At 45.1% G+C, this 119021-nt stretch overlaps 13 protein-coding genes and 3 long non-coding RNA genes across 21 annotated transcripts; 7 read left to right on the forward strand and 9 right to left on the reverse strand.

Annotated features, from left to right (window-relative positions):
* Positions 1–10227: 10227 nt before the first annotated feature.
* On the reverse strand, positions 10228–14922 carry LOC100835723 (fatty acid desaturase DES2). Of its 3 annotated transcripts, none has more exons than XM_003570188.4 (2): positions 14768–14922; positions 10228–11834 (listed from the first exon to the last, which is right to left on the reverse strand). In XM_003570188.4, exon 2 carries the CDS (start codon positions 11828–11830, stop codon positions 10667–10669), a length of 1164 nt encoding a protein of 387 aa, XP_003570236.1. In that variant the 5' UTR covers positions 11831–11834; positions 14768–14922; the 3' UTR covers positions 10228–10666. The 3 variants fall into 3 exon arrangements, with proteins under 3 accessions (XP_003570236.1, XP_010235888.1, XP_003570235.1); XM_010237586.3 differs by having other exon boundaries at positions 10228–11837; XM_003570187.4 differs by lacking the exon at positions 14768–14922 and adding an exon at positions 12083–13510 and having other exon boundaries at positions 10228–11837.
* A 5178-nt stretch (positions 14923–20100) lies between these two features.
* LOC100835414 (protein NRT1/ PTR FAMILY 7.3) lies at positions 20101–23752 on the reverse strand. Its single transcript, XM_003570186.3, has 5 exons — positions 23428–23752; positions 22937–23028; positions 22384–22539; positions 21838–22055; positions 20101–21741 (listed from the first exon to the last, which is right to left on the reverse strand). Exons 3-5 carry the CDS (start codon positions 22508–22510, stop codon positions 20329–20331), a joined length of 1758 nt encoding a protein of 585 aa, XP_003570234.1. The 5' UTR covers positions 22511–22539; positions 22937–23028; positions 23428–23752; the 3' UTR covers positions 20101–20328.
* Positions 23753–28197: 4445 nt separating this feature from the next.
* On the forward strand, positions 28198–33081 carry LOC100836252. Of its 2 annotated transcripts, none has more exons than XM_024461808.1 (2): positions 28198–28651; positions 32272–33081. In XM_024461808.1, the coding sequence occupies exons 1-2, from the start codon at positions 28315–28317 to the stop codon at positions 32310–32312; spliced, it is 378 nt and encodes a 125-aa protein (XP_024317576.1). In that variant the 5' UTR covers positions 28198–28314; the 3' UTR covers positions 32313–33081. The 2 variants fall into 2 exon arrangements, with proteins under 2 accessions (XP_024317576.1, XP_003570237.1); XM_003570189.4 differs by lacking the exon at positions 32272–33081 and adding an exon at positions 31422–32115 and having other exon boundaries at positions 28230–28651.
* A 754-nt stretch (positions 33082–33835) lies between these two features.
* On the forward strand, positions 33836–35306 carry LOC100836557. Its single transcript, XM_003570190.4, has 2 exons — positions 33836–34172; positions 34502–35306. Exon 2 carries the CDS (start codon positions 34641–34643, stop codon positions 35028–35030), a length of 390 nt encoding a protein of 129 aa, XP_003570238.1. The 5' UTR covers positions 33836–34172; positions 34502–34640; the 3' UTR covers positions 35031–35306.
* A 4654-nt stretch (positions 35307–39960) lies between these two features.
* Positions 39961–44730, forward strand: LOC100838295 (outer envelope pore protein 16-3, chloroplastic/mitochondrial). The gene is made up of 3 exons (XM_003570197.4): positions 39961–40121; positions 40302–40611; positions 44299–44730. Exons 2-3 carry the CDS (start codon positions 40308–40310, stop codon positions 44439–44441), a joined length of 447 nt encoding a protein of 148 aa, XP_003570245.1. The 5' UTR covers positions 39961–40121; positions 40302–40307; the 3' UTR covers positions 44442–44730.
* Positions 44683–46138, reverse strand: LOC112271403. Its single transcript, XR_002964289.1, has 2 exons — positions 46007–46138; positions 44683–45683 (listed from the first exon to the last, which is right to left on the reverse strand). It is a non-coding gene; the product is annotated as an uncharacterized LOC112271403 (long non-coding RNA).
* On the forward strand, positions 45555–47202 carry LOC112271404. Its single transcript, XR_002964290.1, has 2 exons — positions 45555–45695; positions 45856–47202. It is a non-coding gene; the product is annotated as an uncharacterized LOC112271404 (long non-coding RNA).
* Positions 47083–61080, reverse strand: LOC100836869 (clustered mitochondria protein). Of its 2 annotated transcripts, none has more exons than XM_003570191.4 (29): positions 60835–61080; positions 60337–60566; positions 59712–59773; positions 59312–59501; positions 59083–59214; positions 58738–58897; positions 57185–57378; positions 56988–57089; positions 56698–56833; positions 56498–56626; positions 55376–55757; positions 54527–54631; positions 53994–54112; positions 53061–53169; positions 52877–52951; positions 52210–52344; positions 51964–52134; positions 51790–51876; positions 50985–51110; positions 50708–50848; positions 50564–50632; positions 50165–50323; positions 49999–50055; positions 49869–49909; positions 49427–49546; positions 48841–49150; positions 48657–48764; positions 48385–48450; positions 47083–47819 (listed from the first exon to the last, which is right to left on the reverse strand). In XM_003570191.4, the coding sequence occupies exons 2-29, from the start codon at positions 60560–60562 to the stop codon at positions 47379–47381; spliced, it is 4152 nt and encodes a 1383-aa protein (XP_003570239.1). In that variant the 5' UTR covers positions 60563–60566; positions 60835–61080; the 3' UTR covers positions 47083–47378. The 2 variants fall into 2 exon arrangements, with proteins under 2 accessions (XP_003570239.1, XP_010235889.1); XM_010237587.3 differs by having other exon boundaries at positions 47379–47819; positions 58738–58894; positions 60835–60985.
* Positions 61081–63809: 2729 nt separating this feature from the next.
* LOC100837486 lies at positions 63810–66581 on the forward strand. The gene is made up of 7 exons (XM_003570193.4): positions 63810–64235; positions 64540–64713; positions 64837–64929; positions 65045–65113; positions 65370–65576; positions 65939–66064; positions 66180–66581. Exons 1-7 carry the CDS (start codon positions 63981–63983, stop codon positions 66330–66332), a joined length of 1077 nt encoding a protein of 358 aa, XP_003570241.1. The 5' UTR covers positions 63810–63980; the 3' UTR covers positions 66333–66581.
* Positions 66582–66583: 2 nt separating this feature from the next.
* LOC100837179 lies at positions 66584–70661 on the reverse strand. Its single transcript, XM_003570192.4, has 4 exons — positions 69821–70661; positions 67715–67998; positions 67406–67633; positions 66584–67310 (listed from the first exon to the last, which is right to left on the reverse strand). The coding sequence occupies exons 1-4, from the start codon at positions 70368–70370 to the stop codon at positions 66831–66833; spliced, it is 1542 nt and encodes a 513-aa protein (XP_003570240.1). The 5' UTR covers positions 70371–70661; the 3' UTR covers positions 66584–66830.
* A 4085-nt stretch (positions 70662–74746) lies between these two features.
* Positions 74747–77587, forward strand: LOC100839517 (probable glucosamine 6-phosphate N-acetyltransferase 2). The gene is made up of 2 exons (XM_003570201.4): positions 74747–75332; positions 77061–77587. Exon 1 carries the CDS (start codon positions 74831–74833, stop codon positions 75323–75325), a length of 495 nt encoding a protein of 164 aa, XP_003570249.1. The 5' UTR covers positions 74747–74830; the 3' UTR covers positions 75326–75332; positions 77061–77587.
* A 614-nt stretch (positions 77588–78201) lies between these two features.
* On the reverse strand, positions 78202–79904 carry LOC100838792 (60S ribosomal protein L31). Its single transcript, XM_003570198.4, has 2 exons — positions 79723–79904; positions 78202–78659 (listed from the first exon to the last, which is right to left on the reverse strand). The coding sequence occupies exons 1-2, from the start codon at positions 79812–79814 to the stop codon at positions 78380–78382; spliced, it is 372 nt and encodes a 123-aa protein (XP_003570246.1). The 5' UTR covers positions 79815–79904; the 3' UTR covers positions 78202–78379.
* A 3131-nt stretch (positions 79905–83035) lies between these two features.
* On the reverse strand, positions 83036–84060 carry LOC100837789 (PRELI domain containing protein 3A). Its single transcript, XM_003570194.4, has one exon. It carries the CDS (start codon positions 83880–83882, stop codon positions 83292–83294), a length of 591 nt encoding a protein of 196 aa, XP_003570242.1. The 5' UTR covers positions 83883–84060; the 3' UTR covers positions 83036–83291.
* A 2204-nt stretch (positions 84061–86264) lies between these two features.
* Positions 86265–87533, forward strand: LOC100840317. The gene has a single exon (XM_003570204.4). The coding sequence runs from the start codon at positions 86470–86472 to the stop codon at positions 87127–87129; it is 660 nt and encodes a 219-aa protein (XP_003570252.1). The 5' UTR covers positions 86265–86469; the 3' UTR covers positions 87130–87533.
* Positions 87534–97485: 9952 nt separating this feature from the next.
* On the reverse strand, positions 97486–99200 carry LOC104583832. The gene is made up of 3 exons (XR_731876.3): positions 98987–99200; positions 98360–98588; positions 97486–98281 (listed from the first exon to the last, which is right to left on the reverse strand). It is a non-coding gene; the product is annotated as an uncharacterized LOC104583832 (long non-coding RNA).
* A 3280-nt stretch (positions 99201–102480) lies between these two features.
* LOC100840927 (E3 ubiquitin-protein ligase makorin) lies at positions 102481–111553 on the reverse strand. Of its 2 annotated transcripts, none has more exons than XM_010237590.3 (7): positions 111321–111553; positions 105847–105934; positions 104993–105765; positions 103867–103936; positions 103213–103314; positions 103057–103122; positions 102481–102948 (listed from the first exon to the last, which is right to left on the reverse strand). In XM_010237590.3, exons 1-6 carry the CDS (start codon positions 111329–111331, stop codon positions 103063–103065), a joined length of 1104 nt encoding a protein of 367 aa, XP_010235892.1. In that variant the 5' UTR covers positions 111332–111553; the 3' UTR covers positions 102481–102948; positions 103057–103062. The 2 variants fall into 2 exon arrangements, with proteins under 2 accessions (XP_010235892.1, XP_003570254.1); XM_003570206.4 differs by having other exon boundaries at positions 103199–103314.
* Positions 111554–119021: the final 7468 nt, after the last annotated feature.

Here is a 119021-nt window from a genome sequence, read left to right on the forward strand (position 1 = left end):
TTCCCCCACTAAAATCTAATTAAGTTCCAAACACAACAAAATATGTCGGTACAAGAAAATATATTAAACAAAAAGTCTGCTAAAAATAGAAAAGCATTAATTTAGAGGGTGGCTGGTGATCTAATCCGTTTGTGACTAGCATATGCGTGAACCACATATGGATGTATCAGCATCCACTGCTTGAGGCCGATGACGCCCAAGTTTAGATGCTCCCCGAGCCATCATCCGCCTCCTCCTTGTCCTTCACGGCAACGCCCACCTGTGTCCCCAACGAGTTTGTGTTCGTCGGCACCACAGCCAGAGATCTTGGAATCCCAAGGAAGTTGATCTCCACCGGGCGAGACCCTCCCCGACGATACTCCTCCCAGAAGTTAGGGTTGGGGGCGAGCCAACTAGGTAGTGAGATAGGGATTGGCGGTGCCGGAAAAATTATAGGCCGGAGAGGGGGGAGCTGGTATAGAAGGTGCTTGCTGACGCAGTTGCGTTTCGACATGTGACCACCCAATGCCTGGTGTGTGGGCCACACCTCTCCGCAGTACCAACACTCGTAACCCCGTTGTTCGGAGAAAGCCCGTGCTGATGTTGAGTACCACGGATTCGGTGTGCTTCCACTGGGGGCAGCCATGGGTTGGGTTTGCTGGGGAGACAACGCTTTGTGCTTTGATGTAATTTCTCGATACAATTTGCCTAGTTATGGGTTCTGTGTGTTGGTTCAAGGTTTATATAGGTGTTCCGGTCATCATCGGCATTCAGAGATATTGTAGGGTTTTATTAGTTTCCTCACAATGCATAATATTTTAGATGTTTTCACTTAATATCAATAAATGATATTAAGAGGCGACCTCCGAAATGCCTTATCTCTTATTGAATCCAGAGTAGTTATTAATATCTTTGCGAGAGGGATTTAATGTATTGGAATTTAAAATGAGTGAACGTTCGTTCTTTAGTCTGCCGGAGCGAAAGCTTTGCTGGCCATCTGATCAAGGAAGACTACCTGGGATCGCGCCACGTGTCTTGTGGGGTGACAACTTTAGTTCTATGGGTGGCAACTTTAGAATTTAGGGTGGCAAGTTTTGTCCGTAATGGTGGAAACGTTAGTTTTGTGCGGGTGGCAACTTTACCCCTTCGCGCCAGAAGGCTAGGGAGCGAACGTTTAGTTCCGTGGGGTGGCAACTTGAAAGAGCATTTCTCTCCTAAGTGGTTTTTGTGGTGATGAAAACATGTTGTGTATCTAATCGTGTGTCAAGTATTTCAGATTTTATAAAGGAATTGGCACAAGACGATGGTGTGGACCCTCAAGATGGTAAGAAGCGCAACGGTGTTAGCGGCTTTTTCAATTTGATTTGAGTCGTAGGACATCCGTACTATTAAGAGGGAATTCACAAGGGAAGGTAATGGGTGAATCAATTTCACGTACACAACTACACAAATTGCACCCACTAAAAAGCCTACCCCAAAAAGAGTGAGAGAGATGAACCAAATTCAAACCTGTTTTTGGACTGTTGCTGTACAGGTGGCAGAAGGTCCGGCCGGAACTTCCGCCCCAACTTCCGGGTGTTCTCGGTTGATTCCGAGGAAAATGCGGAAGTTCCGGTTATTCAGCGGAACTTCCGGTAATATGTGTAAGTTCCGGTGAATGACCGGAAGTTCCGGCCTGTCTCTGCGCAGTGCATAACGGTTCGATTTTGGGACCCCATATAAATACCCCTTCGTCCCCAACAGGTCTTTGGCCCGAGCTTTAGCCAAGAACACCCACTCTCTCTCCTGAAGAACACAAGAACTTCATTTCCCTCGATCTCCCTCCATAGTTGTTCCCCCAAGCCAATACTTTGAGATTTGGAGAAGATTGAGATCTAGGGTTTCACCAAGTCAAAAAGTTGATTCTCCTTGTTTTCTTTGTGGATTTCGTTTCTCTTGGGTTGTTGGGAACCCTAGACGGAAGCGGCTACCTCGAGCTATCCCTTGGTAATTGAGGAGCTCGGGGCTTGGATTGGGAGCCTCCGATTGAGTTGTGGAGCTTGCCCCGGTCAAGTTTGTAAGGGTTCGGCATTCGCCCTCAAGGAAGCCACTAGTGGAACTTACCTCACCTTTGTGGTGTTGTGAGAGCTCATCTCACCTTTGTGGTGTGGTGATTTGGAGAATAGAGTGAGCCTTTGTGGCGTCTCTACCTTTGTGGTAGAGCACTCCAAACGGAGACGTACACCGATCCCAATAGGTGGAACTCCAGTGAAATCTTCGTCTCCGCGTGTGGTATCTTTTCCCCTTTACATTCTTGCTATCTATTGTTGCTTCGCCTATTGCGTTTCATACTAGGGTTGCATTCACTTTAGAGAATCTAGTAAACCCTAGGATTAAGTGCTTTGTATCTTTCAAGAAAAGAAAAACAAAAAGTAAAATTTGTTAGTCGCCTATTCACCCCCACCCCTCTAGCCGACCATACCGATCTTTCACAACTTCAGTTCTGTGCAGATACTTTACCCGTCGCGTCGGAAGGCTAGGGAGCAAACGTTCGCACCCTATTCCATTATTTAACGTAGTAGTGTTAGTTTTCGTCAAGAAACGGCAGCCAATGTAAGAGCAACTCATCAATTATGTGCCACATCGACAAAATGCTGACGTCGACGCTTAAGGTACAATGCCACGTAGGAGCATAAATTGGAAGAGGCCTAGCAGGACATGGCTAGAAAATGGCTATCGGATCCACATGTTTTTAGAGTGCGGACCCATTTTTTTGGTAAGTCAATGTCCTCCTATCCAGAAAATATAAACTTTCTTTGTCACATCATTCCGTGAATTGATGGCCTAACTCGTGAGGTTACGAATAAAATTGCAAGCAAACTACCACAAGCTTTTAGTTACGCTTCAAAAAAATCTAAAAGCTACAATTTTTTAATCAAGCATCGGAATTTCAATAAAATTTACACCATTGATGCTTGTAATTAGATCACAAATGGGTATATTTGGACCAACATTTTTTTCAAAAACAATTTTTGTGTCAAACAAGGCAAGTTCATCATACTATATTGCAACTTATTTTTGTGTCAAACAATAAGCAACTTTGTCTACGGTGTTGCAGTGGAGCATAAGTTGCCTGTGAAGTGACTAATGTTGCCAAAAGGTTGCGGTGAAAATAAAGTTGCCAACGGAAGGGCATAAGTTGTAGAAATCAAAATTGCCAACCATATGAGTCAAAGTGTCTTTATTGTGAACCAAAATTTTCAACGGATCCAAAATTGCCAGCACATGAACAAAAATTACTTATAGCATAGTCACAAAGTTGTCAAAGGTACTATTGTAGAGCTAAAGTCGCTAGCAAAGGAGCCAAATTTCCAATAAATGAGGCAAAGTTGCCTGGAAATGCTACGGTTGAGTGAAAGTTGTCAACAAAAGAGTCAAAGTTGCCTCCAGTGAACCCAAAGTTGACTCCAGTGCACCAAAAGTTGCCAGCAAGAGAGCAAAAGTTATTTGCGATGTTACCACACCACAGAACAGAATTGCCGACAACGGTGGGAGGAAAACCACTTTCAGCAACAAAATATCAATTGGCAAAGGTTTTTCGCGACCAACATGGTCTGTGATCGAAAGTCCAGTCCGCAAATGCTTTTCCCGACCAACAAATCTTACGAACCATCCCGTTAGCATAGGAAATGTTTCCCGACAAATATATTATTGCCGACGACATAGTTTTCCTCATACCCAATTTGATGCTTGATCGAAAAAACTCACCACAGTGGTTGCAACAAGAACGTCAGTTAGATGGTCTCCTCGTGAAGAATGCCCACAGTGTTGCCTCTAAAGAAAAAATAAACACCATGAATCATCTAGTTCTAAAACATCATACCACAATTAGTTACTACTAGTAATTGAATGTCCAACATAGCCAACTTCATGGAAACACGATCCATAAATCTCTTATTTAAAGCATGTGCTCATGTTCAGTTTGTTCTTGAAACAACGAACGTAATGAAATACCTGATTCTCTGAAACATATCTATGTTGTGTGGAAAATTTCTTTACTACGGAGGGTTACTTGCAGGTTTTCTTGTCTTTCTGACTTCTAATCAACAACTTTGATACCATGATATAGGAAACCAAAGACCTAAAAGAGATAATATTCAGCGAGTGTGACATTCTGGTCTATGGCTTAATAGGATTGATAGAATACCCATATTAACAAGGTATACCTTCTTTTTCGGGAGCCCATCCGAAATGAACCTCAAAGTTAAGCATGCTTGGCCGAGAGCAATTTGAGGATAGGTGACCGACCGAGAAGTTTCTCCCGGGAGCGCATGAGTGAGGATAAAGTGCGCTGAAAAGACATGTGTTGGTCTGTGGGGCCAGTCTTGAAGCCTAGAGAGCTGCCAGGAGTGACGTTGGGACGTTACAGCGAGTTAATTTACCTCGACCATACATGTTATGGAATAATTTATTGCAAGGTTCCAGTCCTTTGGTCACCACAGAAACATAAAAACAGACCTGTAAAATGCAGGCCTAGCAAGGTGATGTTGCTTGATTTTATATTTTCTTGGAAATTAACTATTTTCTACAATCATTCTCTTCAATTTTCTAGTTTTTTATCGAACTTTGGCCATTTCAAAAGCCTAACATTCTCAGCACACAATAGTTACTGATTATGTTTATCTATGGGCAGAACTGTATGCTGCTAGGAAAAAGAATAGTATTCATAATCCAGGGAAATATAATACCCTTGTGTTATTTACATTATTCACTTGGCTGTAGTTATTCTGCTTGAGTGATGGACAAACATTTCAGGCTATGTCAGAGAAGCTGGATCAATAGAGCTTGGGTTAGAATCAAAACATAAGGTATAACTTCAGTCAAGGTGGCGTATTTGCACCTTACTGATTTATTAATTATTTTCCTTTTTGCCTTCAGCAGGCTAGTAATTCCGGCACGCATACGGGCCTTATCGGGCGTATCGGGGTCGGATACGCCCGGATACGGGAATACGTCCGGATACTCCAAAATACGTATCCGTACTTATCCATCATCTTCCGAATTAAAAAAAGAACGAAAATAAATCCCAGATACTCTATGGACATCGACGGACACCGGGCGGGACACGGGAGTGCCCTGATTAGCCGCATCTAGGGCATTCTATCCCCAATCGACCACTTCCCGACCCTCTCCCGTCCAAAGCCCGCCAGTGCCGCACACCGCCACTGCCGTTGCTGCGCCACCTCCGTGGATTCATCACCGGCACCGGCCACCGTCGCCGCCTGCCGTCACCACCTCTGCTGCCGCTGCATTGCGCCGTGCCGCCGTCCCCCACCCTGCTGCTCCCTCACGAGTCGCGACCTCTGCTGCTGCTGCGTCCATGCGCAGTCCCCCGCCTTGCTGCTCCCTCGCCGCCGAGCACTCAACCGGAGCAGGTCACAGGTAAGCTATTCTCCTTCCTGTCTTCCCCTTCTCTGTCTTCTCTATTCTCTAATTCTCTGAATCTTGGCTTCCCCTACTCTGTTCCTTCTTCTCTGTCTCCTCTACTCTCTAATTCTCTGAACCAGAGTTAGAGGCATTGATAGATGATGTTCAAGCATTTGATAGTATTTATATTTATAATATATATACAACCGTATTCCCGTATCAGGGTTTTTGGAAACCGCGGTATCGGTATCCGTATCTCCGTATCTGTGCAACCTAGGTTATTTATTTTTTATGTGCATACAAATAATATTATCTATATTTGTTTAGTACAAGTAATATAATGTGGTATTTACAGTTGTAACAGCAATTAGATGAGCTCTAAGGACTGTACGATTCTCAAAAAGTGTTGAGCGCAGATTTAAATAAGAAGCTTCAGACATTACAGGTACCGATGTTTTCTTATCATATGCTTGTCGACTGATTGAATGATTGTACATGTATTTATGTTTTCTCATTCTTTTTGCGGAAAAAAGATGCAGGAAACTGTGTGCGGTCTAGCAGACCTTGAAGGAAACTATATGCAGGCCAAGAATACAACAAAGGAGCTAGTAAGATTATCCGATAGAAAATCTTCTAAGAAATCAGGTTAGAAAAAGAAATTCATACTTCAAGCTTCTACGAGGATGATATATTGGCAGGATGGGGGCTGAGCGACACGCCGGTGGTCCATCTCATTGGGGTGGAACCGCGGCGCGGCCCGGCTCGTGCAGGGTGGCCGGACGGCATCGCCCTCCGGGCAGACCAACCACGCAGTCCAGCGCGTAGGGATGCACGACGGCGGTCCAACGCAATTGGGCGGTGGGCGGTGGCAGTCTTGTTCGTGGAAGCAGCAGGCCGGCGGTCTAGAGAAAGGAGGACGACGGCCGGAGATCTAGGCGGAAGAGGGATTTGGGCCGGGCGTGCTGGTGTAACTGTAAGTGGCGTGGCCGAAGGGATTTGGGCCTTTCGGTAGGTAGGTAGGTAGCTGGGCCGGGTGGACGAAGGAGCAAAGAAGAGAATGAATTTTGGCAGGCCGGCCCAAACTTTGGCGCTAAAAATTTCAGCTCGCGCGGCCCAACCATCTGTTGATCGGTATTATTTGCCGACTGCTGGTTCGACCAAATGTTCTCCGACCGATAATTTGTTGTCAATGTCATACGACCAACAATCCATCGGAGACGGACCATCAGATTTAAAACTATCAAATGTGAGAATTACGCGTTACTGGCTGGTACGGCGCAACATGATCAAAGTATCTAGGTTGATAACCCTCCTAGCAATCTCTTACCTTTGTTACTCAGAGATGTAACTTTCTTTTCAGATTAATAAAGTTTGTTTTCCCGTCAAAAAAAATTAGAATAAAAATATATGGGGTTACGTGCAAACATGTTTATGTTTTAATTCCCACTTTGATGTGCACCGACGTTTAGATCTGACGATCCACATGAATAGTTTGCACCGAACAAAATTTTTCATCGGCAACATAAAAGACAAGCTCCTTACTATGATTTGTTTTTGCCGTCATACATCGGGAACATGATGTTTTTTTCACTTGAAGATTAATCCATGCTAGCATAGCGCTCATATTTTGCTACAGAAACGCTAAGAAAAAAATCTACAACTAGCAAGAACAACATACTCTTGGAGAGCACAATTAACTCCTGGCATAGGCAAGAGAGTGCTGTTGTTAGCTTCTCTAACTCGTGTATTTGCAAGGTCCAACTTGCCAGGAAAAGAGAAGGTTTAAGAAAGGTGACCACCAACGCCAATCTTTTATAAGACTAGCTAAATGTTCATGCTCTGCCACGAAATTAAGAATTTGTGTTATGCATGAGTTGTTTAAATATGTGTCGCTCGTATTTTTAAAATTTCTAATAAATAAAAATTATGTCAAAATATTATTTTTGAAAAATACAATTACCCTTGAAATTCATGAAAACCAACCAAGCATAGTCAAAAGATCATGATACGTATAGAATGAGGGGTTAATTAGATCTATGCCACTCTCTGTTCCACCAGTTGGAAATATGCCATTACAAAAACTTGACTTGGAGAAATGCCACTCTAACTTTTTTATACCTCTATCATTGTCATTTTGTCTACTTAAGACCAATAAATGTTCATAAAATACATGTATTTCGGCGTGTATAGCAGTATTTACCATAATACCCTTATTTACAATGTTCAGCGGTACGTTCGAGTCTTCCAGGCACCATAAAGGTTCAAAAAATTATATGCCTATATCTATACGTATTTAGACAGTACGTTCAGCATACAGTTGGAGACGGGATATGAGCGCGTGGGGGATAAGAGGAATAGAACTATTTGACTTGGGATTGGAAAAAAAATTCATATAGAGTTATGTCTATACGTATTTAGACAATATACATGCTGGTATTGGAAAAAAAATGACATTGATAGAGGTACAAGAAAGTTAGAGTGTCATTTCTCCAAGTTAAGTTTTTGTAATGGCATATCTCCAACTGGTGAAATATAGAGTGTCATAGATCCAATTAACCCTAGAGTGAGTGGCAATTAGATGATTCCGTAGCCTTTAAGTGGTAGTCTTGTTGGAGTGAGCTCGCGACCACCCAACTCAGATCTTTATAAGTGTAAAGAAATCAAAAAATTGCACAGGAAGTAAGTTCGCCCTATCCAATCTACAAAAATTTCACCGATGACAGAGTAAAAATACAATATATATCGTTGTTTATCGGTTGATCTATATTATTTGTAAGTAAAAAAAACAGACGCTCCGAGTAATACAACATGGTTTAGATCCAAAGCAACTCAAGTAGATTAACTAACAAAAAGGGAGAGAAGTGAGGAGCTCTCCATGCTAAAGTTTTGATAACTCTTGCTTTCTTTCAACATCCATAGTTACTACTCTAAAACTTGAAAAAAAATACTCCGATATAAATCATTTGCCTATTCAATGTTGATCTTATAATTATAATAAATGGTTTATATAGATTCTAGATATGCTGCACCTTTAAAGAACAATTCTCCAACAGTTGATACGGCGTTTGATGGAAGATGGAACAACATTCGAGTTTGAAAAGAATACTCTATCTCAGAATATTGCTAGTCACAATCTTACACAGTTGTTTGGCTGGGCAAGTGTCCCGATGAGCTGTTGGCTGCGCTAACACGGAGAAAGAAATGAAATCATAAGAAATTGACCAAAAAAAAAATTAGATAGGCAAAGAAAGCAATACTACTAGTCGTGCCATGTTTTTTAGTACAAGGGCAATAGTTTCATCCTCAGCAAGTGTAAACTTGCAATCAGGCACGTGAAACTTTCCGTTCTTTTCCACTGTAACATAGAAATTAAGGCCGAGAAGGCTTAATTAGAGAGAACAATGCCGTTCCTTTCTACGGAAACAGCAACATTATGCAAAAGTCCTCGAGCTTTCCATCTGGCCAGCCGACGGAAAGAAATACATCTTAGCTCTCATCCACGTGTTGTTGCCACTCACCTGTCCGTAATGATGCAGATACAAAATTTAAGTCCAGAAAGATACACTTTTCTTCTCAAATGAGAGATGTGCGTTCATGCTGCATGACGACATTCAACAATTGTTTTAACCTGTATTGGACGGTTAACCCCTAGAGAAGCGTCGGGGACCACTTTCATCCCGTTAATGTCAGTGTGACGGTGTCATCTTCTACAAATAAACAGTACTACTATAATAATCATCGAAATTTATCATAAGGGAATGGGAATTGCATTGGATCATTCGTGTCAGCCGACCTCTCGTCGATCCTCCCTAGATCTGCCCCGGCCCTTCTGATCAATCACACGACTTGATGGTCCGTTGTGTGGATCGCTGTTGCGTGCCCTCGCTGGATCCTTCAGAATCAGAAATCAGAGCATCTCCCCCGTTTTGTCGGCACGAATTGCATCGCGTCACGAAAGCCAGCGATAAGACATTGTTGAGAGCCATTTCGTTTAGTACATCAGAGCACGCATCGCGTTTCCTGCGTGCAAATGCCGTCAAAACGTGGCTGGTGAGCGCGCTAGGCCACACTTGTCTCGACGTTCCGGTAAACCCGTGAGCGATGGCACGTCCGCACAGCACATGGGAGCAAGAATATTGTCCCGGCCACGCACATCAATTCTCTACATGGTACAGCCGTACAGGCATCAGGCATGGGCGAGATACTTGGTCCTTGGTCCATGTTTGGTTAGGTTTAAAACTGATTTCTAATTTTTGTTTTATATGTCAAAAAACATCAAATTAGCTGCTTTCGTCTTTGGCTTTTGATATTTGACTTGATATTGTTAGATGATGGTATAAGAAAAAAATCAAAATCAAAAGCAACTATTTAGATGCTTTTGTGAATTATAAGCCAAAAATCAAAAATCAGTTTTAAGCGCAACCAAAGAGGAAGGGCCGTAGCTCCCGCTTGCAAGACAGTCGAGGGTTGGACGGACCCCAAAGAGCTGGTCCTCACACGCAGCATCAATTTGCAAAATCATTGGCGCACAAGCTATTTCCGTTCCAACCACAAATTGCTTGGATTTGGACCGCTCCCAACGCTCACCACAGCTTCGCCCTCCGGTACGTCTTTCACTGTGTAAGATGTGACAACATAGTTCAGACGTGACACTATAGCAGATATCGGACGCAATCTTCTCTGCTGAAAGAGAAAACGGACACCCTGCAGGGCTGCTTGCCACGCCTTTTGTCTGGATGAGCTTCTACGGAAGCAGACGGGACACTCTTGGTCGACCTGGAGCCACCGAAGCAAGACGGAACTCGTGAATGACCAAGCGGGAAAAGACAATCAATCCAAAGCAGTACTCAAAAAAGTTGCCGTTCGATGTTCAGTTATTCCGCCATAAACACCAAATGGTCTACAACAGCACGACAAGGACGGAGAGATGACGCCAATGCAATGACAAGACGCACACACAAAGACGGCCATGCCATGGCCACACGGACATGGACACCGACCACCGGCCAAACTAAACCGACGACTAGAATTGAAGGCAGAGAACACAAGAAGAAGAAGAAGACGGAACTGACCAAAAGCCACGGACACGCTTACTACTTGCTGACCTGGTGGCAGCTCTAGCATTGGCATGGTGAAAGTCTTCCTTGTGCCCAAATGCTCTCTCCTATCTAAAGACTAATAGGTAGATGGATGGATACTCGGTAGGTAGGATCCTCTTCGCGAATTCTTCCTCACATTCCTGCGGCACGGACGATGACGGGATTCGATCTTTTGTAGCAAGCTAGAACTTGTTGCTGTACCAGAAGACGCCCTTGCGGTCTGCAGGCTCGACGTAGATGCACTCCTTGGCCTCGCGCCATGTAGCCTTGGCCACGGGGGTGGGATCAAACTGGTAGTACTCGCCGAGGATGGGCCGGATCGCCTTGGTGGCCTCCATGGCGTGGTAGTGCGGCATGGTGGAGAAGAGGTGGTGCGCGACGTGCGTGTCCGTGATGTTGTGGAACACGCGGTTGAGGATGCCGTAGTCGCGGTCCATGGTGGCCAGCGCCCCGCGCAGCCAGTCCCACTCCGTGGAGTCGTAGTGCGGCAGCGCCGGGTGGGTGTGCTGCAGGTAGGTGATGAGGACCAGCCACGCGTTGACGATGAGCAGCGGCACGCCGTAGACGCGCACCACCCACCAGAACCCGAACGACGACGCGAGCTTGAGCAGGGCCAGCGACACGGCCACCATACCGACGTCCGAGACGAATATCTGGGCGCGCTCCCTGTCGTTGTAGATCGGGCCGTAGGGGTCGAAGTGGCAGGCGAAGCGCGGGTACGGGCGGCCGGAGGCGTTCATCGCCAGGTACAGCGGCCACCCGAGGGTGAGCTGCACGACGATGTGGACGAGGCGGCCGATGGGGTTGTTGTAGATGTAAGGCGTGTACCACGCCAGCGCCTCCTTCTGCTTGGGGACGAACACCTCGTCGCGCTCCAGGGAGCCCGTGTTGGAGTGGTGCCGGCGGTGGCTGTACTTCCAGGAGAAGTAGGGGACGAGCAGCCACGAGTGCAGCACCAGGCCAACGATGTCGTCGAGGAGCGAGTAGTCGGAGAAGGCGTGGTGGCCGCACTCGTGGGCGATGACCCAGACGCCGGTCATCACGCAGCCCTGCGCGATCCAGTAGAGCGGCCAGGCGCCCAGCTGCAGCGCGCTCGGCAGGGTGGGGATCCACACCAGCGCCACGTACAGGAGCGCCGCCACGATAACGAGGTCTTGGACCACGTAGGAGAAGGACTTGATCACCGAGCGCTCGAAGCAGTGAGGCGGGATCGCCTTCTTGATCTGCCCCAGCGTGAACGGCGGCTTGTCCGTCGGCGAGCGCTGCACGGCCGCGCCGCCGCTGGCACGGCTGAGCAGCTCCTGCTTCTCCCGCTCCTTCTCCGTCATCCTACCGCCGGCACCCATTTTGCTGCTGCCAACAGAAACAGAGGTAATCAGACAATGAGAACGGAAATATGGTATAACGGGATCAAAGGGTGTCTCAACAACAGTACTAACGGCATAAACCCAAGATGCTGCCATAACGAAAATATCTACGAGTTCGTTAGTGCCGTAGTGGTGACTAAATCGACAAAAGTTCATCACATATGAACCAAAATCTACACAGAAATTAAACAGAACAACACACAAATCGACCACATTAAATCAGCCTCAGACCTAATCGATGCGCCGCCGGCGAGCTTGCGGACGAAAGCCGGCACTGGATCCGGCAACCACGAGCTCGGGCGCGGGCGCTGATACTGGATCCGGCCACCACGAGCTCGGGATGTGGTCTAGCCGGCAGAGACCCTACATAAGGAGCCGGAAGGCAGAGACTGTAGCGCGGTGGAGACAGGGGAGCTATTTTTTAACAATATGTGATCCAACTCATGTGCCTGATGTAGGTTATATTGTGACATTTTCTACAAAATGTGTTGATTTGACCTTGGGACAATCTACTGCTAAAGTTCTGCCAGTGCACGATGCAACGAGCCACTTTCGCTTCCTTGGCTACACGAGATAAAATATTCCGAGATGAAATGGCAAGTTGTGCATGTGCGAGCCCAATGGCATGTGTGACACATTCAGATTCCGTTTTGAGTGCGTGCACCGGAGGAGGTTCACATGTGCTGCTTCAGATCTGTGCCCATGCTTCTGAATAGTAATCACCCAAACAAATCGACTGCCGTACTACAGTGAAACACAGGACGGCAGAAGAAGATGGAGAAATGGTGACTGATTATTAGAACAGCTAAGAGTTAGGTGGTGCGATGTTGCCCTCGAGAACAATGTGTAACCGTAGAACTGAAATGCGTGTTTTGGGGCAAACTATCATCAAGCTTAACAAGAGAAGAAGCACACGGCATGACGATGTGATCGTGAAACGTGCTTTCAAAAGAAAGCAATTCCAATCCATCGTCCCTACAAAGATATTTCGCTCTCTCTGACTACGACCATGACCTATTCAGATTTCAGCCACCTACCACCCCTCGTTGAGAGCACACTTCTCCCTCACCGCATTCCAGTGAAACAGTGCCCAGACCGAGGAACAGGAGTAAAAAAATCTTGTGCTTGCTGCACGTGATTGCCACGTTAACGTTATACTACACACGACGCGGCACATCTTCATCCGGTGGGTGGATTCAGATGCTCTTTCCTTGTCGCTTTTAAAATAAAACGTCGCGCTGTGGTGCTCCCACGGCCAAACCGTGACACACCGGACGGCGACGGCGATGATTTGACCTGCTGATTCTGGGCACTGATTCTGAGTTACAGAGCAATACTCGTTGATTAGCAGTTTAGCACACTGGTACTGATTCGGGGCATTCAGAATGAATGGGACGGCTGTACTGTCGATTAGGACGGCTAGCTGCCTGAGTGGCCGGCTGTAGGAGAGGACCACCGCGGGGCAAGCACATGCGGCCACCACGGCCGGCTAGGCGGCTACATGTACAGAGGCTTGGTACAAGGGTGCCATCCAAGTTGGAAGCGTGCAGAAACCAAGGGAAGTGGGGGAAGAGGACCATCCAAGTCCCACAACCCACAGCAGGAGAATCTCAGCCCACGCAGATCTGCCGGCTGCCGCCGCTGCTGCTGATCTGCGGCTTTGTACATTTGTGCGCGTCCAGCTAAATTCGTCTGCGGCAGGAAATGGGAGAGATGAAAATGGATGGGACAGGGCCAGGCCAGGCCGTGCGGGCCCGGGATCTTGGCCCAGCACGGCCGAATATTTTGCGGCTGCGTCCCCCCTGCAGTTCAACCTTAGCGCAGGCAAGCAGAAGTGGGCTGACAACGCCAGCGGAAGGAAGGGACAATCACCACCGTCCAAGCAGCGGCGCGACAGAATCAGACGGTGGCGCTTCGTCAATCACGATGCCCCTGTTCTTTTCTAGGTCAAGAACGACAGCCGCCGCACGAGACGGACCATCAGCCGCCGCGGCCGACCAGGCGCGCGTGAGGCAGGATCCGCCGATGTGAAAGCAACGGCCGAACTTTCTTTCTTTTCTTTTCTTCTTATGGTAGCCTCTACTCCAACGACCCGGGCACGAGAAGCATATGCCTCCGCCGGCTGCGCTCCGTTGGTAAAGAAGTGAGATTTTTTCTATGTCAGCAACAACGACCGGGGCAACAACTTGCCTCTCTTTGAACTGAACGTTTGTCAGTTCTCAAAGGACAATCACTGTGTACAGAGAAGACGAGAGGAATTTAGTCTAATCACAGTATGGAGGGACCTCGCAATCCACTTTTAATGAAAAATTGGACCATGCTTTCTGAGTATCGAAAGAGATACACATGGGGGAGTAAATTTTTAAACGACAATTGGGCCTTACCTCCTGCATCGAAAGAGAAAACACACGGCAGATTAAAGTTTTCCTAAAGTTTTAACGCGGTCGAATGGCAGCAGCAGCTTTTCGGCACGATGTAAAGGAAGCAACTTTTTCGCCCACAAAATTAACCGGGGGCTGCGCCAAAAAGGTAGGCATTTTCAGGGAACCAAAATGAGTGGTAACGGCACGGGAGCAAGGACCAGAACCTAAAGGTATCCGAAAATATCTTGATACCACCCGCGACAAAAATCCTACAGATCTGGACAAGAATGTAACAGAGTCCTTCAAATTTCCTAGCAGCAACCTACATCAGAAAAGGCTTGCAATACCGGTCGCGGACATCGAGAACAAGCACGGCTTGGCGGCCGCGGCGGCGACGGTAAAACTCCCAGTTTATTCCCAATCCCCACAATTCGTCACGGATCAAGCGTCCCCCGAGCGAAGCAGATTCCGCACGAATCCACGCCGAACCAATTGAATCTACGAACGAAACAACGATACCAGGAGGAATTAAGGGGAAGGCTAATGCCGTTACCTGATAATAAAGGGGGTAGAAGTGGCCGGAGCGGAGCAGATCGAGCGGACACCGCGCGCGCGGGCACGCCCTTCCGTCCCTCGCCCTCTGGAGCTCTTTTCCTCCTCTCTCTCTGGTCGATGAACGAGTGGTTTGTGCAGGGGAAGGAGGAGGCCGCCTCCGAGTCTAGCGGTGGGGGGCTCTATTTAAAAGCGCCCGTCCCCTGACACGCCGTTCTCTGGCCCATGGGCCCCGACAGCCAGATGGGGCGCACAACCCAGGAAATCTGGCCCCGTACACGTGTCGCCTTTTGTTTCGCCCACTGAAAGGGCGGTGACCCGGATCTTGCAGTACCGGCCGTCAGCCGTCCATTGCCGCAATCTGACGGAGGGGATGGCATCGCTGAAACAGGGTGGGATTGACGGGAGATGTAGCGGCCATTTTGTCAGTCAGTAATGGCTTTCATGATATTGATGCCAATTTTGTTCCGGCCTTGTTTGGAACACAGGAACACAACAAGAAATAATTTGAAGGAATGCATGTCATGTTTTGTGGATTTCTACACAAATCTGAATTGTAAATGCTCAAAAAATTTACACGAGAGTGCTTTAAAGATATTCACATGAAAAAATTTCTTCAGGAGAAAAATAAGAGGAAAGTTAAAGACACATGTCACACTGAACTTCTTGGCGGAAGTGGAAACATGAGATTTGAACAAATATTCGGAACCCTACAAAATAGATGGACGAAAATGACAAATTTGATCATTCCCTCACTTTAACTTGCACTTTGATGATTCTCCCCGCCATGTATCATTTACATGTAGGGCATAGGACCACCTTTAAGTGAGACTGGGACGGGGCAAATGATAAAAGTGCAAATAAAGTGGGGCTAATCATCTAACCCCTTGCCGAAAATTGCATTTAGTTTTGCAGGTAAATGGAGATGTATTAATCAAGGCAAACCTTTACACTCTCGGAGAGCCAGATCCACCATAGGCGTTGGACCAGAACCCAGCCACACGACCGTGCGATGCTCAACTCTAGCCAAGTTTTCGAGCATATGACTAACAAAGTTTTTAGATCTACCCCTTTAATAACTAAAAGCATCTATTTGAGAAACTAAAGCTTATGAAAAAAAGAGAAGCATGGCAACAATCCATCAATCTACCGTCCAGTTCTCGCCAACATAACAAAGGAACAATCAGTTTCGATGAGGACTGGGAGCTCAACGTCAAGGCAAGACCTTCCATACATGCACACAATTCAGCTTCCACGGGATCAGAGCAATCATGGAGGACACAACAGGAGGAGAAGACGATCTGCTCGAGCTCATCACGCAGGATCATACCCATGCCTGCACATGAAAATCATCTATTTCAAATGAGGCCTAAATAGGGGCAAACGAGTCGGCCGATCATTTCTCATATGTCTGAAACATGATGATGTCTTGCTTTGCATGCCAAGATTTAAAAGTGTTGTGATCGTATCATACAAAAAAAGGTAACAACATTCAATATTGCAAGCTCGAACTAGCCAACTTATCATGTAATCTCTCTATTCAAAACCACACAGACAGAACCTAATCTAAGAAATTCGGAAAAAAAAACATGGACAAATTTAATCTTCAAATTCCCATCACACGTACCTATGTCCTCACTACTCATTGCCAAGGTGATTCTTAATTTCTCATCTATTCAATGTTGCGCCGCAGCTCGTTTAGTGTGGAAATTATTCGGAAGTAAAACTGGTATATTTCAGTGTCTTTCCTCAGAGACATTTTCCTTGGTTCCCTCTACCTTCAATTTTAATTTGTGTTAGCGTAACCTACCTGTTCCGCTTCACAACGGGGATTGAAGTTACAAACAGAAAACAAGAAAACAGGACAAAGTAGGGGTTTCGGTAGCAATTAGAGGTGATCAAAGGAAAGAGAACAAGCTCAAGGCATATGCTCGGATACTCAAACCCATAGGCGTAATACCATCGGTTGTGCCTCAACGCCTATGAAAACGGCAATCTAGCTCCCAGCAACAACAAAGCGTCGGTCTTTCGAGTTCCTCAGATCGTCAATCAGCTGGCAACGATTCACATAGGGCCACACTATCAAGCTTTCAATATCTGCATTTAATATTTGAGCTTGATCGATAACTTCTCCGCTTTCCATTGCAAGTTTGATTTACGCGACTCTCGAACGCAAAACAATAGGCATATGCCTTCACGTGACGCCAACCGTGAGCACGCGAGGGCGTGTCCTGAACTGGATCGCACGAATCGCCCTCCGCGATCCAGTCCAATTTGCGCATGACCAATTAATCAAGCGTCAACATCCTCTTAATTTTTAGCCTTTGGGCGATCCGCCAGCTTGCGATTTCAAGCAAGCGAACATACGTACGCGGACTTGTTAGAGTAACTCTATCAAATTTCGGGATCCGATCGCCAGAAGAAACCCCCCATCCATGGGCCATGCATGGCCACGTAACAGTATGTTAGAATATCCCTGCAATCAGATACACTGATTGAACTGAAAAACTGCTCCAGTTTTCTGGTGATGGGTGTACGTGCGTGATTTCACTCCGGCTACTTCCTCAACTTGTGTTGTGCGTGTGTTACTTTGAACTCACTAAAGTACCAGTATGTTGTTTGTCTCGTTTTGGCCATCATGGTGTGTTATGTATGTGTCCCCAAGTTACTACAGATACAGCTTGTATCACGAATTTTTTGTTCGTGTTACAAAATGCAATTATTAATGCACGAAGATTTGCTAAACGTTTGCCGACATTAGTTCATGTGCCGTGCACGGAACTTTTATCAGCTAACATGTGGTATCAGGGTGGCGTGTTTCTACAGTACAACACGGGGCTGGGTCGATCTTTCTTGCCGATGTGATCTGGAATAACAAATTAATGGAGCTGGTTCATCCCCATGGTTAGGCAGATTAACTAATAAGATATGTTGGACTAGAATGGTAGACCTGGCATGGCGACGTAGCAGTCCTTGATCTGCGTCAGATGGAGTGTGATTGTGTCTAGTCTTTCTGCGGAAAATTTCACATGGAAGCACGGAACTCATTTATTTCGTTTAAATTTCGTACTAGAATATTTTTTATTGGCTGCTTTTCCTTTATTCGCCTATCAAAGTGTTCCAATCAAGTCATCTCGGTCCATCCGTGCCGAGGCACGTACGGTAAGCGAGAAAAATGCCGGAGAGTGACGCCATGGCCAGACTTGAGATTTTTGTTTTTGTTTCTTCCACAGTTCCACTTGAAGATTGGTCTAAAAATAGGACATGCGCTGGATCCCACTTGCATACGTGAGCAACATATAATAGGAGAAATAGAAGGAAAGATGAGAAAAAAAAATCTACATGTCACACCTCAACTATCCTGACTTGCTTGCTGCGAGGGATGGTCACACAACCTCAACTATCCTGCCATGAGACTGCCAATTGTAAGGAGTGTCATTTTTCTGTACACATGGAATCTAGTTGACCTGACTTGGTGGACTCCCGGTAGTGTTTGGTTGAGAGACTAGAGTGGAATATAATGGATTGGGTGATAGTCTTGGAGGTGATTCTAGAAATATAAACATTCCGTTTCATTCCATTGCACCTCGCTCTGCAACCAAACACAGCAGTTTCTAAGCACACCGCCATATCCCGTGGCAGTCATTTTCTTTGTTGTTTTATGCGATGCGTAGAAAGAGAGGAACCAACCGATACATTCACGTGTCTTGCCTACTGTCGTCTATCTAACCTTCCAAGACATTTGCTAGGTCACAAGAATGTCGGTACACGGGGAGTAGTATGTATGCGGCAGTTTTTTCTCGATTTGTTCCACACAAAAAACATGTCCCTGGCTGTAAATGATGCTGCTTCCTTTTCTAAATATGAGATGTTTTAGTTTTTTTTCCCTAAATCGAGACTTCTTAAAATTTGACCAAGCTTAAGGTTGGGAAAACACACCCTTACGAATTTTTATGGCACAGAACCACCACTTTTGGCATAAAGTGTTTCGATCTCCAAGCACAAACAGTTGAGTCGCTAAGATGATTTCTGGCAACGGGGCTCACTAGTCAGGCCGATGGTGACGTGACAGACGTTCCCGTGACGGTGGCCCCCAAGCTCGTCTGCTGCTTCCCTCGCGCTTGTACTGAGCCCAAAAACCACATCCCACCGCCTTAAGTTCGTTGCGCCCGTCCCCGAGGTACGAGCGAACCCAAACCTGCTGTCCCGGACCCTTCTCCATCCGATGGAGTGCCGCCGTTTGTTGCCACACCCTCGTTCCAAAGAACCGTGAACAATGTGGAACCGAAGATGCCGTCAGTCGGGCCTCCCCCGCCCCGACGCTGTTGTGGTTGCCTTCCCTCGACGCCGACGGAGCCGACTTTTTCTCGGATCCCTATTGACGACGAGGTCTCTTCCTCACGCGTCGACGAGAGCTTTACCACCGTCATCGTGTTCCTCCTCTCCAGTGAGATCCGTCGTCACGGCGCAAACGGTGGCCACGGTACCGAAACCGGTTTAAACTTCTAAACTTGACTGTTTGGGCTCAGCCTAACCGGTGGTTCTGCGGAATAAAAACCTAACGCGGTGCTTTTTCCATCCTAATCTCCAAAAGTGGTGGTTTTATTCTTACTCAAAACATTCCAATATCTACAAGTCTAAATTAGTTTAATTATACCCATCATGGTATATATCTCCATAGTAGGCTTTTATATTGTAAATGTTAGTATATTTTTATATAAACCTGGTCAAACTTTAATTATATTTTTTACTTATGATGAAAAATTTATAACACATAGTGATACTTTTGATCGGAGATAGTATACGAATAGGTTGTTTCGGAAAGAAAGGAAAAGATTGACCGCCGCAGACGACGCAGTGCACTTGTAGTTGTAGCTGAGTTCCAAAGAGCTGAAAACACGCCCAAACTCGTAAGTTTGCGCTAGCTTGGCGCAGGCGCAGCAGAGGCCTGCGACAAAAACAGCAAAATGAGTAGCGGACACTCTACTACCGGTACTACAAGGCAAGCCCACGCGAACTAGCCTTTGTTGCCTCGCGTGCTGAAACTGCTGAACTGACGGATGGCATGATGCTCTGTACGTGTCGCCAACGCCCAAGCCGCGTGGGAGCCTGGCGCGACAAGTGGACGGCGGCGAACGACGCTCTGCGTGCATGCGCCAGCCGTGTGACCGCACGCACACGGGGCAGGGAGTCTCCGCGGTGGCTGGAGTCGGCTGAATTGTCAACCTGGATGCAGCCTCAGCACGCGCGCATGAACTGCGGGTAGCAACATATGTGCCCGATCGATCAAGATTCAGAGAACTCGCATCAATATTCAATACAAGCGTGAGAGCGGGACTCCTCGTAGGAAATTTGCATGACATAACTTCGAACTGTTGGAGTTGAAACGAGGACGGACAAAACAACATGGGCCTATCCAGCAACCAACTAGACGGCACACTTTATTTTCTTCTTACGACGGGAAAGCCGATTGCCAGCCCAGTACGTTCGTAGGCTCAGCCAAACCGAAGCCCACCAAAGATCTAAACCAGAAACACCTCAAGGCCCGAGAGGCCCGGCGTCCTAAACATGCGCCGGCACCTTCCCCTTCTCCTCGTTGCTGTTGTCGAGCTTGATGCCCTTGTACCACATCGCGCAGGCCACGTAGACAGCGAGATCAACGAGCGAGAGCGCGGCTAGTAGAAAGTAGAACCTGTCGAGGTGACCCGAGTTAAGGTTCCCGGGGATCCACCCGGGCCGCCTCTCCCCTGCGGTGAGGCTGGTGACCACGCTGACAAGCATGATGCTCACGTAGTTCCCGAGCGAGATGGACGCCATGCACAGCGAGCTGCCGAAGCTCTTGACCCCGTCGGGCGCCTGCCCGTTGAAGAACTCGAGCTGCCCCACGTACATGAACACCTCCGAAGCCCCGATCAGCGCGTACTGCGGCACCTGCCACAGCACGCTCAGGGAGCTCGGCTGGTCCGGCGCGGCCACCCGCTTCAGCCGCTCCACCTCCACGACCCCCGCCACGACCATGGCGCCCATGCCGATCACGAGCCCGACGCCCATCCGCTGCAGCTCCGTCAGCCCCTGCGGGTTCCCCGACAGCCTCGCCATGACCGGCACCAGCACGCGCCGGTAGATGGCGATGAAGGCCAGCACGCTGAGGATGTCGAACACGGACATGCTCGCGGCCGGCACGTGGAAGGAGCCCACGATGTTGGTGTCCATGGTGGTGCCTTGCTCCACGAACAGGGACGCCATCTGGGTGAACACCACGGAGTAGACGATGGTGCACATCCAGATGGGCAGCATCTTCAGGATGCACTTCACTTCCTCCACCTGCGTCACCGTGCACAGCCGCCACGGGTCCTTCATCCTCTCCGGATCGAAGTACTCCTCTTCGGTGACCGTCGCCGCCTTGTCCAGATACCTGAGCTGATCGCTGTGTAAAATCTTCCGGATTCCTGAAACCTTGGACTCGTCTCCGTCCACCTCGTGGAGCAGCTCGCCGCGGGGCGCGTGGGTGCGCCATTTACGGGACGCGGCGACGAGCACCTGCGCGATGCGTGTCAAGGGATTGCCGCTGGGCTTGAAGTAGCGGTAGTTTGGGGTGCCGAGCAGGAAGAGCACGAGCGCCAGCGCTGCCGCGGCAGCCGAGACCCAGAACCCCATGACCCACTGACCCGAGTCCTCGTAGTACACCAGAACCGTGTTGGAGAAGAGGGAGCCCACGTTTAAAGCCAGGTAGAAGTAGCTGAAGAAGGCCACCTTGGAGCGCGCCTCGTCCGGGTCCGTCTCGTCGAACTGGTCGGACCCCAGCGTAGCGATGGACGGCTGGTACCCGCCGTTGCCGAACGCGATCATGTACGTCGACAGGTAGAACAGCGCCACGCCCGCCGTCGACGGCTTGTCGCAGTGCGTCTCGCCGTCGCCGCAGCCCGAGGGCTTCACCAGCAGGAACCAAGACGTCAGCGACAGTATCACCAGCCCCTGTTTCAGATTTCAGAACACCATTTAACTTATGCGAAATCGATCCGAACAAAGTAAGTTTGGGTGATGGATCAGTGTCACGACAGTTGGCCGTACCGTTACGTAGATCATCTGGAAGATGGCGCAGGTGATGTAGCGGCCCCAGTAGGAGTCGCTCATGAAGGCGCCGATGAGCGAGAAGATGTACACGGTGCCGGTCCATTTGCTGATGCTGTTGGCCGCCTCGGCGTTGTCCTGGTGGAGCACCCTGCGGAGGAACACCACCAGGTTCACCCCGACGCCGAAGAAGGCGCACGTCACCAGTCCATAGTTGACTGCATCAGGAACAGAAACGATGAGTCAAACAAATGCCACAAAATTCCAATTCGTAGCGGTTCCAGGAAACCGGGAGTCATGCTGACACACAAGTGTTGCCGCAAAGTTAAACAAAAAAATCACAGCGACTATCTGGGCTTGTAAATGTTGGCAGTGTGTGTGTTGCTGCCCATGGAGGCATGCAGAGTAAATCTGAAACCGAGAGGGGCAGAGAACATGCTGGAAACCAATGGCGGATCGACCCCCAATTTTGGGTCCCGTGCAACTACTGGTTGGAGGGTCCAGTTACTGATCGACTCAGGAAGTACGAAGGAATCATGGTTTTACCTAGCAACAGGATGGAGGATTTCCATTTTCCAGTGTTTGCCTTAACTGCCGGATTTCCTCTTCTGTCCATTGACCCATCTTCAGTGATGGGAGATATGCCCTTCGAATCGACGATGCTTGGAGCCATCACCTTATTCAGTGAGTTCTCTATTTCGACTGCTCCGTCACAAAATTCAGAAAATAATAGTTAGCAAAAGAAAAATACTTGAGAATAGGAAGTTGTAGGCGTTCCATTCAAACGCAAGTGGAATCAAGTTCGTCTTTGTTCACATGGTGATATGGGCCGCAGCTTTTTGTAGTTCAGGGGACTGTTCGAGAAGAACTAGACTGTGATTTATTTTATGCTAATTCCCTAAGTAATTCTTTTGTGATGTTGCGACCTGTCGTTTGCAGTGTAAACGGGGCACTGCTTATCAGCACTTTATTTTTTATACATGAAACGTCATCTTGTTTATTGCTAGTACTAGAACGTTTTAGCGTGCAATTATATCACGCCTATGTTTTGGTGGAAATATCCTATGTCCCACATATATGGATGGTTATATATATGTACCTTGTTTGTTTGTTCCGCTCCTGCCGGTCTTTGAAGAAGTTCTTCACTTTTTCCTCTATGGAAACCTTGAAAGGCAGCAAGATTAACTCAACCTGCGAGTATATATAGCTCATGTCAGGGTCCAAATAAAAAATGGTACCAAAAAAACGTATCGAGTTAACATTATTAAGTTTGGAAGATCGAGCCAAAACGAGATGGTGGCGTGCTTATCGCCATGCACTGTCTGTGTGACTCTGTCATAAACCCATGTAAATTTTCTAAGAGTTGGGAGAGCGCGTTCTATGGAGATATGAATGGAGCTCGAATCTAGCCACAGAAACGGTGAAGCCAGCGAATCGTAACGACGATACAGGAGGGATCGATGCCATCGTCGTCGCATGATATACACACGTACGTAACATCCCATGACGTGACACGGACAACGCATCGGTCACGCACTTGCACATACGTGTAAAACTCGATCTATCCCATATGTACGTACGAGTAAATACCTTCGTTTATGAACCCTCCGGTTTGGGCTCGCAGCTCCTTCTCCGGCGACGGGGACGACGAGCGCTTCAAGAAGCAGACTACCACCACGTCCAGCACAGGAAGAACAACCACCGCTAGTAGTACCTCTAGCCCGGACAACACCTCGACGACGCCGGCCAGGCCTCCAGACATTTAACAGAGCAAGACGCACGGAGTTGATTAGCAGATCGCGGCGATCGATCGCCTACCGATCGAGAGGGATGAGAAGGAAGGAAATGAGAGAGAGCTGTTGTGAGGTCTGCGGGGCGTGCTCGGGGCGCGTATTTATGGGCGTCGATCGGGAGGCGCGGCAGCGGCAGCGGCAGCGCGGGACTGGCTGGAGGAGAGTCGCGGTGCGGGTGACTAGTACATTTTCGTTTTCTCCTGTCCCGCCTGCGTGTGCAAAAGGCGGCCGAGACACACATGTGCATGGCCCGTGCCAGCTGTTTTCTTGACCCCTTTCCAGAACAAAGCGGAAATCCTGTGAGGTTCCCGTCGGCCACTCGGTCTAGCTAGCCAGCGCCAAGCGAAAGGTTTACAGTACGGTGTGCAGCGTGCGTGTGTTACTTCAGGCTGTGCATCCACGAGCTGACGGCGCACGGGATTTGCTTCTCAGCAGCCGTAGGGATCACCTCCACCGGAGAACTGGAGTACAATGCTACTCTAGGGGGTTTCAACATACTCCGTACATATAACTATAGCAAATCACCTTCATCGTGAATTTGCCAGCCAGCCGTGTTTGCATGCATAAGCGAGCAGTAGTACAAATTCATCTGTGTAATCCCAAATTGAGCTTTTCCCCGCAAAGAAAAAAAGATCCCAAAATGAGCTTTTGTCACTTGCGTAACAACTACTAGTAGCTTGCTTGCCTCAAGCGCGCCATCATGTGAGGAATCTTGCAAAGCCAGAATTTACGGCGAGCTCGTGAAATTTAGGTGCACTCCTTATCTTTTTTGGCGGCGATCATGACGTACATGTAGCTATCGGAACATCATCAAACATGGGATCCCGACGACACGGAATTAAAGCGAGTCACCGTGGATGCTGGTGCCATAGCATGACTGATTGGCACGGCAACCTAACCGGTACGAGACTACGGGCTGCACGTACGTACGATTTAATTTGCTTTTGGCCAGGAACTCGACCTGACAGGTAGCATTAACGCTCGTGTTTCTAACTTGCACACAAACAAGTGTTCAGATTTTTTTTCCCACCTTAATTACTTTGCCTGTTTCACCTCGCGTTGCATTTTTCGACACCGGTTGGTTTGATAACAGCAGAGGCTTAGGGCGGCCAATGCATGCCATTATGCGTGGTTCGATGCAATTCATCCATCTTGTCGGTACCGCTAGCATGCATGCACGTATGACGTATCCACTCTCTTCTTTTGAAAACTGCACGCTACATTACATGCATGGTACAGCTGCGTACCATTACAAAATGCCGGGTTAAGAAGAATTAAGCGCGCACCTGACACCCCCCCTTGTAAGAAAATGCCACACTTGCCGACTCACCGCACACGTATCCATCCGTCACGTTAGTTCAGCAATACTATACAGTATATCTACATACGGACGGACGTACGCGACACGCTGAACTAATAAAGATTCCTGCCTATTTGCGACACACACACAGGCAGGCCAGGCGGCGTACGCAGGCCTGTAAGGTGTGTAGAAGATTGTTTTTTTGAGTTTCGGAGTTCAAAACCAAATCGAACTCATATACTATACGTCCACCAGCTTAATTCGTTCGATCAAACTAACAGTCAGCTCAGTCTTGTGACATCATCGTGCAAAGTACCTCGCACAAAATCCAAACACGAAATATGATTCACGGCGCTACTACATCTACTATCTTTTATGTAGACCGCAGAGCCGGCATGCGTGGGAGGAGACGTGCGACGCATGCACAGTGCTATAGCAAGTACAAAATACGGTAGCAGCAAGAGAAAGAAATATGGACATGTCGCTGCCTCTCTAGCTATAGCCTGCAGAGTCAAAAGCTCAGCTAGTGACAGCTTTCGTTTCTTGTCGTCGTCTTCGACCTGCTTTTGTAATCGAGAGGTCTCTGTTCCTTCTCCCTGGCGCCCACCACAGCCGAAAAGATCAGCTGGTGAATCATGCGTACGTAGTGCCAAAAGTGATAAGCTATCACTGGATCCAGGTCGATCGGTCATATATCCTGCGCCGGTTGTTATCACGACATCGTGCTTCCGGCCCGGTTCTTTCCGGTCAAGGTGTATTGTATAGGAGCTGGATATATATTGCGGTGGACGCAGACTGGTCGTTGTGTCTCCTCGGCTCATGCCTAACTTTTGTTGCCCCCTCCTGCTTGGAGTATTCCCTGTCGCGAGTCGGGAAAAGGGTGGATGGATACAACTGGTTCTGTAGAAACAAAGGACAGGCCGGTGAAAGTGAAATGACCTGATGCCGACATTAGCATCGTGCATGCATGGTTAGCGAGCATCTTGGGCTACCAACGGCGGGGAGAGGAGTGGGGAGAAACGAGGGGATGAATGGACATCTCCTGCAGATTATCCATGGATTTGGCATGTCCGTCAATCTCTCTGGCACCAAGCTGTGCAAGTTGCGAGTTGTTTTCCGGGAGATCGGCTGCAACTTGTAAGGTTGATGGTAACAGAGCAGATCAATTAAAGGCAATGACGAAAACAATCTCGTACGAACGCCATTTCACATTTCCAAACGCAACTGTGTTCAGAATTAACTACCCGTAGTACGAACAGTCGGTCAATGTACTCGGTTGTCTAATGTCATCGATACTCCGTGACAACAATTATCGTGTGGTGCAGCTGGTGCACCACGCCATCGGCGCCTGCTGTCCCCCCTTGATAATATCTATCCACGCCATTTTGCAGAGTTTTATTACATCGGTACGTACCTGCCACTTCTTCAAAACAGACAAGTGAAAGCATGTTGCTTGCCCTGACGAAATCAGCTCGTGTACAACAGTTTGATGTGACTGTCACTAGACATCGAGCCGTCTCGTGTGCAAGAGCAACACGAAACACCATCCAAGAAAGAGACTAAAATATTGCTCGTGTTAGAAAAATGGTCCAAAGGTCCAGCTTAAATTATATGTTGAAATTAAGCCAGAGTGTTCATTGCTAGACTGATATAAGCCAACCCAACACAGGTTATCCGAACATGACAACTTATGCTCACCAATGATATGGAGATGATCACAAGAACAGTTACGCCTAAACAAGCAAAGCGATGTAAGGACTTTAAAAGCAGTTTATGCGGTTATGAAATTAGGCGGAAGTTGTTATGTGCAGTTTGGCAAAGGAGAAGTTCAAAAAATAGACAACTTAATCCGCAACACCACGATAGCATGACACAATGCCAAGTGCATTTTATGATATCGGTTTTGCTATTTTCTGGAAACCTTAAAAATTACTATATATTTAAGTCGATAGCTCAACGCCAGCAGTCATCTGATTTGATCACTGAGTTTCTCGCAAATACAAAAGAATGCAAAGATCTTCATCGCAAGCTATGCTTATAGTCTTATAGACTAGCAGCGCCCCCCTTATGATTCAAAAATTACATCCAAGCCCATGCTTTCTCATGCTATAACGTGATTATTTTTGTGCTTTGCCCGCCCGCTCTAATAACAAGTTATGTTCTGCCGCCATATAATTTTTCCTATATCGACTCCCTAGACTTGGAAATAACAATTTCTAAATTGATTAAGAAACAGTGACTCCACATCGGCTTTGCTATTTCTCGGACAATTAGTCGAAGTTAACAACCATCTGACCACTAAGATTCGTGCAAATACAAAATGATGTAAAAATCATTTTTAGGAACCTGAAAGGATGAGAAGATCTTCATCAAAAGGTTATGATGGCTGACTAAGAAACACTAACTAAATTTCTAAGTATAAGGTTATATTGTTCTAAAACAAACTTCTTCAAATTCGACCAAGTTTAATAAAAATCTATCAACATATACAATTCTAAATTAGCACTCCCTCTGATCCATAAAAAATGTTGTCCACGTAGTACAAAATTTGTACTAACTTAATACAAAATGGACGAGTTTTTTTATGGGAGTATTATTATAAATTTGATCAAATTTTAAAATTTTGGCTTAAGACAAAGCTATAACATCTTCACATTTTGAAACAGAGGGAGCAATAGTTACCCCGTCAGTTTTCCTATTTCTCGACTAGAGAAATAACTACTTTTAAGTTAGTTGTAACAAAATTAGAAAACAGTACCACAACATATGCTACCTGTGAATGTCTCGAAGCAACTAGTTCTGTAGCACAGTAGTACTAGCTCTTGTAAGGTAGGAGTATCATCACAGCTACGAGCAAGGGAGCAACAAAGTGATGCCAGTACCGTGAACTGTTGGCCATCTGGCCATATCGGCTGGATCGACTTGAGTGCCATATGCGCCTCGTGTCTGAGGTTAGCAAGCAGCTGGCAGCTGCTGTTTTTTTGGGGGAGCTGGCAGCTGGAGTAGCTAACACGACATGAGCCCTACATGGCCGGAAAGCTTGAAACTAGGGTACGCAGATCAATGGAAACGGTTTGTCTGGAGAGAGAGCAGCGACAAAGTAGCAAAAGATAGTCACAAGTCCATGTAGTACAATATTCAACCGGCCTGTTAAAGCCCACAGCCCATGAGAGGGACGGGACTGAGTTGATTGGACCGTTACAGGTTTACAGCCCACTCAGCAATTACTACGGCAACAACCCAACAAATGGAATTCGCTCAAGAAAAAAAAAACAAGCCCAACAAACGGAAACTCGGCTAAAAGAAAGGAAACCAACCGGAGTCAAGGCAGATCAAATCGAGAGGAAGCGGCTCGACTGCCCCGGAGTGGACTGGCCGGCCGGGATGGAGTGGACGACCTTGGACGCGGGGGGCGGCGCCAAGCTGAGCGTGCGGCTGTTCAAGCCGGCGGCGCCCGTGGAGGAAGCGGAGGACGTGGCGGTGGTGCTGGTGCACCCATACACGATCCTCGGCGGCGTGCAGGGCCTGCTGCGCGGCATGGCCCAGGGCCTCGCCCAACGGGGCTACCGAGCCGTCACCTTCGACATGCGCGGCGCCGGGCGGTCCACCGGCCGCGCCTCGCTCACCGGCTCCAGCGAGGTCGGGGACGTCGTCGCCGTCTGCCGCTGGGTCGCCGACAACCTCAAGCCGCGCGCCATCCTCCTCGTCGGCTCCTCCGCCGGTAGGTTAACAGTTAACACCGACGATGCCTCCCTTTTTTTTTCTCTCGCTCTCCGTACTTTTCAATTTTCCTCGTCGCGAGAGTCAGCGAGGCCGGTAATCAAATTGACCAAACAAGTAGCTCTGCTGAAACTGTATGAACAAATGGAATAGGCAGTTGACAATTAAGCTCTTATCTTGACCTAAGGCCAAATAGGAATAGTTGATGTATTTCACGTTTGAACTTCTTCATCTGAATTGGCATCATCGAATTTGCCTTCAGATATACTCATACCATTTCCCCAAAGTCCAGAAAGAACGAACTAACAGCTGGGTACTACTCACTGATTTGTGCTCGGGGCTGTTGAGTAGGTGCTACGAAACCCATAAGACTAAAGAGGTCGTGATGACGCCTTTTCCTTTTGTTTTGGGTAACCCCATTCTTCTCAGAAGCCATCTTTGTTGCTAGGTTACCACCACTATTTACAGCTAATCCTCAGTGTAGGCAATACTATAGGGTAGCCTTGGCATTTTGTCAGACACTTGTGTTATACCTATTTTTGGCCATTTTTTTTCTGTCCTAACGATTAGTATTGACTTGGGAGTAATGAGGTGTGCTTTACATCTTGCTATTCACACCTACTCTACTTACCCCTACCCAGCACATCTCCCTGAACTCCTAACTAGATTGACATCTAAAGGTCTTGTGATTTTGTTATGTTAACTCTGTCCGATGGTACTACCTTCTTGACCTCCTGCAGAGAAGGGGCTTCCAACATCGTTTTAGAGATATGCTCTCGGCGCTCCTTTGCACCTCCTCTTCTAGGGTGCTGCTCAATGGGATTCCGGGGACGCCCATCAGGCATGGTCGGGGCCTTCGTCAGGGGGACCCCCTCTCCCATCTCCTTTTTGTGCTCGCTATCGACCCTCTTCAGAACCTTCTTGATTTGGCCACGCAGAGGGGGAATCTGCACAGGTTGAGGGGGCGTGGCGCTTGCATCCGCACCTCCCTTTATGCTGACGACGCGGCTATTTTTGTGGCCCCTTTCAAAGAGGACATCGAGCAGCTCACACATATTCTCGAGGGCTTCGGTGAAGTCACTGGTCCGGTGACAAATTTGGAGAGGAGTTTGGTTGCTCCCATTAGATGCTCCGGTATTGACCTCTATTCGGTGCTTCAATGCTTTCCATCTGTGCGTTCTTCCTTCCCTATGCGGTACCTTGGTCTCCCCCTTTCTGTGCATCGCCTTAGTCGGTCTGATTTCCAGCACCTTGAGGATAAAATTGCCGGGAAACTAGTCACGTGGCAAGGGAAATTCATCACGGCTGCCGGGCGTGCCACTCTTGTCAAATCTGTCATTTCAGCCCAGGCAACCTACCACCTCACCTCGCTGGCCCTTCCCCAAGGTGTCATGGCGAGCATTGATAAAGTTAGAAGGGCCTTCCTATGGGCCGGCACCGATAAAGTCTCAGGTGGCAAGTGCAAGATTAATTGGGGCATGGTTTGTCGCCCAACCAATTTGGGTGGGTTGAGGATTCTGACCTCGAGAAGTTTTCCAAGGCGCTTAGGCTGCGGTGGCCTTGGTTAGAGTGGAAGGAGTCTGAGCGCGCTTGGGTGGGTTCTGGCAACCCGTGCGATAACGCAGACATGGACCTTTTCTACGTGTAGACGTCTATCACCCTTGGCGACGGCCGTAAGGCAAGCTTTTGGCACTCGCCGTGGCTTGAAGGTCAGAAGCCTAAGGATATTGCGCCGACCATTTTCTCTATCTCTAAGAAGAGACGCATGTGCGTCAGGGATGCCATGCAAGACCATGCTTGGGTGTCTCATATCAATGTTCAGCATGGTCTTTCCACCCAGCACTTGCAAGATTTTCTGAAGCTCTGGACCCTACTTTCAGACGTTCGCCTCTACGACGGAATCGACGACGATATATCTTGGAACCTCTCTAGTTCTGGGGTCTACTCAACCATGTCTGCCTACAAGGTGCAATTTGCCGGGTTAATTTTCACCTCCATGAATCCGGCGGTGTGGGGAAACTGGGCGCCCCCCAAATGCAAGTTTTTTGCATGGCTCGTGCTCAACAACAGAGTTTGGACCGCAAACAGGCTAGAGAAGCGTGGTTGGCCGAATTGCGGTATATGTCAGCTCTACAAGAGGGAACCTGAGACCGCGGCGCATATTCTTTTTTCTTGCAGATTCTCTATCCACATTTGGCTGATGGTTAGGGATTGATTGGGGCTGGCTGAGCTCAACCCAAGTTCGTGGCAAGACACCAACTCGGTGCGGGAGTGGTGGGATTCCAACATCTTGGGAGTTGGCATGAGAAGGAAGGCGATTGCTTCTATCGCCATGCGGGTCACTTGGGAGCTTTGGAACGAAAGAAACGCGAGGGTCTTCCGTAACATCTCGACCATGCCGCTTATTATCTTCTACAAGATCAAGAATGAAGCTCGCAATTGGGCGCTCGCGGGCGCTAAGCATATGAGTAGTATTATGCTGGGAGAGTAGGCTTTTGTTGCCTTTTTTCTTTTCTTTTTCCTTTCAACCTTGTTCGAACTCCTTCTTATTTAATGAGATGAGGCAAAGCTTTTGCCTCCGTTTCGAAAAAAACAACTGTATAAAGCAACTCCAACCTAATACAGGAAAGGGAACTTTTGTTTTAGTGCACCAAAGAAAATATCGAATCAGGATAACAATAAAACCATTCTGCCAAAAAGTTTTCTTCATTCCTTCATGTAGCTATTGAATCATGTTTGGTCATGTCTCTCCATCTAATTTCCTGTTACAGGGGCACCAATTGCGGGATCTGCAGTTGATAAGGTTGACCAAGTGTTTGGTTATGTTAGCATCGGGTACCCGTTTGGTTTAATGGCCTCGATCCTATTCGGCAGACATCATGATGCTATCATCAAGTCTGAGAAACCAAAGTTATTCGTCATGGGAACTAAAGACGGCTTTACAAGCGTAAAGCAGCTGCAAAACAAGCTCAAGTCTGCGGCTGGACGGGTTGATACACACTTGATTGAAGGAGCCGGTCACTTCCAAATGGAAGGTCCTGCTTTTGATGCCCAGATGGTAGATCTCATTGTCAATTTCATCAAGTCTTTGCCCAAATAATGCACTTAAATTGTGTTGAAGTGTGCAAAGATTGTAGTGATGAAAGAAAGCAAACTACTGGATAGTACGTCTGTATTTCTCATGCTGTATGTGTACACCGGGTGTTGTGTTCCAAATACCAATCCAATCAGCTTTTTTCTAAAGCTGGGTGTAATAGGAGTTTTAGGTGCAGCAATGCAACTGTGCAGAAAATCTTGTTTCCACCGTGACATAGTGATCAACTTGCTATTTGCACTCCTGTAATGACTGGCTTGTTTTGTATCTGCACTCATGCCTCTGCTTGTGAATGGTAGCTATCCTTCCATTTCAAACATTGTACTGACACCATGATAATAGAACCTGCTGGGTTCAGGTAGTTTCTGTCTCTTTCTGTATGAGACCTGTTTGTTAAACGTTAGCTTTGTCATAGATTATATATGAGTATATGACTGATGTTTTTTTTTTGGGTGGGGGGGAGGGGGGGGGGGGGGGGGAAGAGTATATGACTGATGTTGATCTCATGTCTTATTCTTTGTTATCAGGCTGGTGGCGAGTGGGCCTTCTGACGAGGAATGGTGGCTAGAAACTTGAGATGAACGTAACGCTGTCGATACATCTTGACTGGACAGCAACATTCAACAGATTTGATTTTCAGCTCCAAAACCTGTATGATGAGCAAACTGGAGATGGGAATAAAATGCAACGAACTACCCTCCTTGCCTGCTGTTCGTTGGCCAAAATACCAGCTATCAGCTAAGTGCTGAGGAACCATGGGCGGGGGAAACAACTGTCGGCCCCCAACTTTTCAAGAACAAGATCCACTTGAAAATTCGCTCGGCATGGATTGTATTCTGAAAGGGAACGTGTTGGATTTGAGTTGAATCAAGAGGGCCCTACCCTGAATGTCTGATCCTCCTGTGGTTGGTGCCTAGACCATTTTCCAGCCTTTCTGTGTCTGCAAAATGGTGTGGATCTGCAGCGGCATCAAGGGTCGTGGTCCTAATTTCCCCTCGCTTTATTTGCAAAATCTGCATCTCAGCTCAGCGTAAACTGTACTCAGCTGACCGCTGATGCGACGCATGAAACAGCACATGCAGATCCAGAGATGGGTGATGAAACGCGCAGCCTTTCTCTTCGTCTCATGCATCTGGACCATGGTGGATTGCATATTTGATGACAAAAGATATCCAACTGCACAGCAGCACAGGGCAATATACTGATTTGTCCAAGCATGTATGGGAAATTAAGATTTTGCCGACAGTGGGAAGAAATATCTTGGTAAAACTTGTAAATCACGTTTTTTATTGTACAAAATTAATTAATGTATGTTCATAAATCTGGGTCATTTTTAATCACAGTTCTCAGAGCAAAGCATGCCCGGTTCACAAGTTAGCGGTGAGAATTTAAGTACAGTAACTCAGTAGGGACGAGCAGGACATCACATCAGGAGCTGCAAGTACCTCAGATACGGTGGTTCCACTGCCCTGGCCCCTGGCCATCTTCCTAGCTGGGTACTTGATCTACACCTTGATCCAAATTCAAACCCAAGCAGGTAAATGTAAAAAGGAAAGAAAAAAGATGGACGAATACAAATTCAAAGTAAAGAGAAAACAATCATGGTGCAGCACTCTGTCAGGATTCAGAATAGTTTAATGGAGCCACTTGCCACAGGAGCTGGAGTGGGCTTGGCCTTGTCTAATTACTGTCTGGTAAGTTATAAATACCATTTTACTGTAGCGAGTTAACAATGTTGACTCCCAAGATGTTGCTTACGCTGGTATCATGGTGAGTAGAAAATGCAGGAGTGCAGGACAGGGTTAGTGCTGTGCGGTAAATAGTAGAACATGGCTGTATGGAGTGGGGGTCTGTCAGCTGTTGGGTAACTGCCGTCTACTGCTATTGATAGTATTAAACCTCCGCCAGCACTGAACAAAAATACCATCGTGGTAAAAGTAAACCACGTTCCTAGGGATCCATGTTGCTTTGCTATTTTAATGTACAAACTGGTAAGAAGCCAAGAACTCTCACACACGCTTTTCAACGGTTGGTAGACTGCAAGTAAAAACCATAAACAAACAGGAAATGACCCCTCAACAATACTCCTATAGTACTTCTATTTAGAAAGCCTCAAGAAAGGAACCAAATCCCTCTCTCTCTCTCCCCCAGCTGCTGCTGCTGCTGCCTGCTGCTCCCCCAGCAGCTATTGGAGCTCAGCCATCCAGAAGTCCAGAGCACTAGCTGTTCATTGATAAGAGTCCCCTTCTGCTTCCCACACACCACATATCAATCTTTGATATAACCTCCCGATCTGCGGTACTTTCGGCATCGGAAACCAAAGATTTCCACCGATCCATCGTTTTTCTCCCCTCAAGCACCAGCAAAAATTCCATCTTTAAGCGGGGATTAACGACGCTGCTTTGAGTAGAAGCCAGCTTTATGTCAGGTCAGTTTCTTGTTTTTCATCCATGAACTACGAATCTAAGAAATGGTTCAGCTGTTGAATCAGTCCGTGTTTCTGTTTCTTGCTTTCTTTCAGGAATTATTTTGTAAAAGATTTAAGTTTGGTTTGATCAGATGCGTATTGTTTGCTGTTTTATATAGCTTCAATCTGGATATTTATGTTGCTTGATCTGAATTTGCAATTTCTTGATTGCCATGGATCTCAATAAGAATCATAGTTCATTATTACCTCCGAACTCCAAGAACTCAATAGAACATCTAGTCCAGATTAACTTGTTATGTAACGGCATGTTCTTGATACTACTACTGCAGATTTCTAGCGTATCTTTAGCTGGATTAGAGTAGCACTCTGTGATACTTCAGTTTCAGCAAGCAATCCGAAAAACAGAAGCAGCAGCTTCAGTGCTTGCCCAAACCAATAATATCTTGCTAGCACTGGTGAGTTGAATCAATGGGCAGAGGCAGAGGCAGAGGAAGGAAGCTGACTATTGCCAGGAGCCACGATGAGAAAGTAAGCAGCGGCGAAGAGGTTGTGCCTGCAAGGAAGAGGAGGGGAAGGCCGCAGAAGCACTTCGCCGATAAGGTTGAACAAGTCGATGTCGAAAATCTTGTTGAAGATGGCGATGGTGGTGACGAAGATGCCAAACTGAAAGCTAGTGCTGGTAGCAAGAGAGGCAGGCCACTGAAAGAGAGCCCCAATGTTGTCCTGGAAGAGAACAGCAATTCTAGTGTTCGATCAAGCAGCGATGAATCTGCTAGGACCAATGGGTTCAGGCAGATTGGGAACCGGAGGAAAAGCACGCCCCGGCGAGCAGCGGAAGCAGGCCTAGAATGCAAGTGAGCCAATGAGCCATCGATTCCCATACAATTTTCGGTACCAGGTAGTCTTCAAAATTTTCCATCCTGGCCTTTCAATTAGTAGTTTCGCAATGATGCAAGATGTAAACAAGCATGTACTGAGTGCTCAGATTTGTGTTCATGTTGGCGCAAAATGTATGGACTAGTTGTACACCAACGTACCTTGTTCGGCTGTTCTACGCTTAGCACTGTTTTCTGGTCTGCTTTTTGCAGAGTTTTACTTGGGAATAGCTAGAGATTCTAGTAGTATTGCAGTTTTGATCGTCTGGCGCACCTTCTTCTTTGCCCTCTTACCGTCCTATTGTATGATGTTCTTTACATGCCATGATATTTAGAGGTGAAAATTAAGATGGGTTTATCCTGATCTGATTATTGAATCTGAGAACTTCCCTTTATGGAGTAAGTTTTAGGCCTCGCGAATGTGAATTTGGTTCCTATCTGTATAAGTGTATATATTGTAGGGGTTTTCTTACAATTTTCATTTAATTTTGGAAATCATTAACAACTACTTCAAATAGCTTTGGAGAAACCTATCTCTGTTAGATAAAAGGCTGAAGCCTGACGTTTGCCTGACGTTCAGTTAAGAACACCCAAACAGGCGAATGATACAAAATTAGGGATACAAGCGGGATCTCCTTCGCGGGAACCCGCTTGCATCACTGTACAAAATGCTGAAACCAGCTTACAAGAAAGAGCCACGCTCATGCACACAAGATCAGGATAGCACAATAAAACTAGGGCTGCAAAAGGGTGGCTCTCAGGGTACCCTTTACCCTCCTTAGTTCAAACAAATGAACTAAAATTTTAAAAAGACACAATTTTTTGGAAAACTAGTTCATTTGTTTGAACTAAAGAGGGTCAAATGGTACTCTGAGGGTCACCAAGTTGCACCTCTAAATGAAACAAGGCTCCATGAAGCAGGTCTACACAAAGAAACCTGGGCGGTACATAACGCATCGCAAGCCGGACCGAAGGAAGCATGACAACGAAGAAGCGAAACCGAAGAAATGAATTGTTAACGAGGAGGGATGAAACGACAAGACCATCATAAGAACGTGCCACATCATCAATCTCCGTCATGAGAGGGGACCTTTGCATGGCTCAACGCCGGCATGTCAACGAACGACCCAGCCCACAAAGGACAAACCTTGAAAGAGTGGCGAACCATGTCTAATGTGGTGCCTTGAAAAAGGATCTAGGAATTTCACCTGGTGCACAAGAATAACGAAGAGAAGCCGCCATGACACCTTTGGGAAGAAGGTGATGCTTGTGGGCGTCATCGCGGTCAGCCCTAAACAACGTGAGGCCATGTTTTCACCTCAACAAGGACTCTTTCTAACCAAAACAGAGCACAAACGGACATCGCACCACTGCCACTGTACACCACTCGCTAGAGGACACGCTGCCCTTACGACCATGGAAGCCAGCCACCACGTGAGCTACGAGCCCCGCATGCAGGACACCACAACTCCCAGCCTCCCACCCTCTAGGGTTCCGCCCTAACGCCATGCCACGATATCGTCAAACAACAGCCGACACCACCACCACCACCCCCACCCGGGGACCCATCGCCGGTGAGGATCGCAAACAAAGCCCTACAACAAGATCAATGGGGACCTCAATTCTGAGCGACATACTTCTTATACAAGAATGTTTATCCCTCGAAACACACAACCTTAGGACTGATTTGTCATGTTGCAAATCATGATGTAATTGCCACACATGCCAAATGAACATAAGAAGAATCGTACGTTTTTTCATGGCAGCGGCGTGTAGCGTTCCAGAAGTCTAGCAAGTAGCACTCGACAGATCTTTCTGACAAACGAAACATTAGGTAATTTCAAATTAAGGGCCTATTTTATTCACAGGATTTGCAAAACGTAGGAATAGAAAATATACAGGGTCAGAATGGCATGCCATTTTCAATACTACAAGAATTAGATGAGTTTGATTGTGTACATGAAAAACATAAGATTTTTACAATGAGGTTGGAATAGATGAAATTTTCCCTACAAAACCTAGTAAAAGTTTCTTATTTTTTGCGAAGATAGTAATTTTTTTTATGGTTTGTAATCTTTTGAATCAAACAAACCACATAGAAAAATTTCTGAGGCAAAAATCCTTTGGGAGTTCCTTAGACTCAAAGGGACCTAGGAAGAAAGGCCAAATCACATCTAACCAAATCTCCGTTGAGGCTTCAGAAAAGGTGGTTCCGGCCAGCGCAGGCACCCAGTAAGTCAGACGCCGACGCCAGAAAGCAACGCAAGCAGCGTAGTCGTTTCCCTTCATTAACAACTGCTCGGATTCAATTCGGAGCTAGACGGACGCAGAGGTTGCGGCAGGCTCCCCACTGTCCGCGGCAGAAGCCAAGGCCGCGAGTCCGGAGTCCGGACACGCGCACGCAACGAGGGGCAGCGGCTTTCGGAAAAAGGCTGCGCCACTTTGCGACTCTCTCGGGTGCAGGGCCGGTGGTGACCTGGGCCGGCTGGCATGGCCGCGACTTCACCGTGCCGGGGCCCCGAGCTCACTGGTCTTTTTCGAAAATGCAAATTTTTATTGTTCTCGACCGCATATCGATTGGTACACACGAAGCATCACATCCCGGTCTTTCCGTCGAAACGCGCACAGCCACCAAGCACGAGACAAAAATAAATTATTACATTGAAAGAGAAGTAACATCTCTATGCAGACTCGGCTAGACCGGCACCCATTGTGGATAAAAAAATTTCTGGCCACTTGCTCCAACTTGTTGCACGCTATCAGAACCAGCTGACGATCCTCTGGCTTGAGGAGGATAGACCAAGTACGGAGCCAACGAGTGCAAGAATACAAGACCTGCAATGGAAAAGTTAAATACTTTCTATTAAACGCAACATCATTCCTGCATAACCAAATTGTCCAACATAAAACGGCAACTCTAAGCATAAGAAGCGCCCTCAACCTTTTATTAACCCCCCGTAATCATGACCCAAACATATGAGAGGCATCGCAAGGTGAAAAAAGATTAGAAACTATTTGGACTATTAACCACACAGAACGAGAGACGCAACACCTGAAAAAAAAAGGTGTGTTATATTCTCATCTTCATGACAGAAATAACACTTTGAGCTCCCATTTCAATTGTGTTTTAACAAGTTGTCTTTAGCTAAAGTGACGTCGCGCCGCAAGAACCAAAGAATTTTTTTAATCTCTAGAGGAATCTTTAGATTCCATAACCCCTTGTTGAAATTCGGAATGTCAGAATGTACTAAACCCTGGTACATTGATTTAACCGAGAACATTCCACTGAGAAGGAGGTTCCAAATAAAAATGTCTCTCTCAAGAGAAAAATTGACGTTAATAAGACGAGTTAGAAGTTCTGTCCAAGTCATCAATTTTGGTTCGACAAGACTTCATCTGAAAGACATATTGAAAGAGAAAGAAGCGAGAACATGAGCCAAGGTATCACACTTATTACGAGCAATGAGATATAAGAACGGATATTGCTCTCCTGTCTTCTTGGTGCTACGACGCCGGCCTTTAAGACGCCGGCCGGTCAAGCTTGACCGCCTGCGCGAGCAGACATGCATGCGTGCAGGAAGGAAGGAAGCCGCGGCAGGCCGGCAGCCATTAACTTCACGATTTGCGTGTGGCTATATCATACTGGAAGTTTCTGAGGTCATCCGATCGGGCTGTCTCCTCCCCTTGCTGGATCCCACACAAGGGAAGGAGGCATCCAAGAGATATGGGATCCATGTGATCGATGAGGCAACGCAGTGCAGGAATTAATTGGCATTTCTATATCCAGTGCTTCTGTACGTAGTCACACGCTTTACGGTTTACTCCAGCTTGCAAAAACATAGACGGTACGTGTTGCGTCCTTTTGAGTGGTGTGATTTCCGTCTCTTCTCTTTTCGAAAGCTCCGGCGGGTGGCGTTGGTCTTGTCTGGTCCTGACCGGCATGTCCAGTACGTGTTCGATCATAAATTAGGCGTGAGCAAGCTTCTGATGTACACTGTGGACTGTGGTGTTGAACTTCTTTCGGCTGCTGAAGGAATGGCGTTGAACTTGAACGCTTGGACGGATAGAGGTCAACAAACAGGGGAGCAGGCCGGGAACATTTCTCCTCTTCGTCATAACAAGAGCATCTCACTCGGCACCTTGAAAACACACACACACCCGAACACACCAACAAACGGGTTATAGGGCCGCCAGCGCAAAAAAGTCTCACTCAGCCACCCCTTCAAAATCAAATTTAAGCTGAAAAGCAGGACCGGCCAGCCCGGCTTCTCCGCTGCAACTTGCGCCGCTTGTGTAGATGGAGTAGAGAAGACGACGGACAAGGGCTCGAGCCAGTCCATGTCGCCTACTTCAGCTTCGTCCACGCCTTCTCCGCCACCGCTTGCCGTCGCCATCAAATCGCTGCCAAGTGTGAGGAGAAAGAGGTGGGGGAGACACTCAGACCGATCAATTGGCACCTGGTTGGAATCTAGGTTTACTGCGGCTCGAGGTCCCGGCTCAGACAGACAAACCTGGCTAATAGAAGGCGCTAACGCCAGCTCAGCCCGGTCAATGTGACATGTGGGTCTGGTCGGTTAAAAACACGCGCTTATACGTCGCAATCGACATAATTAGTGTTACGTGCAACAACTTCACTGAATCGGTTTGTTTTCAACTGTTCAAATATAGTGGCCTTGCACAGTTTACTCTTTGACACTTGATTGATGCTACTTTTTTTCTTTGAGCGGAGACGGTACTTGGTACGCCTGGACCGACTCCGCGCATGTCATAGGCTGAGGTTATACTGCGCCAGACCACGCAAATCGCACCAAGAAAAGCCCATGGGAATTTTCTTTCTCGAGCTGAAAGCCCATGAAATGTTTCACATGGACATGGCGAAGGCGAAACAGTCGGCCCAGCGACCAGGCCCAAACCTTCGGCAACCCCGCGGCCGAGCATCGCCGAGCCGAGGCCACTTCGCCCGTCTCACTCACACCCGCCGCACTCCCACGACGCGATCCCCGTACTCCCCGACCATTTCTCCGCCTCCGCCTCGGCACGCCGTCGCCAGCACAAGCTGCGCAGGTTTCCCAAGGTAAAGCCCCACCCCCTCGTCCCCACTCCGCCCACCTCTTCAACCCGACGCCCGCAGCTCGCGTCGCTCCGGCTCCCGATCAAATCGAGCGGACGCACTCTTCCTTCTGCCAGATCCCGATCTCGTGCTAGGGTTCCTCGGCTCACGGGCTCGACCTTTTTTTTTTTGGTGCTCGTGCAGGGAGCGATGGAGGATGACTCGCCGGTGGTGAAGACGGCGAAGGGCGCGATGACGGGGCTGGCCGCGGGCACCATCTGGGGCACCATCGTCGCCACCTGGCACGACGTGCCTCGGGTGGAGCGCCACGTGGCGCTCCCTGGCCTCATCCGGACCGTCAAGATGTGCGGCAGCTACGGGGTCACTTTCGCTGCCGTCGGAGGGCTCTACATCGGCGTGGAGCAGCTCGTGCAGGCGCAGCGGAAGAAGCGTGACTTCGTCAACGGGGCCATCGGCGCCTTCGTCGCCGGCGCCACCGTATATGGCTACAGAGGTTAGATATATCTTTGCCGTATTATCCAACGGACGCGCATGCAACTTGGTTTGTAGATACTGGCCACCGATTATAGATTGAGATTTTGCAGTAGATAATGGATAGTAATTTGGGTTGCGGTAGTTCTCTGCGTTTATGCTCGGCATTCGATGCAGCCATGGGCATCAACTCACATTGTGTTGGACCAAAACTGATTACGAGGATATGATGTTCCATTTCAAACAAATTGGGATCGGATAGATAGGTGGATTTAGCTAGGTTTGGAAGGATTTTGATTTTTTTTATTGATTAAAGGTGACAGGAGGGATTGGCACTGGGCTTGAACAATGCTCCCGCAAAAAAAAAAAGAACAATGCAATGCATCGCTTGCTCTTGGATGATCACATTCATTAAGTTATATAGATCGATAACACTCAAATTTTGGCTTTTCGAAGTGCTGTTCAACTGTAACAATGTGTTATTTTGGTGACTTGTTGAAATTATCCAGGATCTTGTATCAGCAAAAGTGTTATTCATGTCATTGAGAGACCATGTCTCATGTTGGAGTAGATACAGCTTCTTCCTGAATATTCTCTTGAGGACTGTCTCCATGAATAATATTGAAGCCCAGTAGATTAACAACCAAACTGGTGTCCTCTTATATTTCTGTAGTACGTTAGACTGTTAGTTACAATGTTAAACACCTTTAAAGGAACCCTTTAAAGGTGATATTTGAATAAGAACATGACTGAAAGCACGATTCTCTAGCTTGAGGGGCCATTACTTCGATATCTGGAGCATTTTGGATTGGTCCATCCTAATATTGGATGATGTCATAGTTTATGTTCCTACATTGGTTGGCTTCTGGTGACTACACAGTAAGAGTTGCTGTGTGGACAGATACGGGTCAGACATGTTTAATATAACACAATTCATATTAGGTAGCAATGCTCTCTCAAAATGAGTTCCCTGGCTTAACCATGACCTTATGAAGCTTCATTGCTAAACATTTTATTCTAACTGAGGATTATAAGCAATATTCACCAAGAATAGTATTTAGGTTCTCTTTTGGTAGCTAGTATTTTTTGAGGTTTTGGTTACTGCTATGGCTTCCAAAGATCTATGTTGCTATATTTTTTTAGGTATTTTCGTACAACAAACTCCAAGAGTTTTGTAAACTGGCGATAAGCCATTTAGCCATTTAGTATGATATACTATAGTATTTAACGATTTTTAGTTGCAACGATGGCAATAAGCCATTTATCCATCTTGGGAAGAAACTTGGTTAGATAAGGCTAAACTATATATAATCGCCTAATAACCCATTAGACTTATGAAACTGGTTTGCATGATGAGATCATTACTATTTATGTCTCTTTATCATGCAATAAAATAATGCCATGTCGAATTTGGGTGTAAGAAGCATAGTTTAAAAAACCGGGACAGGTTATCAAGGTGGTCAGTCTCAGTCCGCCGGCTCACCGGTCCAACCACTGGTATGTTCGATAGATAAGAAGTATAGTACATACAAATAGTACAGATTAATTCCTTTAATTTCTCAACATGGACAATAAAATCGTCTTGTTTAGCTAGTTATTGGGCCGAAATTGAGCCTTGGCTTGCCAAGCCCCGCAACCTGGCGTCGAATTCCACCAAACGCATAATATTTTCATTCCCTGGGCACTACTTCAGGTCATGCTCGATCCACACAGTGGCCTGTTTATCGGGTTCTGAAATAAGCCGGTGGGGTTGCCTGTTCTGTTTTTTTCTTGTCCGACTGGCAGTCAGTACTGTTTTTTTAAACAATGGTATGGATCATGAGTAATAGAGTATCTCCAGTTTGGTTCCTGATAAATCTGCGTCATACCATGGTTTTTTCTTAGCAATTTTAACAAGCTGGTGCCCCCCCTGGGCATCAAGAATACAAATCTGGTTGGTAAGAGATCATTTACAGAGGTTTGATACTGGTTCCAGTGACAATTAGTCAGATAGGATGTCCTGTCGTACCCTTGGTATGCTCTTCAGTCAGATTTTCCAACTGCATTCTCAATTTCTCATATGGCATCACTGAATATGTAAACCCAATGGTATAATACTATAATGTCTTGGTGTGCGCTCTATCATGTTAGTTTCTTGATTATGTCGGCACACTCGTTTGCTCCCCAGCACCAATACGGGGATACATCAATTTTCCAAATGAGGATACGTGGATACTTTTGAGTAATTTTTTTAAAAATCAATATAAACATGAATTGTGAAATGATCAAATGAAGTTCGAGTTCAGCAATGCATACAAGCACAACATAGTAAAGTCGCAAACACAAACAGCAGCTCTACTTAAGTACTTAACTACTTATATCGTTTTAAAACGTAGCAAATTTAATTAGGACATTAATTTTCATCTTCATCTTCATCTTCATCTTCCAACACAACAGTAGCTTCCTCCACTTCTCCAAATGACACACTCTGCAACTCTGGTTCATCAAGAAAGAGATTGGCAACTTCCAGGATGCCAACACCAGTTAGAGTTTCAAAATCATCTCCTCCCACATCCCACATTCTTGTTGTCCCCGTCTTGTATGCACTTGATCTTGAAAGAAGTCTCAAATTGTTGTGCACACAAAGACCAAATCTTCAGCACGCTCAGGAGTTAAGGCATTTCTTTTCACACTATGAATAAAGCTATGTGTGCTCCAATTTCTTTCACGGCAAGAAGAAGAAGCAGGTTGACTAATCAATTTGATAGCCAAACTTTGCAAGTTAGGAACAGATTGTCCATGATTTGTCCACCATACCATTGGAGAGAGCATATGCCTGTCGTTGATGGAATCAGTCATTGAATTCTTCACTTTGAGAGGAGAATCTTGAGTATTCTTCCTCCACTCTTATCAAATCTTCTTGTAATTGGAACATTTTCGTAAAGCATTTCATCCTCATTTTTTATATATCAAAATCCTTGTTGGGGTGGGTGGGGGGTGGGGTACACGGTCAGCACCTTCTCCTTTCCACTTGTCGCTATAATATTTTGGATTAAGTGATGTGCCAAACAGTGGAGTGGATTATTGCCTTTTGTCCACTGGTAAATCAAAATGTCCTGAACAAGAGAGTAAAAGGTGGACTCATAATTTTCTAACCCTTCCCATTCATGTAATAGCTTTCTTTACTTTCTCAATCATTGAATCCCACATCTCATAAATGAGATGAAGACATGGTGTGTTGGTGTCCGCCACACATATGAATTCATATATAGGATCCGTAAATTTGACAATGTAGTCAGCTACACTTCACTAAGTAGCTTATGAATCATTTCTTTAAGTCTCCCATTCTTCACTAATTACCCTAAGCTCGCCGTCTGCTCCTGCTGGTCGCAGCCGCCATGAAGGGAGGCAGCGGAGGTAGGGGCGCTGGGGCGGGAGTGCCAAGGCAACTGGCCTGTGCCACACTTAAATGAGAGGTAGGGATTCTAAATGGGCCGGGCCATATCCATCTTTAAAATCTTTATTTTACAAAGTGGAGTATCTGTGTTTAGATACGGGTAGAGAAGGGGAAGTTAGCACGATTGGAATTGGCATAGGAACATGTATTGATGTACCAGATCGGCTAATGCTCCCAGGTTGATGCGATGTATTCCACCAGTTGACTGGAGACTTTATTTATATATGATCCAGTATATTGGCTATGAAGACTGATATCTGTGCCAATCGACAGGGAGGAGCATTAAGTCTGCTCTTATTGGTGGTTCTAGCCTGGCATTCACGTCTGCTGTGCTGGATGTCGGTGGTAACACTACCAGAGTGGACAATGGCAAAGCGTACCATGCATACACAACGGAAAAGAAGCCAGCTCATTGATCAAGGTTGTGTACTTGTAGCACAAATCTTGCAAGCCATCAGCTCGGTGAATTTTTTAGCTGATGCGTGCTCTTATGCCTGTTTTGCTGATGCACCCTGTTCCTTCGCAAATCCATGATAACTTGTTTTGCTCGAGGGACCAATACAACAGACGCGGAATAAATTTCTATTTATTTTCTTTTGCTTGATTATCGGTTAAATAATCACCCATGACGTATTATACTGCCTTGAATTGAGTCTCGTGCAGTGTGAAATGCTGAATTCTATGAATTGCTTGAGGTTCTTGGATTGTCTCTGTTCGTATGTTATCATTGGCTGAAAGTTTGCACTGCACTACGTGGTGTGTGGTATTCGTCTCTATGATAAGAAATAAGTATGGCGGTACCAAAGATGATCAACAAAGATACATCGTTTGTAACAAATAGAAAAAAGAAGACCTGTGTTCTGCAATTTCTGAGTGGTGATACGATCTTTCTTAAGTTGACGGTAATTTGCCCACGATGGAAGGTATTTTTAGCACCCAATGGAAGTTGTGGAAGAAGATTTAAGGCTGGGAGGAAAATTCTGTCCATAGCAGGCAGACAGAAGCTGGTAGAAGGTGCTGCCCAAGCAATTGGCATTTGTCCTAGATTATCACAGTTAAGATCTATTTGAAGAGTTGAATGCACCAAAAGTCTAAAAGGAATTGTGGGGATGTTAAGCTAGTATTAACATTATGAAAATAAGTACTGACTCCTAAATGTAAACTACGTGAGGTCCTATTCACACCGCATGAGCTTTGAATTGCACGTGCAACAACTTGACCACTTACGGTCACTATTCTATAAAACCGCTCCTGAAAAGTTCCTCCTAATTTACTGTTCTATAAAACCGCTCCTGAAAAGTCCCTCCTAATTTTATCGGTCGTCTGCCCATGTTGTTGTGGTTGAGGTCGATGTCGGTACCCAAGAGCTCGCTGAAAGACGAAGGAAGTGACGTGCAGGCGACACTGTTGGGGGTGTAGAACTCACGGTGGAGAAGATGGAGAGCAAAGCCAAGCTCATGGTGGAGATATGATGTTGTTGATATGAGTATTCATCAATCCTATTAAGTTATAGACCAGTGTGTCACACACCCTCCTCCTCAAAGGACCTGACGTTCTCGTCAGTCACACGCCTAAGCCAGATCGTCCCTTCTTGCCACACGCCCATATGCGTCCAGTGCCGGCAAACACGCTTAACTAGGTTCCTTTCGGATGGGCTTCTGGAAAAAAAGGTATATCTTGTTAATATAAGTATTATATCAATCCTATTAAGCTATAGGCCATTGTGTCACAATAGAATCTATCGTGACTCACTTAGTGTATTTTTAGGACTCAAGTAGTATATATTTTATATAGTATTATAACAAACTTTTCGCTTCACAATACTTTTAGGCAACGCAGGTGTCTTGGATGCCAAAAGTATACAATCGAGTCGACAAAGGTCCTATTCGAGCCAAATCAACGTCGAGTTGTACATGTGCGTGTTGACCATTGCCACGTTAGAAACAAGGAAATTTGCAAAAAGGACAATCGAAGACCAAACCTGACTCTGCACTGCTCAGCGTGAAGAACCTAACCATGTCAACGGCTTCGTAGCGACTGGCCGCACACATGTAAGAAGGGGCCAAGGTGCAACCTCCATTGATAGTCATGCTCCCTCCGATCTGTAATAAATGTTTTGGATTTAGTACAAAATTAGTACAAGGGTTAATAACTTTATTCAAACTCCAAAACCATTACATGTACAATGCTTCGGACTATAGACATAATAAACTACAAAGTAATCGCTAGGACTAAGAATTACAATGAAATTTCTCGAGCAAATCTTTTTTTTGGTATCAATCTTTGCAACACAAAATATTGTCCATGCATTAGCAAAAAGACTACCATTAGATTGAATCGGCAACATCGTCACTCGTACCCTTGCACGATTTGACTATCTCAAAAAAACCCTTGAGACGCCCACCTAAAAAAATGAGAAGCCGTGATCGTTCAACTTGAGCCAAAGATGATCCCTAAAGGTGCAGGTCATCAAACCACATGATCTTTATGAAAACGCCGTAGAAGAACTCCAAAGCCACAAAAGGTCGTACCAACAAAAACACCAAGACAAACTAACGGAGACTCATCAAATTCATGTGAATGGGTATGTGAGGAGACACACTCAAAGTCTCATCACATTCATATGAATGGATAGGCGAGGAGACGTACTCAAAATCCGCATGATTGAACACGTCAAATCCGCGGTGAGTAAAACTTTCTGGAACCGTGCCATTGGCCAATAAGACTCTGGTGACTGTAGGTGAGGAGAACAGATTCCGCTGACAACGGTGCTCAACCTCAAAACACTAAGTTATCTCAATCTTTCTCCCTGGCGGCGGCTATGCAGCAGTTACACTCTGGAAGCTGTGTATTGAGTATTGACACCAAATTGCCGGTGATTCTGCTGTGCCAGATGCTTGATGCAATTGTCCAAAAAAATAATTATAGCTGTACCACACATGAGTGAAGACTTCCTGGGCACCCTTAGAACCAGAAATTTCTGAGCAAAACTGTATCTTAGGGAAAATAAAATAAGACCTGCATCGTGCTACGGTGCAATTGATTGACAATGAAGCGTTTGAAGTGTTAATCTCTTGGCAACTATGTATATAGCCTGTGTACAGAAATTATGAATTAACATATCGGTCTGGATATTACAGTTAAAGGCTTGATCATTTATCTCATCAGCAGTCTAACCGACACAAGAATTGTCTTCGCTCCACTTTCGTTATTATTATTGAACTCGTGCTAAGAACCCACCCAAAATAAATTAAAATTACTCTTGCCACAGTGGACGTGACAACCTATTGGTAAAAAAAATCACCCTAGAAGTTCAAAATTGTAGGAGAGAACAACCATTCCAAATTCTTTTACTATGCTTTCTGCTTGGATTTCTGCTTCTTCAACTCCAATGACGCACCCAATCCTACAGGAGTGTGACCGTCTGCCTTGGCGGGTGGCCCATTTGTTTCCTTGGTCTCCTTTGTGCCATTAAGGGCAGGACCATTAGACTGCTTCCCTTCAGATTCAGTTGTTTGAGTGTTTGTAGTGGCAGATGTAGCAGCCGAGTTGATAAGGCTGAGAATTTGATTTAGTTCAGACACACTGTTTGCAGGAGGCACATTACGCAAAGTAACACCCCTGGCAGCAGCCTTTTTCCGGGCTTCTGCAGTTGCTTTGGCACCTCGCTCATCGACTCCTCTTCCTCTAGGAAGACCTTCTCCAACTACTGCAGCATTATGTGATTTGTTGATATTTGCTGATCCATCGCCAGATTGGATTGCCTTCATTGCTTGGTACAATCCAGGATGCGCCTGGCAAATCACAAGTCAACAATTTGGTGCCACCAAAAATTAGGTACAAACTATAGAGGTGGATGCTAATTTCATGTCAAATTATCACATCTCTGTGGGGCAAAAGCATTGATATTGACTTTCAAAAAATAGCCTGAAAAACCATGGCAGTTTTGCCAATGAAAAAGAAACATGGATTGGCCGTACTGTGTCCAACAATACACACATTTTTACAGGCTGTGGAAGAATTCAATGCACTTCCAGGGTAGGACAACATCTGGGAAGAACCAGAGTCCAAATGGGGGAATTCCAACTAAACTGTCTCAGCTGCCCGTCCGTGACAGATTTACAGCTAGGTGTGTAAGAAGCTTAGTATGTTGTCAGGCCATATGACACCAACATCCCAAGATCAAGTAGATAAATTTTCTGACACAAGGTTCGGCAATTTAAATCATCCCCAGAGCTGTAACCTAATAAATAGAACTATCTATATTTAGGACTCTAGCATATTAATGTGCTACCATTATGTGAGATCAAATTTCAAGGGCATAATAGCAAGACTTGCAAGTTTTAACTAATATCTTACCTTTATAAAATCAATAGCGCTATCAGATGGATTAGTTCCCCTGCCTTTTTGCTTCTGGGCATTAACCTGTACAAGAAATGAACTTGATCTCCAATAGATAATATAAGAAGATTCAGCATGCTAGGGAAGAAATATATGTAAACCATAAAGGAAGCTCCGATTTTCTAAATTTCCTATGGAATACTATGCATTGTGTTTTTGCTTTAGGAAATGCACGAGAATCCTAGGATCAAGAGCGAAACAACTTTAGGAAATATCTTCTGAGCATGTACCTGCTGTTCCCGACCCTTAAATGTATTCAGCCAATTTTCTGAATCTTTTGTTCGTGAATCATCATTCCCTAATTGTTTTACCAGTATATCATGGGTCTTCGTTTCATGCTGCCATCAAAATTCAACACACATCAGTACAGTATTTCAAATGTTATTTCACCAACCATTTTCTGTCAGAACTAACCTGAATCGAAAGCTTGTATGCACCCATACAACTGAATGCAATGGCAAGAGCATGATAGCATACTGCTGTTTGAATATGGCCTGGGCCTAAAAGGCGCTCATTCTTCTTAAGTGCTTCTTGAAGATACCTAAGAGCAGTACTCATATTGCTTGCATCCTGATACATCATCGCCACATTTATAAGAGTTGCTGCAACATCCGGATGATCAGGACCTGATGCTAAACTTAGCAAAAGCAGTGTACGGGACATGTGCCGCAATGCAAGTTCAGTTTGATTGAGCCCATGATAGAACAAAGCCATGTTGCCGTAGCTGAAAATAAGACATAGCATTAAATAAAGATTGTACGATGTATTGACTGCCACTGCTATGTGCCAATAGCAAAGAGGTCATTTCAAAGTGAGACAATGAGACATCAGCTCTTGCATTACAAATTTTGGACAAACCATGAGACTTAGAACTGGCTGTAAGTTTTTGCAATGATGATAGGACATTCAGTTTAACTTGGATAAAATAAGTTGAACTTTAAGCTTACTTTAAATGCACCAACTAAAATTTATAACACAAATAAATTAGCCAACTACATACCTGTGGGCTGTATCAGGATGATCTAGACCAAGGCATCGCTCATTTATGACAAGTTCTCTATGTTGCTGCACAATTGCTCCCGCTGTATCGCCCGCATGGTATAAAACCATAGCAAGGTACCTTCAGACAAAATAAAACGAATAAAGATAACGGTTTCAATATGAATTAAGGTTTATTCAAAAAATATTTATACAGCATTCTCATGATAAGAAAAAAATGCGAAACATGCCCAGCATCTGAACTCTTTTATGTTAATATTCAGCTTGCATAATTGCAATCATACATGTGATGCAATAATATTATCACCGATACAGTTTCTTGTATCTATCCATATAAGAAATTTTTCACGCAGTAAGGCAGTGGGCATATAACATGATCTAAACAGTTCTGGAAATGCTGTGGAACATATCTACCAAAGACTTATAGATAAAAGTAGGTATACCGGCAACAGTTTGCAGCATCCTTGTGCATGGGACCATTTATCTACAATAATAGCAATGGTCAGAATTCAGAAGGAGATATCAGAAGTTATGAGGATTTTGATGCTAAGGTAGTTGTATTGTTTTGTGTACCTGTTGAAGTAGCGAAAAAGCTTCATTAAATAGTGCATACGCCTCGTTCAGTGTTCCCTGAAATGCATGAATGATAATTTAAATATTAAGCATATATACAGATCAGTTCAGCAGAAAGAAGAAACAAGTAAACACTTTACGGCAAGATTGTATAGGACATATATACCTCAGCCATTCGGATTTTCCCTGCTTCCATAAGCTTCCTTGCGTCCGTACAGGTAGGAACAGAGTGCTTGACAACTGGTTGGAGATTCAAGATATCTGAAGGTTGGAATGGAGCTGCAGCATTCAGATCATATTTACGAGCAGCGATTGTTATTCCCACCTGTTAAGTAAATATTGGATATTTGAAACAGATAAGATGGCATGGCCACAATAATACAAGAATTTAGGGTAGCGTGGTTCTAAAAGCAGGTCAGCATTTTTTTTAAATGCCCAAACGGGCAGCTGCAAAGTAGACTTCCACCCACAGTACAATTAAAATTTCTCGAATGAAGAAAAAACCACACACGGCAAAATATCATCTGATAAATATAATTATCATAAAGGGCTGAACATAGTTAACCTTTTGGCAAAGATTACGGAGAACTGCAACTCTTTTAGCCCCAACCCTCGCATCATCTGGCACTTCAAACTAAGTAAATGAAGTCCATTAGTCATGGTGCTCACATAAAAGCTGAAAATGAGAAGTAATAGCTACCATCACTACCTGATATTTATGTTTTGCAAACTCCTTAATGTCAGACCAAATTCCATCAGATGTTAGGTGGGAATATGCTGATTGACCCTTTCTTGAAGATGCTGAATGGCCAGATTTCTGACCCTTGGTCGATTTTTGAGTTTCATGACCCTAAAATATTGAACACAGTAGTAATACCAGTTAAAAATGAAACAAAAATAAACTAATTATAGGTACCGCACACGTAACCTCCAGATAAAGTTCCTTCACAGGAATATCGCAGATTGCTAATGATTGGATATCATACCTTCTGGGATTTCGACTGGGCAGCACTACCTTTTGTCGAAGCAGCCAAAACTTTGCCGATAAAACAATTTAAGAAATGCGCAACAGCAGGTCCAATATTATGGTCCGGGCTTTGCCTCAGTATATCCTGGAGTGATAAGAGCAAGGGACGGTTAACAAAAAAGTGCACTACCACTATAACTAAGTTTGGGAGTTTGACAGGAGGTATTAGCAATACGGTCCCACACGAGCACACGAAGCATCAGTGTGCAAAATTCAAGGTCACCTTGGTAACTACTGTATCCAGACAGGGCTCATGTAATAACATTAAAATACAAGCATAATTAAAATGGAATTTTATCTCTTTTTCCACACCTGCGGAAACAGTTCAGAATGAAAGCTCATGGTGATTTTATCTCTTTTTGCACACCACAAGAAACAGTTCATAACAAAAGTTCATGGCGACTTGAGGTACATTAGCCGCTCTACAAATAGAATGCATTTTCGATGTAGCTTTCATGACTGAATTGTTCGAGATCTTTTTTTTACACATGGAAGCCGATAGATATTAAAAGAATATAATCCTGATTGTTGTAGATATATCATGAGATAACAGAAGCACTTCAGTTGATTTAACCGACTTTGACATGATTTGTTTCAACGTCACGAACAATCAGCTGCAGTCAGAACAAGCAAGATAGACGAACAACATTCTTTGCAGACTTGACAATATCTTAGCAGAAGACAAATCCTATAAATATTGTAAAATGCTTGATGTCACAAAAAATAAATAGCTGCATCAGGCATAAACAGAATAGGGGCATCACCTTGACAACATGTTTTGCAGACCTAACAATTATCTCAGCTGAAAACAAGTCCCATAAATGCGGCAATTGCTTGATCATACCTGCAACCTGATAAGAGACTTATTTTAAGAACTTAAGAACATATAACTGCAATGGAATGTAAACTTTCACATGTATCAGTCCAAAGAGACTCACTTTGCCCAAATATCTAACATTTATCCCATTGCTATGAAGCACATCGGTTAAAGTTTGACCATCCATAGGGGAGACATCAAGAGAGCAAAGGTCCTGAACAAACTTTGGGATCACCGTCTCTAGCAGATATGAACCAACTTTTTTGACCAAAGCTTCGTCTGCTGCAATCTCCTGAGTAAATTGAAGAGCATAATGTTACGAAATCGCGATAAAGGATATTAAACTAAGAGTAGTTCTTAAACTAACCTCTGGACTGCCAGCAAGCTTGTACTCCGTAAATACATTTGGATTGAAAAGAATTTCAGCAGCTGAGTCAGTATTTTCAGCAGGTCTAGGAGCAGAACTTTCATCAGACTTGTCATGTCCCTCCACGATAGTAGCCTGAAATATCAGGAATAAGTTTCTAGTTTACATACAAACAACAATGTGGACCATGTAGATGAATCAGTGCACAATACTGATCCAACTTCCCTAACTTCTGGATTAAAAATGGAGTGGAAAAAACAATTTGATTTGTGCGCTGGAGAAGGCAGAGCTCTTGGTAATAATCTATGATCATGCAACTGCATAGCTGCTAATGGCACAAAAAAATTTGCAATGTTCTTAGGACAACATTTTTCCTGTTTCGGAGTGACATAACCAAAACCTAATTTTCAGATGCTTATTTACTGCATGCATGCATGCTAATTGGCTTAATGGTTGGAGAGAGACTATCAGATTCTTCTTTTCCAGTCATGCTTCAGCTTCTAGCTCATCTGGGGCATTATTTTATAATTTATTTGGATCTAGCTGGTCCTTGTTAATAACATATTCCCAGTTTCCCACTAGGGAACTCCCATATTCAAAGAAAAAATGCATGCTAGTCTTCTCTACGAAAAAGTAGAAATACAGTGAGAACAATTTCGGTACCAACCGTAGCATCTTGCCCATTAGACTCTGCAGGGACATCTGGAACTTTCTCTGCCGGGGGTTGCTTTATGGATTCAGCCTGCTCAATTAAACAGTATCAGATAGTTAGGATTACCCAAGAAATAATTCATGTTCCAGTGAAACATAAAATAGTTAGTACTACAAATAAAACTGTGTGACCAGCTGACCTCAACAAATGAGGCTACAAGTTCAGGCCTCAACACACAGAAGCGGTGCTGCAGTCCAATGAAATTAGAATCTCGCGGAGTCACTCTCATCAGATCCAAAATATAATGCCTATAGTGGGTAAATGTCAGAACAGCTTGAAATACACTGGTAGGACCATGGATACACTTCATTCTAACAGAGCAAAGATAGCAAGAAAGTGACGAGTCACGACAAAAGTAAGAGAAATAACACTACAGCTCATTTGGCACCTCACATTTCATTTCATTTCATTTCATTTGGTAGAAATCAAATGAAATCAAATTCTTTTAGAAGATATCATTTAGTTGAACTTGAATTCCGAATTCAATAATCATGTTTATCTGCCACATGGATTTGTAGAATGAGACAAATCCAGAGAAATGATGCCTTTTAGATAGGAATTGGGTTTGGGTGTATGTACAATTCCATGGAATTTCAGATTGAATTCTTATATCTAATTCCATGCCAGCCAAATAAGTTGGTTTCTGGAATCCAAAATGAATTCTAGAATTCCATGCCCAAATGATGGGAGCCAAACGAGTTGTGAGAGATTTTGAGGAATTCAGCCATTTGATGACTGGACTTGTTTTCCCTTACGATGTGGCCGGAATGGGCAAGCTCCGGGTAAAATCTGGACTCTCTCTTTCCAAAGACGGACATGAAGGAAGTAACATTGGAGATCTTTGACAGTTCAGGCGTGTGATAGTTAAATTAAGGTAAGAAGAATGCACTCCTATTAGGTTATTTACATGCTCAATGTTTCTAAAACAAGAAACCGAACAAAACATAACAACTCGACCAGTCAAACAAATAGCCTGTCAGAAACAACAAAAAAGGTAACTGTTGCACAGTATTTCACCAACCACTGAAAAGGTAGTAAACAAATCAGTGTTCAACGTCGAGATAAGAATTACCTGTCGTCACTACCAACAATTCCCTTGCATTCAACTGTAGCAGCCAATTTTACAGGATTGCCAGAACCATCCAAAACAACATGCTCCTTCACATGGAGCCGCTTTGCAGCCTCAACTACCTAACAGAGCAGATTCTTATAGTATAAATGAAGACATCATCATGAAATAAGAATTAATTACAACAATATGCCCCACGACAGATAATCAGGAGTGCCATGTAATCACAGTGAATCAACAGAAAGTAGATGCCTCGAACACAAAATATGCAATTTTAGTATCGCTAATGGCAGTCTGAATAATAAGGCAACAAACCAGTCAGCTTCATGTGGTTAATCATTAAATCAAGCAATTAGACCTTAATGAACATAGCATAACAACAAGTGTAGTTGAACAACCAACTGGCAGCACTGTTAAGTTCATGTCTGAACTGCAGGTCGTGATATAGATAGACAGCCCACTAGTAGGCATAAACAACTGATAAAATCATCCAATCATGTGGAACAATGTTTAGCAGATCAGAAGAGATAACGAACCTTAGCATGGAATGCCTCGTTCCAAGATATCTTCTTGCCATTATCGACAGAACCATACAGAAGGGAGTCGGACTTGTCTCCTTGAAGTATACCAGGTATGATACTCTACAAATCCGGCACAGTAGCATAAGGTACAATAATAAGAACTACCGTCACTAAAACCAATATAAAAGGAAAAAATGTAGTTCAAATATGGAAGAAAAAAAAGAAAAAGTAGGAAGCCCAAATGGGGCACCATGCTGCCTAAGCTCCAAGTTTTTTAAAACATCTATTTTTTTCATTCAATTTTGGGTATATATCCGACTACAAGAATTCAAATGAAATACACACCTCCCAAAAACATCAATCTTTTTAAATGAATTAAGGGTATATTCGAATCACACCCCTAGAATCAGGGTATGAACATCACATACCCAAATTTCAGGGTATGTGATTCAAATATACCCAAAATAATTTAAATGCAGATGTAGTTTTTTCAAAGTTATGTTTTCCATTTGGCTATATACTCAAAGGTATGTCCCCAAAAAATATAATTTCCAAAAACTATATTCAGATTATCTTTGAATTTGTGCCTCTTTATATGATCCGGGCACCATGGAGCATCTACTGTTTTACCTAGGTGCATACAAGAAAATAAAATACTACAAAATGCAATTATCAAACTCTTTATATGATCCAATAAGTTTGTACTACATCTCTTTTTACGGAGTCTACAAAATCACACAGTATACTCAACCAATATAACTCAAGTAGGGACCATATCAAAAGTAAAAACAGAGAGCGTTTCGAACTCAGGATGTGCAACAACAAAAAGTAGGAATCCTGAGTAACTGCTTTCTAGACATATACCTGAGCTACAACCCTGTGACCTCTGTAATCAATTATTGCCATGGCAAGGTTGTAAAGACCAGGAACATCAGCTTCTTGGTAAGATTTGGTTCCCTTTAAGTCATTATTAGCGGAAGCATAGGTCGCCTGCTCACTGTCTGCTATTTGTGCTTCTGCGGATGCATCAGGATTATTGTCCAAAACACCATTAGGCTCTTCAGTTTTTGAATTCGGTGCTACACTGGAGTCTGTATGTTTCCTATCTGCCTTAGCACCCAAATCTGGGGAGGTCACAAGCGTACTTCTACTGGAACCATTTTGACAGTCCAGCTTGTGGTCCTTCGAAATTTGCTCATAGTCAGAGTCGACAGCAAAACTAAAGAAAATATTGTTGTGGACATACCTGAAATATATACGTATGAGCACATTAAGCATATAGAAAAGGCATGAAGTTAAACAACCTTGCCTACCATTTGTCAAGACTAGGCATGATGGTATCCACAAAAACAGTGGTTGAAAGTGAAATTGAAAATCTAAGAGGAATACTTGTAGACTGCATCAACCTAAAAACAAGACTGGTTGTTGACACAGCCAACTCGAGGTTACAATTGTAGACACTGGTCCCTATTCTTGGTTCACTAGCACTTATGTACAATTAAAGATAGGATGCAACTTCTCAAACATAAATCACCTTGTTTCATACATCATATTTCAAGCAGGGCATATTATTAATAGTACTTCTATGAACATGGGACCAGAATTTTGCAAATAATCCCTCAGATCACATACCCATTTCACAACTTCAGGTCTTTTGAAATCAAATGCAACCAAATCACATAAAATGGGTTGCATTTGGTGAACACGAATGATAGCACATGACTATGGGCCTGCCCTAGATACTCCAAGCACGAACTAGATATAACATTGTTCACATGTTTGATTAACAATGTAAAATCAAATGATTCAGCAAAGTTTTGTGGCCATTAAGCAACTCTGCAGTTTAAACAAACATCAAAGAGATTCAGATAGAAGTAAGATAGCCATACACATGCATATACATGTAGCTTCGATACCATATTATGCCATGATATTATTAAGCAGTCTAAAATAAAAGAGGAAAACAGGGGGTGCGGGGTTACTCACATATGAAAACATTCTGGATCAGTTGGATTGATTGGAGGTATACATCTATTAATGACACCAACTGCTCCTTTTACCGCAGCATCAACAAAATCACATGTTACTTTATAGAGTGCTCTACCACGTAATATCCTAAAACAACCAGAAGTAATCTGTCAGTTAAGTTTATGGGTACCACAGAAAATGCAATGGTAGATAAGAACCTTTCTTGAGGATTTCCATGAGGGAACTCTCGGCAGGACTGCAATTCCTCATTCCAGTCTCTCTGCATGCCGATCAATTCAGTACCATATGATAACACGACAGAATCCTCAGCCCTTGCTGCATCCCTTTTATGCTCTGTTGTACATAAAATGTAAAGCTAGTTAAAGTTCAATATCAAGAGCTATTGACACAGAAAAGTACAAGGGAGAGAAGTTTCTAAGCTAACGCCAGCTGCTCTTGGAGATACGCAATACAATATGGTATCACGGAAATGTCAAGAGGAAGTTACCTGACACAGGGTAAGCTCCCAACCAAGAAGTCACTGGGAGCAAGGCCTGAACATTCTCAAAAGGATGGGCTGATGCTTTGCGGTCCAATATTTCACGAAAACCTTCAAGAGATTTGTACAATTGTCACAATAAGGACAAGCTACCATTAAGGGGCACTACACGGTTAGTAAGATACAATCCAAAGTAATGGCCAAACCTTTCTTAAACTTGGCGCTAACTTTTTGTAGCAGACCAACTAAAGTGCTGGCCTCATGAGATTGTTTCAACGGTCTTGAATCCAATATATTTTCACTGCTAGCATTCACATAAAAAGATTTGGAACTCCCTGTGATGCAGTATGCGTTTCCTTCTAGTGTCACAACATCAATATAGATGAGATCTCCATGTAACCTAAGGAAACCATCAACAATTGTTAATTGCAGATTATCAAAATAGCTGGTGAACAACCTTCTAGTTCTAGCTAAGGTATTATACAGTAACAAACAGGTCCTCACTGAGGACAGAATACAAGAAAAATAATGCTTCGAAGCTAACCAGAATTGCAAAGAAAGCTTAATGAATAAAAGCAAATTAGAGCATTCACTAGCATTGTCCTACAACTGTGTATATGCAAATCAATATAATCCAAGATAGCAGGAACAGACAACCAAAGATTCAGGAGGGTAGGCAACGCCAAGATAGAAATTGAGAAATCAACAGTATGAATGAAAAATATGTTTAATTGCATCAAGGGAACTTTAAGGGGACGGACATGGTGTGTTTGTACATATGTAACTATATAATACAACTTCAATTTACTTTAAGATCTTAAATTGTTCCATCATTTTCCATATTTTCCCCATTCCGCACCTCTGGTTCCTAGATGGATGGAGGAATGTCTGCAAAGTGCTGATTCTGCTTATGTTTAGCATGATTAAGGAAACCATGATTGTCAAGCTAAATTTTAAAACATGAGATCCAGGTGTACCATTCCAACTGTTCTATAAATGCTACCATACTTGATCAGTCACCATGCCATTAGAAGATACTCCCTCCTTCTCACAAAGGTTGGCGTCTTTGGTTTCGTTAAGACAAGGCATTGACTAAAGAGTTACTCGCTCCATCCCAATTTAAATGTCGTTTTAGGCAAATCCAAAATACCAAGCCTGCAGCTAAGAACGTATCCTAATGAGCTGCATGCAGCTGGAGTTGTTTTCCCCACCACCAATTGCTGGCGCATGCACTCTGGTCAGCGCACGCCCCACCGCCGCACTTAATTGTCGCTAGCACTAATCACCCATGCCTGCAGTCTCATCCAATCCGAGCACTAAATCCCTTTGCATGCAGTTTACCAACGCACGAGTAGTTAATGCCAAGGAGAGAAAGCCGATGAGTTTGTTTGGGCATCCTAATACGACAGTTAATTGAGGGGGAAAAATCAAAGTCTAAAACGATATCTAAATTGGGATGGAGGGAGTACTTTATATTATTAATATGTTTTTTCAAGACATAAAATTTATATGAACAGATTCGTCTTCAAAAGTTCTTACTGATAACTGTGGTTTCCGATCATATAAATTACATATTAATAAAGATATTATCTGTCAAAGTCTTGTCTTAATGAAACCAAATATACCAACCTTTGTGAAAAGGAGGGAGTATAAAGCATAACCGGACAATCATATGGGATCCAAAAGACTGTCCTTCTAAAGGTATACAAAAATATTAAAATAATAAGATGAAGATGTGAATCGAATCAAAAGAGTTAACCTCCTATAACTTGGTGGAGGATTGAACGACGAAAAAACTATGCTGTCCACGCATTTGATTTCCGCTGGTGCAGATGCCAACAAATTAGTAAGAGCAACAGTTGTGTCCTCCATGTAATTTAAACCATCAAGCTCCTGGTTAGCAGTTTTTCCTGCATCTGCTGAGGAGGGAGGGGAGGAGGACGGACATTAGATCGGATTAAGATTCGCATGCAAATCATACATAGCAGATGAAACTGCAGCTGGTACCCCAAGCCAAATAGAGTATTATTAAGGGGGGAGAGAGAGAGAGAGAGAGATGTTGATAGTGAGACTCTTGCTGCAGAGCTAGAGATGTTGTAAGTACCTGCATTTTTCCCCTGGGTAGACTCTTGCTGCAGAGCTAGAGATGTTGATAGTGAGACATGAAGACTAGAAAGAGAGAGCAATTCCCTGACACGGCGGAGATGAGACCTAATAGACCTCTCATCATATGTTGCTGAAAAAACATTATTTTCAGTCCCATAGTATCAAATTCTGAGGAAAAAAATAAGAAGAAGAAGAAGAAGAATTCTGTAAAATGCATGTATACAAACCAGCAACCATCTCCAACGAACAGCCACCAGCAGTTATATCTGCAATCTCAGAAATTTCATTGTAGTCCTCTAACTGGTGTGCTGAACCATCTTTTGTATGCAATATCAAATCGTAGCACGTGTAGAAGCAAGTTTCAGGTGCATCCAAGAGGAATTGTTTGACATCAATAACAGAATCTCCCGGGCTTAGCTGCATATGTAATAGCACGATATGAATTACAAAATCCTATTTCCTTTCCTCAAAATTATATGATGATTTTGACAACATAGTCTCCAACAACATCTTTGAATGTCAGTGTTAAGTTAATCTGACCACTCAAACTATAAAATATAAATGTCACAGAATTCTGATCAGACTATAAAAACTAAGAGATAAAGACAACACAACTTTTACACATACCTGTAGCTCTAGCTTTTCACCAGATTGTGTCTTAACAGAAACAGGGTAGAGATGAAGCTCTCCTGCTTGACATGAGAAGGTTTCCTTATTAAACCAGTTGTATACCCAGCAGAAAGAATACCGTTAAGAGAGCATACAAGCAGACATAGTACAGATGCTATACACAAATAAAAATCGCATGCTCGTGACAGGCAAACTAGAATGCACTTGCATAGAATGCTATGGATTGAAACAGAAGATATACAAGCGATCCAATTTAAGTTCCATAAAGGTGTTGCCACTCAGCTCAGAATGGTTTCTAAAAATGGTCGACCAGACAATTCTAAATGCACTACACAGACATCGGAGATGATTTCAGCTAATTTTTAATGCATGTTCAGTATCACTATTATTCTTAAGTATCATCAGGCATCACTAGCGTACGCACACAGTTACAGACTTTATTCACTCAGCATAGAAAATTACACTCATCAATTCTTGCCTTGCTCTAAATTACTTCGTCAATAAAAGTACTTTGCCAGTTGGATATTTGTAACTCCAATGTTTCCGCCGGCAACCAGTCAATTCCCAAAAAGGTTACGACTTTTTAAACATATGGATTATAGAGCGCAAGCGGTTATCTCACCTTCAGCGGGCTTCTCTGCAGGCTGTGCGACCGAAGCTGCATCTCCCTCCTCCTTTTCAACATCCACCGCACCGACCTCCGCAGCAGGGGCTTCACTCACAACCCCGTTCTCAGGCTTGTCCTCCTGAACTCCATCAGTAACAGGCACTACCGGCTCCACCGGAACGGCCTGGCTGGCGGCCTGCGCCTTCGCCTTGTTCCTCCCACCCTTCGACTTCCCCGCCATATTCCTGCCCAAGCCAAAAGCAACAACACCAAATCTCATCAGTCAAAACCCCGCCGCAGCCCATAACACACAAAAACAAAATGATTCTCCCCACTAAACCGCATCCACACCCCGAGCACCACGCGAGCGCACGATCTGAAGTGGAATCAAAACCCTAAACCCTCGCGCAATCGACTCCGAGCTGGACGGAGCGCGCGCGCCAATGGGACGGAGTAGGCACGGATTCGGTAGGAGGACGAGGGACCGGATTGGGGGGGCGCACGAGAGCGAACCTGCCGCCTGCGGCGCCGCGGAAGCTTCGGCTCCGCGGAGAGGAGAGGCGGCGCGAGGCGGAGAACGAGACGGGAACGATTGGCTTTGGAGGCGAGGGGCTGTTTGGGTAAAATGGAGGAGGGCAGATGCCTGCGCCGGACGCCGTTTTTATACGAGCGAGCGGCCCCCCTCCTAATCCCCCGCGGTCGCCACACTCCGCCGCTGGCGTCTGGGGCCTGGGCTCTGGGTAAGGCGAATCTCTCGTTTCGTTAATTTTTCTTCAACCCGTTGCGCACGCACGGCGGTGATATTTCAGCCTCTGATGTGCGGCTGCTTTGTAGGGGCAGTTTCGACATAGCCTGCGCCGGAAACTACTCCGGCGTGAGATCCCGGAGGGTGGTTAGGGTTTTTGGAGGGGTTTAGGCGGCTCTAGCCATTGGCTAATGGTCGATCCACGTCTTGTCTGACATTCACACGGTTCGGAGTACTACCACTGAAAGTTCACAAAAAAAAAACCAGTAGCACTGATCTCAAAATGCAGAGTACGAAACGGTAGACATATCCTAATGTGAAACAGTGCGGTTTGTTCGTGTCACTAGGCGAAATTTGGGTAAATTTTACACATACACATCAATTATGGAAACGGGTAAACATGATACTGATGTGCTGTTTAGTTAGGATCGAGTCAAGTCCATTTTTAGAAAACATACATGCTCCCGAATATCATGCATGGTTTGTACTAATATGTTTCCTCAGTCAGCTGGCATTGGTTCCTGATATTGCCCAAATAATCTTACGTGATTTTCGATGGAAACAATCTAGCGTCCAGTGCCAGGCTTATAACGACCGAAAAATGATTGGCTATTAGGGACAGTGCTAATTGCACAGTAAATCTTATGGCCTACTGTATTACCCTCAAAAAATTAGGGATGGTGTTGTTAGATTCAGCGTATATCTGTGTCGAACACATATTACCAACTCGAGATTTCGAATGCCATGTTTCCATCACATGATAGGCATGCCTCACTTCCTTGAAAAAGCATGCATGCCTGTAACTGACAAACATAGTTTTGCATAATAACTATAACAATGTTGTTTTGTTCCGATATCGTTGAATGTTCACAACTTGAGCAACATGTTTATATTATGCCACTCGGAAAATGGAGGTAGACTCACACAACAAGCCACTCAGAAAATGGAGGCAGCAACAACAACACCTCTCAAAAAACACCTTTCTAAAAAAAGACCATGTGGTTTGAGGATTGTTGCGATGTCATTTATGATGATAACGTTTTCAGATTTATAAGATGCCAAGAAGTCACAAGGAAATTAGCAAAGTGGTTATGGAAGGGTACGTGTGATTGTTGACTTTTGGGGATAAAGATATTGTCTATGTTGTCCTTTTGTGAGGGGATGCGGATATTAATTGGCCATGGTGCACGTGTCATTTGCAACACCTCTCGAAAACAATCAATAGGAGCAGATGAACGTGCGGTTCTTATAAATCTGTAACGAGGGGTTGGAAACCATGTTGCTGCAATTAATCTTATATAACATGTTGAATACAATAAGAGTGCACATACTATGATCTTGATTATGCCATAGAAGATCACATGAAAAGATTCAAATAGGTTTGAGCGGTGCTATACCTAAGAAATCGAGGGCCAGGTGCGGAATTCAAATTTAGTTCTTTTTTTAAGAATAATGGATGACGAAACATGACACATGTTTATGGCAATACAATTCTTCTAAGAATTAAAAGCCAAAATCTTGAAACTCTTTTTTTTTAATAACAATGGTCTCACGATTTGTACTTCTCACTAACATTTTGCAATAATACATGGATCGACATCTTGCATCACATATGGAACAGAGTAAAGTTGCTTACAAATAATCAATACTCACATCCTCTCAGATCTTGCCACGAAGCAAACGATCGCCATGGAGGGTGGTGCTAGTAGGTTCGGATGAATGGGACCGCCGCGGCGCTGCACCACCGAATCCTCACCCCGCTGCCCCACGACAAACAACTTGCGCAGCGGTCTCGTGCTTCGTTAGAGACAATAGCTCCGAACACTCCCATGCCTGCCGAAGCCCCCACCCATCCAAACCACCTTGAGAAAATCACAAGTGCTAGCTTCGCGGTTCGCCGGTGACGACATTCGCAATAGTCAGTCGATATCCAGGAAGAGCGGGAGGGGAAAAAGATGAAGAAAATGAGGCGTCGAGTACCTTCCTCTAACCTGAATAAAACAAACTCGTGTGCAACATTTGTCCCTGTAAACATTGAAGGCAGACACGACCACTAACAGGCGGGACAAACAAAGAAAAAAACGCTCCGTGCGAGAATTCCTGTAGCCTTAGACTTTATGTGCAAGGAATTGTCACAACACCGTTACTTTACCGGTACCTCCGTTCTCAAACAAATATACTAAAAAATATACATGATGACAAATTTAATAAAACTAGTTTAGAGTTCTAGATGGCAGCAGATTTTCTATAAATGTAATTAAATTATCGTGATATGCAATTTAAGAAAAAAAACAGAATTAGGAAGGGACGAAGTATCGACAGCGAACGGCTACCGGCCTAGATAGCGGTGTACCCAAGTTATAACTAGGTGGTGCACTAGACATCGGGTCTACAATCATTTCCTTTGTTATGTTTCACATATGCATAGTGTGACACGCATAATACGAAATGAGATTTATGTTTTTTTAGAAAAGGAGAACGGGACATTTTTGCTCTAGGTCCGCCCCTGGGCCTGGAGTTTCGGGCATACATTGAGTTTTCAGTGAGAGAAAAAAAAAGTTTGATTTTCAGTAAAGCAAGGCTGGGAAACCACCTCAAAATGTGGATTGTGGCCACAGGCCCACAAGAAAAGAAAAAAGGAGCCGCTCCGCCGCTTTTCCGTTGCTTGTGTGACTGCGAGATGTGCCCGCCTGCTGGGAGAATCTCTATCCAGACCGGTTCCGTGCGCGTCCGGTGTGCCGTTGCGGCTCCGGCTCTCCCTCTTGGTTCCTTCACGCATCATTTCTCTCTCGCCCCCGGTTCCACACCTACTGTATCTTTTTAACACAGCCAGCGCGGATCCCCGATCCCCTCCCGCTCGCATTTTTCGACGCGGCAGCGAATTCGACTAGACTCTCCCGCCGCCCTGCAGCCCATGGACCTCCCGGTGGTGGATCTCGCACCTTACCTGCAAATCGCCGGCGGCACCGGGCCGGCGGAGGCGGAGGAGGGGATTCGCGCGCTTTGCGCCGCGGTGAGCGCCAGCCTCAGGGATACGGGGGCGCTGCTGGTCAAGGACCCCCGCTGCTCCGCCGCCGACAACGACCGCTTCCTCGACGTCGTCGAGCGCTACTTCGCTCGATCCGACGACTCCAAGCGTCTCCAGGAGCGCCCTCAGCTCCACTACCAGGTAACGGATGGGTTTGATGCAGTGGTAGGCTTAGGCTGGTAGCCTCCTCATCCTTCTGCTTCTTCTGCGAATTAGGTGGGATCGGAGGCTAGGGTTGGGGCAAAATTAAGTTCGACCTGCTAGGATCAGCAATACTTAGTATGTCGGATCAAGTTCTCTGTGACCCGCTGCATTATTAAATCGTCATCAGAATTCAGGCACTTAAAGATTGACAATCCAACAATTGCGCTGAATATATTATGTATGGTGCCTTCATTTGACCCTGTTAGTGATGATGAATTCCGGTTCTTTTTAAAATGGCAAGGTCGGTGTGACACCTGAAGGCGTGGAGGTACCTCGCAGCCTTGTCGACAAGGAGATGCAAGACAAGATTAAGAGTATGCCGGACGAGTTTCAGCCAGCCACCCCCAAGGGACCGGACCCAAAATGGCGGTACATGTGGAGAGTGGGTCCTCGCCCATCGAACACCCGCTTCAAGGTTGTCATTTCTATATGACCCTTTCAGTGTGATGTGGAAGTCTTGAAAGAATTCCACATATCATGTGTCGCCATTTTCCCCCGTTGTATACTGATTACCGAGTTGTGAGTAATCTTCGTGTAGGAGCTGAACTCAGAACCTGTTATCCCTGATGGATTACCAGAGTGGAAAGAGACTATGGATTCCTGGGGTTCTAAAATGATTTCTGCAATTGAGGTACACATCCAATGTGCATACTTCATCCTGAATTGATGTTTCCCACAAACTATCTATGTATGGCGACCATATGTTATACAATTATGTAAGTTGATTGCGCCATACTTTTATGAAGGTTGTTGCTGAGATGGCTGCGATTGGATTTGGCTTGTCAAAGGATGCATTTACCTCTTTGATGAAGGAGGTAATGTTGTAATTCTCTGCACTCAGTCGTTCAGTTGAAATTTGTAAACTTTTTCAAAATGCAAGGTATTCAAATATTGCCAAGTCCCAGCTCTTAGTCAAATTAAAATGCTTTGATGGGTTCAAGACGTGATATATATATATTTTTTGATTCATCACTGGAGGAATTCAAATTTTTGAGTACTAGACGTATTATTCACACTGAAGTTCATTAATCATCCCATTGACATTCCTCAGCTTTACTTGTGTTGCAATAGGGACCACATCTTCTAGCACCAACTGGAAGTGATCTGCTGCGTCACGGTTCTGAGGGCACTGTTTTTGCTGGGTTTCATTATGATCTTAATTTCTTGACCATACATGGCCGGAGTAGATTTCCAGGCCTGAACATTTGGTTAAGAAATGGTAAGAAGATGGAGGTGAAGGTCCCGGTTGGCTGTCTTCTCATTCAGTCAGGGAAACAGGTTAGCTTTGCCTTTTGCTTGATACATTTTAATTGATCCACACACATGGTTCAAGAAGGCTTATGCATATTGGTAGGTGTCAAGTATGTTAGTTTGATGATATTGTCTTCAATATTTATCCTGGCTTGTGAGCACTGATTTTCGTGAAATACATGATGCTGTCATCGTAGAAACCAACCACTGGTTCCATATCTGAATCTTTTCTGTAATATTAAACACCTGCGTGCAAGGATCTAAAAAACCCTAGATGGATGTGCTGAGCAAACTAATAGCTGGGCCATATTTCTAGGGTGTTTGGTGTGGCAGTAAAGTACGCAAAATGATACATCTCTCACTATCTTGGCGTGTTTCTTTCTGCACAGTTGGAATGGCTTACTGGTGGTGAGTGTTTAGCTGGAATGCACGAGGTAGTGGTGACCAAGAGGACAATAGAGGCTATAGCATTAGCTAAAGAGCAAAATCGGAGCTTGTGGAGGGTCTCGTCAACGGTAATTAGTCTCGATTCCCATGCTGTGTTTGCTACTTTCAGCTTTGTGATAATTTCCAGAGTCCTGATTTCTCCAAGAAGTATTGACTAACCGATTTGTATGTATTTCTAAACAGCTATTCTCACACATTGCTTCTGATGCGACGATCAAGCCATTGGGCCACTTTGCCGAAGCACCCAATGCAAATAGTTATCCGCCAATATGTGCTGGGGATTATGTCGAACAGGAGCTCGCGGCGATTAATCTGAAGGGGAAGAATGGACTCTAGGCATATGCAGGCTGCCGAATCTTATATGGTCAGAACGCGAATGCGATGGACCAAAAGCTGATACTTGTATCTTCATTCCCCTTTGCTCACATACATAGGTTGTCTCAGGTTATTCTCTGCGCGACCCATCTATGTCCAGGCTAAGTATGTTCATTTTATCCTCTTGTTAAGGTATAGTGGATGCTCTGATGTATACCAAACTGATGTCACTTGTGAAAATCAAATAATATCGCTACAATGGAAACCAAATGTGAGAGTGATATCTGCCTTGCTATATCTTGTGTGTGCGTGTGTGAGGGATATCTGCCTTGCTAGACAGACACAGCACTATTTTACTGGCCAAAACTATAATCCACTCCGCGCAATACGCTGTCACACCACGACGTGTTCTTCCTCATCACAAACCGACTAATCAAGATTTACATATGTACAGCGAGCCAGTAATTAAGACCGTAACTGTAAGGGCGTCAAAGGCTTTGTCCAGCAAGCAAGCGTTCATCAGACCCAGTTGTTGGGCAGCGAGAAATTGTGGAACCTGAAGGACGCGTCCCCTGCGGTGTCCCTCCCCTGGATGACCCCTTGCTCGCCGTCCGCCTGCGCCTGCTGGTCGACCCACGAGAAGGAGTTCTGCCGCAGCAGCTCGGCGAACGCTGGGGACGGCTGCGGCGTAGGGCACGGCCCGGGCTGGCGTGCCGGCGCGTCGGTGTTGACGTCCCACATGAGCACGTGGAGCAGGATGGGCCGCAGGGCGTGGCGGTGCAGGGAGAGCTTCTGGCTGAGCGAGACGGTGTCGAAGCAGCGGATGGCGCCCGACGTGGACACCATCCACGGCAGCACCTTGTGGCACGACACCCTGGAGATGACCAGCAGCTTGGACGCGCGCTTGGCTTCCCGGTAGAGGTCGCGGAGCCCCGACCGCGTCGACGGCGCCGGCCGGTCGCCGTCGTCTTCCATCACGGACGAGATGTAGAGGAAACCCTGCGTGCCCAATTCCCAAGAGCGATCGGTTCAGATATGCACTAGACCAAGCAAGCAGACCGGGGAGGCTTGTGTTGAGGCCTTGCCAAGCGTACCTCTTCGGTGCGGCTGATGGCGAAGCCGAGCTTGGTGTCGCCTTCTTCGAGGGTGATCTCCACGGGCATCTCTCCGGCGGCAGCGGTGTACCAGAGGCGCACCGCCTTGACGACGCCGATGTCCACGCCGTGGTAGTCCTCGAACCCGTAGAGGCTGGCGTTGGCGAGGTTCGGAAGGTCGGCCAGTGACCCCGAGTTGACCGTCGCGGAGGCCATGTCGCCGGAGATCTGCACAAGAAAGAAAAAGCTCAGATAGAATCCACACGAGTGTGCAATGCAGTTGGTCGGAGATGACCGATAATTGGATACCTTGGTGAGGAGGGCCTCGGTCTGGACGTTGAGGAAGGCGACGGGCACCCCGGAGGCCTGGGAGGAGAGGAACCAGGCGTTGGCGCGGGCGAGCGTGTCGTCGACGGAGTTGTAGCGGGAGTTTGCGCGGTCGAGCGCCGTGGGGAGGACGAGCAGGGAGAGGAAGCTGCTGGAGCTGGGCACCGGGAGCACCTCCCGCATCTTCTTCTCCCACGGGTACGACACGTACCCGTCCTGCAGCTGCGCCTTGCTCAGCGCGCACACCACCCTCGAGCTCCTCGACCCTGCATTGCATGCACCATCGTCAAGTGTGAGCGATCAATCAGCGTACCGTACGCGAAGCAAGAGTTTCTTCATCAAAGAAAGGACCAATTTGTCTATTTTAGGAAACGTATCGGAAATGGCATTAGATTTGCAGAGGGATTCTCGAAGCTCTCGGGTCAAACGTTCTGCACGATCGATCTGCAATTCGGTGGGAGTTTCTTTACTCGTGGTGTTAGTGCGAACAAGCTACACTGGGATGCAAGAACATGACTTGGGAGAGGTAAAGTCAATCGGCGAGTCTCCGGCCTAACTGCATTAAGATTTCAAAAGGACGATCACATTCAATAATCAGCAAGTGGTTGCCGCGTACGTATGAATCTAAATGCAGATTCCATTCAACGTGCACCGCCGGGTTTGTTGCCTGGAAGGTACGGGCATGAGAACTGGAGTAGACTAATAATTGATGTTTGGTAAGATCTGGCTAAGCATGGGTCGCCTGATCGGTCTGGACAGTGGACAGATATTGAAAATGTGTAGTACGGTCGTACGCACGAAATTTCAGAACCAAAATCTGCCAATACATGCGAACTATACTTATTTGCTAGGATCTTTTTGTTTATTCTCCCATACAGCTCAACATATATGGACCTTGATTTTTTTTTTGGTACACTATCACTGGTGATATGCATGGTTCTGAGATGCTTATACAGGAGAATTAACAAGAGTAGGAAACTTAACTATAACAAGATTAATCATTCTATCCTGAACTATGTTCCACACAATATAATGAACTAATTAAAAGAGCATCGCAGGTATACATGCATAATCTTTAGAGTGGAGACCCTTGTACTACAAGGCCATCTCCAATAGGACGCTTAAAAGCAAGACGCTAGGATCTTTAAGCAAGACGCTAGGATCAAAATTCCGGAGTTCAACCTGTCGGACTTTTTTTTCTAACACAAAAACTGACGTCGATGCTTAACTTCGAGATGACACTTAAGTGAATTATTATTGGTCTTCAGTTATCTAAGTGTCCCTGTAATAGTCCGCATTGCAAGGGTGTGACATAGACGTTTGTGTTTTTCTTTTTCTCGATACATCTACATAAGCGCTTGTGTTGGAGATGACCTAAGTTACGCAGGCCAAGTTTTTATATTTTGAACCAAAGTTACGCAGGCCAAGTTAACAGTCCAGAAACTTTCCACAGAAGAAGTCTAAACGCAATAAGAACAACAATGTTATCTTGGTAAAAAAAAAAGAACAACAATGTTATCAGCAGCCCCGACAATCCTCACTTGGCTCTGTCCCGTCGTTCGACGGATATTCTGATCATATCCCAAAAACGACGATCATATCCATACTCATAGAAGCGATATTTCTGACTCGTAGCTAAAACTGATCTAACTACATCCAAGCATATGCCTCGAGACAGTAGCATGCAACCAAAACATAATCTCGTGATTTGTGAATGATCGAGCACGCCAAAAACATTTCTATCGCGATCGCAAAAGAACACGATAAAGGAGGCGTCGTCTGTCAAAGCCACCTACTTGTGCCCAAAAAGTCGCCTGCAACGGCACGCAGGCGCAGCGCATAGGCGCCCTGCCCTTTATCGTTTTTCTAAAGTCCAGCCCGGCATGTAGCGAAAACTCAGGCGCGGACTTTTACTTTTCTTCCCTAATAACGCAAATCGCAACAAACCGAATTGAATTAACGCAAGTTGCTGGACTGATTGAGCAGAAAGAAAAGGACCGAAAAAATAAAATCTGCGAAAAACGAATAAATATCTGTCGATCATGAGGAAGAAGACGGTGCCGTGTGGTTGCAGGTTGCTGTTGTTACCTCGGAAGGCGACGCACTCGCTTTCCATGCGGTCGACGAGCCCGACGGCGTAGTTGGGGTCACGGATGGAGCGGAGCACGTACTGGCGGCTGCGCCCGACCATCCCCATCCCGGAGACGACGGCGCCGACTCCTCCGCCGCCGCCCCCGACGGCGGCCTCCTGCGGCACGATGCAGGCCTGCATCATGGTCGTGGCCGCCGCCACCTCCACGGTGCCGGCCAGCAGCTCCCCGCTGTCCCCCAGCTGCTGGGCCTGGGCCTGGGCCTGGGCGGGCCGGCGGACGCGCACCTCGACGGACGTGTCCCCGCGCTTGTAGGCGGCGTGGAGGAGCTTCTGGAGCGCGGCGCGGCCGCCCTTGAACGGCGCGGCGTGCGCGGTGGCGCCGCCGCGGGCGCCGACCCCGATGCGGAGCTCCTCGACGACGTCGCCCGTCTGCACCGTCTCGCTGCTCCCGGGCCCCCACTCCTCCGCCCTCGACCCGCCGGCCACGCACTCGATCGCCACCACCACCCCCGCCGCCGCCTGCCTCCTCCCGTACTCCATGGGCATCCCCCCTTTAATTCTCTCAACAGGAGCTCGCTAGCTAGCAACTCGTCCCCTTCTCGCACAGGATCGAGCAGCCAAATCGGCCGTGCGGTTTTTCCGCTATATATGGAGAAATCTATAGCTAGCTAGCTATGTTGACTTGCGTGGATGCTTCTTATTGCCCCGTCGCCATCGCCATCGCAACTCAGGCACTCAGCAGCCCACGCAGCGTCTTGCGACTTCACAGCGGGGCCGGGCGAGGGTAGAAACGCAGACGCTTTTGAGGAGGCGCGCGCGCGGTGGTGGATAAGAGAGTAGGAAGGATTTCATTTAAGGCGGCCGTCCTGGTGTGGCCCGTACACCGGCTGCCGTGGCGCATCGGACCGGACAACCCAACCGGGCAGGCGCATCGTGGCCGTCCGTCGCGACGTCTTTTTACGTCGTCACTAGCGGAACCGATGGCGTGGGGAAAGGTCGGGCCGGCTTTGAATTCGGACGCCGCTTCTGATGGAGATCGGGGCCGTCGGACTCGGATTCGAGCTACCCCGTGGCCGTTCTGGTGCCATGACGCACGCAGCGTCCGTGCACGCTTTCCACCCCCTCTTTTCTAGAAGAAGTTATTGGTCTATGTACTCATCACGTTTGGACTAACGGTATGCTTCGTTCGTCCTTCGAAGCTTAAAGATGTTAACTTTTCACAACTTGTTTAAACAATTACTAGCTCTCGCGCTCCGAGACGGCCTGAGCCTGGCAGTTTCAGTAGGATGCAATGGCCCCTTCTTTTCGGCCAGCTTGTTTAGAAGACAGTTTCAGCTGAATTTCTCAGAGCCGCTGTCCGGAGAAGCTTCTAAAAACTGTGATGTTGCTTTTTTTTTTGGTTTTTAGAATTTCAGCTTGTTACAGGAAAAGTCCACAATGCCCTTTGATTCATTGGGTCATACTAATTGATAATATCAATGTTGTCTACTGTTAAATCACAGTTTCACATTGTTCTACTCAGAACATGGCACAACAAACAAGCAATTCTTCCATTTAACAGCAAAAATTTGTTCGATCCAACCAAAATTATTGCACTAACCAACAACAAATAAAAAACAACAGATTGAGCTTCCGCCTGGGCAAGCTAGTCCGGCAGGAAAAGGCAACAGAGGTGGGGAGCGGGAAGACGGCGGGTCATGATGGGTCGACCGGCGGTGAGGGAGGATAGGGAGATGGCGTCGTGCTCCTGCTGGCCGGCGACGAGCCACTGGATCCGGCGCCGACAGGGGGACGGTGGCGGGCTGCAAGCCTAGAGCCTAGACGGGGAGATGTGGGAGAGACGAGGGGGCGAAGATGGGCCAGATGGAGCAGAGGGCGGCGCGAACGGAGGAGATGGGGAGGGCGGCGTGGACGGAGGACGTGGGGAGGGAGGCGGCCACCAGAGGAGGGCGGGGGATCCGGCAGAGGCGGGAGGTGGGAAAGGGAGGGGAGGAGACGCTAGGGGCGCAGCCGGCCTGGCAGCGGTGAGCATGGATCGGGAGGAGAGCTCGAGATCCAAATCAGGGGAGGAGGGGGTTCAGAACTCGGGCGAAACTGTTCGTGCGACGCTGGCAACTTGGCGGTGGCATTTTTAGCGTAATAACGGTTCGCCGTGGGGGTACGTTGGATTTGGGCGACCGGAGAAGCCCGAGAAACTGCTCCGGACCAGTTTTTTCCCACAGCCCACTTTGCACCGCGATTTGGAGGGGCTTTCAGGAGGAGCTGAGTAGACGTTTTCCCTTTTTTTGGGTTTCAGCTGTCTGGGACCTAGAAGATGGCCTAGAAGCCCAAACGAAGGGGCCAATACACGGTAGCGAATGCGAATTGTTCGAGGTGATTGAAACTACGAAGACGTGAGGCAACACCTTTGGCCCTGTGACAACAATCTACGAAGACTGCATTTTTGTCTGTTTGTAATTTTGTTTTTTTTTCCGAAACAAGTATACTTGTAATTTCATCGATGCTGCTTTTCAACATTGTTGGGTTTACAAGACATGAGTGTATTCGTAGAATGTCAATTTCAGTAATGAATTATATATTATATGACAAAAAGGTATTTCATTCAAAAGTTCTTTCGAATACAAATCTAATGGTATGTTTTTTCTAACTATAAATAAATATTCATTTGCTCAAATTGATGACCTAAAAAAGCGTGACGGCTTTATAAACTCGAACAAAGATAGTAATGGGGTTGCTCATGTTTTAGCGAGTAGAGCATAGGGGTCCATGACCAATGTTTGGCCAAATAAATCAACAGATTTCTTAGTGCACGCGTAATCAGTACGATGCATGTAACTCTATTCCCGATTAATAAGATACGCCGTTTTAGACTAATATTTGGTTCGTCGTCACATTATGTCATCGAACTTCTTTCTTTCCAAATGTTATCTCATTTGTAGTTTATCGGCTGTATTTTTAAATTCGAGCCACAATTTGCCTAAACACTGAGCCAAATATGCCTTAAAGCTGAGATACACGAACACGACCTTACACACCTACATGTGTGTGCGGCTATGACATATTCTACAGAAATCAGCAATAATTTGCCATTTCGTAGAAAATAATACTATAGTTTATTATCAAAGAGAAGCCGAGCTGAAAATCAAGCACAAAAGAGATCAACTAGCAAGACATAGTGGCCCCACAAACCATAAACAAGAGGACATTCAGGTTATGGTGCTCACGGATTGCAAAAATGAAGTTTTAGTCTCCAGTAGAACCTCTCCCGATTTGTATACTCCCTCTGGATCTGGAGAAAGACTTCAGGGTACCCTTGATTCCACGATTCCCATTCCTCAACTAAAGTCTTCTCTCCCACGGGCTGACGTTCTCAATGGAGCACCATAGTATTGGGATCCATTTCTCTCATGATGGCGCCGAATCTGAATGAATATTCATTTGAGAGTTGACATGGATCCGTGACATCACTACCGGAGAAAAATTCCAACGGATCAACTTAATTATTCTTCATTATGCCTTGCCCGTACTGCACAGAAATTTCCCAGTGAGTTAAACTTACGCGTGCTGTCGTTGTCGTTGTTACTCGGGCTGCAGGTAAATTCACCAATCACGAATCGCCAAAGTATTGTTTGGAAACCTTGACGTGTCACGAAGAAGTATACGGTTAGCTCTTTTATAAATGACCTTTTCATTCATGCGTACAAGTGAGAAACAGCCAAGAAATAGACTTGTCACGCCAAATTGCTTTGTTGGGAATAGCTTGTCTGCCTGAATTTGGAATCGTAACATGTTTTTATTGAAAGAACTCACATATGACCGCGTATAGCAGTACCATTACATTTTGTAGTGCACTCTCGTAAGGTTTGAAGACACGCTTACTCTCGGCTCGTACTATGAATAAATTCGTGAATGTCAGGATCATGATCATTTTATTTTTTTAGAAAGTAGTGACGTGTTTTATTAGACATCAAGGTTAATTATAAATCTGTTCTTGAAAACCTCGGCACAATGCCAAACTTCGCTCACCGTTGATCTTTATTGTCACCATGGCACCATTCAAAGAAGGGTGACGGCGGCAAAGACGCCCAAAATATGAAGTATCATCATCAGAAGCAACGCTTCTTTTTTAAGACGATGAACTAGATCACCACACGACGATGTGCCTATCGGATCCCACCAACGCCGTGTTCATCCAAATGTGCCTAAGAACAATAAAAAAGAACACCAAAAAGCAACAATATCTTTTGCGGTGATCACCGTTGTGGCCACATGAGTGGACATCCCGCACTAGCAACAAAAACCTAAGGTCGACATAATTGAAGGCCAAGGAGAAGATCGAGACATTTGCTTCACAACATCGCCGATTAGAGTGCCGCTGAGGTGATGGAAGAACAAATTCAATTTATTATGTGCCGTCCTTGACACCGATGCGACATCTCTAGGAACACTTAAGTCTACCCTACTGCAGTTTAGAGTTCCCATTCTCACCCGACTGCGAAGCGGCAGAGTTTAGGGGACAAGAACCTTTGGTCGCTGCTTTCACCTGTAAGTTGGCAAATAGGTGAACCACCTTCACTATTGTAAATGTCTCCTCCTGAATTGATCATTATCGCCGTACATAATTGTGTTTTTGTCATATTTAGATCAACAAAGTTTTTCTAGTCGAGCCTCACCGGATAGGAGCTCTATTCCAACTACTCCGTAAGTTTTTCTAAGGATCCTCCAGCTTGTTTTGAATCCCACTTCTTTTCATGGAATAGTAACATTTGAACCCATCTTTTTTTTTGACAGCATCTTGAACCCATCTTAATCTCGTAAGCCTAAACATGCTTTGTCTTGACCTACAGTACAAAGAAAACAAATGACCATGGTGGATCGAGAGCGTTGATGCGCCATCCAACTGCCCGTGCTCCGTGCAGCACACTGAAAAATGAAGAGAAACAGGGTCACTTGTCCCCCCACACTTCTCCGAGCTTCAGTTCCGACTCCCGAGCTCTCGAACCCAGATGGCATCCTCCTCACCGGAACCCGCCGCCGCCGCCGAAGCCGACGGCTCCGTCCAAATCCGTCGCCTAGAGATCGCCGACCGAGAGAAGGGCTTCCTTTCCCTCCTCTCGCAGCTCTCCTCGTGCCCGGACCTCACCGCGTCCCAGTTCGCCGGGTGCTTCAACGACCTCGCGGCCCTCGGCGACGACCACGTCATCCTCGTGGCCGAGGACCCCTCCGCCGCCCCGGAACAGCGGATCCTTTCCACGGGGTGCCTCTTCGTGGAGCGCAAGTTCCTCCGCGGCTGCGGCAAGGTGGGGCACGTGGAGGACATCGTGGTCGACGCCGCCGCGCGCGGGCGAGGCCTCGGGCTCCGCGTCGTGCGCCGCCTCGTGGAGATCGCGAAGGAAGCAGGCTGCTACAAGGTCATCCTGGACTGTACCCCCGAGCTGCGCGCGTACTACGCCAAATGCGGCTTCGTGGAGAAGGGGATTCAAATGGCCGTGTACTTCTGATCCTTAGGTAGCACAATACTGCATTTCTTTGTCTCAGTTCATCCTTAACTTTGGCTGTAGTAATTTGGTGTCAGTATTACTGAATTTGTATATTTGTGATTCAGAGTGTTGTCTGGATTTCCAAACTTTGGCTTCGGCTTGCTTCTACTCCTTCAACGAAAAATTAGCTAGCAATCTGCTATTTTTATAGAGAGAAAAAAAGTGGATGCTATACTCTCTGATTAACTGGTACAGATCTTAAATTACCTAATACCTAGCTATTTCAGTCAACAGGCTGTGTGGCTAAGCAATTTCAATCTGTGCTGAAACAGTGAAGGAATGAAATCATTTACGGTTAATCCTAGATGGTAATTCACAGTAAAAGCATAGTAACTGGTCGAAGCTGTTAGCATGCTTTGGTTAATCAATTTCAATTCATTATGCGCATTTACCAAATAGGCTAACGTGGACACAAGCATGCCTATTCCTTTAACTCATCTATATCTTCGGTATCACCGTCTCAGCAGTGTAGTGATTGTAGCTGAAATATGAGCTTTTGATACTGAGCCTCCTGAGGTTATTCTTTTAGCAAGCGATCAGTTGACGCTCTGTCTATAATCAACATGCATTTCTCCAAGATTTCAGACATTTGGTGAAGTCCATGCCACAATAGATTCAGCTGTATGATATTGCTAGGGTACCAGAGATAAGATACACAGTGCATTTGCAGGAAATCAATAATTAGCAATTGCTTGCTTAACAATGATTTCCAAGATAGTTTGACTACTGGAAAGCTTGAAACTGATGTATATGGTTTCTGGAATTCATATTCATACAATTTTCCCTTACATTTTCTGCACTGAGTGAGTGCTATCCTCTACTCTGGACCTGGCCACAGGTTGAACCTGGAACTGAAGTTTACCAAGTCATTTTATCTCCTTAGCATTCGGCACACATCGTATTATAGAGTGTGACTTAATTTCTTGGTACATAAAAGGTTATTGGAAACTAATTTGTTACAGCACCACATGAAGACTTATCATCTTTACTCCAATCTGTCGTCCCAATCTCTAGGTTGTGTGGAATCGTACATCTTGCAACAGATCCTTCTAGTCTATTACTGCGTTGCATTCCTGATACATATATATAATTATGTTGTTTCAATTTTTATTTGGTTTGCATGTCATTCCAACTTTTGCTTACCAGGGTAGCAGTAAAGGCATGACAGAATTATCCAAGTAAACAGTTGTTTTAGGCTCCCAGGTGCCAGGGCTATTTCAAATTTGAAAACCAAAATTCTGTCTTTCTTTTTTAAATGTATCTACAGATGACCATACAACCCTATAAAGTTTCATGAACAAATATTTTTATGTGTGTACTGCACAAAACAAATATGACTGCTATTATAGATCCACATATTTGTTTTCTTTTGTAGCACACAAATGAACATACATATTTATTAACGGAGATTTACAGGTATGCATGAAACATATGCATGTACGTAGTGTTTTTGAAAATTCAACACTAAGAAATAAGAATTCTGTATTTTGAAAATATAGGGAGTCCTGGAATTTGGGAGCCAAACGTCTGGACTCTTGTATTGCCCAATAAGAATAAGAATCTACAAATTTGCTTCTATATTTGTCATTCAATATTGAAAATAGGGAAATCCTGCTTCACTAGTTTATTTTGTGTTTGATTACACGGGATCTAATAATTCCGAGATCTAATATATAACTTCATCTTCTTGACACAGGAAATACATGGCTTATGGTTGAGGATACTATATCAATAGCTGATACTATTGTTTCTGACATACATCCAAAAAATTCTTACAGTCGATGACATGCCCCTGAAACCTGGTGCTGTGGTTTTTATGTTACTGAATTGCAAAGCTTCCTAGGAGGCTGGAGCAATGTATTCTGTCAGAGAAACCAACTTTTATCATAAAATGTGGTGAGAAGGGAAGCGGAATTGTGGAAACGACGGCATCAAATCACAATGGATCATATGATTTCATGTTTAACCGATAGTTTTAGGTTTCACCCCAACTGCCTGTGTGCCCACCAGGATGGAGTCTCGTTGACCTGGTTTACCAATGGTTGCGAACTTGTAATCTTTTTTACTTGTGGAAGACTTGAAGGGGATCGATTTCATGATGAGGCGATGGCTATTTTCATAGCTAAAAGGATTCCAGAACTGTCGCAATACGGATGTGAAGTAGGGTTTGGAAGACAAGTGCATCTTAAATCATATTACTGGTTACCAAAACCAATTAAGAATTGTGAACTGAAGATGTCAATCTATGTTTCGCATCATCAGCACTTCAGGGAATATTTATACTCCCTCCAATCCATATTAGTTGCCGAAATATTACATGTATCTAGACACTTTTTAAGCATATATACATTCATATTTGGAAAAATTTAAGACAACCAATATGGATTGGAGTATTGAATGTTAGAACAATGTTCCATTCTCCTGGAGGAATTTTACAATGCTGTCTAGCGATTCTAGATATCAAAGTAGGAGAAAATTTAATAAATCGTGCTGATTAATGGGCCACCGAATTTGCTTCGCATCAGCAGCGCCCATATTTCATTCTTGCAAATTTCCAGGCAAGATGATAGCAGTACTGAAAATATTCATTACGAGTAGATCATTCGACGAAAACACAAATTTCATTCTCCAATCTAGCCTGTCACTTTAGAAATACAGCACTATCTACTTAGATTAACGGAGATGGACATGTTTTTTTTTTCACATTTTACAGATCTTCTATTAAGATGTTCCACATCTTATATACGTCAGACGCAGCAACGCAACGTTACTAGATCAATATCACAGGTGTTTCAACACATATGTGACAACAAGGCATAACAGAACATCACAAGGCATGAATAAGAAACAAGTCAAAAGTCAAAATTTCAAGCGCTTGAGGAAAATAGCCAACATCTCAAATCTTCTATCACAGAAGTCATCAACAGTAGATAACAATAAGCTAAAGCAAGACTTCCAAATTTGCTCTCAGCAGAGATATGTATTAAGTTCTAACTGATACAAACCAAGGAAGACTTAGTCCTCGTCCTCAACAACCTTGGTTCCCAAACCTTTCAGACCTTCCTGGGGGATCTCAGCAACGGTGACCAGAGAGTAGAGTTCCTCCTTGGCATCCTCCTCGTCGTTTCTCTTGCGGGCAATCCGGACACGAACACGCCTTGGGACACTCCTGATACCGCTGCTCCAGATGTGCTTGTTGAGCTTCACATCAACACGAACATCTGTCGTTCCCATGGCCTTCTGTGCAAACTTCCTGATCTCCTTGATGGCATTTGGTGCCTTCTTCTTGAAGGTGCTGTTCAATAGAGAGACAAGTTGACATCAGCAATCAATTAGATTGAACCAAAGCCATATCAGCTATGCACAACAAAAGCCCATGTAAATTGGATGTCTATGCAGTGACATCAGAAGTGTACATAACTCAATATAGCCATCGAAAGAAGCTATACAAGGCCAGGAAACACACCAGAGCTGAACATGACAATAATTCCAATGTAGCGCCCAAATGGAACACATAATAGCATATCAAGGCAGAACGTGTAACGATGAGCAACATCTATGTACCGGGCATGTAACTGTATCAACCACAATATTCAAGACAGATACCTGACTATGACCGGGCATAATAAACCAACAGATAGATCAGTTAATAAAAGCTAGTTCAAATGTAGAGCCCAAATGGAACACATGAAGGCATATTAAGTCAACACGTGTAACGATGAGCACCATTGATTTACCGGACAAGTAACTGTATCAACCACAATATTTCAAGACAGATACCTGACTATGTCCGGAAAATAGGATCAATAATCTGATCAACCACAAACAGATCAGCTAGACAAATACGAGAATTATAAAATGTATATGTAAATGAAGCAGAAACTACAGGCAATATACAGCCCAAATGGAACACATGGTAGCATAGAGACGCAATACGTGTAACGATGAGCGGAGTTAATCTTTCGGGCATGTAACTGTGCACAGCCATATGATTAAAAAGGCAGACACCTGACTATACCCGATTAACACCAAACCAAATGGGAATCACAAAAATACAACACAAGATGTGGAACTAATTAGAGATCTGAGTGAAAAATGTGGGATCAAATACAAGAGCGGCATCCACGGAATCGCAATCCAGCTCGGTCATGTAATCCCTATTCTCATCTAGCTGGACTAAGGATATCAATCCAAAAAGGTGTAACAGCCAATCACAAGCCCACAAAGTGCTCGCGGGCAGCAACCCTCCGCCCCAGCATCTAACCTTGCGACACCCCTTAAAGCGCTAAGATAACATCTTACTCGCCGATCTACAGAGCAGTGGATTGGAAGAGATGTGTGAGACGGATGAACAATACCATCCGTGGAGGCGCTTGTGCAGGTTGATGGTGTACTCGCGGGTCACCACCTCGTCCTTGCGAGGGCCGGGGGCGCGCTTCTTCTCCGACATCTCCGACCGTGGCCTTTCGCCGTTCTCCTCTGGGTGCTGTGGCGGCTGCGGCGCGAGAGGAGATAAACCCTAGTGGAAATCGCAAGCCGCAAGGGGTCGCGACTTTATAGCGGAGAGATTAGGGCTTGCTGGCTTATTGGGCCTCTCTGAGCAATTACATGGCGGGCCGTGTAGGTAGCCAGGCAGGCCCTTCGTGGAGTACTTTTTTTTTTCTGTTTTGAGGGAATGAAGTAACTTTTCTTTGTTTCTATTTCTATCCCCCTTTTTCTTTTCGCGACTCTTTGAATCGAATGTGTTCCGAATAAATTCCTTACAAATTTGTTCCATAAATATTCTTATGTAGAAAGGATTCCAAAGTAATACCGTTGCAACTCCGTCTTTGGAAAAAAATATTTATAGATCATCTTGTTTGAAAATAAAAGAAGGGGTTAAAAGACAATTTATTTTGCTATGGCACAATGGAACATCTTTTGCCGTTGAAACCTACATAGGAGTATTAAAGATGGCATGCCTTTGCAGTATTATATATTTTTCCTTGTTTTTTCCAACTTATAAATCATGGAGGCCCAAACTTAAGTTGTAATGCTTCATAAACTTTGTCCGATCGACAGAGTAACCGCCAAAATAAGCACACATTACTGGTCAAACTTCATCTCTCAACTGTTAATACGAGATAAATTTGGTCAAATCTATTTTTGACCTGACATAATGGTAGTTCCATTACCACGTCAGCTCATGACGAGGTGATTCTGGAAAGTAATCTCTCTTTTTCTCCTCCTACTCCCATGGTCTCGGGTGACATGGATTTCATGAAATAGCCTCGTCATGACCTGACGTGGCAATATAATATATCTCCCGATTGGCCAAAACCAAGTTTGGTCAAACTAATACTAACATTAGTACCAAATTTACCCTGTATTATGAAAGTTGAAAAAAACATAGTAGAAGAGAAGAAACCTACACTTTAGCAATAGTTAACAGACAAAAAATTCACATATCTCTATTTTAAACTCATTTGCAACACACGATAAAAAAATCGTAGGCATGGTTCAACAAAACAAGCTTATTGTACTTCCTCCGCTTCTAAATATGAAGATGTTTTAGCTTTGTAAAATAATTCTATCAAATCCTTATGATATAAATCTTCATCATATAGTTTTTTGATGTTGCAGATGTTCATATATTTTCATAAACTTTAATAAGTTTGGCTTAAACACATCTTGTGGACTAGATACATCCGTACTGATACCCATATGCAAGCGCAACCAGATAGATATAGCTGCAAGTCTCCTCAGTACGTATTAATGATCCCCCGTTTGAAGCAAAGTACTGAAATATCTTTCCGCATGGTATAACATAGTACTCCCTCCGTTCCAACAAAGATGTCTCAAGTTTGACCAAATTTGAATGCATCTATACACTAAGTCATGTCTAGATGCATCCAAATTTTGACAAATTTGAAACATCACATATCGGCATTTTGTTTGCGCAAAATTGCAGCATAATACGATCCAAGAACCACTGCCATACTACTATAAATTATGACAGTGTGAATCCTCAAAAAAACAAAAAATGACAGTGAAGATATGTTCAATCAACAGCAAAGCACTCCCGCGGAAGGTGTTCGGGTTTTGCGGCAACGGCCAATTCTGCTGTAGCACCAACGAAAGCAAGCACCGGTATATACAATGATAGCTGGATTTACACAATGTTTATGTCCATGTTTCTGTCATGTCCAGCAGATAAGATCCCTTTAGTTAGGATTAATCTAGGGGCCAACTCGCCTCCAGATCCAAGGGAGGGTGTATAATACTCACCCCGATTCATAATAAGTGTCAAGGATTTAGTAGAAAGTTAGCACTTATTATGAATCGGAGGGAGTAGTAATGTAGTTTAGCTAGCCTAGTTATCCCGGAACTATCGGAGTTTCTAACCCACGATAATGAACAATCCTCTTAGTAACATCACAGTTATGAATTCAGATCCTGCGCTTTCAATTGCAAATGTAGTCAGAAAGAAATGCTAAAGTCAAATCTGCACACAAATAATAATAAAACAGCAAAGAAAGATAAATGTGAGATGGCATGTGCTAGAAGATTAAAACAAGAAGAAATTCACAGGCAAACCAAAAGTTAAACTACTACTCCTAGATTGGTTGGTCCAATGCACAATTTCTTGACAACAAAATGCATACCCCCACCTTTCCTGTTATAATGGATTAATGTTTGCCCATTACGGCGCGACAAAATTTATGCTTCACATGATCTTGAATTAAATCACTTCAAGTATCTTTGAAATCAAACAAATGGAACAAACAATTGAACATTGAAATAAAAAAGCTGTATGCACTATGCAATTGGAAAGATGTATTCATGTATGAATTTAAAAGATGGTTGTGAGATCCAAAGTTCTCGAAACTTATATTTCGCACCCCTCCAGAAAACTATGCAACTAAATCAAGTAACACCAATGCCTATATTGTAAGCGTTCAACACCCAGATAGAGTGCATTTGTTCAGGAGTCAAGGAATGCTGCAGAAGAAAACAGTTGCACAAATACCATTCTTACAGAAGCTATGGTAAGATGTCCCAATTTTTTGTAAGAAGCTGCTTCAGTTCTTAACTTAATGGAACTCAGTAGATCCACAAAACAAATTCCATATACTCCCTCTGATCCTAAATTCTTGACTCAAATTTGTCCAAATATGGATGTATCTATTTTTAAAAAGCGTCTAGATACATGTATAATTTCGACAACAATTTAGGATCGGAGGGAGTAGCTACTTATCGACCATTGAACAAACATCAAAACCTGCCAACCGTCATATCCAAGTGAAAATTATAATGCACCAAGAATCAACAACACCATGAATAAACTGGAACAACCCATGTATAACAAGAATCATACTGGCATATAATCTTAGATATCTAAGACAAGAATGCAAGCACCTGCAAGTTATTTGCTGTACCTATCAGTTAATACACTCAAGATACCAGCCTAGTCAATTACAGCAGCATGAATGAGCATGGATCGGACATAGGTTTTTACCTATCGACCAAACAGACATATCTGTGTTAAATCACATAATTTCTCATATCACATACTCCTTGACAGCAATTACAGGGCAATACATCCATCAACACAGAAGGATAAAATTTTTAACCAATCGGTCAAATTAGCCCAATAAGAACTAGAGATTTCAGAGCAGATAAGAATATAGCTTAACAAGAATATGCGTAAAAAGGGGTTAGAATTGCTCCGCAAACAACACAACAATGAAGTCCATGCCCACAAAGCTTTATTCCATTAAGGATTCAGCTCAACTTTTCATACAAAACAAAGTGAAAGCCAAAACAAAACAAAACAAAACGCAGCCGCGAGTCTGGGTCTGCAGACGCAGCACACATCGAGCGAATCCTTCGATCCGATCAGATCAAGACTGGCTACGGGAAGAGGGGGGGCGCAAACCAGACCGAGTCACACGGCGGAAGGCGCGGCGCCGGCGGCCTCCGCCTCGAGGTACCGGCAGATCCGCTCGACGACATCCCTCCCCTTGGCGCTGTTCTGCAGGAACCTCTCGGCGCATCGGGTCTCGACCTTCTCGGCGACGGCGGCGAGCTTGGCTAGCGGGCGACACCGGATCGTGGTCTCCTGCGTGAACTGCGTCCAGTCGTCGGGGCGGTCCGGGTGGGGCCGGAAGGTTGACCGCTCCTCGACCTCGATGATCCCGCGGAGGCTGACGTTCCGGACGACCACGTCCATGGCGCGGCCCGGGGCGTCCACCGTGGAGGTCTCGACGCAGTGGCAAATAGCGGCGCCAGAGGGGGACGCAGCGGCGGCCGGGAGGAGGCGGCGCAGGATGAAGGGGAGCGGCGGGGATCTCACGGTGATGGAGCGCTCGGCGTGGAGGCGGCCGGCGGCCGTGTCGACGCGGCGCTGCAGGGTGTGCACGTCGGCGACGTGGGAGAGCGCCGTGCGGGAGGCCGGGTCCGTGAACTTGCGCCACGCCGCCGCCGTCACGCGGTCCCACGGGTGCCGGTACACGTGCTCCTGCGTGTAGACCACCATGGCCGGCCGGGGGTTGCCTTGTGGCTGGTGTGGGGGTTTGGCCTCGTTTATTGCTTTCCTGCGGCGAGGAGGGTTTGCGGGTGCGCGGCCCGGTGGGGTGAGGGGATCGAAAAGGGGGAGGAGGTGGAGGAGAGGCGGATTTTGTAAGCGGTGGGACGGCAGCTGGATTGGAGAGGAAGGCAAACCGGAGTCCGGAAGCGGTGCAGTGGGCGTGTCCCAGACGTTTTCTGCCACGCGTTCCTCAAACCTGAAGCGGTACTCACACCGTTGCAATTTACTGCTCCTGTACTTCTTTAGAAAATGTAACGTGATTACTGATTCCTCCGTTTCATAATTAATTATTGTCTTAAATTTGTCAAAAATAATACATCTATTTTTGAAATGTATCCAGATACATGTGAAATATTTCGACAAGAATTATGGTTAGAGAGGGGGCACTAGTTTAAAAAAAATTGTAACTCGTGACAACATGTTTCTTTTTAAATACTTCGTCCAAAATAATTGCCACTTATTTTAGGACGGATTGAGTATCTTCCGTAAAAAGTAAAGCTTCGTCCTATCAAATTTTTTATCGATCTCTATTCAAGTTTATAGAAAATCTATCAGCATTTATAACTTTAGATAGAATAGTTTCATTGAACCTGTCAAAATATAAATTTTCATAGTATACTTAGTTGATATTTTACATGTTTGATAAGGTTTTCGGTAAAATTGATCAAGTTTTAAATTTTTTGACTTAAGACAATCTAGAGCTTCTTATATCTACAAATGGAGGTAATGGATTCATATCCAAATATACTCAGACGGCCTTCTCCAGGGCACAACGTAAAAGTGGCACTCACACCATTGCAAACTTATATAGCTTATACTATATCTACATCTACATCTACACCTAATAATAAAAGAAGGAGTGTTTCCTTGGTCGTCGTCCGTCTGTCAATTTTTCAATTTAACTTTTTTTTCTAAAAAAATCAACCCGCAGTCGGACGGAACTGGGATTTTTCGGCAAAAACTGGGCTTTCCTGCAATTTTGCCATCTCTCTTGCCGGCTGCCACCGCCATCCCTTCCACGTTCCCAATTTCCGTTGTCAAGCCTCAACCCACAGCGCACGGTCCAGATCAATCTTTATATAACTACACACACAACCTGTAAACGAATTGATGTAATCGATTGCACTAATCGATCCATGCGTACATCTAATACAAACACGAATATGATACATACATGAACGTGCGTTGCACACGAATATATACGGAACTGAATAGGAATCGATCTGATCGATCTACAACAGACATGCACACATGCATCTCCCAATCAGACACATACATAAACAACCATCAACGACGTTTGGCTAATCAACCTAACAATTTTCGTGTAGATATGTTTAAGAGGCCGTAGCAACGCACGGGCATTGTACTGATACTAAATAAAAAAGTTGTAAAGCAAATTTCAATCGTGTAGGAAATTATTTTCACAATGTACCTATTTTATTAGTATAATTATTATATGGTACACCCGTTTCTAAAAACAAGATATTTTAGATTTCTTCTAAGTCCACCCCCTCTCATTGAATAAGAGTAATATAACTCTTGGCTGGCATTGAGCATTTGCATATGTTCATTCACTTACGAAGTGGCAAACTACACTAATCGAGTGAATAGCCTACCCCTTCCCTGAGAGCACTCTTATACATTTGAAACTTCTTCGAGTTTGACCAAATCTATAGATAGATTACTAATATTTACAACATCAAACATATACTACGAATATATAACATGAAGGACTTAATAAAACTAATTTAGACTTATTGATGTTTAATAGATTTTTCTATGGATTTGCTCAACTTTTTAGAAATTTGACTTATAACAAAGCTAACACGTCTTATATTTATATTTAGGAACAGAAGAAGAGTAATTTACGTGTTAATTTTTTTTCTACATATTTTACCCCAATGTATTTATTTTACGAATGCACTCCATTTTTGTATCACTTGAACTAACCAAGTAATTATTATGCGTCACATAAACTAACCAAGTAATTATTGGTAAAGTCATGTCTGGTCCAATCAAAATTAATATGTCTACATTTTGCAATGGGTGGTGTAATTGGATGTAGATTTAGATTGCACCAAAGAAGAACTGAAGAATTACATCATGATTATCCCTCGTCCCTACGGGGTTACAAAAACGGAGGAGGATCCCCTGACGTACGGTGCTGTGGCTGACACGTGGGGCCGGGGCCACCCATGTCAAAGTTGACAGGTCATAACTGGCTAAACGAGCTCTTTGCCTCTGCCTTCTGGAACAAGCAAATGGGATTCTGGTGATCATACGAAGTTCCATTGAGTTTCTGAAGGCAAAATCTTGAGGACTTGAACCAGAAGCAAAACACGGCAGATCTAAAATTTGTTGAGCTAACAGCTATCAGGAAATCGCCATCAGGAAAGCGGGCTGCCGAGATTACGCTTTGCACTTGACCGGCTAAAGAGAAGAGTACTGTAGAATTTTTCGAGGCGGCCTCCGAAGCTGTCTGTACTCTAGCCGCCACAGCGCCGTCGCAGCGTAGCGACCCTCTTCCCACGCTCCGATGGCGATCTCCCACCTGGCCCGCCGCCTCCTGAGCCCCACGAGCACCGCCGCCAAGCTCTTCCCCGAGATGAGCTTCCCGAAGCCACACGCCCATGCGCGCAACCCTCTCCTACTACTCCACCCGCATCGCCGCTTCTCCACGACCCCGGACTCCAGCTCCAAACCCGAAGCCGCATCTGCCACCGCCAACGCCGACACAGCCGCTTCCCTGGAGTCGATGCGGCACCAGGAGATCGAGGGCCCCACGGTGGAGCGCGACATGTCGCCGCTCGCCGACGAGGTGCGGGGGGAGCTCGACGCGCTCCGCCGCGCCGTGCAGCGTCTCAGCGCCTCCCTCGCGCTCCTCGGCGGGGCACACCTCGCGGCGGGAGCGTGGATCGCCTCAGGGGCCGCGCCCGTCGGGGTCGAGTCGGCCGCGGCGGTGCAGGGCGTGGCCGCGTTCGCGTTCCCCTTCACGGCCGCCCTGGTGCTGCGCCGTGTCATCAAGCCCGTCGCCTTCTTCCAGAAGATGGAGGCCAATGGGAGGCTGCAGGTGCTCACGCTTTGCCTCCAGGCCACGAAGAATGTTAACCTGATGCTGCTCCGGACGCGGGTGGTCGCCATCTCTTGCGCTCTCGGAGTGTCTGTCGGGTCGGTAGCTGCGATCTTGATGCGGTAAGCTTAAGCTCCGCTCTCCTCAGGAAAGATAATCAGTCACAGTATGTGAAGGTATTCGGGGAATAAGAATGAACTGGAGATGTGGGATTAGACTTCGGAACTCTGAATTTTTTGTGGTTTTGGATGTTGAAGTGTACTTAATTTGGTATATGTATTATGTGCACGGGATCGACAGAGTCTTAAAAGTGATCATTTCAAATGTTGCTACTACAAGTATGTTCATCTTCTCTTAGACCAAGTCATCAAACCAATTGCAGAATTCTTATGTTCAGTAGTTTTTCGTTGAGCTAGCTCCATTCCTCAGTCGATAACTTGTTTCTCACCTTGGTGATCAGACCTGTATTTTAAATCCCACTTGCTTATTATGTTACTCTTATATTGCTGAACTGAATTTTGGAACCTTCATGATTTGGCAACTTGGGTAAAATTATCTGAGATTACAGAACTATTGTTTGATGCTGAGGTATTGACGTGTGAATATACTTGCAAGTTTCTTGTCCAAAAAATTATGGCTTCATCCTGCAGTTCAAACTTCAGCTTCTTTAAAATTTTAACCAGTTAATTGAGCTTTGTCAAGTTTGGTTTGTGAGATGTCAGGGAGTATACTATGCTTTACAAGATCTCAAGGAATTTGGAGATAAGAGTGTTTCCATAATAGGTGGTGAGTTTGGGGTGCTTTTGGATAATGAAATGGGCCATGGCTATATGATTTTTTCATATTTCTTAGTACTCTTTCTCATGTTGTATCCTCACTTATAAATAGTAGTACCATGATTATCTTGTTGTTTTCACTTCTGTTTCGTCTACTCTATGTTCAAGGATGGTACCATGATTATCTTATTGTATTCACTTCTGTTTTGTCTACTCTATGTTCAAGGATGGTACATATTTTGATCTGCTTTCCTTATTATCAAGTAATTTTTCAGAAAATATAGATTGATCAGCTTTAACTTCAAATCTTATTGCCGCTAAAGCTTTTCATCAGGTCTAGCTTACCTCGCTGCATGCTCTTATGGAGAAAATATTTTGGGAAATTTTAATCATTAATTGCACTCGATCTAATCACACCCTACTGAATTGATATTGTTTGTTATGAGGCGGTGATTAGAGATGACCTGCATATTTCTTCTCTAACTGAGCTCCAATTTAGCTCAGCTTGGCCCACTATGAGCTGGCAATGATGCGGAAGGACCTTGACTTTTCCCTTGACTTTTCCCCAATGTTCCCTATAAACACTATTGTAGGTAGAACATCTTGAATTGATCGATAAGTTTTTAATTATTATACCTGTACACAGCATGGAACTTTGTTGGAACCGAGCCGGTTATGTTGAGTTCTTGACCTAAAGTACTGAACTAAAGCAAGTTGGATCTAATTTTTGCAACTTCAGTTGTGTTTATAATTTTGAGAGTTGAGCCTTTTGATTGCCCAGCCTTGACCTGATGCTTATATGAAGTAAGATTTACCTTTTTGTACTGTCTGCCCTAATGGTTAGGGAGCAAACTGTGTTGGTTTTTTAAACACTTCTGAAGGGCGATAGTTCAAGTAGGTGAAAAGAGCACATTGTAGGCTATAGAGGCCCAAGTAAAGAATCCAATTTGGCTACAGTCTCATAGATTTTTACAGACTCTTCGGTACCTGAGAAGTTAAGATGTGTAATCTAATATTGAAAAGAAAGAATCTGGTACTTGCATGGCAGGCCCATGTAAACATATATCGGGAAAGTACAGCTGATGAAGGCACGAAGTCTTTCATCAGAAGTCTACATATAGACTAGACGGCCCTCTATGGCTCTATTCAAATTGTGCCTAGGTCCAATTGGCAATGTATTGTACAGAACACACACCAGTCATTGTCCCTTATTAGTCATGTTGTAGGCTCCAACGTACAAGTAATCACGTCCGAATCACGTAATAACTTGTTTCCTTTCTTTGGCATGGCATTATTGCGACTGATAGATATAGGAGTTAACCAGAAGGACTAACTAATTAAATTAGCTCCGTTTTTAGCAATTGGACAAGTTTTGCCATCGCTACTGCTCTTTTTATCATTATACATAGACATTTAGACTAAAAGCTAGATGCACATCACAAACCTTCAGCTTTCCAGACCATGTAGTGTCCACATATCTTTTCATTTTTCAGTATGTAAGGGCGCTTTTGAAAACTGCTGAACTAGAACCCTGAGTTATCTGTAAGACTGTAACCCATGTATTTCTATGGCGCTTGTCGCCATCCCAGTTGAGCCTAGGATCTAACCTATGGAAGTATGGAACACTGTCAATTTGTCATCTTCTCCTTCTTGCGCTGGGATGGGGAAACCCTCATCTTACCAGCTATCATATTCTTGACCTTACAAGGCCAAGTTACTAGTTGGTGGCTTCGATGCAGGGGGAGGGGTGCTGTCTCTGGTCCATGAATTGTGGCTCTTCTTCTGGCCTTCTGCTCTTCTGAGCTCTATCTTTGTTCCAGGTGGAGACGAATATCTCATCCACATGCACATCCAGGTTAATTTTCTGTTTACTTAATGTTTGTATCTCTTTGCATATCACTGGTTACTGGTTCAATTCCAGCTGGTATCATTGGTTACTTATCAGTGCTTATCATGGTTGCCCTGTGACCGAAATAACATGTACTATCTGAATCTGGTTGGTTGGTGCCACATGATGGTCTCGCCTTGCAAGTCTTTTGTTCTGTCAAGTGAATTCCTAGAGCTTTTGTGTCCGGGCCCAGTCACATGGTGCTTACACCAACATAAGAAACATCCCACAAATATAAGCAGTATTACTGGGAGTTTGTGGGAGCCACCTTTTCTGTGTGTGTGGCTGTCTGCAAACTGCAAAGTTGAGATGGTCTGGTGAAGGTATTGATATTTCTCCTTGTCATTGTCCTCAGATAGTATCCCATCCTCTCGAGAGTAGAGATGGTCTGGAATCTGGAGTCATGTATCTTGGTATTTCTTCTTGTCTGTCTTTGGCTCCAGAAAGTATCTGATCTTTTATACGGAATACTAGTTTGGTTGAATCTTGAGACTCGAGAGCATCTCATCTTCTTTTTCAGTAGCTAGATTTAAACTAGTACTTGTGGAAAAAACCTCTGTGGCCAAAAATTTAATACAATTTGTATAGTGCAAGACAAATATTAGAGCATGTCTTCATTATGGTGGAAATTGACAGTTCAGGAAGTTTGTGAAATCTGATAAAATTCGTGCAGTTTTGCAACCTTTGTGAGGAATGTTCAATAGGAGTTCGTGCACTCATTTATTTCGTGGATTTGCTGCTATCTTATTCTGTCCGCCTCATGGGTTTTTGAACTTTCAGAAGAAAATTTGGCGTTAATTAGAATAGCCTGGTGAGTGTTTCTGGAATGTAGCATGGAATTCTGAGCAAAACTATTTCATTCCTCCACATTTTGGCGGCAACGAACTCAAACGTCGTTCATGTCAATGTCCTATATGAAAAGAGGGAGTCATTCTTTTTTGTAGTTTGGAACAAAAGAATAGCTCTAGAAAAAGAATCCATGCCTGTTTTTTGATTGTAGTAACTTCTTGCCCAAAATTTCATTTGATCAATATTTCGTATTATTTTAGGAAAGAAGCATTTGATCAAACCTCATGGATCCTCTCAGTTTGTCACAATAAAGGTGATAGCCTTCTTCTCCTCTTATTCCATCGGGCGATTAAGAAACAGTTGTCATGATGATAGCCTCCTTCAAATATCAAGCAGAAGATCCAAACAATTGATTGTCATGCATTTTTAATTCCCATCAGACCTCCAACACATTATTAACGAACCCAAACGATCTGGCAAGAGGATTTCCTTGCAATGTATCATGTCTTGTCGATGATCTTATCATGCACGCTGGTTAGTGGAATCAACGCGTTCCACCCCTCCAAAAACGAGCTGACTCTTATCATTTCTCAGCCAATGGACCATGCACTGTCATACACGCGGGACAAGCATTCAAACACGCAATGAGAAATACGAAACGCCTTGAAGCAACCATGACGACATGATCCAATCAATTTCACGCTTTGAATTCAAATCTTTAAATTAGGCCAAACAGATGGCTTTTGAACAATAATACAATATCCACCCCCTCTCTCGATCAAAGGGGAAGAAGAACAGATTAACACAGCACCAATCAGATCGGTGCAACGGTTCGCCGAAAGAGGAGAAAAAACAAACAATTGAAATTAACAGAGATGATCAAAACACACGCATGCACCCATGGAAATGCATCCGCCTGTTTGGATTAGCGCAGCCAGCCACCACACACGCACACAGATCATAGATAGTAGCATATCGATCTTTCCCTTTTCCTCCTCTTCGCGGCGAGAGTTGTTAATTAGGGCGCGCTTACTGCAGGTAGTAGCCGAAGAAGGAGAGCGCGGCGGCGCCGAGAACCGCGCCGAGGGCCGGGACGGCGGCGGCGGTGGCGGCGGAGGCGCCGGCGGCGGGGGCCGGGGCCGGGCCCTCGGCGGCGAGGGCCACGGTGGCGGAGGCGGCGACAAGGACGGCGCAGGCGATCTTCTTCATCTCCATCCCTTCTTTGTCGAGGCTGGTGGTCTCGGACGGACGGACGAACGTACGTACGAGAGCACCGGAGAAGAACGGAAGGCGAGGAAGAAGAAGGGTGCTCTGTTTGGATGGCTCTGTGTCCCTGCTGCTTTGCCTGAGGAATGGGGAGGACGCGGGCGCCGCCATTTATAGGGGCCATCAGTGGGCTAATTCTGGGGAGGGAGGCTTTGGGACGAGTGGTCGCCATGTGGAGTAGGAGCAGTTCGTTACGTGCTTGCACGTGTGCGCGCGAACCGGGTGGCCGGCCGGTAATCTCTCGATCGGGGTGGAGGAGGAACGCGTCGCAAGCCCGCATGGTTCGTTTTGATCTTTGAACGCGTCATTCTGGTAAACCGTAAACCAGGCGCCCGTCCTTGGAATTAAAGGTTGGGAGAAAAAATTGTTTGGTACTCCGAAGGTGTTCTTCTTGACGGATTCAAGTGAATTGGGTGAAAATTATCAGAGGCATGCGGCGACATTTTGTTCACACGTGCATGTTGTACTTGTAACGACGATGGGAGAACGTCTGATTCATGCATTGTACGTCCGTCTGCTGGTTAATTTCCATGGTGGGAAAACGGGAACTTTGATTAGCACTATCTGTCGTGGGGGCCTGCAACACCATGTTTTAAGCTGGCTAAAAGGATGTCTGTCGACAACCAGGTAGCCGTTATAATAATAAGATGGACTTTAGGTTTTGGTTGTGCAAGCCTGCAAGGTCGAAAAGAAATAAATCAGGCCAATTCAAACCACGGTGTCATGGGGCCCTTAACTAGCCTCTGCTCGCTGAGCACCCGATGATTCATGCATGGTGTCGTGGATCCAACACCACGTTCTAACCAATCATTTCAACGTTTTTGCTCGACCGCCAAATATTCCTGGAGGCAGGGCCGGCCTCTGAATTTCTCATCAGATTCTTTTGGCTTCTAGGAGTACTACTTCTCTGGGAGAACTTTTCTGGTTCGAAATATGAATATGTAGCCACCGGATTCTCTTCTTGTAAATGATAATCTCCGTCATAACATATGCATTGCATTCAGTCAGGAATATGTTCTACAGTTCATATTTAGGTGGCCAGTCTCGTTTGTTTGAAATGTCGGTCAGGCTGATTAGCTTACTTCAGTCAATTATTATCAAGGGGGAGATGGCAGCTAATTATTTCATTATAATGTATATAAAGGATTGGTTGACCACGAATAAAACAGACACAATCAACTAGCTAAACTAAGGTCCTGTTTGGAGCAAGAGAATTCCAAAATAAAATTTGGAGGTTTAGCTTCCCATGTTTTTTTTTTTGCCCTTTGAGGTTGTGGAAACAAGGGTACCAATTCCTTATATGGTGATGGTGGTGGCTCAAATGTTTGATTCGCTCTATATGATGCTGAGTTTCAAATCATTGAGTTCATCGCCTCTGTTTCGTCTTGCATAGTGTCTAACTGAATTTGTTTTGACATAATTCATGTAGGACGCTATGCCATGGCATGCATCATTGTGCAAACATGGAAACAACCCTCACAGGTTGAGTCTCACATCATATTCGCCAGTATTGAAAGGTCTAGAGGCGCATCAACACACACCTACACCTACCATTCGAACTCCTAGTTAATCATCCATGCATTTTGAAATGGAAGAGGATACTGAAAGCACAAATTGGTTTCGCATCAATGATACATTCAGTCAAGTGGCATCAAACTCAACTCAGAGAAAGACTCCACATTACATGTTCTGTCACCAGCTACAAAAATGCCAATTTCCTAAATACAAGTTGGACAGGCTCAAAACAGAAGAGTGTAAAAACTACTCATCAATGGTCTGTGCTCATATACCATGAGCAGAGGAAGAGCAATAATGCAGCTTCCAGTCACCTTTTGTTTCCTAGAAAGTGTGAAGATTCAAATTTTGCATACGATCAAAACATCCCTTTTTGTTTCACTAGTATACTCCAAACAATTCATGTGTTTTGTATTCCTGACTTACAAAATGATGCATAAGTCTAAGGCACAATGTTCACATACTGAGATCGCACAAGGACACCACCCGAAAAAACGATGAACAAATTATGTCTCGGCACTATTGGCGTCAAAATACAATGCACAAACACTGGACCAACGGCGGTCATTTTTTTACCGAGGCATCTGAATCTATGATCCCATCACGAGCGAAAGATAAAACAATGTCGACTGTGAGAAGCACCTAATATGCTTCATCACCAGCATTAGGTCAAATGCAATGTGCTCCAGTTAGGAAGGATGCAGAAAACTACTTCATGCTCAAAAAGAGCACAAAGGACAATAGAGAAGAAAACTACAACAAAATCTGCAAACGTCCCAAGAGCAACCAAGCTCACTAAGGAGATGACAGAAGCATCAAACATATAATCCACCACGGACCAAGCCTCAACCTCTTGAAACACTTTGATCAAATTGGAGTAATTTTGTCTCCTTAATCTTGCAACAACAGTAAGGTGTGCTATTTAAATAGACAACGTATCCGATGAAAACCTCATTCAATGCATACTTGCAAACTATCATTGTGATCCGTTAGATAAAAAATGCATGGCTCAGATCAAAGGTGAAAAGTTTCACCAGCCATTTAAACTCAATTGCAGGGGGTTATGTGCAAAAGCATGTTTAAGTGGTTGGTGTGGTTTCCACCTTTGATCAGAGCCCTGCATTTTAATCTAATTGGCTAGAACGTTAGTTTGCAAGCTTGCACTTGCATCGAATACGTCGCCATTTAAGTAAGACCAAGAGTCCATAAAAAAAACTTTATAGATCGCTTTTATCCATGTGGCCCGAAAGCATGTCCAACAATCCACATAATCAGTTACTAAAAGGAAGATACACATATATTTAGATGATGTGGAGAAGAAAATGTGAGTGAAGAGATAGTAACGGCTACTACACGAAGAAACAACTTTTACATGTACCAAGTCATAACAGCTATTTAGCCTGTTGGATAGACTTCATTTTATTTTTGCGAGTATATTTGATAGACTTCATTGTTACCAAATATCTCATCTGATGGCCTCTGCTCTTTTACACTTGCAATTACTTTTTGATAAATCGAACTCATCTCAGATACCTCTCAAGCCAATGACCCGTTTCTTTAACCAATGATTTTAGTAAACTCTTGTTGAGGATGTGTCGAGAATTTTTTAGAAGATACATCCGGAGCCAATGACTCGTTGGTACGAAACATTCTTAACAGAAAGTTTGCTGCACGCTGATGGTTCGGATCCTACGTAGGTGCAACATGGAGTTAAGGTGTTTTTTTTCCGAAAGTCAGCAGCGCTTCTTTCAATATATCAAGAAGAAGAGTTACAAAGAATAAAAAAGCAATCCGAAAAGACATAGACGACGATCTTCGTCACAACAAAGCAAGGTTGAAACCAGTTAAAAAATACTATTGTCCATCCTCACATCTTTGTGATGATCCGTTCCAAAGCCATCTTATAGGCCTCTACATTCTACAAGTCTCGATGCTCTTGTACCCAAAATGTCGACTTAAGTTATGTTTAAGTATAAGTGGATTGCTTCCATATCAGCTTGAGTTTTGGGGTTGAAATGGTTCTGTGCATGAAAGTTTGATGGTATTAGAACCAAAATGTCTCGGGCACAATTAAGTTGCAGTCCACGTTTAAATCTGTAGAGCCACACATGAGAATAAGTGTTGAAATACAAGTGAATTAATCCTTTCCCAATACATTTGAGTTTTTGAATAAATTGAGTGCACGAAGCTGTTCAATTTTTGTACTCCGTACTATAAAATATGACAATGAAACGAGCCGGACGTTCACGGCCAGCGTGCCAGGAGACGCGATCGAGGAGTGGCGCGGAATGGGGAAGGAATGCCGCCGGCTTGGATCGCGGGGTATCATGTCGACGATCCTTCGAGACGGACAGCTTCCCTGCCTGCAGCTGAGCCCTCTCTTTCACCGCATCGTGTCCGTGCAATCGATCGATCAATGGAAATGCATGTATGGTATTGGTGGCGCCGAGCCGCCAAACGATCTGCATGCTCTCCGTTCAGACGGTTCCAGTTTCCACCCTTAAGGCTGCGGTTCTTTTATCCACCATGAAGCCTTTATGTAGTACAACACGTAATAATCTGTCTCTCCTTTGGTACCACCGTACCCATCAAATCACTGAATTGATGGACCAGTCGATGCATGTACGGAGTATGTTATTTGTATTGTAAACAACAAACGCGAATCAGATCATACAAAAACACGTCGACGAAGACACGTACAATTGCCAGCGAACTGCCGCCGAGACTAATCGCGGAGCAGAGTGAGACGTTTGTCACGTTCCCCTTCTGCTGGTCGGGTCTTTAGGTGCACCTAGAAGATTCTTCCAGTTCCAGGGCGATCGATGGCTACCTTCCCTCTCTCGCAAGCTGCAACGGAAGGTTCCCACGAATTGAATACAGGTGCCACCGCCGTCCGCCGCCATGCGCACTTCGTGATCACACGTTTGGTCTTCTCCGGCTGGTCTCCTTGGACAAAAGAAATACGTAGTACTTCTACGTGCCAGTTTCCACCAGGACAGGGAGGGCAAGTGTAAAACACGACTTGGCTGGTCATTGAGCATGCAGGAAGAGTAAGCAAGCATGGGGTGCAGGGCACGGCACTAAAGGACGCTGAAGTAACAACAACGACGAACCGACTATCGAATGTTCTTCCAATACGTAAAACGGCGACGTGTGGCCCTGTGACATCCCGTAGCCCAGCCGGTACCCCGAGATGTACGCCGTTTTGGATGCACGTGTCGATTCCATCTTTCCATCGTAGGTGTACGTATGCTCGTAAGTACGTACGTGTACTCCGTGAGAAGCGTCGGAAACACGCCGCTCGATCAGTCATGGGTCTGGACATACTCCGAATTACTGGTCATAGTCATCACACACATTCTCAGATTTTGTAATTAAATCGATCAGAAGAAGATCTTTGGGCCGGTAAAGTATCATCCGATCGGTACAGTACCCGCGGATCGCGGCTACCACGCGATGACGCGACGGACAGACAGGACTTGACTTGCGTACGCACGCGCCCACGCTTGCTTGCCGACCGGTATGGCGTCGGTTTTGCGCTTAGCTGGTCTGTGGCTGGAGCCGTGCAGGGGACGCGCTGCGGTTGGCCGCGCGGCGGCGTCAGGGTCGGTTGGGCTGTGGGCGTCGTCAGACCCGAGGAAGGAAGGAATCGCGTGCGCTCTCCAAGGCCAAGGGTCGGTTCCATCGCCTCGCGCCACCTCCGCCTCCCTCGCCTTCAACGTGTCGCGCCGCAGCCATCCACGCGTCGCTGGCTCTCCCCATACTGTAGCGCTAGGAGCCTTCCCAACCCGAGCCCCGCGGCAGCCCATATATACCCCCCCTCCGGTGCCGCTCCCATCTCAACCGCCGCTAGTGATAAGCCACCCTGTACGCTACGCTCCGCCTCTCTGTCTCTCTTTCTCTCCGGTTCAACTTAGCTTCGCATCTCTCTGCATCAATGGCGTCTCGCGCTGCAGTGGTGGTCGTGGCCGTGGCGTCGGTGCTGCTGTTCGCGGCGGCGTCCGCGCAGGAGATGGACGCGACCATGCCGCCGGCGCCGGCGCCGGCCACGGGCGCGGCAGCGGGAGCCGCGGCGTCGGCCCTGGCCGTGGCGTGCTCCGCCGTGCTGTCCCTCCTCGTCGCCGGTGGGCTCACACACTAAAGCGGTAATCGATCCGTGGCTCGTTGGTGGCTCGCTTGCTGCGTGCTCCGGCTGGCGGCCGATGATGGGGATGGTTTAATTACTTATCGACTCTAGGGATCAGTAGAAGCAGCAGTAGTAGTAGCGATTTGGTTGTGTCTTGTCTGTTGAGTCTTGAGTGGGTTTGTTTGTGGCGTCATATTGCTTATTCTTTTTGTATGATACATTGTTGTTGCGCGTATATGTCGATCTCTCGTGTGTTCTTGTTGGTGGTGGTTCTATGAATAAAGATGGATGCTGAGTCCTCTTGTCTCCTTCGTCAACTTTTTTTTTTAAGAAAAGCAACAGCCTTACTCCCTTCATTTACAAAGAACGATGCTCACGTTTTTTGAGATCGAACTTACGACCAACAATTACACAAATATACGTAGGTTATATGTTAAAATTTTATATTGTTGAAAAGGTTTTTGAAATACGAATCAAATCATCAAAGTAAAATCTTGAAACGTGTGCGTGCCATTCTCCTTTGTGAAATGGAGGGAGTATTACTCATTATCAGCATGAGCATCATGCTGAATACAGGCCCTCAAGAACTCAGGTACCTGATACAACCAAGTGTTTACAGCAACCAAGGGAGAAGCATTTTTTGCTGTAATATGTGCAGCCATATTTGCTTCTCTCTTTACATGAATAACTTCAAAAGACATACACATTCTACATAACTCTTCTATTTGATGCAATATTGAAAGAATACGAGATCTGTTATCATTTCTAGTCTTCCATAATGTCATGTCAGTTCCCAATATCACCTTCAGGTTCAGGTTTAAATTACAAATTAGGTTGACTCCATCCCTGCAACCATAGGCTTCGGCAGTGATTGACATTTGGGACAGCGTCATACCATGTGCTTCTTGCCGCAACAACCTGACCATGATCATCTCTTACTACAATTCCAGTGGGTCCTTGCTGAGTATTAGGATTGAAAGAAGCATCAGTATTTACCTTAAAAAAACCAACAAAAAACCAACAGGGGGAGGCCGCCATTTAATTACGCTAGGAATATCTTCCTTTGGTTGGTTTTTAGTTGCTTCCATCAAATCTGACTATCTGAGGCCATATCGCTAGCCCATCTGCAAGCCTGAGAAATGCTCATAGAGTTCTCGCCATGGCTTCTTTTATTTCTTGCTGTCCAAACTGTCCACATCCCACAAAGTATGGCACAACACCCATCCTGTGAACAAAAATTATTATCCAGCAAATCTTGGGCCCAAGTTACAGGATGTAAATGTGGAAGTTTAAAACCATATAACTCTTGAAAGGACTGCCAAAATAGTCGAGCAAAAGTGCATTTAACCAGCACATGGAAAGCTGTTTCCTCTTCACATTTACAGTCCATGCAAACATTCTGAGTGTCTAACATTCCGAGTGTCTGTGTGTCGTCTTGCTAGATTTGCCCCAGCTGGCAAAAAATCATTTATAATCTCCACCAGAAAGTTTTAATTTTTGGTGGGACTTTCAATTTCCAAAGTTTTCGCCAGGTGGGATTAATATCACAAGAGAAAATATTTGCAATATTATTTTTAACAATACCTGCAAGTAAATGGTAAGCAGATTTAACTGTATACATACCGTGCTTTTCTGCACTTCAGGCCCAAAGATCTTCTCGCAGCTTCCCTAGGGGAATTTTTCGCACCGCCTTTTCATCCATCGGTAACAGATTATCCTGCAAAGCTTAGCTATTCCATGTTAGGCCATCTGAAGAAATAAGATCACACACCTTTTCTGCTTTTGCCTCTGGTTTTCTATAGATTGGCCTAAAACCTGGAGCTTCAGGAATCCACTTGTCATCGCATATACTAGTGGAAGTGCCATTACATTCTTCTAATTAACCCTGCACGTAATACTTCCCTTCCTTTTAAAATTGCTTGCCAAGTGTGAGAGCTACCTCTTTTCTTTTTTGCTGTCAACAAACCGCCTTCATGAAAATATTTGCCTTTAAGAGTTCTTGCGCATAAGGAGTCTGGTCTGGTAATTAATCTCCATCCTTGCGAGCATGGCCAAGTTAAACAAGTGGAGATCTTTGAATCCCATTCCTCCTCCCTTCTTAGCATGGGCAATTTCTGACCATTTCCTCCCCAATGCATCTTTTTCTTATCTTCATCTCCTCCCCACCAAAATCTAGAAATGGACGAAGTCATCTTCTTGCAAGTTGTTTTTGACAACTTGAAACAGCTCATGGAATATGTGGGGACTGATCGAGCAACAACTTTTATGAGTATTTCCCTTCCCGCTGCACTAAGCTTTCTCTCGCACCCCCCCCCCCCCCCCCCACCACCAGATTGCTTATTTTCGTGCTTAATTTTTCAAAAGCCTTGGTACTTGACTGCCCTAGAGCTGTCGGTAGTCCTAGGTACCTCTCCCCTAGGGCCTCTCTCTCTATGTTCAGCACTTGAGTTACTTCCTTCTTGCTTTCTTCTTGGCAATTTTTACTGAAGAAAATTGCTGATTTTGTACGGTTTACCAGTTGGCCCGATCCTCTATTATAGACATCTAGAATGTCATTCAATCTGGCTGCTCCTCTGCGTGAAGCCTGTGTAATTATGCAATCGTCAGCAAATAGAAGATGGGAAATCCAAGGGGCATGGATTCCCACCCGGACTCCCTTAGCAAGGTACTGAGGACCAAAATAATTTAGGAGGCTTGAAAAACCTTCAGCGCATAATAGAAAAGATACGGAGAAATTGGGTCACCCTGTCTAGTGCCTCTGGAAGGGCTAAAAAATTCAAATAAGTTCCCATTCACCTTTACCGAGAAGCTCACCGACTCCACACACTTCATCACTAGGGAAACCCACTCTTCCGCGAAACCTAATTTCCTCATGATGCTTCTCAGATATGACCATTCCACCCGGTCATAAGCCTTTGCCATATCCAGCTTGACTGCACAGTCTGCTACCTTCCCCTTTTTCTTCTTCAAATAATGTATACATTCGTACGCCGTGAGGATGTTATCAGTTATCAACCAACCAGGAATGAAAGCACTTTGCTCTTCCGAAATTACCTCATCTAGCACCATTCTAAGTCTGTTAGCCAACACTTTAGAACACAATTTATATAGCACATTACAGAGTGCTATGGGCCTATATAGAGCCATCTCCTGGGCATGCTTGACCTTCGGGATGAGGACCAGGATGGTTTTGTTGATGTCCCTTGGCAGCTCGCCTCCTCCCCAAAAGTCAAGAACTGCTGAGCAAATGTCATTCTTCAATATATTCCAGTGTCTCTTTCGTCAACTACTCTGCAACTGCAAGTGTGCGTGCGTGCGTGTTGTATGTTCATTAGTACTTGCATTTCAGATTCTTCTCTCGTTCGATGCCATCCGCTTAGTTCATTCTGTAATCTGAACAACTACAGCCAGCAACCAAAAGACAGCAGCATGACACCCCCTATGCGGATCTAGGAATTTCGAGACAAGCGTGTGGGAATCGGAACTACACTCAGTTTTGGCGGGTTTCATGTGTATTTTTCAGATAATTTTTGTAGGATTTCACGATGTTGGTCGATTCCTTCCGTCTTTTACACACCGCGGTACAAACTTCTGAGCCCTCGGTCCTGTTGTAATTCCATATGCAGAACTTGTTAGGGTGATCTCCACCGTGTGGGCCCAACGGCCCACCGGGCCCTAGATCGGGGGCGCCCAACCCACTATGGTTGGCATGCCCCTGTCGTGCTGCGCAATATAAGGAGGTGGGGGAGCCGGGGCATGCCTTACGAGGTTCGACTGGGTAGCCAACCCCCCATCGACAACCCCAAGACCGATCTAGGGTTTGCGCAGAAGCAACGGGAAGCTCCGCCGCCGCCGTCAGCACCTCGCCCTCGCCGTCGACATGGCCGCACCGTCGAGCTCGTCGTCGAGTCAAGGAGAAGGTACTCCTCCTCCTCCCTCTCACTCTCTCTCTCTCGATCCCCATAGTCATGCCAAATCCATTCACAGAAAAGATCTTCTACCGTCCTAGATCTACACCTAGATAATTCTAAGATTCTAACAGAACTTTGCCTGGCTTTGTTCTTCATGTACAAACGGGGCGAAGAATTTTTTCCCTTACTAGTTTAAGGCAAACGGTGCGAAGATTGTGAAGTGTAGGAACCGAGAAGTGACCCAGAGATCAATTCCTGAGGAACTCTCTATTTTTTTTAAAGGCCTCTTTGATTCACATGATTTCCAAATGCAAGAATAGGAAAAATACAGGGTCAAAGTTGCATGACATCTTCAATACTACAGGAATTACATAATGTTTGATTGTGCACAGGAAAAACATAGGATTCTTACAATGAGGTTGGACTGGATGGAATTTTTCTTACAAAACCTAGTAGAAATGAATCCTAAGAAAAATTTCCTATGGTTTGTAATCATTTGAATCAAACGAACGACGTAGAAAAAGTTCCTGAGGATTCAAAATCCTCCAAAAAATCTTTTGGAATTCCTTTGAATCAAAGGGGGCCTTAAGCACGTGAATCAGAACAGGGAAATGCATCGACATGCCAATGAAGTTCATGCAAAGTTCTGACACAAAATCCCGCTTGCAAAAAACAAGAAGTTCGACACAAAATCCAACCTGAAGTCACCAAACTAACAGGGAAATGTATCGACATGCCAATGAAGTTTATGTAAAGTTCGTCACAAAATCCAACCTAAAGTCACCGAACTCCTCATCACCGTCGGTTTATTACCATACCTACTTTTTCCATTCATTTCTTTGTCATTTTGCTATCTACTTGATTTGACATGCGCAGTATGTTCTTTAGTTTCCGTATTTCAGAACAATTTCATTTCAAGCACTCCGACTCCAGGGACTGAACTGCGACTTCTCCTTTTTTGAGGCGGAAAATCATAACTGCGACGATTCTTGATTTCCAGAAAAAATGTGTTTTGCCAGAGTATCAAATTTTGACCAGGCCCGTAGGAACATCAGCAGATCATGTCTGTAAACACAAACATTTTTACATGAATCATGTCTGCAAAATTTTAAAATAGAGTTGTCCTTGTTGATTCAAACACAGCGACTTGTGCCATGCCATAGATACTTAAGCGCGTGGTATAGGGATACACAAGCACATGAACGCTTTGCAAAATGTCAAAGAATCTGCGTTACCTCTTTAGCTCGAACAAATTATTTACTGAATGGATGAACAGGGTCGAGAAATGAAAAGACATGCGAATACCAGTATATACAGTGCCTTTCATACACAGGCAAGGTAACAGATAATGTTCTGTTGTTCGGCAGGAGTACCTGTGCCTTTCATACATAGGCATGGTTGCTGATGGCAAAGAACCCGGGCTGATCTTTGTGAACGATATCATCTTTTTTTGTCATCACTCATCAGGTTTCAAGTGCCCTTGGAGCTTGTTGGAGATTTCAGGCAGTAAACTAAAGTTAATGCACAAGAAGTTGTGCACAAGGGAGGACCAGTTCAAACTCCAAGGGCACGCTGCTTTAGCAGCTGAGGATTACCTATGCATTACAAATTGGTAACAGGTATCAACTGCGGGGAATTATGCTTTCCAAAGTACCTCTTTTGAACTGCTTCCTTCTGGATGATCAGTAGAAAACAAAACAAAAAAACAGGAATGCTTGGTAAGAAAACCAAACTTTGGTTTTAGAGGAAAAAAGGGTACTGAAGCGTGCAACCAAAACAAACCTTAATTTAAGATATATGGATTGATGCCTTCCCTACAGATGTAACCGACTGAGCAAGTATGCAAATCTGGAAGGCAACCAGGATTATCTATCAGAAAGCAAGAAGTTATAAAACTGCACAGAGGCTAGTAGAGCATACTAACCCGATATTTCTTACGTGCTCTCTACTTCCATCGTCAGCATGAAAATGAAGCCGGGGTGGCGGTAGTGCCGGTGCCACTGGTACCACCTCTTCCAAACGCCCATCGCTGTAGGCATGCTGAAAAACATACGGCACTGAGGAGTCAAACCAAAGAAGCAAAAGAGCGTGGGAAAACAGACAATTCATGGATGGAAGGAGAAGAAAATCTCTATAGAGTTTATCTGCACAATTCATTGCACGAATCAAACTACAAGTCTAATGTTTCTATTCCAACGCCATCTGACAGTCACCATTTTCTAGACCACATATTTGATACACTCAGCTTTCCTTCTGAACATTCCACGTCGCCTAATCTAGCACTGGTTGCAGACAGCTTAATATTGTCACTCCTGTAGAGGTGCGAGTTCAAACTATTGCGAAGTATTTGCAAAATTTATCCTCGATAGCTATGACATTGTTGTCTACAATGTTTCAATCATGCTTCATTCAGAAATGACGCTGCACATTAGTTATGGGAAGGTAACAGCAGGCAAATTATCAGTCTTAAGCACTGTATCAAAAGGTAAATAGGACAGGTAGCCGGTAAAATTTCATTTGACAATTCACACATTATATAGGATGTATACGAGATGACAAATTTGCATCTCAACCGAAATCAGTAAGTTATACCTTGTAAAAACAACGGCCACCAAAGGGGCAAGTGTCCCTTCCAAAGTCGAAGTACTTACAATCAATAGACCTGCAACAACATATGTGTGGCTTAGACAAACGGGGCATGAATTAACAATTGCTATAGCAGAAGATACAAAAGAATTCTCTCTAGGGTATAATTAGCTAGTCATAATGAGGTACATGGTTTTTAATACGTCATCATATCGTTGTTATGATGACGATACAACGTCGTGGCGCCCGTGGAAGGCATCATGTCCACCCCTGCGATAATATTGGTCTGTGGTGTCGTGATCCCGTCCTGTGGCGTTGCGGGGACGTTTTGAACTCCGTGGCGCTGAAACTGCGACGCCACAGAAGAGAACAGCAGAGCAGGCACGTGCGGGAGGGAAACTGCAGGGCGCGCGGGAGGAAACTGCAGGAAGAAAATTAGGCACGGAAGGAGGAAAGGCAGTTGCGCGGGAGGGAGAGAGAGGAGAGGGAATCGAGCGAGTCTCCCTCCCGAGAAATCAAAGTCACAGAGAAATTGGGAAAGAGAGAAAGGAGATTAGAGGGAATCGAGTGCTCCTTCCCCAGCGCCGGCCCGGCGGCTCCTTCTCCCACCTCTATGAACTCCAGCAGCAGGTATGTCTTCTTCCTTCCAGCTTCTCCTCTCCCTCTCTGCTCTGTTCTGCCCTAGTTCCCTCCCTCTACTCTGTTCTATTCCATGCTAATAACCCTCTCTGCTATGCTCTGTTCCCCTCTCTCTCCCTCTGCTCTATTATCGTGGTGTGCCTCTCCATCCCTCTACTTAGATAATGTCATTATAGGCTAGTATATTTCTATGATGCCAATCTGCCATTATAGGCTAGTACATTTCTATGATGCCATTATAGGCTAGTATATTTCGATGATGCTATTATATGCTAGTATGTTTCTATGAAGTCGCCACGCCACACGACAAAAGCTTTATAAAGCTGTGAGGGGGTGGGTCGCCGCAACTTGTCATGCCGTATTCAAAACCATGATGAGATATTGTATCAACTGTTAGATCTGTTATTGTTACTAGTCTAAGAATTCCCATAGTGATCATGTAAGGATGTGCGTAATGGCAATTCGTAGGTTCAATGAAGAAGAGGTATCTTACTTGAGCTTGGCCTTGTAACCATCAATTATTTCCTGTTTTTCCTCTTTCGAGGAGTACCATGTAGAACTAGGAATGACATAGTATGAGACCTTGCGGCATATTGGACAAGCCTTGACTGTAGAGTCGATATCCATAGAAGATGTAAGAGAGCTGCTGCGCCACTTCCTGATGCATGTGATACAGAAGGCATGGTCACATTCAGGTAGAAGTCCAAACCTCTTTTCTGCTGCTGTTGACTTTGAAAGCACACAGTCCAAACACACACTACATTCTATCTCTTCACTTTTTTTCAAGGTCTCCAGCCATTTGTTGTTTCTCTTGCAGAGCTTGATATGAACCCCACTTTCACTAGGACGGTAGGGATGCAAGCACTGTTTTCCACAGGTTGTGCATAGATTCCCATGCATTTGAGGGCACTCTTCCCCATAAGGACATGTTCCAGCTGCAGCAGAAGAGCACATTGGCAAATGAGCAGGTGGGAGGGATGCTTGATCCTGCGTAGTTCGTCTTGGTGGCACGCTGTTGTTATCCTCTCTCCGATCAGGTTGATGTGCAGAGAGCGCTGATGCAGATTTGCATGTCTGTTGTATTTGGTTACTCACAACAATTCTGTCCTCCTCGCAAATACGACATCCGGAAGAACTGAGAATCTGATAAGAGTTGGATGCTGCAACTGCTGCAGTTGGTGGTGGGTGTTCATAAGAAACTTCAACATGTTCATATCTGCAATGGCTACCATAGGAGCAAACACCATTCTGGTAAAATGCACAAACCTGCATAAATAAGCATCTCGGTAAGGAACACTAGAAGGTAAACTGGTCCAAAGATTACTAAATATGTAGTCAGTAAGTTACATTATTTGATTGATCATTCCAGTCATGGGAGAATTGGCAGTAATCTCCTTTAAAGCAAGCACCATGCACAAAGAACTTGCAAGCAGACCTGCCAGGAATACAAAACAACAAAGAGACCTGTAAGTGATTCCACCGATATTGAAATGGGTTTTTTATTTCCGTGCCCTCGGTTCCTTAGTTCTACTCAGTTTTGCCCAAGGCTTAAAACGTTGCTCGCTTCTACACTTCGTTCTTTGGCAAATGCTCGCAAATGTCCTCACGGCGGACCTATTAACGGTCAAGGCCTTTGAATGTTACCTCCTGCCGGGTGGGGCTAGGTTAAATCCTGCCGAGTGGGGCCAACCTAGCTACTGACATGTGGGGCTGAAGCAACAGGAAAATGATCCCTTTGACTGTAGAAGAAATGATTAATTTGCAAGTGGGTCCACCGTCGGAAGGAAAAATCAGGCGGCTTCTGGCCACTGCCTCGCTGACGCTTTGCCGTCGCCGGAGTTGCTCTCCTGCGCGACACAGGCCAGGCAGGGGGTGGGGTGTCTAGCAGGCGCAAGGCCGCTTCACCCTGAGGTGGCGCTGGAGCTTCTCATTGCTGAAATCTTGCTGGCCGCGGGCTCGTGCGGTCTGTGGTGGCGCGACGCTAGGAGGCGGGGCGATACAGAGCACGGGAGAGGCAGGAAAGAGGGGCAAAAGAATGAGTAGGTCATCACGAATCTGACGGAGGCATTGGAAGGGGTGGAGGAGCACTTTGTGAGAACCTCGACGCCGGCGGGTGGCAGGCAGAGAAGAGCAGCGACGCGGGGATGACTCGGACCACGCGAGGCTCGATGAGAATCACCGGAAGGTTCAGAGTGATCAGGTGGAGCTGAGGGAGGCGGCGGTGGAGTCCGGAGGTCGCCGGAGAATAAGATCTGCTCAGCGGCAGCAACCGGTAAGAGCTGAGGAAGAAGATGGTGATGCAGCGATTGGAGGCACCTCGGGTCGATTACTTCTGCAGGAAGGATTCTCGAGCCGATGTGGGTCTCTTGGGCAAGGTGGAGAGGCTCGTGGAGGACGCTGGCCATGACGGCGCAAAGCAGTGGCGCGCGAGCATGCTCTGGACGGCGCGAACGCCGTTCACTTTCCGGTCAGAATAGAGCACGAGAGGATGCACGGCTTGCGGATACAGCTTCGGCATGTCTACGAGGTCGTGGCGGCAAGGTTTAGCGGCCGAGTTGAGAAGCGACGGTGTCGCGATGGACGGCAGAAAGAGCGGCCAGGAAGATGAGCTGCTTCGGGACGAAGAATGTTAGCCCTGGCAAAAATATGGGAATGTATTGTTATTGTCACTTATTCAGTTCCTATGAATTTCGATTTGTTTTTAGAAAGTGGACTTTTGTTCACCAAGGGTTAATCGATGTTGATGTTGTGTTCTGGTTAATCGAAATTTCAACTTGTTTTGAAAAAGTTGACTTTTGTTCATCGGGCGGAAGAAAGAGTCACTTTTTGCCCTATGAGCTCACTGGAATGGACAATTTTGTAGGAAGCTTGGAAATTGAACTTCCTCCAAATTGATCTCTGATAGCACAAATGCACTCCGAATGGAAAGTTATGCAAGATGACGAAATTTCAAATTGTTTTGAGAAAGTTGACTTTTGTTGACCAGAGCCACTATTTGGCCACTATTTGGCCAGTTTGATGTAAATTTAGGAATTGAATCACAACACTTTCTCCAAATGAACTCAAACTTTGCACACTAGTCATATATGCCTATTAATGTCATTATCTCAAAGCTGGTTCAAATCTGAATTGTTTACCTATTTTTTGAATTTCAAATTCAAACAAATCTGGAGAACTGTTACCTCAATCACCCGCTTAGATTCACAAGTTTTGTCCCAGAAGATTTTCATAGCGTTTAGTGTTCATCCTTGATGTTCTCTCCAAATTTCAGATTTTCTGGAGTTCAGGAACGATATTTCGTATATTCTTTGAATTTCCAGCCTTTTCGGTTCATAATTCAAAATTCAATGAAAGTTCGCACAAATCGATGTGGAACCAATATAACAAAGTCATGGTATTCCAAAAAACTTGGAATGCACTGGGTCCAAACGCATTTGAATCATTTTTGCACCTAAACTACTGTTCTTGCCTAATCTGCCAATTGGGAAAAAAAAAGGAAATTTTATCCGGAAAAATCTGAAAACCTGCATGGGCTCTTTATTTGTCAATACCTGTCACCAAAAAAAATTTCAGACCAAAACCAATTTGTGACCGGCCTTACTTTACCCGGGGAGGTCAACCAACGTTGTTTCATTCAAAATAAGCATCCCAACAAAGTCACGGTGCCGAAAAAAGTATGACCTTATGCCGTTACCATACCCATATATATAAGAGAAAAACGGATAACATTCCATATATATATAGATCGATGGGTACGCAAGATCGATTACAAATTAGGAATAAAAATAGAGATACGTAGCAACATATACATATGTAGCTAGAGATAAATAACGGATAACATTATGCAGCGTCGCCGTCGTTGAGGCCGCGCTCCTCACGCAAGGCGAAGATGGCGTCGCGCTCCACCCGGATTTCTCGGACGTCCTTCCCCCCCCCCCCCCTCGAGAAGGTTGCTCCTTTCCGAGTTTAGCGTCGCGAGCTGAAACTCGTACCGCTCCCTCACCTCCGCCGCCCTCCCGGCCGCACTCGTTGGCGAAATCTTCCGCCACGGAAGCCACCTTCGCGGCAGCCATGCGCCGGTCGGCTTCCAGCACACGCTGCTGGTACGTGTGCAGGAGCTCGGCGTGGCGCCAACTGATCTCGCACTCGGCCTCCTCGTCGTCGTCGTCGTCGTCGTCGTCGTTGTTGAGGGGGAGTCGGCCACAGGAGAGCACGGGACGTCCACATCGATGTGGGCACGCTTTGGCGGCGGCGAGCGACTTCGACGAGCGGCGGCGTTCATGCTCAATGCATGGGACAATGCCGCCGGCGGAGTGGTGGCTAGCTCACGCCCATGGCCGCCGCCGGCCGAGCTCTCGGTACCGTCTACTAGCTCCTTGTCCTTGGCCATGGTGGAGAGAAGCGGTAGAGCTCAAGAGAGAGCGAGAGGAAGAATGTAGATGAGATCAGAGGAGACGAGAGAATCGGTTTACTGGGCACGCACATAAGTAGTAGTGGGGAGAGGAAGCCGACGGTACCGAGAGTAGTGGGGAGAGGAAACCGACAGGACGATCTCACAATTATTGAGAGTGAGTGGGAAACGTGCTGGGACCGCTCTCACTGGACCGCGCCGCCGGCGCGGCTGCTATTGGCGCCAGTTCCCTCCAACTTCCCACGTACGCCAGTTTCCCATGCATTTCAAACTGCACCGGCGACCGCATTCAAAGCCCACCGATCGCCGGAAACCTCTCCCCTTCCCCTGTCACCATCGCTATTTAACCCGGCGCCATGGCTCTGCTTCTTCTACAGAGCTCTCCATTCTTCTCCTTCTACACAGCTCTCCACTCCACTTCTTCAACCCAACGCCCAACGCCCCCACTGACGACAAGCAATGGCATTTGAAGGCCTCACCTTCAACCCGCCACCCCTCACTGACGAGGCGTTGTTCCCACCTGGCGTGCGTGTGGAGCGGACGCTCCAGTTGTGGGCGATGTCGCGCAACCGGAGCTCGATGGCGCTGGCCAGGAACTTCCTCAACACCGGCTTCGGTCACCTGGAGGCTGGTGGCCCTCCAATGTACCGCCTGGAGAGGCTCCGCGAGCACGGCATCAAAACCGCCCTCCTGGTGCACCTCACCAACAGCCATGACGCCGATTACCTCCTTGGCCGCGTGTACTGGTGTGGATGCGAGTTGATCGCATTTACGCTGTACAACGTGTACACCAACACTACAACCACGTTCCCCCACGCCGACGAGATGCACGGCCTCCCGTACATGGAGGAGGCGGAGGCGCTTGTGGAGGTGGCTGTCGAGGGGCCTGCGCCGCCTGTGGAGGAATCTGAAGACGAAGCCGAGGAGTGAGCGATCGATCGGCGTTTTTTTTTCAAAATTAATGTCGTTATACGCTATGTAAGCCCTTGTTGGAATATATGAACTAGGTTCTTTCTTCGATGGCTGTGTTGTGCTGTGTCCGCGGCGTGAGTGCGCGACAACGGCGCATCATAGCGTCCGTTGCGCCGACCGAGAGCATCCTAGCGACGCATCCTAGCGTCCCCGTCCCGGTCCTTGTCCTCGTGCTCGCGCCGATCCCCACGCCGCAGCGGCCGTCGTCGCAGTGGCCAGAGTCAAGCTCACCGAAGCCCGGCCCGGCGCACAGTCAGCAGCGCGCATTGGTCCCACCCGTCAGCAGCTAACGGCTTGACCGAGTTGACCGTGAGGAGGTGCTCCGTGATGGCAAAAGCGAGCATTTGCGCAAAGAAGGAGGGTAGAAGCAAGCAGTGTTCTAAGGCCTGGGCAAAACTGAGTAGAACTAAAGAACCGAGGGGCACGGAAGTAAAAAACCCTATTGAAATATTCTCCTCAAGCAGAAAAAGCAACAAATCAGAAATGGAGTTGGGAAAGCGCTAGCTCTACAGTCACTTGAATTGACCACTTGCACTGTTAGTTGAAAACTACACTCTCATGAGATGTGTCAGCAACCCCATGAGATAAAGGGTGTTAACAAGATGCTACGCCAACAGGCAACAGACAGTCTTCCTTGACAGACACCTAGTTAGATAACAGCATAGCAGGGCGCATGGTTACCAGCTGCTCTATAATTCAGTCAAACATAGTATTGCACAGTGTTGTGCCTGTACCCTGTATGCATAACTTGCAATGTGCGTAAGCCTAGTTTATTCATCTACTATATTATTTTACTTCACAATTTTGCGAACTCATCTAGATCAAGAATTCCGATATACTAATTGGCAACACCATCATTCTCTTTCGTCGATGTCGATGCACCAGAAGAGGATTATACCCTGATCTGTGCCCTATTTCTACAAAATTCACCATCCCTTTTCTATTCCCCAAATAAACTGCATCCAGTTGTTGAAGTGACTATTGCAGGCGCGGCATCCGTCTACCACATAGAACTTAGGCGGTTCAGTAGAAGACCGAATCAACACATAGTGATGCACAGTGAGAACCTGAGGTCCATCACCACACGTGATCTAGTGTTTCCACAACCACAATCAGGGTGATTACTGATTAGCAATGGTCCCTCCCTCGGAGTTCAATTCGGCTAAATCGGTAGCTAGAGAGTGCCTGAAATCTAAAAATTGCATGCTCTCTAAAACAAAACGCCACCTTGATTACCCCAAATCACAACAATAAGCAGCAACCTTGCTCAGATTATGACCTCCTGGCCGCACTACGAAGCTAGAAGCTAAATCCAACGCGAAATCGATACGCCGGCATAAACACGATCCACCTCCGAGCTTAACAACACCGCCCTAAACGAGCTCGAATCGGCCGCAAGGCACCCGAGCAAGTTGGGGAAGTGGAGGAATCGCAGTACCTGTTCGACATGGCCGCCTAGCCGGATCAGACCCGACGGAACAGAGCCGAGCCGTGCGACCTCGACGGTACGAGGCCGAAGGGGAGGAGCCTGCGCCCTCTCCGCCTTGCTCCTATGGTTCGGTCCGTGCCGTCCTTTCGCTTCCCTTCGCTCCCTTTCGTCTCCTTCGCGCTTCCGCAGCTAGGCTCCCCTTTGCTTTGGGTGGTGGTGCCGCCGTGGCCCTGCGGGGAATGGTTTTTCCTAAAAACGGGAGGGGAAGGAGACGGAGGGGTGCGGAATGACGGTTCTGCCCCTCGGACGTGAGGCGAGTGTGAGGTAACGGTTCAAGGGTAGAATGGTGAAAACAGGGGGCGGGGAGTGAGGAGAGCGTGGCGCTATGGTCCCGCCGGATTGCGTGGGCAACCGCTTTTGCGGAGGCAGCGGCCAACGTGAAATGAGCTGTGGCTGTGGTAAAGAGGCGTGATTATGAAGGTCAAACAAAACACGCGGTTATTAGTAATCGAGCTGCAGGTGGAGCCTCTCATGGACTGCATGAGCAGGACTTGTTTTTCAGCCCCTTCGTATGAATTTATGAACACATCACCGCCTGACAAGGCTCCGCTTTTACAAATGGGAGAGCTATTCCAATGAGAAGTACGAGTATCTTTTGCAGGTTTGACATTGAGTACAAACTTCAACATATAATACTCTCTCCGTTCCATACTAACTGACTTTCTATTACATGTATATATACGTTTTTTAGACATAAATACATCCATATTTGTGCAAATTTGAGTCACTTAATATGAGACGGAACTTGGAAGACAAAATTCTCATCCAAACGAACCCATAAAGAAAGCATTCTATTTATAGACTAGGAGTTCAAATAAACACCGGATATAGTATTCTTGGTCTCATCTTTTTGGATAAATAGATATATGAGGGACTGTAAACATTTTGACCGGGTCATTTAAGATTTAGAAGAAAAACAGAGTATAATCCAAAGGAACAAAGTCATTTGCATAATCTTTAGACAGTATGATTGCACCAAAGATATTTCATATGATAGGATTGTTCTTCCTCCGGATTTTGAAGGAGTCCAGGCATGAGGTCTAAGCTTATAGAAAATTTCTTTAAAATTCCCAATGCATCTTTTCTCTATTTACTCTCCTACTTAAAGTAGATATTGACATATCATAGATGCTCCTTCTATTCCAAGGTAGATGGCGTTTTTTGATATGTGACTTGTGGCTATATATTATTTTTTAAGGGGAAAATGGCGACAGTAAACCAAAGCCAAGCAAGGTCAACAAACCATGTTTGATCTCCCTAATAAAAGCACCCACATTTTACCGTCTTGTTTTCCAATTTACACGCAATACTAGTAAGACTAGAACGAAAATATGCGCATGTAGCGGTATTGCAAATTGCAAGCCGAAAATTGCAGGAACTAACCATTTCTCATTTTTGCTGAAAGAATCCCAACTATTGGTGTAGCTATTTGCAGGCAGGTCTAACCCAGCGTGTAGGCGAGCAGGTACCTGGCCACCATGCTGGCACCTTTTTTTGTTTTCGATTTTCTTTTGATATTTATCTATAAATGTGGCAATATATCTTTTGTTTAATTTGGAGTATTCTCTGATTTGATTTGACATATCATTAAGATTTATATGCTCCAAATCTGTGACGCGATAAATATTTCGATATGCAAATATTTCCAGATAAGGAATAATTAAATACATACGATAAGTGTAATTTATTCCAAACATATCCGGTATACGCCTTCTACTATAAAACCCTTGCAATTATTTTATCTCTAGCCCAAATCATTGCATTGGCCACTTTTCTTCCAAGGTATCAAGGACCACAACAGCAACATCACACATTTCAACATGAAGGCCAGCCAAATGCTTCTCATGGCCCTTGCCATCATGGTGATATTGTCCCGTAATTAAATTTGTGTTTTTGATTTAGACAAATAGCTAAAATTCTTCAAACTTCTCTGTTGTTTTCATGGTCTTCATTTTTTTTTCGCGTTCTGCAGATGGCGTTGCAAGGACTTCAGCTGAAAGTAGCAGCCCTGCAGCCTTCGTCTGCGACAGAACTCCAATCAAAAGTTGGTCACACCTGTGATCTGCAATCGTGCCAGAAGTTATGTGCGCAACAAGGGTTAGGGATGCCAGTTGCGCTGCTTCGCGATTGCTCCTGGTCGCGGCAAGTTTGGCGGAAGCTTGCTTCTCAATTCGCCATCCCTTCCTTCGACCTGGACTCCTGGGATGATCGTGGTTCCTCTCCGTAGTGGTTCCGATCTCTATCGTCCTCGGCTACCTGCTCCTCACTGGCAAAATGCGCTCGCTCCTTGGGCACGCTTGCCTGCTGGGAAATTTGGAAGGAACGTAATCGTCGAACCTTTGAAGACGCTCGCCTGTCCGTCCGTTGATGGCCTGCTCATCAGGATACGTGATGAGGCCCTGCATTGGAAGCTTGCTGGTGGCCTCATCCCCTTTGACCCCGGTTAAGTGCTAGCTGTTGTATGTTTTTTGGTCTGGCTTGGCAGCCAGTTTGGGGGTTTTCTTGGTTTTTCGTGAGTTTAGACGCCTGGCTTCTAAGCTCTGTCTCTACTTGTGTACTTGGCCATCGGCTCTTTCTTTTATAATGGAATCCTAGCAGTTCTCCTGCTAGCTTTCAAAAAAAAAAATGCCAGTTGCGTCCCCACCAAGATTGAGGTCGCATGCGAATGTGTACCCTATAGAAACTGAACAAATAAAACACTTCCTCGGTATCATCGTACCATATGAAAAGTGACTCAAATTTGTCTAAAAATGAACGTATCTATGTATTAAAATATGTCTAGATATATGTAATACTTAGGCACTTATTGGGACGGAGGGAGTAGCGGATTATTTGTCCAGCTGTTTTTACTCTGCAAATCTTTTGTCGTGCAGCGCAAATCTTTCCAAATTAATAAACTTTTGATTCCATTTATTATGTGCGTGAATGGTTGCAACGAAAATCGTTGCATATCGATGAATTAGGTTATGATGCAGTACACTGCTATTTATGATCAACGATATGAGATGCAAATTGTTGTGCATGCACATGTCTTTTGACCGGCATTGTAAATCATTCATGCACAGTTTTTTGTACGGAAATCATTGGAAAGGAAAATGCACGCACTCAGATTAAAGGAGTAATTTTGCAAGGGCAGCCTGTTCTTCAGAATTACTCTGCATCATGGTCGTTTAACAAGGGTACCTTCTTCAATATTCAGAATTATTCCGCACGCCCGCCTGCCATTGAACCATTCGTGGCCCTTCTCTGCCCTGCCACCCCGGCGGCCGCCGCTTACGTATTCCCGGCCATCGTCAGTACAATCACTACGGGGTGGTTGTAGTGCCGGAGATTATGGGAAGTTGCAATCGCCACCGCGAGGATGTGCCGGAGACCACGGACGCACAAAGATAAGCCACGAATCGATGAGGCGTCGGAAAGGAAAGCCTACATGCATGGCCACGCCATCTTCAAGGCAGTCTGGGATCAGGATCCCTTAATTTTACTGTTGAAGCAACAGAGAAATAAATTGTACTACTAATACGATGCCCGTGCGTTTCTACGGCTCGATAAACATGTGTTTTTTCACTGCACATGTATATACGACAGTCATCTTGAATCATATTGACAATAAATGAAGTCATCTTGAGCAAATATAATAACAAGCAAAATATATAATTATCATAAACACAAAATGAAGTCATCTTGAGTCATATTGATAATAACATTGCATATGTGTATACGACAGTCACTCCAAATTCAACCCTAAATGATATTCAGCCGTTCCCTCCAGCAGCTCCAATCCTAAACAAAACTCAATGCACCAACTACATCCCTACACATCGCCTAGTCCCTCTAATAATGTTCTTTGTGTTTAATATACGAGAGTGTTTCAGACTTTAAAGTAAGATCTGCTGGAAAACTAAAATGCTGGAGTTCATCTCTTGGGAAATGGAGATTTTCTAGCTTTGTGATTCAGCCCCCAAACCAATTGGTATTTGCCAACGTGCCAGGATAAAACATAAGGAAGTGCACTATTATTAGCACGGTAACACCTCATTAGAATTTAAAGCATGGATAAAGTCATAATACGATCCTGTAAAATATAAGAAGCAGCATCAACACGAAATAAACATGGAACATGAGATCTATGAGAAATATTGTTTATTTGAAGTGATTAAGTGAATAGTAATAATCTAACAAGGATTACATGATAGTAATAGTTCGACACACCTGGAGTTCAGGCTAATGATACACAAGGATTAACATGACTTATCTCCAAAAGATGCTACAGGACGGCGACCGCCGGCAGAAATATCTTGAACGATTTACCATCAATTTAGAATCACAGAGACGTCTCAGTTTGTAGATGAGCGCCGACAACACCTCTGCGTAATCTTGACCAATACAAGCGGAATCATTGAGGCTCCGTTTGGTTGCAAGGGATTAGATCCCCAAGCGGAACTAATCCCTACAAGGTTTGGGTTAATCCCTTCCCTCCACCGAATCCCTGTTGGGATTAAATCCACAAGGGGTTGTAATCGCTGCCTACTTTTGCTCATTCGGTTACACCCTTCGGCAACAACAATTTCTTTTAGCACACTATAGGCGCTTATCTAGCAGCTTAACGTCAGAAATTTAATTACCAGAAAAATAAAGTAATTTACACACTGACTAGTAGAGTAATTAGCAGAGTGACTAATAGAGTAATTAACATAATAACCTGCACTCATAATTCTTGGCTTTCCCTTAAAAAACGTACGCTTGCTGAAACATTTTGGACAGACAAAATTAAACAGAGACTGATAACATTTGCCAGCACCAAGAGAAGCAACTAGCTGCAAACTTTCACAGAACCATGTCTCAGCAGCAAAATACAACCAAATTTGGTTTCAATTAGTACTAGGGGAAGCTGAAATTCCCTGGTCAGGTATTCAAATGCATATTGCTACAATAGAAACTCCATGACACGATGCAGCAACCTCAATGAGGACTGCAGGAGCCGTCCTTTCACCTGGAGAAACAAAATCAACAATTTATTAGTAACCTAGCAGTAACAACTAAGCAGCATACATGGTCAATACAGTAAGTATGAACAAGATGTGCTTACAAACACATGATCAGCTTCGCGACACAAGGAAGAGCTCTGTAAGAGATGTCATATTCCTTGCTACATCTGCTAGGCATACCAATGACAACATAATATTTGATTATGTATTTTGTGGCCGCGGGGAGTTGAATGAACTGACCAATCAGAGAAACAGAAAATAATTTGCCATTATGGAAATCCATTCAAGGTACTGTTTTTTCAAAAGCAAATGAACTGCTACAATTTGCATGGCATTGAACACCAATTATTTTCATGGCACTCCTAAAATTTTATCAAAAGCAAACCAACTGTTCGGAACAAAATTGCTACAAGAAATGTACCTGACTCATTTCATCTCGCTTCTTAACCACAGCAGAGCTGAATCAGGATTTGCATTGATGAAGATCTGACGGTTCTCTATAGTCTTGAAGACCCCATAAGCCTTTACTTTTTCTTGAGGTGTGACTTCCATTGTGTTCAGCACAGCGATGCACCTCTTGATTGAGAAATCATCCACATTACTCGACTCAGCCCGTTCTCTAGCTAACCGTGCAGCTTCTTCCTCAGCTTGTTTGGCCCAAAATCAAGAAACTTTTCCATCATTCCTGTGATATCTGCAGTCTGTCGACGTCTCTTGGGTTCTTGACCTTCATTTCTTGTTGTAGTGCTAGTAGCATCCCTTTGCATATTGGCTTCCACTTCTCTATCCCTTGTCATACTAGCTTGTCCATCATCATATACCGAGGTCTCTTGAAGCTCAGAAAACATGACCTCTTTGTTACTGGCCTCAACATCAATGGTATCTGCTTCCGTAGAAGTTGTGATATGTGATGGCTCAATTCAGGTGAAGTTGTGAATGCCATCAGCAGTGTTTCCTAAATACAGAAATTAAAAGCACATCAGGGAGTAAGGAAGATGAAACATTTGATACAGCATATAATTAAGCAAGGTCTAGTAACTAACCATCGTGCAATTCTCCAAGAGCGTCAAAGAGAGGGAAAGGCTTGTTGCGAAACTTCTTGGCTCTAGGGAATGACTGCATAAGTAGGAGTTACAACCGTGAATAGACGCACACCATAATTCAATGAGAAAGAAAAATATTCAAGAAAACATCTTACAATTATAATGTTGGCCCAAACTGCCGGTTCAGCCACAATCATGCATCGTTGATCATTCCAGGAAGCGCCACTTTGCTTTCTAGCATCTTTTAAAATTCTAGTCTTTTTTCAGCTCCTTCTCTTTTTCTTGGATTTGGGACTTTGTTAGATTTGCATATTGATGCTTCTCATGAAATTTCTTAGCCATCAAGTTATGCTCCGGAGTATTGTGCTCATGGAGCAAATCCACAAGAGCCTTTTCTAGGCCTGGATTCCATGAAGCTCTGCTTTTTTCTACACAAACTGGAAGAACATATTGTCCAGTTATGAAAAGCAAAAATTGCATAGCTAGTTAGAAATAGAGTCGAACACTTGCATTTCAAAACGCTTACCTTTTGGGGATGGCTTCTTTTTTCCAACTTTGGATTTCCTAAGGTTCAGCATGGGCGATCCTCTTCCGGTCATCATGACTTCTAGACAACATTTATAACACAAGCAACTAAAGCATTACTTATACAAAACCAGCACACATTAAATATACATATGCACCAAGCATTAATTACGAATAAGCATTAAACGAGAGTTCACACGTAGTACTTGATTACATCCCATAAATATTGTGATCCACTAGCTACTATGCCGGTCGGTAATCTTCCCACATTTGTTGTGCAATTGTGTCTCTAAGGTTGGTGCCTTGATGATTAAGGTTGTCTTCATGATTGTGAGGGCCTTGCTGATTTTGATCATCACCGTTGGGAAGATCCACAAAATTTGCTGGGTGTATATTATTGGGCTGGTTGTCTAACCATCTCTCATCTCCGTTGTGTAAACGGATGATGTTATGGAATACAGTAGCAGCCGCTGGTATCTTGACTTGGTTCTTTATTTCGTGAAGTGTGCCCACTTTAAGAATGGGGAAGCGCTTCTTCAAAACTCCCAAGGCCCGCTCTATGTGATTCCGTAGTACAGCATGACGGTGATTAAACAACTCCTTGTAGTTTTGGGGTCGACGGTGACCATGACCGAATTCCTTCAAATGATAACGAACACCACGATATGGAGCAAGGAAAGATGGGGTGTTGGCATAACCACCATCAACCAGATAAAACTTGCCATGTGGTACTTTAAAACCACTGTTCAAGGCTGACCTAAGAACCTTAGCATCTGTAGCCGATCCTTCCCAACCACACGATATAAAAGTGAAGTTCAAATCGAAATCGCAAGCAACCATAACATTTTGGCTAAGTGTGCCCTTCCTATTTCTAAAAGGTGCAGCCTTATCTTCTGAGATTGTTACGGGAACGTGAATCCCATCAATGGCTCCTAAGAAATTCTGCAAAGACAAAACTAAAAGTGATTTTCTGAAATTTGAGAAGAAAAATATTGTTTTGATGGAACTGGTAAGGTAAGCACCTTTAAGTATGGGAAGAATCTTGGATTTGATTCAATTTTCCAATGTACTTGATTGGGATTGGGTGGCTTTAG

Source organism: Brachypodium distachyon, chromosome 3 (genome assembly GCF_000005505.3).
Source record: "Brachypodium distachyon strain Bd21 chromosome 3, Brachypodium_distachyon_v3.0, whole genome shotgun sequence".
In the NCBI taxonomy this organism is placed as follows: Eukaryota; Viridiplantae; Streptophyta; class Magnoliopsida; order Poales; family Poaceae; genus Brachypodium; species Brachypodium distachyon.

What these genes read in the sequence shown, in the direction of transcription:
- LOC100836557 (XM_003570190.4), top strand. Translation starts at nt 34,641, where the DNA reads ATGGGCAGAGGCAGAGGCAGAGGAAGGAAGCTGACTATTGCCAGGAGC.
- LOC100837789 (XM_003570194.4), bottom strand. Translation starts at nt 83,882, where the DNA reads ATGGTGGTCTACACGCAGGAGCACGTGTACCGGCACCCGTGGGACCGC.
- LOC100837179 (XM_003570192.4), bottom strand. Translation starts at nt 70,370, where the DNA reads ATGCCCATGGAGTACGGGAGGAGGCAGGCGGCGGCGGGGGTGGTGGTG. An exon ending in CGAGTGCGTCGCCTTCCGAG is followed by an intron (nt 67,999 to 69,820) that starts GTAACAACAGCA and finishes CATGCAATGCAG; the next exon opens with GGTCGAGGAGCTCGAGGGTG. An exon ending in CCATCAGCCGCACCGAAGAG is followed by an intron (nt 67,311 to 67,405) that starts GTACGCTTGGCA and finishes TTGGGCACGCAG; the next exon opens with GGTTTCCTCTACATCTCGTC.
- LOC100838295 (XM_003570197.4), top strand. Translation starts at nt 40,308, where the DNA reads ATGGAGGATGACTCGCCGGTGGTGAAGACGGCGAAGGGCGCGATGACG. An exon ending in CACCGTATATGGCTACAGAG is followed by an intron (nt 40,612 to 44,298) that starts GTTAGATATATC and finishes GCCAATCGACAG; the next exon opens with GGAGGAGCATTAAGTCTGCT.
- LOC100840317 (XM_003570204.4), top strand. Translation starts at nt 86,470, where the DNA reads ATGGCGATCTCCCACCTGGCCCGCCGCCTCCTGAGCCCCACGAGCACC.
- LOC100836869 (XM_003570191.4), bottom strand. Translation starts at nt 60,562, where the DNA reads ATGGCGGGGAAGTCGAAGGGTGGGAGGAACAAGGCGAAGGCGCAGGCC. An exon ending in TTGTAGCCTCATTTGTTGAG is followed by an intron (nt 52,952 to 53,060) that starts GTCAGCTGGTCA and finishes TTAATTGAGCAG; the next exon opens with GCTGAATCCATAAAGCAACC. An exon ending in ATGTTAGATATTTGGGCAAA is followed by an intron (nt 51,877 to 51,963) that starts GTGAGTCTCTTT and finishes GTCTCTTATCAG; the next exon opens with GTTGCAGGTATGATCAAGCA.
- LOC100840927 (XM_010237590.3), bottom strand. An exon ending in GTGGCCGTTGTTTTTACAAG is followed by an intron (nt 103,315 to 103,866) that starts GTATAACTTACT and finishes TATGTTTTTCAG; the next exon opens with CATGCCTACAGCGATGGGCG. An exon ending in ACGATGGAAGTAGAGAGCAC is followed by an intron (nt 103,123 to 103,212) that starts GTAAGAAATATC and finishes GTTGCCTTCCAG; the next exon opens with ATTTGCATACTTGCTCAGTC.
- LOC100835414 (XM_003570186.3), bottom strand. Translation starts at nt 22,510, where the DNA reads ATGGCTCCAAGCATCGTCGATTCGAAGGGCATATCTCCCATCACTGAA. An exon ending in ATCCTCCATCCTGTTGCTAG is followed by an intron (nt 22,056 to 22,383) that starts GTAAAACCATGA and finishes TTCCTGATGCAG; the next exon opens with TCAACTATGGACTGGTGACG. An exon ending in TCCAGATGATCTACGTAACG is followed by an intron (nt 21,742 to 21,837) that starts GTACGGCCAACT and finishes AATCTGAAACAG; the next exon opens with GGGCTGGTGATACTGTCGCT.
- LOC100838792 (XM_003570198.4), bottom strand. Translation starts at nt 79,814, where the DNA reads ATGTCGGAGAAGAAGCGCGCCCCCGGCCCTCGCAAGGACGAGGTGGTG. An exon ending in CACAAGCGCCTCCACGGATG is followed by an intron (nt 78,660 to 79,722) that starts GTATTGTTCATC and finishes TCTATTGAACAG; the next exon opens with CACCTTCAAGAAGAAGGCAC.
- LOC100835723 (XM_003570188.4), bottom strand. Translation starts at nt 11,830, where the DNA reads ATGGGTGCCGGCGGTAGGATGACGGAGAAGGAGCGGGAGAAGCAGGAG.
- LOC100839517 (XM_003570201.4), top strand. Translation starts at nt 74,831, where the DNA reads ATGGCATCCTCCTCACCGGAACCCGCCGCCGCCGCCGAAGCCGACGGC.
- LOC100836252 (XM_003570189.4), top strand. Translation starts at nt 28,315, where the DNA reads ATGGAGTGGACGACCTTGGACGCGGGGGGCGGCGCCAAGCTGAGCGTG. An exon ending in CCTCGTCGGCTCCTCCGCCG is followed by an intron (nt 28,652 to 31,421) that starts GTAGGTTAACAG and finishes TTCCTGTTACAG; the next exon opens with GGGCACCAATTGCGGGATCT.
- LOC100837486 (XM_003570193.4), top strand. Translation starts at nt 63,981, where the DNA reads ATGGACCTCCCGGTGGTGGATCTCGCACCTTACCTGCAAATCGCCGGC. An exon ending in CATCGAACACCCGCTTCAAG is followed by an intron (nt 64,714 to 64,836) that starts GTTGTCATTTCT and finishes ATCTTCGTGTAG; the next exon opens with GAGCTGAACTCAGAACCTGT. An exon ending in TTACCTCTTTGATGAAGGAG is followed by an intron (nt 65,114 to 65,369) that starts GTAATGTTGTAA and finishes GTGTTGCAATAG; the next exon opens with GGACCACATCTTCTAGCACC.